The 144,179-nt window shown below is 39.3% G+C and overlaps 1 protein-coding gene and 2 long non-coding RNA genes across 3 annotated transcripts; 1 reads left to right on the plus strand and 2 right to left on the minus strand.

The window, feature by feature from the left end:
- Nucleotides 1-3,025: 3,025 nt before the first annotated feature.
- Nucleotides 3,026-13,862, minus strand: LOC125961851 (uncharacterized). Its single transcript, XR_007472927.1, has 2 exons — nucleotides 12,559-13,862; nucleotides 3,026-3,307 (listed from the first exon to the last, which is right to left on the minus strand). It is a non-coding gene; the product is annotated as an uncharacterized LOC125961851 (long non-coding RNA).
- A 1,995-nt stretch (nucleotides 13,863-15,857) lies between these two features.
- LOC125961672 (metabotropic glutamate receptor 7-like) lies at nucleotides 15,858-79,966 on the minus strand. The gene is made up of 4 exons (XM_049700480.1): nucleotides 79,858-79,966; nucleotides 71,457-72,256; nucleotides 62,096-62,177; nucleotides 15,858-16,128 (listed from the first exon to the last, which is right to left on the minus strand). Exons 1-3 carry the CDS (start codon nucleotides 79,964-79,966, stop codon nucleotides 62,142-62,144), a joined length of 945 nt encoding a protein of 314 aa, XP_049556437.1. The 3' UTR covers nucleotides 15,858-16,128; nucleotides 62,096-62,141.
- A 30,460-nt stretch (nucleotides 79,967-110,426) lies between these two features.
- LOC125961852 (uncharacterized) lies at nucleotides 110,427-112,817 on the plus strand. The gene is made up of 2 exons (XR_007472928.1): nucleotides 110,427-110,756; nucleotides 111,624-112,817. It is a non-coding gene; the product is annotated as an uncharacterized LOC125961852 (long non-coding RNA).
- Nucleotides 112,818-144,179: the final 31,362 nt, after the last annotated feature.

Genomic DNA, 144,179 nt, shown 5'->3' on the forward strand with positions numbered 1-144,179 from the left:
ATATTTTCCGTTTTTTGTGTTTGTTTATATTTTTATGGTTTCTCTTCAAGAAATATTATGGGAAGGGTAATAGCAAGATGTAAAGAGCAAAAAAGTTGAGCTTCCCTGGTGGCACAGTGGTTGGGAGTCTGCCTTCCGATGCAGGGGGACGCGGGTTCGTGCCCTGGTCCGGGAGGATCCCGCATGCCGCAGAGTGGCTGGGCCCGTGAGCCGTGGCTGCTGGGCCTGTGCGTCCGGAGCCTGTGCTCCGCAACGGGAGGGGACACAATGGTGAGAGGCCCGCGTACTGCAAAAAAAAAAAAAAAGCAAAAAAGTCATCTATCTGCAATCATAATTATAATGCACTGTGGTATGTGTTTAAATAGGAAATACATGTAACGTCCCATAGGAGCAGCAAATTTAGTGGTGTCGGTGAGGGTGTGTCATGGGAGTAATCACAAAGCAGGTGACTCTTGATTAGGGTCCTGAAACATTAGTGTGCCTTCCCTGTGTCCAGTAGTGGCCTGAAGGGGTAAGGAAGCCTGCCTTTCAATTTGAGGGAACAGAGGGTTTGAGGTCCTCCCTCTTCTATTGCTCTAGTATACTGCATAGCAGCTAATAAAATACTGGGTTTATAGTTGACATTTACATCGCTGATTGATCATCAAGATTGGCATGTATCATTGGAAATGAAAATCGGAAGTCTTACGCTCTTTAGGTTTTTCTTTTTTTTCCTTTGTCTCAAAAGTATGTAGTACTTTACTGAGTGGTTGGGAAGAAAGTTTGCAGTATCCAGTGTATTCAGTTTTAGTACTGAATAGAATTAAACTGTTGCTGTAAACTGGAATAACACTTTGTTACTGACAAGTTTTAGAATGCATCAGTTCATCAGTTACTTGTTTGGGAAGATTGTAGTTAATGATTTTAAGAATGTGGCTGTAAACCTCCAATTGACTCAAGAAAAGCAAATAAGTGAAGATTGACAAATGTATAGGCTCTTCATCTTATTGTGTGTGGGGGTTTTTTTTTTCCTTTTAGTTACTTGTCAAGGTATAAAGAACTCTATCACTCTTAAGACAGTAAACTTCACGGGGTATAATTTGACATGGCAGGGAGCAGATTACATGGCCAAGATCTTAAAGGTGATTTTATGTTTAAACTTTCATGAAAACATATGTGATTGAAGCACATTAACATATTGATACAGATGGCAGTTAATTTTTGTCTTTTAATACATGTGAGTGCATCTTTTGTTTTGTAGAAAGAATATGACCAAATGGGGATGTGAATTGCTGTTGCATAAACTATAGTGTTGAATCCCCAGTCTTTGCACTTTAACAACTCTGTGGTTTCCTATCTTCTTCCTGAGACACTTAATCTCAGGTCCATCCTCCTCATACAGGGTGGTAAATTAGAGAATGATTAATATCAGCATTTAAAGAAGTGAGACTGAAATCTCAAGCATCCTGAACATAGGAACTGAAGGGGCCTCTCAGCAGTTCAGAGAGTTATTACCAAGCCAGTCGGCTGAATTGTGTTCAGTTTTCTCCATAGCAGAGCCCTCCAGGTCCTTGCTTTGAGCTTATTTATTTTTATACACAATTCTATATGGATACTGTACATAATACTAAATAGTTGTATTAACTGGGTTTAACTGGTGATGTATTTACATCAAGATCTAACTTTGTTTTGTTGATTTCTTTTTAGGGGCTTTCCATTCATCAAAGCTCGTGATGTATGTAATCAGTTGCTGGTGTTTAGCTATCATATTTATGATATATAGGGCTTGAACTGGGAAAGGTAGATGGTCATTCTTGCTTTTTAAACGGACAGAGTCTTACAAGAAGCATTTCCCTCTCTGAAATAAATCATGTAAAACATGTTTGGTCGCTCTCCCAGTGCAATGGTGTAGTTGTGTGGATTTGGCACACAACTGGCAGCCTTGTGCTTGTCTGTAAACAAGGAAACCTGTTGTCCAGTCTGCAAATCAGCTGTTACCCGTGAAACGAACTTGACTGCCATTTCTGACCCCTCACATGGAGCTCTCATACTCAAGAACGTTCATATGTTTGCAAGAAACGTTGTTTGCAGGCTATGTGTACAAACTCCTGATCTGAAAGCCAATATAAAGCAACATCTCCCAAACCTCTGCTCTCTCACCAAGGCCACACACACTCCCTAGCTTATGGCCTCATGGCAAGCTAATACTGTCAGTATCAGATTCTCCTTCCCAGTGGTTCTGGGAGACTGCATAGTTGCTCTGTGAAAGGCACCACTGCTGAGGTTGAGAGAAGAGCATCTTGGGTGTCAGTCCTGCCCTTGCATGCCCAGAGAGAGGGGTGTGTACCGCGTTCTCCTGTTAGGGTTTTCCTATGCTGCAGGGTTTGCTGCTTGTTGTCAAAATGATGTCCTAGTGACTTGTCTTCTGCGTGGTTATATAATCCCAGCACACTTCTTTATGATCTGTAGACTTTTATGGAGTTGTGGCCAGGTCAGGTTTTAAATGTTTGGAAATGTCCAGTTGAACAGCATTGCAGTGGCAGTGAATCTTGATGGGAGAATTGTATTACTGTTACCCTAGTTTTGGCTTAAGGGTGATGAGAAGATGAAATTTCTGATGGGTCAGTTTTAGTTATGTATGTGTATGTGATTTACTTTTATAAATTCTAACATCTATTATTCCCAGCTTAGATATGTTGACTTTCTGATTATTCTTCTGATTCTTTATCAGTCCCTTTACTGATGTATTTTCCTCTGTAAAACTACATTTTCTTCCAGACTGTTTGTGTCTGATGGTGAAGAATAAATTTTTCATTTGCAGTATAAAGTTGATCTGAGAAAAAATGTTTACCTTGGATCTTCACTTGGCTTCTGTGAAAGAAGCTTAATAAAATAATATGGGCAATTCCCATTACTAATCCTAACCATGTACCACAGAGGTCTGTACAGTAACATAGCAAAGATAAGTTCCTGTAATTTTACTTAGTCATTGCCTCTTTTAGACCATGGAGCAGTGAGAGACGTTTATAAATAATGATACCTCAGATCACTTTTGTTAAATGTCCTCTAATATTTGGATATTTGGTATCTGGCTTGTGTTGTCTTTTATACAATCTTGTCTTCTTTCTTTGCACTTTAGTTTAACAACTCTGTGGTTTCCTATCTTCTTCTTGTGACACTCAGGTCCATCAGAATTTCCTGTGACTGTGACAGTAGAGAGTCCTTCCTCCTCAGAAATCGAAGAGGTTGATGATTCCTCAGAAAGTGTTCAGGAAGAGCCAGAGAAAATCAGTTTGAAACAAGAAGCATTGCAGGTACAAAGTTATCACTTTAAAGCTATAGAGAAGATTATTTTTCAAACAGCAGCCTGATTGCAACACGCCACAGCTGGTGTGAGGGTTCTGTTTTCTCCTCCCATCTTCATTGTATCCCCTTGAATGGTTCCTTAAGCTTAGACCAAGGTGAATGGTGGACATTTGAACTCTAAGAAATAAAAATCAAAACATGTCGTTAGTAATATATTTTCCTTTCCTTAGAACCTTAGTATATTAGATTTAGGGAGAACCGTAGTGATCATAAGATAAAGAAATTGAGTTCTGAATGAATCTAGTCAGCTGATTCAGGGTTCTTGTTTTACAGATGAGAAAATTGACAGTTCTAGTTGAACTCTGTTTTAATAAGAGGAAAATATGGCCTCATTTTAAATAAAAGTAAAGTTGAAAAAAGTTTTGATTTTGATATTCTCCTTTCCTAAAATAAAAAATATCAAGAAGCTACATTATATTACCAAACAAACCTGACCTCTAATGTCATTCCATACTTTTGTTTGTATGGACAGAAAAGAAAAATTGATTTTCATAAGAAATTTTTGCACCTCAAAAATAATATATTTATTTTATTTCAACTTTAATGCAGAGCTGAACATTTCTAGTAAATAAAGGAACACCATTTGGGGGGGACCTTGTCTTTGTGCTACAAAGTCCATGTTTAATTTTTTAAAATTATTTAATATGATTTTCTTTTCGTATGAAACTTGACCGGTTTCAGAACTAATTATCCCATTATTGTAGGACTATGGGAATTAACTCTTTGATTTTCAAAAGAGAAAGTTAGATTTTTATTTTTTTAATTAAAATTAATGATAATATAGAGAAATTTTAAGAAAAGAACTTAGAAAATTATGAAATGTTAGAGTAGGAGAAATCTATAGTTCATGTAGAGTTACCCCCTTTCGTTTTATAAATGAGCACCTACAATTTGTAGCACGTAGTGGTTTATTAGTAAATGGCAGAGTATGAGAAGACCCTAGAGCATCTACCCGCATTCCTTGTCATTTTAGATGTGTTGTATTCATTTCCTTCACGAGTAGACCAGGAGATTGTATTTCTAAAAGCAATGACAGACACTGGGGAAGACCAAGAAGTTTAAACACTGGGACCACAGAATAGCAGATTCAGAAGGCACTGAGAACCCTTTTAGCTCTTCTCCATTTTGACGAGACACTACAATGATGGTATCAAAGTGTTTAAGTATATAAGCCCACAACAATCAAGAGATTTCAACATAGTTTTGAAAGACGGAAGACAAGTGGAAGAGTGTGAAACTGAAGCAGTAGAACAGAGGAAAAGCATCACCTAGAATATGCACAGCGACCACCTGCAACTGAGGAGGATTCTGACCCCACCTGCAGAAGTAGCCCCATGCTCAGATGGGCATGTAGGAGAGAGGGTGGAGTTAGTTAAAAGTGTGACTGAAATAGGGGAGCTCATTGAAGGGTTGTGTTTGGAGGAGTGGACTCCCAGCCCCACCCTCACACTCCTGAAATGAGATGATTTCATTTTGAAAACAGTGAAACTGGCGAGAACTAGGGCAGCTAGTGTGAGTTTTTACACCCTAGAAAATTGTGTTTGGGGGAGATCCTATTACAGTTACTCCCCGCTTTTTCCTGCACAAGAAACCAATCAGTCATTGACTTCAGGGAGCTTTCTGCACTCATTCTTAAATAGAAAATAACTGTCATTTGCCTGATAGTTGAGTAAAGCTTACAACATGAGAGAGGGGGAAAAAAGAGTGAAAACATATCCTGGTAGGACCAGGGACAATTTAGGGAACAAAATAATTTAAGAAAAATCCCTAATTAGTATCCTGAGAGAGGTTTAAAAAGAGCTAGCAACTATAAAATAAGACTAGGGTGTTAATTAAAAAGAGAATGGTCAGAAAGCAAGAGAGGTCTCTTGAAAATGAAAATACGGTTGCTGAAATAAATTCAGGAGCAATTTTAAAAATTTCTCAGTATATGAAAAAGAAAGACACAGTGGAAAATGTGATAGCAATATGTTAGAGAGGCTGCATCTGGGAGATCCCACATGTTACTATTGGAAACTCCAGACCCAGAAAAAAAATGGAGGGAAGCTATCAAAGGGCAACAAAATTCCCCACAGCTGAAAGTAGACATCAGGCCTCAGATTGAAAATAGTTACTCAATTTTTGAGCAAGATAAAGAGGAATAGACTCATACCTAGGCATCCTTCACTGTGAAACATTAAAATACTGAAAAAATAAATTAACATACAATAAAATACTGAGAGGATACATCCATTCCAGAGAGAAAAGTACTGGTCACCTAAAAAAAAATGTTAAAATCTGACTTTATCATACTTGTCATCAGCACCATGGATCCTGGAAGGCATTAGAAAGATACCTCCAAAGTTTTTCAGGCACATAATTTTCACCCTAGGGGTTTGTATCCAGCCAAACTATCAGTCATAAGTGGAGGCTGAAGAAGATATTTTGTACACAAAGATATTTGAAAAATTGACCTCCTGTGCTACACCTTAAGCTATTTATAGAAATAATCCAGCAATATGAGGCAATAAACCAAGAAGTAGGGTAATAGGGGATTCAGTGCAGAGAGCAGATAGTCTAGATTGGAGAGGCTTCTATTGATTGTGTGATTGAGAGCTTAGAAACACCTTGAGGCATATTGTACTTACTAGCTATTAGGCACTGTTGGAAGGGAGGAGGGAGAGGAAGAGGAGAAGGAACTTGAACTCCAGAGGAGAAAAGGCTATACGGACATAAACCTGAAGCAAACTAAGCTATGGTTGATTTTTAACCACTTAAACTTGACACTATAGATGAATCCACTTAAACTTCACACTATAGATGTCCCCCTTTTCAGTGACACACAGGGGTAATGACCACCTATCTAATTTGTTGTCCACACCAGAACACTTCAATAGTGTAAGGAGGTGCTCTAATGCTGTAACATCAGGACAACAGGTATAAACTGGAACAGCCCAAGGCGGCTTGGGGTATGTGGTCACCCTGCACAAGGGCAGTGACACTGACACAGTATGGAACGAGGTGTAGTCTATACACAGAGACAGTACATCTGCAGTGGGCAATATTAATGTAATTGTAATAATGGCAATACTGTCTCGGTTTGCCGGTTTTATTGTCAACTTGCATGTAATAACAAATAACTAACCTATACTTAGTATGTATTTGTATTAACTTGGTATGTACTGAAATGTATTGTGTACCAGTATGTACTTAGTATATATTAGGCTCTAAGTGTTTTTGCATATATTAACTCATTTAATCCTCTGAATAGCCTCATGAGGTTGGTGCTAATATCATTCCCACTTTTTTTTTTTTTTTTCTGTACGCGGCCCTCTCACTGTTGTGGCCTCTCCCGTTGTGGAGCACAGGCTCCGGACGTGCAGGCTCAGCGGCCATGGCTCATGGGCCTAGCCGCTCCGCGGGAGGTAGCATCTTCCCGGACCGGGGCATGAACCCGTGTCCCCTGCATCGGCAGGTGGACTCTCAACCACTGCGCCACTAGGGAAGCCGCATTCCCACTTTTGTGAAAAGGAAGCTAAAACAGGGAAGGAACTTGCCCAGGCTGTACCTAATTTAGGGTTGGATCGAGGCTTTGAGTTTAGGCTCTCTGCCTGTTCTCTTAAACCTTACTCCCTACTGACTCTCAAATAACAGAAGACTTAACTGCACATAGAACAGAATATAAATTTCAACTTTGACAATGTAAAAGCTAGGTCTGGAAGGTAGACAGGAGGTAGAAAGAAGGAAAGATGGTATGAATGTCCTCATTTTACAAAGTGTGACGTTGAGAGAATTTATAGTTGATCAACAATTTAGGTTTTTAAGTATATCACTACAAGTCAAAGAGATCCTGAGCAGAAAACTAATGATGACATAACTTTACTAAGCAGTGTGGAAACAGTGTAAAGGAACTAAACCCTTATTTAGTAAAATAGAAAATGAACAGATAATGCCTCCAATTTAGTGAGAAAATAGTCATGTAAGAGTGTTACTTGGAAATGGAGAAGAATTCAAAATAACAATAGTTGGACCTCGCTGGTGGCGCAGTGGTTAAGAATCTGCCTGCCAAGGCAGGGGACACGGGTTCGAGCCCTGGTCCGGGAAGGTGCCACGTGCCGCGGAGCAACGAAGCCTGTGCGCCACAACTACAGAGCCTGTGCTCTAGAGCCTGCAAGCCACAACTACCGAGCCCATGTGCCACAACTACTGAAGCCTGTGTGCCTAGATCCTGTGCTCCACGACAAGAGAAGCCACTGCAATGAAGAGTAGCCTCTGCTCGCCGCAACTAGAGAAAACCTGCACGCAGCAACAAAGACCCAACACAGCCAAAAATAAATAATAATTTAAAAATAATAAAAAATAACAATAGTTGACGTAAACGTCATACAAAAGGAAATCCAAACAGCCAGTAAACAGAGAAAAGTGTACGACTTCATTAAGTAATAAGAGAAAAGTGAGTCAAAACCAATGAAACTACATGCCAATCAGTTTGACAAATACATAAATAAAGTGTGGTAGTATCAGGTATTGTAGACCTGGAGTACTATGGGAATCTTCTACCCTGTTTATACTGGAGTATAAATCGACACAACTACTTTGGAAAGCATTTAGCACTCTCCATCAACTGAAGGTATATAAATAGCCTGTGAGCCAGCAGCCCTCACCCCCGCCCTGTGTAAATGCATCAGAATAACCAGTACAGCAGGATTCCTGTCCATGATTTGCATTAGCACAAACTGAAAACAAACCAAATGTCTATTAAGAGTCAAAAATTAAATAAATTTTGTGTATTCGTACAGTGGGAAAACTATCCAGCAATAAAATTGAATGCACTAGAGCTACAGGCAGCAATGTGGGTGAATTTTTTAAACCAATGTTGAGAGAAAGAAATAAGATAGAAAAGACTTCATATACTATGATCCTCTACATAAAGGTAGATGTTGACAAAACTAAACTCTTTTGTTAGGGATGCATGCAGGTTAAAGGAAATGATTGTCAAGAAGTGAGGATGGTGTTTAACCTGAAAGAGGAAAGGAGATTGTGATGAGAAAAGGATATGGGGGGGCGGTTTTGAGATGCTGACAAGTATCAATACTTTCAGATTCGAGTAGTGGTTATGTAAGTATTCTTTTTTTATTTGTCACATTGACAGTTTTGTCCTGACCACTTCTCAGTACACATTATCGTATTTTACAATTAAAAACCTGAGTAAAGAATCGGTCGCTTCTTGACTGCTGGATGTGGGAGTGGGATGAGACTATTTCATTTTAAGCCCTTCACTACTGCTTGCGTTCACATGTTCATTCATTCAGCCTTAACTGAACATATGCTGTGTACCAAGCACTCTTCTAATTTTATATGTGTTTTAACTCATGTAATCCTCACAAGAGCTCTGTGATGTGGGAGCTTATCTCCATTTTATAGATGAGGAAGTTGAGGCCTAGAGTTATAGAACTTGTCCAAGGTTATATAGCTAATGGGTAGTGCCAGGCCCATTTGCCTCAGAGTCTGAATTTTTACAATACAATCTAAAAGAGAAATTTAATTACTAATTATAAGCAAAAAAATTGCACATTAAAGAAGATGACAAGTTTTCATCTGTCCAGTTAGAGAAAAGCACACAGTCTGTCTTTCACACACGTACATCTTGTATTGGCAGGGATTTTCCTTATTAAGCAATTATTTATTGACCGTCTACGTTGTGCTAGGCACAGGTGCTGGGAATAAACACTTAATAAAATACACCCCCTATCTTCAGATAACTTGCACTCTAAGTGAGGAAATAAGCCAACAGTTATAGTAGAGGTTATATACCAAGTGATACATCGCTGATGGGTGGCAGTATAAAATCTCAGACATCTTTTGGAAAGAAGTTTGGAGATAGGTATCTCAGAGCCTTAAAAATGTTCATTTGCTTTGACGTGAAACTCATTTTTATGGATTTATTGCAAGAACGTTATTCTCAATATGGAAAAAAGCCTTCATGCATAAAAACGGTTATTTTGTCTGATAATATTGAAAAGTTGGAAAGAATTTAAATGTGTAAAATGGTTAACCAGTAAACCCACTCAGTGGAATATTTTGTAGCCCACACAAAAAAATCAAGGTTATGAATCCCCTGATTATATGAGAAATGATTGATTTCAATGTTAAATGGAGAAAAGGTGAACATAAAATTTGATATCCAATACGATGGGAGCTTTGTCCCAGAAAAATCACCCTAGCTGGTGTACAGAAGGAAGGAAGGAGAGCAGATGACAGGAAGGAAAATTATTCCAAAGCCTTATCATTAGTCTTACTTAAGTAATAGAATATCAAGCAATTTTACTTTCTAACTTTTTTGGTTCCATATTTCCATGTAAGGGACATGAATTATGAATACTTTGTAGTAAGAGGACACAGTTTTTCACAAAAATTTAATACTGTGTACTAATTCCCTCCATTAGAGGGAGAAACTATTCCATGTAATTGCACTTTGATGTGCTATTTAGAACCAGTCAGGATGTTTTACTCTACTTTCCTCTGACTGTGGTGAGGGTTTTTTTGTTTGTTTGATTATTTGTTTAGAATTTCTTTAAAATCGGTTTTAGAAGATTTATTGAACCATTATATTGAAAGTAGAGGAATTTTGCAATTTTTTCCCCTTTTTCCCCATTGAAAACTTGGCTGGCTTTAGTAATGAAACATTAAAGAATTTGAAGTTCTTAGACTGTCAGTTTTTTAAACATGATCTGAATATAAAAATATATGTTCGTTGAGCAAATTTTTGAAAACAATGAACAACTCATTGAAGGAAATAAAAGCCACCTCTGCATGTACACACACCTAATCTGCTCTTTTGTCTTAAAGAAGTATCAAAAATATTTTGCCATGTCACTAAATACTCTTCTACATCAGAGAATTTGATTAAGCTTATGCACCGTCTCCCAGGAAAAACGCACAGATACATTATGAATGTAGAAGAACTCCTGAAGCCCATTCATTAACTCTGGTTGACACCTGTTGTCATTCTTTTCTTAGTGGCTTCATAGTGCATTCCTTCAGACGGTGAGCTGTTTTTGTTTAAACCAGTCCCAATTTGGAGGCTCTTAGCTTTCTTCTAGGGTTTGGTTATAAACAATCTTATGACATCATGTTGGTAGATAAATCTTTGCCCACATCTTTGATTTCCTTAGGGTAAACTCCTGATGTAGGATTGTTGTTAGGTACCAAGAGCTACTCTCCAGAAAGTGATACCAGTTCCTCTCCCAATGATGGCATATAATAGAGTTCCTCATTCTTTAAGTGATTGTTCAGAGCAGTTAAAAGGTATAAATATACCGTACTGTTTTCATAAGTATAGGTATTCTGATTGTTTATCGCTGCATAAGAAACCACCCCGAAACAGTGGCCTAAAACAATGACAGTCATTTATTTTGTTCACGAACCTGGAGGTTGAGTAGAATATTAATTCTTTTACTACACTCTTACTGACTGAAAACAGTACCTATTTGACTAGCTCACAGTTCTGCAGGTCAGAAGTCCAGGCACAGTGTGACCGGGTTTCCTGCTCAGATACACACGGGAACATGTGAGTTCCCTCCTGAGAGTGTTAAAGCACGTGAAATTTAAGTGTAAGACATTGAGCCCCAAACGTTGGATGTTCACCATAGTTTGTGTGGGTCACAGAGCTGAAATCAAGATGTCAGTCAGGCTGTGTTAGCATCCAGAGGCTCTGGGAAAGAATGCCTCCAGGCTTCTTCGGCTTGTTGGCATAATTCAGATTCTGCAGTTGCAGGACAGAGGTCCCCATTTCCTTGCTGGCTGTCAGTCGGGGGACAGTCTCAGCTCCTAGAGGCCTCTCGCTTGCCTTCCCTGCTGCAGCATTTGACTTCTTCAGAGCCAGCAATGGAGAGTCTCCCTCTTGTCCCTTTTGTACTTCAATTCAGGAAGAGTTCAGGTCCTTTTCATGGGGTGCCTGAGTAGGCCATATCCACCTGGAATAATCTCCCTATCTTAAAAAAATCAACTGATTTTGAACCTTAATTCCATCTGCAAAATCCCTTCACTACAGCACCTAGATTTAGAGTTTGATTGGATAAGTGGAAGGTTTGTGTACTTCAGTAAGTAGGAGTCTTAGGGGCTCTGTTAGAATTCTGCCTATTGCAAGCAGTGTCCCCACTTCAAGGACCAAAGTGTCTTAGTTCCTAAAACTCCTAATAGAGTTTATCAGTGTTCATTTTATTTCAGTGACCTTGGTGAATGGGAAGACTACCACCTCTGTGAGCAGGAATGGCACCCAGCTTCCTGAGTCCACGGTGTGGCTCTGCTACTTAGTGGTGTGACCTTGGCTGTGCTGCTCTACTTACTCTACTTCTCTGCCTCTGTTTCCCTCATCTGTAAAATAACATGGAGTTAGTGATCGTTCTTTCCTCGTAGGGTTTTTTGTTTTATAAATTTATTTTATTTATTTATTTTGGGCCGCGTTGGGTCTTCGTTGCTGCTCAGAGGCTTTCTCCAGTTGCGTCGAGCCGGGGGCTACTCTTCGTTGCGGCGCGATGGCTTCCCTTATTGCGGAGCACAGGCTCTAGCGCGCAGGCTTCAGTAGTTGTGGCACGTGGGTTCTAGAGCATAGGCTCAGTAGTCGTGGCGCACGGGCTTAGTTGCTCCGCGGCATGTGGGTTCTTCCCAGCCTAGGGCTCGAACCTGTGTCCCCTGCACTGGCAGGCGGATTCTTAACCACTGTGCCAGCAGGGAAGCCCCCTCTTAGTGTTTTGATGATTAGATTATTTGATACCCAGGGAACTCCAGGAACAGTGCTTGACTGTAAATTGCTTTAAAAGTGATTACTTTTTAAAAACATGCTTTTGAATCTGCAGTTATGCAATTCAGGTATGTTAAGCATGTTCATTAATAGGACTTCCTGCTATAAAGAGACCCACAAATAAAAATAGAATTTTTCTTTCTTGGTCTTCTTATTTCTGACTTGCTATGTTATACGCATATGCCTTTTATGATGGGCTGCCACAAATTTATGTTGGAAAAAGTGGAATTTAAATAAATCTTTACTATGCTAATTTGATAGATTTTGATAATTCATTTCACTAGCATGGTATGATATTACCAGTAGCAGACTAAAATCTGAGTTCACTTCTGGCTCTGCCCCTAAATCCTGATGAGACCAATAGCTGGAAAGGCTTTTGGATATTATACTACGAATTAGTTATAACATTTACTCTGTTTGTTTAGGAAAACCTGGAGGAGTGCCTAAAGCAGTTAAAGGAGGAAAGAGTAATAAGACTGAAGGCTGATAAATGAGTCAATGAAGTAAACAATTTCTTATACTTTTGGGAGTGTTTTGGTTTTATTTTGATTTGATTTTAATCCATATACACATAGCTTGTAAACTTTAAAACTGTAATATGTTGCAAATTGGTTGTATCATATGGACTTTTGCATTTACTGGTATTTAGTGATCATATGATCTATATTCCAGAAAGCATGTTTTTAAAAATGTGAAAATCTCGTGTGTGTGTGTGTGTGTGTGTGTGCGCGCGTGCGTGCTTTATGACATTAGCTTATGTTCTGTTCATGATTCTTTGATTCAAGAAAGCACTTTTTGTGCATATACTATATATACAGTAGCATAAAAGACATGATGAGACTCTCCTGGCAATGAATTAGGAAAGTGAATCATTTAAATAAATTTAAGATATTGGAAAACTTCTAAGAATGCAATGAAAGATAAAAATATATACTATAAGAATTACATTAGGTAATGTGCATGAAAGCAGGGCATAATCTAAAATGTTCTATGTAAATATACTTTATCAGAGGTTGAGTGTAGGCAGGAATTTTTCAAAGTGCATCCACTGGATTGGCAGACACTCATTCAATAAATGGTGAGCACCTGCTTATATAAGGCAAAAGGGGCATCATGAACATAACAGCCTTTCTGAAAAATACTGGAGTTGAGCTTATAGGGGGTTTTAAGTGCATAGGTGATGAGCAGAAGGGGAAGAGTGCACGGGAGTGAATATTTTGAAGAAGCCAAAGAAAACATTGGTGATCGTACATTTAATAAATTGGGTTGGGTATAATTTAGGACTTTTAAACGTAAGCATTAGATATTTTGCTCACTAAAGTTAATTCTTAACATTCAGCAGAGTTGTAATATGTTTTGTTCAGATCAGATTCTATAATTCACTTTCTAATTTAAGGGAAACTTAAAGCAGGTAATTTTCTAATGTGGAATGAGGCTCCATTATGAATTTAACCAGTTAGAAATGTGATCTTTTGTGAAAGATCATTAATAAAATGATAACTTTGGTTTATTTATATACCACCTAAGCGTTATATAGGAAACTTTGTTGGGTGCCTGGGGTTTTTGTTATTATGTGATAATGGTCTCTGTCTTTACTGGTGGAGAGTTAGGTTAATTACAGATTAATTACATTTTGAGAGTTTTAGTTTTGTTACTTGAAACTAGACAAGACTACTTTTGATGACAATGAGAAAAAATCATGCAGACATTTTCCGTCTTCTTTTATAGCTGGAACATGAAAATGCCCAGTTAAGAAATGTAAATTTCTCTTTGTCTGAAGCCCTTCATGTCCACTCATTGACAAGCATGATCCTGGATGATGAAGGTGTTTTGGGCAGCATTGAGAATTCTTTTCAGAAGTTCCATGCTTTCTTGGATCTCCTTAAAGATGCTGGGTTAGTTCATTTCTCTTCATGGCGTTCTTCTCTTTGCGACTATAATGGTAGTTTGCTGAGGAACTGGAGCAATTTTCATCACTTACGTGGCCATATTTAGCCAAATTTAGTGTAATTATAGGTAATATAGTTGACGTTTTAAAATGAGGAATTAAATTTTTTAAGAAATGCAAATAGGGGAGCCTGTTTTGGTAGAGTGGGGAGCCCATTATAAAAGAGTAACCTGTAGACAGAGTAATTAGTAGGTACAGTTTTTTGTAAAGACTAAATTGAAGGCAGCTTTCATTGAAAATATTCGGGAATGGGTAAGAATTTTCCTATCTTTCATTTACTTTGCTTGTTTGATAAGTTTGAATTAAAGTTATTTTTGTCTTAGACATAAAAATTATTATTAATCTGCAGGGAAGATATAGGTCAGTGGTTCTCAACCGTGAGCAATTTTGCTGAAAGAGGGAAGTGGAGATTGATAGTTGATGGAGTGGTGTTTTGTCAGTGAATGAGTTGGTGTTGGGAAGGAAGGAACAAACACATTCTTGGAAACTGGAGGAAAGGTGGTAAAGAAGTGTGGGAATGGAGGTGTGACTGGCAGTGAACGGGGTGCGTGGTACATGTTGAAGCTGCTAGTGAGACAGTGGGATGTTTCCTAGAGGATGAATCTGGAAAGGGCTGAGAATTTGAGGGAGAGAGAGGCTTATAGTCTGGAGTAGGATGTTGGCTTTTAAGATTTTATAAGTATTTCATGATTGTAGGTCTGGGGAAATCTAAACTGCTCTTCTGTGATTATAATAACCTTTGTCTTTTCTCTTTTCCTCCTCTGGTCCAGGCTTGGGCAGCTAGCCACAATGGCTGGTATAGATCAGTCAGATTTTCATTTACTAGGTCGTCCCCAGATGAATTCTACTGTTAGTAGTCCACCTAAAGAAAAAAAGAAGGCACTTGAAGAAGAAAAATCAGAATCAAAGCAGAGTGCCCCAGGGCCAACGCAAAATCTCCAAGTAAGTGGAGAGGACAGCACTTAAGGATTCTAAGAGTGATTAGCAAAAAGGAAATGACCAAGTCAGAGAGAAAATAATAATGGTCAGTCTCTAATAGTTCACATGCTCGGGAGCTAGAAGATTCTGGAGTCCTCTCCAAATCTGAGATTAGTAAATGTGGGCCCGTTTCATGATACTGTATTGTTGTACATAAGAAAACTGGAAGTTCTTTAGAAAATGTATGAGTTAAAGCAAACTCTCCTTAATGAAGAAAGAAAACATTACAGAAAATATTCCAAATTTTAAATTGTATAAATGTCTGTTCTATTCATATTTTATCTAGGTTTCTATTTGTATGCAGTCAGCTTAATAATGAAGGAACACTAATGGAGGTACACGTACTAATATAATTTTTAAAATAAGTAATCTTGACATAGCTGATACGTAAGGTATTATAGTGACTCACCTGGTCATGGGAATGGGAGGGGAAACCTGTCAGCTTTTCCTCCAGCCTCACTTGGAGCCCCCTTCGCCCAGCTCAGCCAATCTCAGACTGGTCTTGGGAACTGACAGCTTGAGAACACAGTCTGGTCACAAACTATATTATATACTGTTTACATGAGCCTGGAGGATAGCAAAGAAATTAATTTTCTTACAGAGTAGGGTTTTATTTTTAGTGAGGGAAAGGAAATGGGTAATAACTACCCCAGTCACCAAAGTCTGAAAATGTAGCGGACACAGCCTTGGATATAGCTAGGTTAAGCTGAGAATCACTTGGCAGGATATAATTAGAGAAAAACTGGCTCTGAAATCTTCTGAAGAATCAATTGACTGTGTTAATAATAAGATCACAGAGTAACATTGAAGTTTTGAACTCTACTTTTTAATGGTTGGCTTTGTTCATCACTGAATTTTTGTCTTGTCTTTTGTCTTTCCCTCCAGTTTCAGAAAATTACAGGTGATGCTGGGATTCCTTTGCCTCTCGACTCCTTCCATGTTCCAGTCTCTACTCAGGAGGCCTTAGAAACTTCCAAAGACAACCTGGGGGTCGCAGTCACAGAGCAGCGGCAGGAGTCTTTTGAAGATTTCATTGCTAGAACATGTTCTTCTTCAGCAGACGTCATTTCTGGAACTGGAAGTCAAAGAAAAGAAGAGGAATTACCTAGAAATAGCAGGTCTTCTTCAGAGAAAATGACCAGAGCATAATATACCAAAAACTACTCTGCTAAGAAACAACCTGGGAAGGACCTGCATTCCTGCTCTGACTCACCTGTAAAGCAGAAAAGCAAAGGAATTGGGCAAAATAATTCTTTGCTTAATGAACCAATTAGAAGTGAGTCTTCAAAAAAACACATTTCTGTTAAGAAAGAGTACAATAGAGACTGTTTCTTCAAAGACAACTAAAAGTAAACTCAGTCTACTAGAACATTCTGAAAGTGATACTCTTGGATCTGATTGTGAATTTCCAGAAAGCATCCATATTCCATCACGCCTAATATAGGTCTAAATCTTTTAAAATCTTTTAAAATTATGTTTTTGCCTTCAAATTTTAATAAATTACTTATGTTTTTATTATAGTATATGGTGTTTTAAAGTACTTGACTGGAAGCCATTAGAGAAAGATTTATCTATACTTTTTTATTATAATGAAAGTTTTGGTGTATTTTTCCTTGTGACAGTTTGCACCATTCATTCAGCTAGTGTTTACTGAGGGCTTCATATGTACAGTACTTTTCTGGGTGCTATTGCTTTCAGCAGTGAACAAAATAAAGCTTTTACTCTCCTGGAACTAACACTCTGTGGTGGGAGAAAACATAAACAACAAAACAGGGTAAGGGGTAAAAAAGAGATGGGAATAATAAATAGAACAGTTTTACCATTTGGTTAACTGTCAAACTATTATAAATCGTATGGCCAGAAGCCATTGACATATTTTAATTCACAATAACCAGAGAGCATCAAACAATTTACCAAGGCACTTAACCGTGTTTATGGATTACGGCAACACTATGAGGTAGGGAACTATTACCATCCCCATTTATAGATGAGGAGACATTATGTGAGTTGCCCAGAATTACACAGCTGTAAGTGAGTGAGAAGCTGGGATGTGACCAGAACCCATGCTCTTTATTTTTAATGTATGGACTTTATTATGTTTCATTTGTTTCTGATTTATGTGATTTTTTTAAAGATTTTTTTTGATGTCGACTATTTTTAAAGTCTTTACGGAATTTGTTACAGTATTGCTTCTGTTTTATGTTTTGGTTTTTTGGCCGCAAGGCATGTGGGATCTTAGCTCCCCATCCAGGGATCGAACCCTCACCCCCTCCACTGGAAGGCGAAGTCATAACCACTGGACCACTAGGGAAGTCCCCCTTCTGTGGTGATTTTTATGGCAGTTTTTTAAAATTTATTTTTTATTGACGTATAGTAGAATTACAGTGTTGTGTTAATTACTGCTGCACAGAAAAGTGACTCAGTTATACATTTACATACATTCTTTTTCACATTCTTTTCCATTACGGCTTACCACAGGATATTGAATATAGTTCCCTGTGCTATACAGTAGGACCTTTTTGGGTTTTTTTAAATACATCCACTTTTTAAAAAATAAATGTATTTATTTTTGGCTGTGTTGGGTCTTCATTGCTACACGCGGGCTTTCTGTAGTTGCGGTGAGCGGGGGCTACTCTTCTATGCGCTGTGCAGGCTTCTCATTGTGGTGGCTTCTCATGTTGCAGAGTACAGGCTCTAGGTGCATGGAGTTCAGTAGTTGTGGCACACAGGCTTCAGTAGTTGTGACTCGCAGGCTCTAGACTACAGGCTCAGTAGTTGTGGCAAAATAGTCAATAATTTAATACTGAATGGAGAATTAAGGACTCTAGAGCTAACCTTTGGAGAAAAGTAAGAACAGAAAAGATAAGATTTGGAACACTCATTATTCCTGTTTTCATATAACAGGGTTTCTTGTCATCCAACTATTCGTTATCTACATCCTAATTTTAAGGTGTCTATAGATTCCAGCCCTTCTACATCAGCAAACTGCTCATCCTGTTTCAGCAAATTACTCACTGATGGATTAATAACATAAACATAATACCGTATAATAGAAATAAAATTCAAATCAACTTTAAAGTGAAATTCTGAATTTTAAAGATATAATATCATGAAGCCATTGTAAATAATACCAGACATCTGCTGGGTTAAACATACAAAGCCATTGATAAATGAGGATGTGTAGTTAACAATTTAAAAAAGAGATACAATAGAAGTAAAAGAAAAAACAATTGAGTATCAAATAATTAAGAGAAGGCCTTGGAAAACTGTTGAATTTTTACCAGAATTAGCCTGTTTGAGCTGCTAACATTGAACATGCAGTGAAGGACAGTTTACTGTCCCATAAACCAGTTTTGCTGAAAGAATCACTCAAAACAAAATGTAATTCTTTTTTTTAATTGTAGCACTTGTGCTTAATTAAAATTTAACCTAAATTTTACTGGCTATAAGAGAAAATATACTGGATTCGTTTATATCATAACATATTTTGACAAATGAAATTATTTTCAAATGCATTTTCAACTACTCTTCAGTCACTATTTACAGATGATTTTAAGCATATGGATTTTTTTTTCATGTACAAATCATCCTTGAAAAATAAGGATTCTTTTACTTGAGTAGGACTTATCTTAATCCAGAGATCAGATCTAGGTCCAATAGACAAAATTTTAAAACTTAAAATTTTCTGAGAGTAAAAGGCACTTAAAAAGTTAAAACCTCCTAACAGACCAGCATTCTGACTATAGAATCAGCTGATTTATGGGTAGTGAGCATTTTGTTATCAAAATACTCATCCACAGCTAGTGAGCCTATAGCATGGATACATGGTAGATTTCTGTACCAGAAATTGGATGAGCTTGTGTGTGGATATCCTTCCAAATGCTAAGATTTCAAGGGCTTAACTGAGACCAGAACAGCATTTTCCAAAGTTGCTAGAAACAAAGAGTCCTTTAAAATGTTCCACTGACAAAGGGTTGTAGAGCCAAATAAAGTTTAAAAACACTTCAGACCAAACTCTACTTAACAGTTAAATTCACAGAGCACATTATAGCTCATTCCACATCTCAAAAGTCCTCCAGTCACGAAACATGTTTAAATTTCCTGAACCCAGGATTTCTCAAGTTTATTTTACTACAAAATCCTTTTTCTTACTTTTTTTTCTTTTTTGTTGACTTCACATTCACTAATGTCCCATGGGAGCATAGGTGATATTCAAAATATTTAACAAACTTCAAGTGAAGGCACTAAACAATCAGAAGGCTGTCTGACTAATTAGAATGACCGTAAAACTAGTGTTCTTTGGATCACTATTTAGAGGAAAAATCTGGTTTAAAACTGAGATCTTAATTGATAATCTAATGCCATCAATCTGCAAAGCTGCCTTAATTAGTAGGGTTTTTTTTTCTTTTTTTTGGTTACAGTTGCTGGACTTAAAATGTAGCTGATATAATGTAAATCATTTCAAAAAGGTCAAATGTATGATGTCACATGTTCTCTAGCATCAAATCCATTTCACTAATTCTAAAATAATCTCTTTCAAGAGACGCAATATTTTCTTTAACCCTGGAAGGTTCGGTTCTAACCTTAAAATAACTTAAAGACACTTTTCAAAACTAAACTAAAAATTGAAAAAATAATAAGTAGAAAAAGGCAAGAGCTAAAGTAAGAGACATTTTCACTGGCCATTAAAAAAATTCTCTTCTTAAATCTGATTTTTAAAAATTAATAGAAAAGACTGGCAATTAACTTATTTTCCCTGGTGACTACTGCCTGTTTGGGGTGATACAAACATTTACCTAGATAACTGTGCTTTAGGAGTAATAAGAATTATATGTTTGGTCTCCGTCCCAGTTTCTGCCACAGAGTTTCTAAAACCCTTGGGATTTCCTAAGTGATGAGATGATAATGGTGTCTTTTGTTATGTTAACAAGGTGATCTTTAGAAAGCACCTAAGGATGGGAGCAGGCAGCCTGTGGAGCCAACCTTGTGATTAGAGGTTGGAACTTTCGGTCCCACCCCCCTGACCTCAGGGCAGGGAAGAGCCACTCAAGACTGAGCTCAATCGCCCATGGCCAATGAGTTATTCAGACACGCCTGTGTACTGAAGCCTCCATAAACCCCCAAGGACAGGGTTCAGGGAGCTTCCCAGTTGGTGAGCACATGGAGATTTAGGGAGAGTGGGCTCCATGCTTTCTCCCCATACCTCGTCCTATACATGTTTTTTATCTGGCTGTTGCTGAGTTTTATCATTTTATAATACACCGGTTAATCTAGTTAATAGAATATTTCTGTGAGTTCTATGAGTCACTTGGGCAAATTAATTAAAGCTAAGAAGGGGGTCGTTGGAACCTCTGATCTGTGGTACAAGGGTCAGAAGCACAGGTGACAACATATACTTGGTGACTGGCACCTGAAGTGTGTGTGTGCATTCCTGCTGGACTGAGCCCTTCCTTCACATGTGAGATCTGATGCTATCTACAGGTAGATAGTGCCAGAATTGAGTTGAATCATAGGACACCCAGCCGTTTGAGCACTGCTACGCTCTCTCATTGGAAATGGTGCTCAGGACCACTTAATGCTTTCTAGGCTCTGGCTTCTGTGAATTCATGACAACAGTAACCTCTGAAACATACACATGTACCTCTGCCACAAAAAACTTCTGATAGACACATAAGAAATTAATAACAGTTGCTAAGAAAGGGGGTAAGGGACCTAACGTTGGTTGGATGAGGGGCAAAAATATTCCAGAAGGAATTACTACTACTATTTATCTTTTGATAGTGTGTGATTTTTAAATATGTGATCTCATTAGATTTTCCAAATATAAATAAACAAGATAATTATCATTCGTTTAAAAAAAGGCTGAAGAAAATGTAGTTTTATATACTTCAGAAAAAAGAAAATTGAGGGAGGATTTGATTATAGCGTTCAGTAGGCCAAGAAATGTGAATAAAGAAAGAATGACTATAAAGGGGCCAGAAAAATGATTTAGGAGACGAGACCTTAGGAGACACTTTCTGATAAGCAGAGCAGTAACTCTTGCCCATTTCCTTTGTTTTTGGCCACGAATGGTTAAAGGCTCCTGTGAGAAGGCTACAAGGGGACTAGTGTCCACATCAAGTGGATAGCTTAGATTCTGATACCAACTACTGGAAATTATCCAGGGCCCAGTAAAGAAGTACTGGTAAGCTGCAGTTGCCAGCACGGTGCTTGGTAGATGTAAATATTTGTGGGTCTGCTAAATTAACGGTAAGACTATAATTCATAGTATCTTGCACACAAACTAGATTGGTAAGTTTTCAGTGGATGACTTTATTACCATTCAGAACTCAGTCAGATGGAACAGTACTCCTCAATGATTGAGAACTCAATCTTCCTCAATCTTCATGTATCACCATCTGCAAACATTGCTCTCTGTCGCAGATTACGTGCCTTCAGCTATGGATGAGACAGTGAGATGCATTCCATTCTCCTCTTCCTGGACACACAGAACAATGACCTTTTCTAACCTCCCTTGGAGCCAGGCAGAGGTTAAGTTTTTGCATTCTTGTTGAAAGGGTATGGGTCTACCACTTTCAGGCCTGGCCAGGAGATATTATGCATGATTGCCCATGTTCCCTTCTGCTGTAGTTTAGGTAGTCATGCATTTAAGACAACACCTCAAGGTGGAGGGGGCATGGGTTCCTGATTCACTACTTGAAAATAATCTGCTAAGACTGAACCACCTAATTCACACTGGTCTCTGACAAGAGAAATAAACATTTATTAAGTTAAGACACTTGGCTTTCAGGAGTGTTTGTTAGACTACCTAGCATCAATTACCTTCAGTAATTCATTGCTAAACTGGTACACCGGTAATAATCACGGACTAGTGATGAGTCTACTTAATTCCAATCCTCTCCATTTCTCATTGCTGATTTACTCTATACTCACCAGCAATTATTTTTCATAGGACTTCTTGATGACCATGTCAGTCTAGAATTATCCATAGTACCTCTATGTCTATCTCTTCCTCCAATTCAACTTCCCAGTAGGGGACCTGGCATTACCCCTCTGTGTAGATACAACCATGGAGGATCAGGTCCTAACGAGATCGTATCTAGAAGGGCCCTGTTCTGCAAGGTTTATGGTTTATTTTGCTATACCTTGGATTCATATGTTGGTTTAAAATAAAGTGACATGATTTTTGAAGGTTGAAGCTGAGTGGCTGAACCAAATTTCTATAATCAAGGTAACATATATTTTCCCCCTGAGTCTGTACTAGGTCATTTCTTAAAAATTATTTTTTCTATCCTATGAATCTATATGTTTACATAAGCATTAGCTATTATTCCCAACGTCTATGTTATGGACGGAAAATAGGATTCTTCTCGTGTCCCAACTCAAATCAAACAGTAAAGCATTGTTTACATTATACAAGGTTTACATTGCACAGGACTGTTTATATTCCACAAGGATCCTGAGGTCACGTCTAGAACCAATGGGAAAAAATGTCATAATAGATTAGTAAGGACTGTAATGAAGATGGAAGGGGAAAGTGGTGGCATATGTGCTAGGCATTTATTTCCCCAACTGAGGTCATTTCCTTGTCATGTATCACAACGCTACTGTAGTTGCTCATGTGCTGCAATCCACTGCCCACCCACCCACCCATCTAACATTTTTGAGGACTTAATCTGTGCCAAGGACTCTACTCTCTGCCTGAAAGGCAAGTGAAAACTACAACCCAGGTCTTTCCTGAAAGAGCACATAAAGGAAGACTGATCTCTGAATAGTAAGTGACACAAGATAATGGCTGAATGGGTGGTTTCTTTTATTGCGCACTTGCAGGATAGAAAGCAGAGAGAAAAATAGCTCCAAAGAGTTGGACAGTTATATTATCATTGATTTTTGAGTGACCACCAATTAAAGGGCATGCTTAGCAGCTAGAAACGAGGACCTCATTAGATGACTACAAGAGCCAGACACTTTCAAAACTTCCCCGTAAACTCGCAGTTCCATTTTCATTTCATGAAGAGACAGCTTGGGAAGTCGGAGGTCACGCTCTTGTATGTCCACAACAGGGATGATTTAAGGCACCGGTAAGCTCCTGCTGAGCTGCCACCTAAGGTCATACAACTGTGAATCATGGCGGGATGTAATGACTTGGGCAACATTCTTTCCTGCAAATACGTACAAGATGGATGGTGAATAGTATTGAAGTATAACATATGGTGCTGATCATGAATTTAAATTCCCTCAGAAATGGAGGAGAAACAATTAGCAAAGGGCATTCTTGACTTCGTTGAGCAGCAATGCCTCTCTGACTCCTGAGACACTCATTTTCAGCAGTCAGGCCACAAGATGTGTCTTCAATTTCTGCAAAATCTAGTTCTAGCTAGATTTTGGGCACTAATGGGAACATGATCTTAATGGATGCCTCATGTTTCTCATGCAGTGTGGCTGTGGAATTTTATGGGATAGAGTCAACAAAAAAGACAGGTCCTTTTCAACAGCATTCTTTATATCTGTTCAGTCTTGTCACTACCATCGTGTCCTACTAAAAGGACGTTTCAGGGATTGTGTGAGGCCTGGTACAGTGTGTTTTTATAGTCAGAGTGGGTCAGCGGATGGAGAATCACATGAGAGAAAACAAGAGGATGAGGTGCTATTCCTGGCTCCGGCTTCACCTCAGAGAATGACCTTGGCAGAAGCTCTTAACCTCACTTTGAATCTTTGAACCTCAGTTTTCTCATCTGTGAAATGAGGAAAGAACATCTGCCCCTTTGCTCCCTCTCAGGATTCTTGGAGGATTAAACAGATCAGGGCTATAACCTGAAGTACGGTGAACCCATGAGGAAAAAAATTAGATATCACTTAACTATATAATATTCTTTTTAATCATTACTAATTTCCAAAGGTGAAGAAAACCTTGTTAAAAAAATATGTAAGCTGATTGTTTTTCTGGAAACAAAATAAAGGCTCAACTAGCAACCCTGCATTAAAAAAGAGAACCTGAAATGCACATTCCAAATCTACTTCGAGGCAGAAAGACCCCTAAATTCCTTCCAGTTTCCTAAGATTTTTCCACTATAATTTTTTTTCGTTATTGTCTTCTTCATAAAATGTTAGTTATATTTTGGGGTTTTGCTATTATTATATTTTGCTATTATTATATTATTATATTTTGCTATTATTATAATATTTATAATATTATATTATATTTTGGGGTTTAGCATATATAAGGAAATCGTCTTTCCAATTCACTAATAAAAAAGGGAGTACAGGAGAGAAGAAGGAAGAGAGGGAAGGAGGAAGGAATAAATAGAGAACAAACCCATGTGGCTAGAAGAAACTGACCTGAGAAGACAAAACAATTCATAATTTAAAATACTATATAATACAAATGAAGTTAAAGATGTGTTTGCCCAGAAGAGGACTGACTTGAAGTAAACTGATATGATTTGCTGGATAACACCCTGTATTTCCCTGCTTTAGTGAAACAGTCAGTCATAGAAGAGCTCTATCTACAGGGAAATTATGAAAGAAATAATCTTCATTTCTCCATGATTCTTTAAAACCAAATTGGACTTTATTCCTTCTTATTTCTCTCTCAAACTCCACTCTTCGACATAGAAAATAGCATTCTGGAATGACTTAGAATTAGAGAGCAGTCAATATTTCATGATTTTAAGGTTCTTCATTAGGAACCATGTGAATTTGGGCCCAATAATCCTAATCGTAGCTTTTTCTTTAGTTCTATAGTTCTATTAGGCCATGTTGTTAGAGCACTGTTCACACTTATTGCCAATAGACTCTGGATTGGAGGTCAAACTGTTACTTACCTTCTTCAGCATACCCTTCAATGATTAAATGCCCCCAGGGACTTTTAAGAATCATTTTCATCTTGTAAATATTTCTAAATTGACATCTTAACTTTATAGTTGCGTCCCCTGTGAGGGAAAGAGACTAGGGTGATGGAGGCTTTTTGCTTCTTACTTTGTATTTTTTCAAGTACTTATTACTTTTTAAATTAAAATCAAGGAACCAGCACAAGAATGCTAGTAAGGTATAAGTGAGATGTAATGCTTGGTGTGCATAAGGGTTCAACAGTCCACTGTGAGAGTGCAGCCTTTTGAACAACCTCAGTGATAAGTGGGAACCACTTGTCCAAGACTATTTTATTTAAGATGCAATACTCATTTCTATCCCCTTCAATACATTTTAACTACCCCAAGCTAGAATAATGGGGCTAGAGGTGCAAGAAGAATATTATACCAAACAGGGGCAATATAAATAAACATCACAATCAAATTTTCCTTATTAAAAATATAAGTGAAAAACCTAAATACACTATTATTCCACAGAGTTTTAAGGTATATTAAAAACATTGTGATAGGATGTTTCAAAAATTATGGTACAATCCCCTTCTGACACTCTCATTCCTAAGTCACCACTTCAGCAGGACTGGGCTTTGGCATACTCAACCCACATGATGAGACAATAGCAAAAGAGCTTGATGGCTCAGTTGTCGAGCACTAGCCCACTACGTTCTGAAGACAAGGGGACCAGGTGCTCCCACTGTCCAAGCCAACCACCAAACCTGTGAGTGAGGCTGTCTCAGACCAGCTCTCACTCAGCTGATCCATCAGCTGACTAAAACTGCATGAAGGAGCCCAGATAAAACCAAAAGTAAAACACTACCCAGATGAATCCAGTCCCAAATGGCCAAGTAATTGCTATTTTAAGCCACTAAGTTTCTTTTTGTTGTTGTTTTGTTTTTTATACCTTTATTAGAGTATAATTTCTTTACAATGGTGTGTTAGTTTCTGCTTTATAACAAAGTGGATCAGTTATACATATACATATGTTCCCATATCTCTTCCCTCTTGTGTCTCCCTCCCTCCCACCCTCCCTATCCCACCCCTCTAGGTGGTCACAAAGCACCAAGCTGATCTCCCTAAGCCACTCAGTTTTGAGGTGGTTTGTAATACAGCAAAAGCTAATCTATACTATAATACGATTTGGTCAAGTGGGTTTATCCTTGAGAATGCAAGGTTGGTTCAGTATCAGCCAATCAATTCATGTGATTCACTGTATTAGTTAAATAAAAGGAGAAAATCATATCATCATTCTTTTTAGATAGAGGACATAAAAAGCATCCCATGAGGTTCAAAATCTATTGGGTGGGGTAACTTTTATAAAACTAGATCCAAATAGTAACTATCTTTCCTTGATAAAGGCTATATACCAATAATACATGGCACATGTATACACCAACAAAAATTATTATACTACTAATTTTTTTAAAAAATTAGCATTTCCTTTAAGGAGAGAATTGAGATAAAGATTTCTAACATTACTGGTCTATTGGAACTGACCTTTTTGGAGCTGTGTATTGAGAGAAATAGAAAGAGAGAAGGTTTAGAAGAATATAGATAAAAATGTCATATTTATAGATTGTCTTGATTATGTATTTAATTTGAAACACAGGAAAATCAATAAGCTATTAAATCTAAGAGAAGAGCTCAACATAGGGGCTGGAAAAAATTAATACACCAAAATCAATTGTGTTCCTCCATAGCATCAATATCTAGATACAATACAAGATGAATTTACCATAGTAACAAAACCTAGAGAGTATGGGGTTTCACCTAATAAATTATGCAGAAAATCTTCATAATGAAAACTTTATTAGAGGACACATGAGTAAAAGAAATTTATATCACAGGTATGGATGAGATGACTTACTATAATAATATAAATGTCCTTATATTAATCTATAAAATTAAATGCAACTGTAATAAAAGGCCAAGCTCTTTTTTTTTTTTGAGGGACAGCATAAAAAAGTGATTCTAAAATGTCTCTGGTGGACTTCCCTGGTGGCGCAGTGGTTCAGAATCCGCCTGCCAATGGAGGGAACATGGGTTCAATCCCTGGTCCAGGAAGATCCCACATGCCACGGAGCAACTGAGCTGGTGCACCACAACTGCTGAGCCTGCACTCTAGAGCCCATGAGCCACAACTACTGAAGCCCACGAGACTGGAGCCTGTGCTCCGCAACAAGGGAAGCCACTGCAATGAGAAGACTGTGCACCACAACAAAGAGTAGCCTCCTGCCGCACCGCTCGCTGCAACTAGACAAAGCTCACACGTAGCAATGAAGACCCAATACAGCCAAAAAGAAAAAAAAAAAAAAGAGAGCAGATTGCTCTATCTCCTATAAAAACATTAACATAAAATAAAATAAAATACAATGTATCTGGAAGAATAAAGTTCTCCATACAGCTAAGGTAGATTTGAAAAATAAGCTCAAAGTGGAGAATGTGCCCTATACATTAAGATATATTGGGAAGTCATGATAGATAAGAACTGTGTGATGCCCTTGGAAGAAACGGAAAACAAGAAAACAAATCAAACAGGTGGTCTAGAAATAGAGCTATATACAGATAGGAAGTTGGCACATGAAAGAGATGGAATCATAGTCCAATGGAGGAAGTTGAATTACAGCTTTTGGGGAAACAGTCTCATTTTAAAAAGAGATATGAGACTGGATCTTAACCTAGTGACATCACTTATGTTGTACCCAGTCCTATATAGCTCACCTAATCTTCACAAGAAAATCCACAAGGCATAAACTATTATCCTCATTTTACAGGTGGAAAAACTGAGGTATGAGAGATAAAATGACTAGCCTAAGAAGTACATGGTGGAGCTGGAACTTAAACCCCACAGAAATCATTCTATTAACCATTATGTTATATAATTCCACCTAATGTACAAAACTAAAATACAATAGTTTTAATATCTAAATGTGAAATATAAAATCTAGAGAGAATAAAAGAAATTGCAAGGTAATATATTTGTGATTTCAGGGTAAGAGATGAAATAGATCTTTGAAAAATAAAGAAGCATACATTGTATGAAGCAAAAGTGATGAATTTAACTATATATTAAAATTATAAATTTAGTAATATAAAAAATCTGATTTAAAAAAATGGGCAGAAGACCTGAATAGACATTTTTCCAAAGAAAACATACAGATGGCCAACAGGCACATGAAAAGATGCTCAACATCACTAGCCATCAGGGAAATGCAAATCAAAACCACAATGAGAGATCACCTCACACATGTCAGAATGGCTATCATAAAAAAGAACAAAACTAACAAGCCTTGCCGAGGATGTGGAGAAAAGGGAACCCTGGTACACTGTTGGTGGGAATGTTAACTGATGTAGCCACTAGAGGGGTGGGATAGGGAGAGTGGGAGGGAGACACAAGAGGAAGAAGATATGGGGACATATGTATATGTATAGCTGACTCGCTTTGTTATAAAGTGTTAGAAACTAACACACCATTGTAAAGCAACTATACTCCAATAAAGATGTTAATAAAAACAAAAACAAAACAGAACTACCATATAATCCAGTAATTCCACTCCTGGGTATATATCTGAAGAAAACAGAAACACTGATTTGAAAAGATGCATGCACCCACATCCAGTGTTTATAACAGCATTGTTTACAATAGCCAAGATATGGAAGCAACCCAAGTGTCCATCAACAGATAAATGAATAAAGAATACGTGCCATATGTACACAATGGAACACTGCTCAGCCATAAAAAATGTTAAATTTTGCCATTTGCAACAACATAGATGGACCTGGAGGGTATTATGCTAGTGAAATAAGTCAGACAAAGACAAATACTGTAATGATATCACTTATAAGTAGAATCTAAAAAATAAGACAAATGAATGAATACAACAAAACAGAAACAGATTCACAGATATAGAAAACAATCTAGTGGTTACCAGTGGGGAGAGGGAAGCGAAAGGGGCAAGATACAGGCTGGGAATTAGGAAGTGCAGACAACTATGTATAAAATAAATGAGATACAAAGATATATTGTAGGGCATGGGGAATATAGCCAATATTTTATAGTAACTTTCAATGGAGCATAATCTATAAAAATATTGAATCACCATGTTGTACACCTGAAATTAACATAATATTGTAAATCAATTATACTTTAATAAAAAATTAGAATTTTATGTACAATAAAGGATACCAAAGTCAGACTGAAAAACAGTTGATGGGTAGAAGACATATACATTATCTGAAACCTAACAAAGGACTCAACATCTGAATACAAAAACTTCTACATCTCTAAAGACACACAATACTCAATAGAAAAATGAGCGAAGGTCATGATAGGCAATTCATAGAATGGAAAACATGAATAGCAAGAAAGTATATGAAGACCTAACTTTTCTAGACTCAGAGCAATGCAGAATTAAAACACCTTACTTCATATGAATCCACACATGCCAAATTTCCAGAAGTTAAAATGCAAATTATGCTGTGGAGCAACTACGCCTGCGCACCACAACTACTGAGCCTGCGCTCTAGAGCCTGGGAGCCACAGCTACTGAGCCCGCGCGCCTAGAGCCTGTGCTCCGCAACAAGAGAAGCCACTGCAATGAGAAGCCTGCGCACCGCAACGAAGAGTAGACCCCGCTCGCTGCAACTAGAGAGAGCCTGAGTGTAGCAACGAAGACCCAATGCAGCCAAAAATACATGAATTGATTACTTTTAAAAAATGCAGATTAACAGCATGTGGTGACAAAGGATATGGCAAGAGAGAAATTCCAAGTATTGCTGGTGAGAGGAAAATGGTACAGCTATTCTGGAGAGGAATCTGTGAAATAAGGCATATATATGACTTCTACCTCAGCCATTCCACGGCTGCACTGTTACTCTGCACTGTTACTCAAGGGGACATGTGGAAAGAGTGTATTAATGCTTTATGGTGGACATAAAGTGTTGAAAATAGCCTAAGTATGTATCACCAGGGTAATGGATAAGCAAAACATGGTATTAACATAGTGGAATATTAGACAGTGGCCAGAAGCAATAATTTCTATGGAGCAACATTAATTTTAAAACAATAATTTTGTGTAGAAAAAATTATTTATTTATTTATACATTTATTTATATATTTATTATAAATATTTATATAAATATATATAGTTTATATAAACTATATATATAGTTTATATATATAATATATATACAATATATATTATTATTATATATTATATATATTATATATTATATATATTATATATACAATATATATAAAAACTATATTTATATGTTTACATATAAATATATAAATATAAATATTTATATATATATTTATTTATATTTATATATTATAATATATTGTATATATTATATATTATATATTATAATAGATAATGTATATAATATATAATATATATTATAAAATATACATTATATATTATATATATAATATAAATATTATATATAATATATTATATTATATATATTTATATATATTTATTTATATATTTATTATATTTATTTATTTTTTCCACACAAAACAATAATTTTGTGTAGAAAAAATAAAAGAATAGGATGTGATTTTTAGTCGATACTACTTTTGCAAAAATTAGAAAATACAAAACAATTCGGTATTTCAAATATATACATATGTTTAAAATAACTATGAAAGGTGAGTTGGGAAATTACATATTAAATGGCCCAAATGGTGCTATATAGGGGAAAATAAAGGAAATAAATCTGGCAGAGGGATGTCGGGGCCAAAACCAATCTTAAAAGTATTAGAAAATAGAGTGACCATACACACTGATGATAGAGTAACATGAACTGAGGCATATGGTCCCTTTTGAGTAAATGCCTTAAATACAAACTAAAAAAATAATGTCATAAGTTTAACAAGCACTATAAAAATATTTAGCATTATTGCAGTAGATAGTAGAAATATATAACCTTTCAACTTAAATAAAAACAAGACTGATGAAATATCATCTTTGTTCCCATGTCATCCATGCTAAGGAAGAAATAATAAATCAGCTTTTAAGATAGAATTTTTTACAATGAGAGATAAAAAACAAAGAAAAAGAAACCCTAACTGTTTATCCCATGAAGGGAGAAAAAAACAATTTGAAAAGTCAGAGTAGAACTCTCTGAGGACAATATTTAACATCAATTTGTGTAAAACAGAATTTTAAGAAGCTGGTTTTGAATTGTTTAGAGTTTCTAATTAGCATGCTGAGGAAATACAGGCTCCATCTTAATCCAGAAGCAAATAAAAAGTTCTGACTCTTACAATTCTAGGCTCTAGAGTAGGTGCGTGCTGGTGTGCTGGTGTGTATGTGTGTATGTGTGCATTTGCTGTGTGTTTTCAATAAACTCAAGAGTACATAAGGGTGTATGTTATTACATTGTAACAATTCTTGAGCAAGTCTATCTGAAGGTCAGTAGCAAACAAGTAGATGCCGCTTGGGTGGCCCCCCAAACTCTCAGGTAATGCGCAGATCTGGCTTGGCAATCATGTTCTGCTTTTAGACATAATGCATTTTTATGTTCTTGTTAGCATTGAAAGACTAACTTGAATATTCTGCAACTGATGAAATGGACAACAGAGCAGTAACCTAGAGTTTACACGTATTGGGGGCAGTAAAACTTTAGTTCTAGATTTAACTTGATTTTAGTCCTAATTTAACTTGGATTTTCTACAACGCATTTTTTTTCTATAAACTGGAGGTATATACCACCATAATCCTAAAAACCCTGTGACTTTGGGCTTCAGGGGTCTAAGCCTTCTCTCTAAGTGACTGAAAGGTACAACTGGATATTAGACCTGTCTAAAAATTGTCCTTTTCTGTCCTCACATACAAGGGTTCAGCTTGATTTTTGGATAGCTGTCATTAAAAAAAAAAAAAAAAAGTGCAAAGAGCTAATGCCTTTTGCTACAAGACAAAACAATTTCTCCTGGACATGCAGTAATAGGAGGCAATGCCATGTGTTGGAAGCATGCACATATTTTATGATAGATATTAATCTGGAGGTTAACAGCTAGATGCTCTGGTTGAAGTAGTTTATTTCAAACATACATATAATGTTAACCCACTTTGTAACAAAGCCTTCAACATTTCATAAGCAAATTCGTTTTTCTTTCTAGTTTAAGCCCAAGGAAATCCCTATAAGTCTTGTCTCCAAAGAGTAAATATAAAGAATTCATAAGATTAAAGAGTTCTTATCAATTGTATAAAAAACTAGAAATGTACTAACTAGACAAAAATGTAGACGTCTAAGAGAACGTCCAACAAATAGAAAAGTAGAGGACTGCACTGAGATTGCAATCCTGAGAAAAATACATTATTTCTAAATGAAAAAGTAAAAGGAGATAGTATAAATTAAAGCCAGAAGAAAAATTTAAAATCTACAAAAATACGAGTCAATACAAAGTTAAAAACCCATGAATTTTACTATATACCCAAAGGCTTCACAAAAGATCTCATGAATATCACAAATTAAAATAAAACAAACAAAAGCCAGAAATATTGTTTTCCCCAAATTGTACTACTACCTGCTTATTGCTTCAGTGGTAAGAAGAAAAATTATCTTCAAATAGTTAAATTGTATACCTACTTATATTTTAACTCTTAGGTGGATCTTGTTATATAATATATATGATCTCTAAAGAAAACTTGTTGATTGTTTATTTTGGCATCTGTTAGGAAATTCCTATTTAATTAGATGAATCTCCTCATATAACTCTTAAATAAAAATAGATGCAAATATAGTATGTTTCATATCATTCATTTTAGACCTCTGAGAGTTAGAAAAGCTCAACCTGGAGAAGAAACTAGTTTTATTGAGGGAAGAAACTACTTTCCAGTTTAGAAGAGGAGGGATTATCCCATTTCTGTAGAGGAAGCAATCAGGAAGATACAAAAAGAATGATCCTTGCCTAGTGCTAAGGCCAGAACTACTGTGCATATTGTACCAGATCTTGTAAAAACAGCCACTGTGCTGGCACTCACAGGCCTGGGTCATGGTGTGTTCAACAATAAAACTTTGTTCCAAAGGATGGAACTCCTTCGGGCCAAAAAGCTTTCACGTGCGTTATTCCTTTAACCTCACTGTTTTGTTATGGGAAATGTGTTTATTTTTTGAAATGACATTGAAATATATCCTTAAAAGAACACTTTAGGTCTCAACAAGATTCTCTTCTCTTTCAGCCAACACATTACCTTTTAGAAATCAACAGTCTACTTCTTTCTTTAAATCATCACATTTCAAAGCTGTAGCAGCTAATAAATGTTAATATAATTTTTCCAAAACTGCAATCTCCCTAAATTTCTATGCTGTCTTCTTTATCCTGTCTTTTCAAGGTAAAGGTATCTTTCCAGTTTTCTTAGCATTATCATGATTACGGATTTTGTTCATTGTTAAAGTTCGTTATTTATGGACATAAGTTAATGTAAATGCAAAAATATCTCGTATTATTCACAAGCTGGCTGACTTAAATCACTCGCTCTTAAAACAACTTTACTGCTCTCCAATCTGCTCAAATGCACGGAAATATAAATTCAAGATGTTGTGGCTTTTCTGCAATGCTTTCTTTTCAGGCTGCAGTCTACATGACAGCGTTATATCTTATCCTTGCTGCTGCTGTTGTTCAATCTATAAAATCTCTCTTGAAGACCCCCAAAACAGCTTGTAATTTAAACTTTTACTTTTGGTGACTCACTGTTTTCAAATTGCCATCTCTGACCATATCCCCCTTCCAGGGGAATTTATGCAGACTCTTAACCCATAATTGCTTTACTCTTTACTTCTATTTCTGGGTTCTTAAATTAACTGTTACATCAGTGTTCTTCATTACTCAAATTATTTTTTCTTAGGAACTTTCCCTGGAAGTAAGTTCATGCTATTTTTGACAAGCAAACATTTGACCTCTGAAAGAATTCTTATGGAAATGTGTTTATATCCCAAATGCACCACCAAAAATCTTTGTGACCTTGCATAAACGTCCCTTACCATTTCAGGTGCTATCTTTGCTTGACTCCAAAGTGAAGTGATTAAAACTATAAGCATCTAGCTGTTATGCACTTTTGTCTCAGTTTGGTCAATGAAACTCTCAAAAATCCATCAAATTTTCATTATTTTTTATCATTAGCCTGTTTGTGTAAAATAAGTTACCATTTATGGAGCCAGTGTTCTCCTTTATTCCGGCATCCAATCATTGTAAATATTTCTCATGGACACATTCTTAGAAGGCCTATGAATAACCTGGCCTCTTACTGATTCTCCCTTTTGGAGTCTTACTAGCCAGACTTCCCCAATAACTTTCAGAGAGAGTTTTCCCCCTTTCCGGGTCTTCTTTTTGACTTCTATACGCCATAGAACTTTCAAAAGTCAACACACCAATACTAATGTTACCACATACCCTCCAAAAATCTCCAAGCTGTTTATGCCTATTCATTACGTTAATACTTTATCAAAACTTGTCCAATTGAGTAGTTTTAGCACAGATATTTTACACAGTTTAGCACAGACATGCTCTGTTTAAGGCTGACAGATCCATTAGGAATTAACTTTCTGGTACATTTTCCCTCTGACATTTTCCTCACAACTGTGTTTCCTCATAACTGAGCCATCAGTTATCTCTTGGCTATAGAAAGGCAGATAAGAGAAAAGAAAGCTAAGTGAGAAAAGATATGTAAATAGACTAGCACAATATTGGACACATAATAAGTATTCAATAAATGATAGCAAGTATTCTTACCCTTATCCTCACATTAGTTTATATGTATTAAAAACTGTTTACTGGACTCAACTCTTACTTCCATTTCTCATTAGATCCTCACAGAAACCTTGGAGGAAGCGAGGTTTTATCCCCATTTTACAGGTTGGGAGACTGCAGCCTAGAGGGCTTAAGTACCTTAACTGAAGTCATATAGTCAAGAAATAAGCCTATATTTGTCACAATCACTTGCCCATGCTTTGACGTGACACCACCACCCATCATTTACCCAGCTTCACCAAGGTACTACTAAATTTTTTACTCTTATTCTCCTGTCTTTGCTTCATACTGCCATTGTCACCAGCCCAGTCAAATTCACTTTTAATTTTCCAATGTTAATGAAGGAAGTAGAAGGTGGAAATTGAGGTTAAAGGAGGAAACTTTAACGTTATTCAAGGATGACTTCATCTTAACTTCCAGCCTTCGTCTACCCATTCTCTGCTCCAGTCACACGCAGAGTATTTGCTATCTCTTCCGTAAGTCTTGACTTTTCTTGTCTTTATGCCACTTTTCTTTTCTCCATTTGCAATGAATCTCCCTTTCCCTTGGTTCTTCACCATTTCTTACTCCATACTCTCCATTAAAATTCAAATCTACCTTTAAAGTCCAACTCAAATACCAGTTCTGTCCTGCAGTCTCCTGGATCTGCCAGGTCAGAACTAACCACTTGCTCCTCCGTGCTCCTGCAATGGCAATGATGTTAGAAGGGCGAGTGATTTTACAGCTCGCTCACCACCTGTGGGAAATATGTCCTCTTTGCCCTTCCACATCCTTTCTCCACCCAACTCTATATGGATGGCTTGCATGGCTTATCTTAGTAAGTGTCCTTGCTCTGGCTTTCGTTTGGCTCACCAATGAAGAGTACCAATAGAAGATTGTAGGGAACGAAGGAGGGGTGTGAAGTTAGGGTAATAATTCTTGCCAAATTGCTGGGAGTTGGCTGCATCCCCCAACTAACGTATAGTGCTTCTCTGTGGGGTGTCACAGCATCTTTGGGGAGGACTCTCTCTCCAGCAAGGCTTCCTTTCTCTTTCATCTCCTATAAAGTAGCCACACTTTTACTGAACCCAGGGCACTACACTATCTCTTGATTCTCTATATTGGGCTCAATTTACCCTTATTGATGTACCCCTGATTTCCTGCTGAGACCCTGTCTGATGAACTTTGTAATATGCTCTTCTAAGCTGTTAATTTTACAAACCACATTATTACACTTATTAGAAGAATGTCTTCAGGATGTGTCAGTAAGCTCTGATTGATGATAATGGTAAACAGCTAGAATTTATGGAACATAAAGTATGCTTTGGATACTCTCTTGAGTACACCATGTGCATTCTTCTAATTAATTAAAATCACTATTAGCTAAGCAAGGCACACAGATGCTAAGAGGTTCCCAGAAGTAACTCGCTCATGGTCACCCCAGTGTCTCAGTAGTGTTTAGGACTCAGATCTGTCCAAAGCCTAAACCTTAAGTTCTAGGTCTAAGCAGTGGCTCTCAAACTTGAGTATGCATCAGCATCACCAAGAGAGCTTGCTGAAACAGGTAGTGGGCCCCACCCCCAGAGTGTCCGAGTCTGTAGGTCTGGAGCAGGGCCCAAGACTTTCATTTCTAAAAATTCCTACGTGCAGCTGATGTGCTGGTCTGGGTACCAGACTTTGAGAACCACTAGTCCAGGCATTTTAGGTCCAGAATTTCAGGTGTTAGAATAATTTTCTGGTGATAAATGTCCAAAAAAAAAAAAAGCACTGCATTTTTCTGTTTGTAAGGAGGTAATACATTCAATCTTAAAGAGTCAATAATGGGACTAACTATTTCAGAAAGAAGAGTTATTCTCCAGGAAGATGGGAGGAGATGGACATTCTAAGGACAGGAATGCCCTTTCAGGAAACTTGCAAAGGGAAAAGAAAAATAACATAGTAAGATTCTGCTATCCAGTGTTCACAGAACATGAGTGGGATACTCTTGACTGTAAAATGGAAAGCCAACTTTTGCTCACCATATACATACCTTATTCAGTACAAATGTTTATTAAGAATCTCCAAAAGCTAGACACTAGGCATCAGGGCTACACTGATAGAGCAGATAAAGTGCCTGGCCTCAGGGAGCTTGTGCTTCAGAGGATGTACATCAGCTAGATAGACTGAATGATGGATACTATACTGGGTTCACACTTCGTCTCAAGAAAAAAATATATCCATAGACGTGATCCAGGAGTCAAATGGCAAAAGACCTAGCCTCAAAGTGAGTGTTAATTTCATTAAATGGTAGGTAAAAATTATTTTATATGCCGAGATAGGCTCTGCTTAAAAGACACACTATTCCTCCAAAGGTATTATTCAAGCCAGCATATAAACCTGTGACTTTTTCTAGGAGAAATGTTGCCTTCTTTCCCAAGAAGGGAGCAGTAAGGGTCGGGGTGGAAATAGTTTCATCATCAGAGGCACAGTCTCACTACTACTGCTCAGCTCCAATTCGCAACCTTCTGAATGGTTTCCAGACTAAGTAATTTAGCAAAGTGATAAAGAAAACATGGCCCATTAATCTTATGATGCGTGTTATAACTTCACTCTGGGTTTAGCATAGGAAAAATATTATTTGCATTGATTAGAAATATACTTTATGGCTGCATATATTATTCACTCTGAAGATTCTAAAATTATTAGCTGGGTTGACATGATGAACTGCACAGGAGTACTTCTAGATGGCATCTCAATGTCATCTGTTACTCACATCATATAGGTCTAGGAATCAACATATATTTTACTCAATATGAGATCTTATTCCAAACATCAAAATATACCTGTTTTTATTCGATGGTTATCATCATGAAATTAGCAGCTAAACATCATTTAGAAAATTCAAAGCAAGTAAATTACTGTATTAACTGTCCAACTATGATTATGACTTTCCTCCACTTATAGCTGAACCTAATATAATGATCTGGTCAGTCTGACTAGGAGGATTTATTCATTAATTTACTCAAATGTTCTGAGGTATATTTTGAAGGACTTAAATTATGGTCTGGTTTGTAGGATCCAACAGTAAGGCTGCAGGTTTATCTCCTACAAGCTCTGGGACCTTGCCCAAGTGACTTAGCATCTCTGAGCCTCACCTTCCTAATCTGTAAAATGGAAACAATAATAGAACCCAAGTTGTAAAGCTGAAGGAAAAAAAGTAATATGGTAATGTATTTTGGCACAAAAGAGCAGTTACGCTGATGGTCATTATTTGTCAATATTGTTGCTAAGATTATTGAAAACCTGTTGTGTGTTAGGTGCTGTTCAAGGACTAGAATTTTAAGACTGTTCTTCACCTTTATCCCAGTTTTACCTGCAAAGTTCTGCCATGCACTGGAAAAACATACTGGTATTTCTAGGGAGGGGGACCACTCAGGTGACATTTTTGTTTCACCAGGTATATAAAGTATACAAAGGTTATAGTGTATCTTTTGAGTCCTTTGGACGTCTAGTTACCTTTCACTAGAATGATTCTAGTAGATCCTGATAGATACCTGAGACAAGGTCAGGTCAGTGATGTTGGTACCTTTTCTGGCTTAAGAGCATAGGGCAGAAACACAGGAAGAGAGGTCTTCCTTTTCCACTCCTGTTACTAAGAACCCTCTAGAATAATGACAATCTGAAACAGATCACTACATTGTTGCATGCTGTAGAATCAAAGCAGTGTACAAAGCAAAGAGCACTGGCCTCCATTATACTTGCATTTCACTTGAGATTCACTTTTCTAGACCGTGGAGAAAGCAGATGTTTCAACACTTTCCAGGTACTGGAATATTACAATCTGGCCATCTCCACCACTGCATGTTTGATCACACTATTCCCTGCAAATGGAATGCTGTTCCATCAAGGTCAGATTGACCAGTGCAAATACCTGATTTTATCGTACGGTGAGAACCAAATTAACTTACTGAAATTCTGCCCAGCTCAGGGTCTACCTTCTCTGTGAAACCTCCTGTGAGATCCCAAGTTACAAACAACTCTATCTTCTTCAGAAGACATTGTATACTATATAAATAGTAATTTACATATAAATATATGTATATGTGTGTGTATTTCTTTGTTACATTAAGTTACAGCTCCTGTGGTTTCTCTTCTTAACTAAACTGGACCCCCTTATCATCACAGTGGCCAGGTACATCATTGTATCCTCCAAAAAATCCAGATAATAATATCATGGATTCAGTATATAGTTGTTTAATAGAAAACAATTAACTAACCACTGCAGAATACTAGTGTCTCTCAAGGTGTGTTCGGTGGATCATAAATCCTGTGAGACAGTCCATGAAGGAAAAGATTTCAAATAAATTTGGGATCTGTTGTCCACTACATCCCCTTATCAGAGACTCATAATTCACAAGACTCGTGAAAAGCTCTGTAGCAAAGAAACTGTTGACTTAGTTTGACCCTGTATTTCTCTTACAAGAGTATCAGTTCTGGAGGTCAAGGACATTTTCCACCTCTAAAACAACATCTCTACTGCCTAGTAGAGTGCCTGGCACTTAGTAGACACCTAATAAATATTTGAATAAGTTTCAACATACATTCCCCTTTTAAGCTATAGAAGAAAAACATAGTATATAGTAGATTTTGATTTACTTGGGGAGAATAATATGAATAGATAAATTTACACAAATCATTTTAAAGTATATATATTTGATAATACTTTTTTCCAGAAATCTACACAACTGCACATTTAGTGGTGATAGTAAACGAACTACATTTCCTTCGGAAAACTTGCTAAGAAGGATGGCTACTAAAAACTACAACTTGAACCCAAAACAATTGATTTAGTTCATTGGTCCCCACTCCTTAGCAGTTTTAATATAGAAGAAAATAGATGCATATATTTCTTTTCTGCCATAATATGACATCACATAAGGAATGCTATGTTATTAGCTAGAAATAAGATTTGCTTTTGTTATTTTAGTGCATGTGATCACATAAGAATAATTCTAGATTTTCCCCCTCCTGTGACTCTCACAGCATCCCCATCTAAAATAGACTTTGGAGATTTAGATCAAATGTCATATCAATTGTCCTAGACTGCTTACTATGTGCTTTCACTATAGATTTTAATGGCAATAGAGAAAGGAGAAGGAAAAGTCAGAGGGAAATGAAACAGGTGTATGCAACACCCCTGTCTACTACCGACATTTCTCAGAATTCTGGGGCAAGTTGCATCTATAAGGGGAAAGTTTTTCACCATGGAACTCACGGTGGTTGAACTTCTCATGAAGAATTTTTTTTTCACTACTGAAGAAAACTATGTTTGATTTTACCATAACTGAAAAGTTCTCCTGTTTCTACTTCTGAGGTTTGCACTCAAGACTACTGTTTACCGAATGGAAGTGACTCCTATGCATGGAGGAAAAAGTGCACCATTTGAAGGAAAAGCTAAAGGAGTGATATTCAGTTAGCTCCTCATTCCACCAATGAAAACATACACATAGATTTTCCACTTTACACTTCATTTTCCACCTTATTTTCAAGATTTTGAAATGAACATGTAGGGTCTGATGAGTTTGTCAATAGTCTATAATTATTAGTGTTATTAAAATAGAATACAAATGATAAGCCATATGTAAAAATGCTGTGCGAATAAACTGCTATACCCCAAATAATACAAATGAGTGAATGGCAGTAAATACTAAGAGGGATTAACAACATAAAGGATATTAAAAACACACATAAAGGATATTAAAAAAATGATGACTGTATTTCATATTTATGCGTCTTTTTCTCTCTCACTGTTTTTTTTTTTGCGGTACGCGGGCCTCTCACTGTTGTGGCCTCTCCCGTTGCGGAGCACAGGCTCCAGACGCGCAGGCTCAGCGGCCATGGCTCACGGGCCCAGCCACTCCGTGGCATGTGGGATCTTCCCGGACCGGGGCACGAACCCCCGTCCCCTGCATCGGCAGGCAGACACTCAACCACTGCGCCACCAGGGAAGCCCTTCTCTCTCACTCTTACTCAACTCCTAAATAACTACGAGAATATGCTCACAAATGGTAAGCATGTTTTGGATGTTCGATGTGTGTTTGTGGGAAAGAACAAAAAAAAACCTGCCTCAGTTAGGTCAAATATCATACAAGAGATGAATGAGATTAGAGATGGGATTGGGATTTGTGTTAGTTACTCAATAGCTAACCAATCACAGATATGACAGTGTAGTGTAATATGCAAATATACTTTTAAACAACTTCTCTTAAGTTATCTACTGTCTGTAAAGACAATCACACTCAACTGCTCTGCACTTAACCCCAGAGCTTCTGAGTTAGAATCTGTTAGAAATAGGTACACGTTTCATTGCTTTGGCAACATTTACATGGCTCTGCATCAGGCAATACAACTGCTAAGATCACACTCTGGGAATTCAGGAAAGGCTAGTGTCCAGTTCTGATCGTTCTACCACCCAACTGTGATCTAGGGTAAATTCCTGACTAAAAAAAAAAGACAAAAAACCCTGAAGATGCTGAAACAGTATTTCCTACTTCACAGGGTCGTCATGGGGATAAAAGGTCAGTAGGATAAAGTGCCTCTCACCCAGGAAACACTGATAAATGCTACTGATGCTACCATCATCATCATGACCGATCAAGGACATATTGCCACATGGAAATTCAACATTGCCTGGGCCATTCACAACTCTCCTTTAAAGGACTCATATTCTATGTGGGGTCTTAACACCTTCAAATAACAGAAAATACAAGTCTTTACGCCTTTTTTTCTGTAGCTAATTTTGGCATCTTTCAACTCTGTCCACTTAAGTGTCGGTTTAGCATATTCTTGTCACACAAAGAAGCTACTTCCCAAAGAGAGGAACAATGTGTCAAGTGACAAAAACATTGAGTGAAGTCTTTCACATCCTAGATTTTCCAGTGTACAGCTCAGCTGGGCTCTGGGTTGGAAGGCCTGGGTCTACTTTGCTTGTCTGGTCCTTAGCACGTGGTCTGTGAAACAGAGGCAGCTGCGGGTAGAATTATAACACAAGCAGAACTGGCTTCAATTCTTCCTTGTTAGGTCTTTTTCTTCTTGTTCAGCTGTTCAACGAACTTGCCTGCCCTCTGTTCCTGCCAGGACGATGTTACATCTGCCTGGATAAGTAGGTCACCATTGTATATCAGGAAAGGTCTTATTTGTAATCATCAGGAACCAGATATGGCTAATTTGAGCAGAAAAGGAAACTTTTCGAAGTTTATGGTTAGGTCTCAGTAACTAGAAGCAGACTAAACAACCGAAAGCCAAGCCTATGCTATTGCAATTATAGGATCAGGCCAAAGTGATGTTATAAGTCCTAGCTGGCCTTGCTACCAAGCAGGAACAGGAAACAGGAGATTGACCCAACACTGCTGGCCTTGCTTCTTTACATCATTTATTTGTAATTCAAAATCCAAGAGAGGGGCTTCCCTGGTGGCGCAGTGGTTGAGAGTCCGCCTGCCGATGCAGGGGACACGGGTTCGTGCCCCAGTCCAGGAAGATCCCACATGCCGCGGAGCGGCTAGGCCCATGAGCCATGGCCGCTGAGCCTGCACGTCCGGAGCCTGTGCTCCGCAATGGGAGAAGCCGCAACAGTGAGGCCCGTGTACCGCAAAAAAAAAAAAAAAAAAAAACCAAGAGGGGGTGCAGTTGGCCAACCCGAGGTCGCCCGACTGTTTTCCATCTGTAAGGGAGACTGAGTATGTGAGTAAACAGTGTATCTGACATGTTCAGCTTGTATAACAAGAGGAAGGCTCTGTTTCTCACCAAGACCCACAAAGTGGAAAATTCCCCAAAGAGAAAGGAATTTCAGATCAGATGCTTGGAAAGTTAAAAACAACAACAAACAAATGCAGATGTGGAATTAAAGACATGGAATAATTAAGAACCTATATGTGGAGTGATTCAGACCCGAGTTCACATCTGGAGCAAGCTACTCAATCTTGCTGAGCTTCAATTTTCTCTAAAGGAAACAGCATGGAAGATGATGTCCACATGTAACTTGTGGTACAAATGAAGGAGGGTATTACAGGATATGATGCCTGGCACATCCTATGCATTTGCTAAAACTACTACTAGTACTATTATTATTGTTACTTATTATACAATTTATTGTAGAAATTAACAGGGACAGTATTAATAAATGTTAATACAGTGCTAAGTGTCACATTTATGATCTCAACTAATTATTTGTTGATTCAACAAACATTCCACATATCAGAAAATAACCTGTAAGTATACATATGTATATTTTTTTTACAGAAGAAAAGAAACCCTGAGGCTTAGAAAGTGTAAACAATGTACCAAAAGTCACTCATTTAAGAGGTAATGGAATATTATTCAGCCTTAAAAAAATGAAGGAGATCCTTTCATTTGTGACAATATAGATGAAACAGGAGTGCATTATGCTAATGAAATAAGCCAGACAAGATAAATACAAATGATATCATTTATATATGGAATCTAAAAAGAAAAAAAGCCACACTCATAGAAACAGAGAGTAGAAAACTGGTTGCCAGGGGCTGGGGTGTGGGTGGGGAAAAGAGGGGAAGACTGGTAAAAGGGTACAAACTTTCAGCTGCAGGATGAATAAGGTCTGAGGATCTACTGTATAACATAGTTACTACAGTCAATAACACTGTATTGTATAACTAACATTTTCTGAGAGAATAGAACTTAAGTGTTCTCACCAAAACAAGAAAAAAAGGAAAAAGTGTCATGAGCTGTTAGATGTATTAATTAACGTGATGGGAAGGATCCTTTTGCAACGCATATGTATATCAAATCATCATGATATACTCTTTGACTATCTTACAATTTTGTCAATTATACCTCGATAAAACAGGGAAAAAAGAGGTAATAAAGATGAGATTCCAATCCAGGATTATCTAGCTCAAAAAACTACACTCTTAACCATTACAATATAGTATCCATCCATATGTTGTAACTGTAAAATGCTTAACACAAAGGAAACGTTAAATAAATGGTATTTATTCTAACTCTAATGCTTACTAGATATGTTATGTGGTATGTTTTACTTCTAACTACAAGGGTATAAGGTGCAAATTCTTGCTACAGAACATAAAAGCCCCTGTGGTACCCTGTAGGATAAACACAGTACCTGTAAATCTCTCATCTCTCAACCCAGTCTCCTCAAGTTGGAGGTCTTTACCCCCTTTATAATGTGGGAATAATGCCTTTCCCACATTTGCACTGGGCATGAAAATCCATACTTTCAGGTGTATACTGAACCTCCACTTAGCTCCTCGTCACCTTGGAATCACCAGACCAAAGATCATTTATTCCATTAATATAAATGATGTAGGGATAGAAGTACAGAATATACAGAGAGTGTTGGAGGAATCCAAACAACAAGTCCTCCACTCTCAAAACAAATTTTAGAGTTCCAAAAGTAAAGAGCAATGTTTGGAAATAAAACTAAAAATGAAACATCTACAATTAGCCAAGTATTTATTATGGGCCAGGCTACTTACTAGGCACTTGATAAACATTACAGCTCATCTTCCCGCAGTCCTTCAAAGCATATAATATTGTTTCTATTTCATACAGAAGAAAATTGTATCTAAGCAGGTTAGTGATTAGCCCAAGACCACAGGGCTAGGCTGTAAGAAAAGAAGGCCAAGTTTCAGTGGTCAAAATGGTGATGGATGTTATAACTAGAAGATTATGGTTAATCAAATAAAAACATTCAAAACGGTCCCAATGTATTATTGGGATTTCTTTAGAATAACTTGGGTGCCTTAGTGAATACAGTAGTGGTAGGCACTATAGTCTCTTTAATTTGCTAATCATACAAATCTACTTTAGTATTCTTGGTGACAAGGAGCTAACTACTGATAAGACAGCTTCTTCAATTTGGGGGCTACTCCAGGGTGAAATGCCAGAACGTCTTACTGCCTGCAATGTTACCTAGTTCTACCAGGGGGAATAAAGCAGAACAAGTAGCCACTGTTCTTGACAAATGGATACAGTTTCAGTTTTTCAAAATGTGAGTGTCAGATTCATTCACTGTATCACATAGATCTGTCAAATGGCTTTGCCCATTTACTAATGGGTGGCACACTGCAGACACACGTTGGGTCAAAGGACTCAATGTCACCTCATTGATACTGTCATCAATATAATTTGTATTGGCATTTTGTCTCACCCTGACTTTAAGGACTATGTGGGGAGATCCAAGTCTCCAGACCATGGACTGATCACCTCTGCTTGACACAGTATTCTCTGCTCATTTCCAGAGGGGACCAAGGATGAGCTCTTGTACTTCTGAGTCTATTCACCCTACCTGGCAACACATACTAGCTGGGCTGATTGGATCAAGCAGGAGCCCCAGAGTTTAAATTTCCAGCTGCATTGGAGGAAACAGAGGCTATGCCCCAATCCCATAACCCCTCACTTCTTACTGCTAGCCTATCCTAGGCTGTTCTTGCTGATAGGAGTATTTCATGCTAAAAATTAATTTTGCTTACCTGATGGCAGTCACGCAACCTCAAATGCCATTTTTATAAACAAGGCAACCACCAATGGAGTATGATTTAGGGTTTTTTCTTCTGTAGACCCTGCCTACCCTATAAAATCTCCCATTACTGCATCATGGAGACTATAATCCCTTTCCGAGGGAACAGATTCTTTCCAACCATAGGATGAAATAAGAACCTACATTTCCATACTGCCCAAAAGGAAATACATTGATTACAAAATGCAGGAGAATGACTGATTTTCCACATTTGTTGTGTTCATTAAAGGGTTTTTGAATAGACTTGACAGTATTAAAGAAGCTCAACACACACAAAATAAAAATTAATAAATGAAGAGTAAAAAATTGCATTTACAACAAACAACAAAATAAACACATTGATATATAAAAGGTTGTTATACATCGATGAAAAATGGATGTCATAAAGTCACAAACTAAAAAGTATTAACAGCCAATAAAGATATGAAAATATGTTCAACCTTGCTATTATTAATCAAAGAAATACAAATAATATAATTCAGGTGTCATATTTTACTGAGCTAGAATGACAAAGTTTTAAAAAACTTGATAATACTGGTATTGCTATTGATAATACTGGTACTGATGAGTGTGTGTAAGAAACCACACTGGATGTTAAATTCTTGGTAGAAATAAGAAGCACGGTAACCTTTCTGGAAGAAAATACGTCAGTATGTACCAGAACTGACAACCAGCCATTCAAGTTCTAGAAGTCCATTCTAAGGAAATAAACAAATGCTCAAAGACATATGAACAAGGATGCTTGTCTCATTGTTTAGCAAAGCAAAACAGGAATAATCTAAATGTTGAACAGTAGGGACTGGTTAAATAAATAATAGAATGCTGTTCAACCATTAAGAATGATGCTGCAGATTTTTATTAGGTGATGAGTAATCATACTTATATTACTAAATAAAAATGTTATAGAACTCTTTTGTAGTTTGATATAATAATTAAAGGTATTTTATACTTGCATTGTATTTATATGCACCCCGTCACAAAAAAGTTTCAAAAGATACCCTCAAAAATGTTACAGAGATGATTTATCAGAAATGGGATTTTGAGTTATTTTTCCTTTTTTCTTTAAATCCTTTCAATTTTGGAGTTTCTGCAATGAGCCTGTATTATTTTTACAATTAAAAATATTTAAATTTACAACAAAAGGATCTAAATTCCTCCAGTTTTCCATTTATTTTCTACCCTGGCTCAGGGTATTTGTGTAAAAAAAAAAAATCAGCTTATTTTCTCTTTTGTATCAATCTAAATTTACTTTTCATAAGTTAACTATTTTAGTCTGGCAAAAGTTTCACACAGGAAAATTGTTAAGGTCTGAGTATTCTATTACCTTTAAAAGCAGTGGAAACTTTGAAATTATTTCTTTCAGAATTTTCATGTAATACTGAAAGGCGGGGGGGAGGTAGCAAAATGAAGGGAAATAGATAGTAGTAGCCAACTTCAATTAAGAAAAACCAACAAGAGGCAGTTTGTACTCTTTTGATACGGCAGAAGCTCCATGTGTCAACTCATGCTAAAAAATGTATATATACACACACATATATATGTTTGTGTGTATTATATATATATGTGACACACACACATAATTAATCCAGTCTTAGGCTAATCACTCATTGTGGCAGAAATAACGAGCTGTTGACTACACTTTAATTAGCTCCTCCAGCCTGTAGAGGCATCACTAGGACCAAGATAGGAACAACATTCTCCATCTCCGCTTGCATCTGGGTATGGTTCTATATCCCAAAGAATGTGACCAGAGGTGACCTGAAGAGTTTATGTCTGAAGGATAACGAGTTGATAATTGTAGCTTGCAGCTTCCTCTCTCCTTTCCTTTATAGGACAAACGTAGAGCCACTTGATGAAGGTGGTGGGTCCCTGAATAACTGAGCAGAAAACTGACCCTCAGACCACCAAAGTCCATACTACACTCCTGAGTGAGTGAGAAATGAACTGTCCATGTGTTGCTCCACTGAGGTTTAAGGTTTATTATTTAGTGTTTAACTAACGCATTTTTTCTTTAAACCTCAGTTGCCTTCTCTGTAAAATAAAGTCTTTGAAAAGGATCCACTGTAAGTTTTTTCCATTGCTTATGTTTTTATCTTAGTTTTTAATTCTCAGAAACATTGCACGCATTTTACCTTTTAACTTAGTAAGTCTACTTTTTTTCCCACAAAGACGGGTTCTTCAAGTTATGGAGAAGTCATAGCAGACTGTTGCTTCAGTTTAAGATACGCATTCACATATGAGATGAGAAGGGTGAGGACCCAGAGAAACGCCTTTGACAGAGGGGAGTGAGAGCATACTGAAGAATGTTTAGCAATAAAGAATTCAGATGGGAGAAACGGATGGGTTACATCTAACAGATTTGCTCAAAGGAATTCTGGAAAGGCAAATATGTGAAAATGGATAGCAAAGACATGAAATGCCTTTTGGTCCCTAAATGGATTTCATTTCAAAGACGTGCATATTGCAAATACATGTACCATAACACTTCTCTGTCCACTTCTAGAATTTTCTAAAGCCTGACAGAACATCTGCAGAGAGAGGATGTCATTCCAAGATAATCGACTGCAAGTGACTAAATTAAGATAAAAATGTCCTTAACCTTGAACAGTTTTTAAAGAGATTTTAGAAGAAAGGAGCCCTCCAGGGGGTTGTATAACTATGTAATTGTACCCTTTCTAAAAGGCTATTTACAGATACATAATGTTTCCCCTCCATTCTTTAAAGTAAAATATAGGATAAAAAAAATAGTTTGGGATAATATTTGTTTGGGACAGCAGGCACTGCTAATCAGTACCACTCTCTCCTTATTCCTTACTATCAGAGCCCTGGTTTAGGAGACCCCATTATCCTTAAGGCTAAGGTGGCCAGTTTAAAATCCGAGCTGATGAGATCTAAGTGCAAGTCTGCTGACCACCTGTGGTAAAAAAATTTGCTCTCTGAGTTAGACACTGCCTGGTTTTTCGTACTTAATTTCTTTTTTTTTTCATTTTCTTTCTTCCTGCCCAAATTGTTGGAACACTATTGGAGATTCTGGGGTCACTTTGAAGCTATGTGGATGTGCTAGAGATGTGGAAGCTGGAAGAGCGAAGCAACCCAGTCCCCTGGTGATGCCCTTCAGCAGCTGGACTAACGCTAGAGGGACTATCTCCAAACTTCCTGCTACCCGTGGAAAGTAAGGTAAATCACTCATTCACTTTCTGTTACCTACTAACTGATCCAGAACTCTAACCTCAGGGTTCTAGAACCCTTCTCAGTATCCCATAGTCATACTCACGTTCCGGACTCCTGATCATCAGACTTGCTTATAGCAGATGTATGGGGAGGGCAGGCTCTTCTGGAAGCCCTCATACTTCCTCCCCTACCCCCACCACACACAAATAATGATCTTTATGTCCACTCATCCTATCTACACTCAGAGGCCAGGGCCCCCAGGAAGGCTTCACTGACAACCCTTTACTCCTCTCTACAAGCAGAAAGGGTAGAGGTGTGGGCTCTGGAATCAGACTTCCTAGACTTGAATTCTTAATCTGTTACTTACCAGTTTAAGATGTGGGCAAAGTAGTTACCTTCTCTGGACACCCCTGTAAAAGAGCAACACTAAGTAGCACCTATGTACCTTACTGAAAGGATTAAATGAGCAAATGCAGGTAAAGTTCTTATAATTTTTTCTTGGGTCAATCAATTGTAGCTGCTATTGTTACCTTTGGCTAATTTAGGGCAGAGTCCCTTTGCCCTCCTTTGGTTCTCTGGGCCCGTCTCATTCACAACACACACAACCGCATACTGCATTCACAACACACACAACCGCATACTGCAGAGTTTTGAAAGGTGGTTCTCAAAATGTGGTCCCTGGGCCAGCAATATCAGCCACACCTGGGAACTGGTTAGAACTCTGGCACTGGAGCCCAGCAATCTGTGTTTTAACAATATTCTCAGGCAAATCTGATGCACACTAAAGGTTGACGACAACTGAGAACATCTGTCTCACACTCTCCTGGAGGCATTCACCAAAAATAGAGTTACAGGACCTTACACCTTACCAGTTGGAGAAGGGGTCTAGTAATTGCCCTGGTTATCAGGCTTGTCATGATTTTTCAGCACATAAATGTTTGAGAATCACTGCCATTTTGAATGTGTGTTTCACTTGTCTGTTTTTCCAGTGGACTTTACTTCCTTGCAAGGAAGGTTTGTGAAGATTTGTTGCTGTTGTTTGCATTATTAGTTTTGTTATGCTAATTCTAGAATCTCTGGTGCGTAGTGCAATCTCAGGCAGGAAGTAGTGGCTCATTAAAACAGGTATCCCAAAAGTCTTAGTAGAACTTCAAGATTAATTCCTTCAAGAAGAGGTAAAATTGTCATTAGATGCAGATGATATGATACTATATAGAGAAAACCCTAAAGACTCTACATGAAAACTACTACAACTGATAAACGAATTCAGCAAGGTAGCAGAATACAAGATTAACATACAGAAATTGGTTGCATTTCTTTATACCAACAATGAAATATCGGAAAGGGAATGTAAAAAAACAATGCCTTTTAAAATCACAACCCCAAAAATAAAATACTTAGGAATAAACCTCACCAAGAAGGCAAAAGACTTATACATTGAGAACTGTAAGACATTAATAAAGGAAAGTGAAGATGATTCAAAGAAATGGAAAGACATCTCATGTTCTTGGGTTGGAGGAATTAATATTGTTAAAATGCTCATACTACCCAAAGCAATCTACAGATTTAATGCGATCCCTATCAAATTACTCATGACATTTTTCATGCAATTAGAACAAATAATCCTAAAATTCATACAGAACCATAAAAGACCCAGAATTGCCAAAGCAATCCTGAAGAAAAAGAACAACGTTGGAGGCATAGCCACCCCAGACTCAGACAGTACTCCAAAGTCACAGTAATCAAAACAGCGTGGTATTGGCACAAAAACAGACATATGGATCAATGGAACAGAATACAGAGCCCAGAAATAAACCCACACACCTCAGTTAATCTTTGACAATTAATCTTTGACAAAGGAGGCAAGAATATATAATGGGAAAGAGACAGGCTCTTCCGCAAGTGGTGTTGGTAAAGTTGGACAGCCTTATATAAACCAGTGAAGTTAGAACACATCCTTTCACCATACACGAAAATAAACTCAAAATGTCTTAAAGACTTAAACATAAGACATGACACCATAAAACTTCTAGAAGAGAACACAGGCAAAATATTCTCTGACATAAATCATACCAATGTTTTCTTAGGTCAGTCTCCCAAGGCAACAGAAATAAAAATGAAAATAAACAAAGGGGACTGAATCAAACTTACAAGCTTTCGCACAGCAAAGGAAACCATAAACAAAATGAAAAGACAACCTACAGAATGGGAGAAAATATTTGCAAATGATGCGACCAGCAAGGGCTTAATTTCCAAAATATACAAACAGCTCATACAACTTGATGACAATAAAAGCAAACAACCCAATCAAAAAAAATAGGCAGAAGACTTAAAGAGACATTTCTCCAAAGAAGAAATACAGATGGCCAATAGGCACATGAAAAGAGGCTCAACACTGCCAATTATTAAAGAAATACAAATCAAAACTACCATGAGGTACCACCTCACACCAGTCAGAATGGCTATCATTAAAAAGTCTACAAATAACATATGCTGGAGAGGGTGTGGAGAAAAGGGAACCCTCCTACAACACTGTTGGTGGGAATGTAAGTTGGTGCAGCCACTGTGGAAAACAGTATGGAGGTTCCTCAGAAAACTAAAATAGACCTACCATATGATCCAGCAATCCCACTCCTGGGCGTATATCCAGACCAAACTATAATTCAAAAAGACACTTTCACTCTGATCTTCACAGCAGCAATATTCACAACAGCCAAGACATGGAAACAACCTAAATGTCCATCAACAGATGAATGGATAAAGACGATGTGGTACATATATACAATGAAATACTACTCAGCCATAAAAAAAGAATGAAATAATGCCATTTGCAGCAGCAACATGGATGCAACTAGAGATTATCATACTAAGCAAAGTAAGTCAGAAAGAGAAAGACAAATATCATGATACCACTTATATGTGGAATCTACAATATGACACAAATGAACCTATCTATGAAACAGAATCAGAGACATAGAGAATAGACTGGTGGCCGCCAAGGGGGAAGCAGGTGGGAGAGGGATGAACTGGGAGTTTGGGATTAGCAGATGCAAACTGGTATATATAGATTGGCTAAACAACAAGGTCCTACTGTATAGCACAGGGAACTATATTCAATATCCTGTGATAAACCATAATGGAAAAGAATATGAAAAAGAATGTATATACATATGTATAACAGAGTCACTTTGCTGTACAGCAGTAATTAACACAACACTGTAAACCAAGTATACTTCAATAAAAAATAAGTTAATTAAATTTTTAAAAAGATTAATTCCTTCAGAAGAACAAGTACTACACATTCACAAAAAAAGCACCCTTTGAAAGTTTAAATTTTTGAATTTCTTTGCCACTTCCTTAGTTTTGATCATCTTGGACAATATATTTTTAATATTGACTTTTAAAAAGAGTTGTGTTTCAGTGTTTGCTATCCTTAGAGAGACAGAAACAGATAAGTACAACTAAATACTTGTTTTTCAAAAGTCTCAAAAGTATAAGGGAAATGAAAGTAATTATATCTTCAAATGATTTTGGGGTATGTTTCTAATTTCATACTTCTGATGCGATTCAAGATTAAAACTGGAAATGCAAATGGAAACCAAAAGAAAGCTGGAGTAGCAATTCTCATATCAGACAAAATAGACTTTAAAACAAAGACTATTAGAAGAGACAAAGAAGGACACTACATAATGATCAAGGGATCGATCCAAGAGGAAGATATAACAATTGTAAATATTTATGCACCCAACATAGGTGCACCTCAATACATAAGGCAAATACTGACAACCATAAAAGGGGAAATCGACAGTAACACATTCATAGTAGGGGACTTTAACACCCCACTTTCACCAATGGACAGATCATCCAAAATGAAAATAAATAAGGAAACACAAGCTTTAAATGATACATTAAACGAGATGGAGTTAATTGATATTTATAGGACATTCCATCCAAAAACAACAGAATACACATTTTTCTCAAGTGCTCATGGAACATTCTCCAGGATAGATCATATCTTGGGTCACAAATCAAGCCTTGGTAAATTTAAGAAAATTGAAATTGTATCAAGTATCTTTTCTGACCACAACGCCATGAGACTAGATATCAATTACAGGAAAAGATCTGTAAAAAATACAAACACATGGAGGCTAAACAATACACTACTTAATAATGAAGTGATCACTGAAGAAATCAAAGAGGAAATCAAAAAATACCTAGAAACAAATGACAATGGAGACACAACGACCCAAAACCTGTGGGATGCAGCAAAAGCAGTTCTAAGGGGGAAGTTTATAGCAATACAAGCCCACCTTAAGAAGCAGGAAACATCTAGAATAAACAACCTAACCTTGCACCTCAAGCAATTAGAGAAAGAAGAACAAAAAAACCCCAAAGCTAGCAGAAGGAAAGAAATCATAAAAATCAGATCAGAAATAAATGAAAAAGAAATGAAGGAAACAATAGCAAAGATCAATAAAACTAAAAGCTGGTTCTTTGAGAAGATAAACAAAATAGATAAACCACTAGCCAGACTCATCAAGAAAAAAAGGGAGAAGACTCAAATCAATAGAATTAGAAATGAAAAAGGAGAGGTAACAACTGACACTGCAGAAATAAAAGAGATCATGAGAGATTACTACAAGCAACTCTATGCCAATAAAATGGACAATCTGGAAGAAATGGACAAATTCTTAGAAATGCACAACCTGCCAAGACTGAATCAGGAAGAAATAGAAAATATGAACAGACCAATCACAAGCACTGAAATTGAAACTGTGATTAAAAATCTTCCAACAAAGAAAAGCCCAGGACCAGATGGCTTCACAGGCGAATTCTAGCAAACATTTAGAGAAGAGCTAACACCTATTCTTCTCAAACTCTTCCAAAATATAGCAGAGGGAGGAACACTCCCAAACTCCTTCTACGAGGCCACCATCACCTTGATACCAAAACCAGACAAGGATGTCACAAAGAAAGAAAACTACAGGCCAATATCACTGATGAACATAGATGCAAAAATCCTCAACAAAATACTAGCAAACAGAATCCAACAGCACATTAAAAGGATCATACACCATGATCAAGTGGGGTTTATTCCAGGAATGCAAGGATTCTTCAATATACGCAAATCTATCAATGTGATAAACCATATTAACAAACTGAAGGAGAAAAACCATATGATCATCTCAATAGATGCAGAGAAAGCTTTTGACAAAATTCAACACCCATTTATGATAAAAACCCTGCAGAAAGTAGGCATAGAGGGAACTTTCCTCAACATAATAAAGGCCATATATGACAAGCCCACAGCAAACATCATCCTCAATGGTGAAAAACTGAAAGCATTTCCACTAAGATCAGGAACAAGACAAGGTTGCCCACTCTCACCACTCTTATTCAACATAGTTTTGGAAGTTTTAGCCACAGCAATCAGAGAAGAAAAGGAAATAAAAGGAATCCAAATCGGAAAAGAAGAAGTAAAGCTGTCACTGTTTGCAGATGACATGATCCTATACATAGAGAACCCTAAAGATGCTACCAGAAAACTACTAGAGCTAATCAATGAATTTGGTAAAGTGGCAGGATACAAAATTAATGCACAGAAATCTCTGGCATTCTTATATACTAATGATGAAAAATCTGAAAGTGAAATCAAGAAAACACTCCCATTTACCACTGCAACAAAAAGAATAAAATATCTAGGAATAAACCTACCTAAGGAGAGAAAAGATCTGTATGCAGAAAATTATAAGACACTGATGAAAGAAATTAAAGATGATACAAATAGATGGAGAGATATACCATGTTCTTGGATTGGAAGAATCAACATTGTGAAAATGACTCTACTACCAAAAGCAATCTATAGATTCAATGCAATCCCTATCAAACTACCACTGGCATTTTTCACAGAACTAGAACAAAAAATTTTGCAATTTGTATGGAAACACAAAAGACCCCGAATAGCCAAAGCAATCTTGAGAACGAAAGAAGGAACTGGAGGAATCAGGCTCCCAGACTTCAGACTATACTACAAAGCTACAGTTATCAAGACGGTATGGTACTGGCACAAAAACAGAAAGATAGATCAATGGAACAGGATAGAAAGCCCAGAGATAAACCCACGCACATATGGTCACCTTATCTTTGACAAAGGAGGCAGAAATGTACAGTGGAGAAAGGACAGCCTATTCAATAAGTGGTGCTGGGAAAACTGGACAGCTACATGTAAAAGTATGAAATTAGATCACTCCCTAACACCATACACAAAAATAAGCTCAAAATGGATTAAAGACCTAAATGTAAGGCCAGAAACTATCAAACTCTTAGAGGAAAACATAGGCAGAACACTCTATGACATACATCACAGCAAGGTCCTTTTTGACCCACCTCCTAGAGTAATGGAAATAAAAACAAGAGTAAACAAATGGGACCTAATGAAACTTAAAAGCTTTTGCGCAGCAAAGGAAACCATAAAGAAGACCAAAAGACAACCCTCAGAATGGGAGAAAATATTTGCAAATGAAGCAACTGACAAAGGATTGATCTCCAAAATTTATAAGCAGCTCATGCAGCTTAATAACAAAAAAACAAACAACCCAATCCAAAAATGGGCAGAAGACCTAAATAGACATTTCTCCAAAGAAGATATACAGAGTGCCAACAAACACATGAAAGGATGCTCAACATCACTAATCATGAGAGAAATGCAAATCAAAACTACAATGAGATATCATCTCACACCAGTCAGAATGGCCATCATCAAAAAATCTAGAAACAATAAATGCTGGAGAGGGTGTGGAGAAAAGGGAACCCTCTTACACTGTTGGTGGGAATGTAAATTGATACAGCCACTGTGGAGAACAGTATGGAGGTTCCTTAAAAAGCTACAAATAGAACTACCATATGACCCAGCAATCCCACTACTGGGCATATACCCTGAGAAAACCATAATTCAAAAAGAGTCATGTACCAAAATGTTCATTGCAGCTCTATTTACAATAGCCCAGAGATGGAAACAACCTAAGTGTCCATCATCGGATGAATGGATAAAGAAGATGTGGCACATATATACAATGGAATATTACTCAGCCATAAAAAGAGACGAAATTGAGCTATTTGTAATGAGGTGGATAGACCTAGAGTCTGTCATACAGAGTGAAGTAAGTCAGAAAGAGAGAGACAAATACCGTATGCTAACACATATAAATGGAATTTAAAAAAAAAAATGTCATGAAAAACCTAGGGGTGAAACAGGAATAAAGACACAGACTTACTAGAGAATGGACTTGAGGCTATGGGGAGGGGGAAGTGTAAACGGTGACAAAGCGATAAAGAGGCATGGACATATATACACTACCAAACGTAAGGTAGATAGCTAGTGGGAAGCAGCCGCATAGCACAGGGAGATCAGCTCGGTGCTTTGTGACCGCCTGGAGGGGTGGGATAGGGAGGGTGGGAGGGAGGGAGACGCAAGCGGGAAGAGATATGGGAATATATGTATATATATAACTGATTCATTTTGTTGTGAAGCTGAAACTAACATACCATTGTAAAGCAATTATACTCCAATAAAGATGTTAAAAAAAAAAAAAACTGTATTAAGACATTTGAGACATGCCGCATTGGTATTAAATAAATTTAACTTTGTGTAAAGTGGTAGAAATATTTTCTTCAGCAAACATACCTGCAGATATAAAATCACAACCATAAATCTACAAAAAAGCAAGCTATTGAATGAAATCTGATTGGTTATTTCCCTGCAGTATGGATCTGCTAATAATTTAATTTACTACTTGCTAACAGAAGCCAAAATTTAAATATACATATATATGTGTGTGTATATATATATATATCTTCAATTTTAAATCATTCATATATATGAACAAGTATACATACACATATATAACAATTGTTCATATATATATACAATTTAATACAATTAAATTGTATAAATTTATACAATTTAATATATTACAATTATATGTATATACAATTATATATTTTATACAATTATATGTATATATATACAATTATACAATTATATGTATACAATTATATGTATACATTTATACAATTATATGTATATATACATATATATATATATACAATTTAAATTAAAGAAAGTACATCTGGTGGCCTATTTTTTCCCCCCGATTTCTAAAGAACATCATATTCTATTCTAGGCAGTGGAATGTCAATTCACCTTAAGGGTTGTTCAATGAGCATATCTGAGAAACCACTGGTTTAGCCAATGATGTACTTATTGAGGGAGGCCCTAGTGCCACTGTCAAGAGCTTATCCACAGGAGAGATAAGAAGGTACTTGTTTGGTTTGTGAAAAGAAGGAGTAGTGAGGAATGGCAGGTAGCTGCAGGCTGATGACACGTGATGTCCGTATATATGTAGAACCAACACACCCATAATTGCACCCATTTTCCATACCCAAATCCAAAGCCTTTATATCATTAATCCCAGGCAAAAACGGTAAGATTCATGTGTGTTACTATCCCACGGCTTCAAGATGCCTATAAACTCATATGAGTATGTCTTAGTTCTATCAGTGGAGGACAAACCAGGCTTCTATCACCAAGCCCCATTCCATAACAGGCAAACCAGTCCAAGACTTCTCTGAGTGCTGCAGGAGAGTCTATGGAAGGGGCGCTCACTCCACTGTGATGCCTAAAATGCCTTTGCACAGAGCAAACATTCAATACATGCTGAGTGAATGAATGAGTGAACTGGCTCATTTCAGGGAAATTCCATTCAACAGGCTGGCATTCCTTCCTACCCATCTTAACTGTTAAGCTTGCCATCAGACAAAAATTTAATTATAAAACGTTAGAGCTGAGGAAATTTTAGAAACTATCTACTCTCCAGAGGTATACAACTTTAATTTAGTGGTAAAAATCACTAGGAGTGATTTAGGAGTCTATCAGACCTGAGTCCAAATTCCACATCTACCATATTTTGGTGAGCAAATAACTACTTCTGAGGCTCTGTTCCATGTATGCATTATGGGATATCATAATAATACATACATTAATTGTATGACTATCACGGGATGAAATGACACAACCCATTTGCCATGGTCAGCTAAGTAATTTGCCCCAAGTAAGCACTCAAGACATTAGCCAATATTCATAGCGGAGAGATGAAAACAAAACTCTGGGACTGATGCCTACCCTAGTGGCCCCAGTGGTCATAATGACTTTCTTCCATTCAGCCTGCTCTCTTCTCACTAAGACTAAGGAAGAGAAGATGAACAAATTAGGAATAACAATTTGAAAATGGTTTTATACTCCCTGAATGAATGGAATTATAATAAAATGATTCATGAGTTCTGCAGAAACATGATGAGACTTTAGATCTTTATGTTAGTTCTCTACAAAACCAATTGATGGCCCTAAGATGTACCTTCCCACCCAGCCCCATCCTTACCAGGATCAAATATCATTGTAAATGGAAAAGTCTACAACACACAATCAACAAGCTAAGTTACAAGCCAGTGAAGTCTCGGAGCTTTGATAGAGAAAATTCAGATTTATCATTATACGTGAAAATAAGATGATATGAAGAACTCAATCTAAAAAATATTACCTGGAGATCTATAATCTCTACAATAGTGCTATAAAAAGTAAAGAGCTAGAAATCTATTTAGATGGTTTTCCTTATAAGAAAGCACTTTCTGTATAACTTTTAATGTACTACTGATGAGAACAATTCAACAAAATTCAAATAAATATCTGCAGATGTCCTACGAGAAGAAAAGAACAGAGTTAGATGTGACAGGGGATAACTGGACTTCAGGATGAGTAAGACCCTATACTTGACCTCAATAAATTAACATGAAATACAGTGGATGAGTCATGTACAGAATGTCAGAATTCTAAAAGGCCAAGCTAAGTACCAAAAGGAACATGTGGGGACTCTTAAGAAGGAAATAAAATATTGGTTAGTTGATTACGAAAAGGCAGAAGGGAGTAGGTTCCCTTTGGCTGCTCTTTGAAGAGATCACTTCCTTTCCCCCCTAGTCCTGAGGCTAGGGTGGCATGGGCAATAGAGGAATGTGGGGACTGAGAATCATTTCTACTCTCACCAGAGTGGCTGGAAGCAGATTTTCTTACCAGGATGTAGTAGTATGCTAATATGTAAGGGTTCTTGAGGTCAGAGAGAAGGGTTTAAATACTCCGGCTCCATCTCTTGCTGTGGGTCAAGTTTCTTACCTTTCCAACACCTTGGCGTCTTTATCTGAAAATTGGGGATGATGATAATGTCTCCCACCTGAGTGTGAGAACTATATGATACAGTGCATACGCAGGGCTAAATTTGGTGCCTGGCAAACAGAAAGTGCTCAGTACGGCAGGCGAGTGTAGTGACAATAAAGGCAAAGGTGACGGGGGTAGTGCCGGTGTTGCTTCTGCCCCCAGAACAGGCTCTGACTGGGAGAGAGTTAAAGCACCTTTGGGTTCATGGGGGTTTATATATAAGCAACGGTTGATCAACATGAGCTGGTTGTCCAAATGATTATGTGCAATCTAAGAAAAAAATAGGCCTCGGATCTGCTCAGCTACTTAATAATATTAGCAGCGGTAGTAGTCAAAGAAGCTAAATTTTATTAAGTGTTTATATGCCAAACAACGTGCTGAACGTTTTAAAAGGATTTACTCACTTATTACAACGAGGCTATACGCTAGGTCCTGATAATGTTATTCATCTCTTTCAGATGTTGACTGAGCCTCAGACGGGTTACAAAAGCACCTAAGATCCCCTTATCAGTACATGACGGAAATGAGTTCAAATCCAGCCTGTCTGACTTGTTCTTAATCACTAAGGTATGAAATTAAGCATGTTGCCCTTTGCCTGATTCTCCTTCTGAGGCCTGAATATTTCACTTAGCTCTCTGAGTGCAGAAGAGAGAAAATTCTCTCTCCTTGACCCAACTTGGCATCAATATCCAACTCCCCTTCTCAAAATGGATTGCTTCAACGAGCAGCTATGAATGCTGGGTCGTGGACCAGTCACCTTGATGACTAAGAGTCAGACACTACGGAAAGAAAATGCTCTGTGACAAACCTACCCTTGTACAGAAACAAGACAGAAATGGGGGGACAGGGCAGAAGATAATGGAATAAGGCATAGGAAAAACAGCACCTGGCATCGTGACAGTAATAATAATAATAGTAGTAGTATAGTAATAGTAATAATAATAGACTTTACAATGCTCTAGGCATTGTATTAAGTGCTTGGTGTAAGTGACTTCATTTTAACATTGAAAACAAGTCTATGGGGATGAAATATTATTAACATCATTTTATAGGCAGGAGTATTGAGGTTCAGGTAATCAGGTAAATTGCCCAAGCTCATATGGTTAGCAAGTGGAAAGCAGAGATTTGAACCAGCACCTACACTCCTAACCATTATGCTATAACCATTATGCTGAAGACATAAGAATTCCAATGGTCTTTCCCCATAACCCACTCCTGCACTCCAGACTTAAATAGTCCAAGATCAAGAGAGAGCAAGCTTGGAGTTGCCACTCTTCAGTGAGTGTCAATCATTTCAAAACACTGTATTTGCTAACAAGATGCAGTTCCTGTGATAATCTTCTCAACCAACTATCAAGAAACAGGAAGCAAAGATTCAAGTAACAGTATGTTCCTACTTACGAGGAAGGTGGGACAGCACAGTTGACACTGGGCTTAACTGTTCTGGAAAACGTGGTCCCAGTAGGCATACACGCTGGTACATTTTCCCCACCTACCAAATACAAAAGAAGTATTTCATTTCCATGTTGCTCTTCAAAGTTCCACCTCATTCGTGCCTGTCATTCATCCTCTGGCCTCTTCCTGTCTCCATTTCTGTACAGAAAGGTGCTGAGTCTCTGCTCTCAGATACGAAAAGGGTGTGTTAGGAGAGGGAGCCATGGTACCTCGATGTCTTTTTTTTTCATCTTAATTCTATTATGCCAACTCCACTGAACTTAATTAGAGTGAATACAGAATTACACAATTACCCTCTGTTCTAGTCTTCAGATGTTATATTTTGATAAAATTTACGACATGCTGCTCTCCCCTTAAACACCAGATGAACACTAGAAATGGATGTGTGTTGACATAAAATCTGTTATAATTACAATTCAAGTATAGCTTACATAATGATAGTGTTAACATAAAATTATAGATGTGTAGAGACAACGTGGTCATGCATTTTTTAGTATAAGTACATGCTTAGACCAATATCTGTTAGCAGAATGAAGATGGAAGAGAATTTTGGTTAAGCCACAAAGGCTGTTTAAGGACTTGCAGATAGCTAAGGGGAACTCAAAGACCAGTAAGATAATATTTCCCCTGCCATGTTTGCAATTGCAAAGTGAAGGGGAGATGTGAAAGTAAGTACCCCTATGGAAATTACAAGACAAGTACATTTTTTTCCTTGAGTACCTGGGTAAATGCTTAAATTCTAATGTATATCAGTGATGCAAATTTTCAACTGAGTTTGATAAATCATAAAATAATAATTATACATATATGTATATAAAACTGCATGGAACTAGACAGTTCAGAATTACTTCTAATTAAAGAGGTACCCTATGACAACTAACTTAAACCTTACAAAATATGGTTCCAAGTACCCTATCAGAGTGAAAAGCAGGAGACTGAAAGGTTTAGTGTAAATGTTTGTAGTCATGGTGTCTTAACTAAAACTACTGTGTCACAAATACTATTAAAATAATTGTGACATTTTATTCACTTTTACTGCAAACAACAAAACAAACTATAGGTATTCTTTCATTTCAGGTAATTATTTTAGCTAACAGTTATTAAATGTTTTGAGAAGACAGAGTGCTAATTGCATTACTTCATTTTACCTTTAAAATAGCGCTTCCATGTAATTATTCTTAATATCTCCATTGTATTAAAGTGTATCTCTAGTTTAGACCTTTCTTCAGAACTGCAGACTTGTGTATCCAACTGTGTACTCAGCATCTCTACTTGGACGTCACGAAAACATCTCAAATCTTATACCTCCAAAACTGGTCTTTAATCCCCCAAACATGCTCTACCCCAAACTTTTTCCGTCTTAGGTGACAGTAACCACACCTTTCCAGTTCCCCAGGCCCTAAATCTCGAATTCACCCTTGACCCCCTCTTCCTTTCCATTCTTGCATTCAATCTACCACGAAATGCTGTCACAACCTTCCCAATGTGCCACTTCTGAGAATTACCAGCCGCTACCAGCCTGGTGCAGGCCACCAACATAGACCTCGAGGATCCTGTAGTCGCCTCCCGAGATTCTCCCTGACTCCACTCTCTCCCCACATCCTCAAGACCACAGATACAGTTATGCTTTTCAAACAAGAGACAGTTCATGCCACACCTCGGCTAAAATCCTGCCCCTGGCTGCCTACATTTAGAGTGAAAGACACAATGCATGTGATGGCCTCCTAGGACTTACCCAATCCATCCCATCACATATCCGACCTCCAGCCCTCCTGCTGTCTCTTCCTCCCCACTGACTAAGTCAGCCAGGGTGGCCTCCTTGATATTCCTCCAAGCTGCCCGGCATATTTCTGCCTTAGAGTTTTGGGACTGGTTATTCTTGCTCCCAGGGAGTGGTCTCCCCATCATACATTCTGACAACTCCCTCACTTCAAGTCTTTGCTCAAATGTCAACTTATAAAATCCACCCTGACTACCCTATTTAAAATCAGAACCTACCTGTACACTCCTCCAGCACTCCCAACCCAAGCCTCTTCAGTGAGCTTCACATCCTTTTCCTTATCCCGTAGCGCCCATCAACCTGTGACAAAGCATAGAATTTATTTATAACATCCGTTTCCACACGAGAGTGTAAGGAGGGAGAAAGCATGCAAGAAGGAGCACGCAGGCAAAGGCTCTTGTCTCATTTATTCATTGATACGTCCAAGCATAGAGAACAGGAAGATGCTTGATAAATAGTCCTGAAAAAGATACAGATGAGGAAACTAGTAGTAAAGCTCAGAAAGTTTAAGTAACTTCCTCAAGGTTCTAGAGCTAGAAGAGGGTCACAGTAGAATTCACACTTGGGGATGTCTAACTTCAAATCTCTTAGCCTCTCTGCTATCTTTTTTTTTTTTTTTTTTCTTCTTGGCGGTACACGGGCCTCTCACTGTTGCAGCCTCTCCCGTTGCGGAGCACAGGCTCTGGACGTGCAGGCTCAGCAGCCATGGCTCACAGGCCCAGCCGCTCCGCGGCATGTGGGATCTTCCCGGATGGGGTCACGAACTCTCAACCACTGCGCCACCAGGGAAGCCCCTCTCTGCTATCTTAAGTCCATGCAATTCAGGATTTGTTTTAATCAGTGCCATGGAAATTCTCACTCCACTGAATAGGATCACTAAAGTGTTCTCTGTCTACATTTATACATATATTTTCCATTTAAACAAAGGAAACAGAAGAGGGGAATTCATCATGGGTTATTGCGGTAGTTTTACAGCAATGTTAGCAATAATGACATTTAAGTAATAGTGATATTTAATGATAGCATAATAATAATAAAATAATAGCTCTTAAATGTATTGAAGACGAATCGCATGCTAAACTCGGTGCTAAAATATTTCCATGTATATTTTGTGCAAAATCCTTATGAATATCCTATCAGATGAGCTTTATGTGTAACTCCACCAGGCATACTTCTCTTATTCCACTTTCAAAGATAAGGAAATGGATGAGAATGTAGTAACCGTTTGATCAAGATGAGACTGGTAATAAGTTGTGAGTATGAATTTAAATTCAGGTCTAACTCCAGAATTTGATTCTCAATCCATACATGAAAATTCTGATAATTCCTTTGATAAGGGTATGTTCTCTCCTGGAAAACATCCCCCATTATGTCTGCCTGTGCTCATACCTTCAGGACACAGTCAAGTTTGAAACATGATAAAAATGTTTAAATAGTCTGCTTTAATAAATGGAAATATCTCCATCTAAACAATAACACAAAAAGGCAGGCTGAGCCCTTTGAAGTGGCTTCATTGCTCTCTTCCATCCAGAACAAGAGAAGGAATCAACAGCTGCAGAGTAAAGAAAGCATGAAACCCAGAGATGGAGGATTCTGTAAATGACCAATTACAAGACTATTAAGCCACACTTTCATAGCAAGAGGCAAAATATTCCACTAAACTGAAAATTCTTCTACCCCTCACTCCAAGGCCCACACAAACATTAATGTTGCATTTATTAGGATGTATTTCCTGTGCTCTATCAACTTGACTTTCAGCAACTGTATTAATACAGTCCTTTCGCTTTGCACATATATCTGAATGATGGATTCCATTACTGGAGTTTTGTAGAAAGAGTGGAGTGAACGAAGTAAAGTTTGGAAAGAGCCATCATAATCCATAATGATGGGCACTGAATCAGGACAAGAAGAAACCTCTCTTCTCATTTATTTGAATGAAAATTCGACTATATATTTATTGCCTCTGTACAGGGCCATCTGTTGAATAATGGAAAACAAGCATCTTTCATTTGGAGGTAGGATTTGTGTGCTCAAGTTTCGATGGGCCTGCAGAATTAACTTGTTTTAGAAATGAAAATAAAATGTAATTTCTTACTGTAAGTAGATGTGGTTAAGCAACTGGCAACTTTGATGTCTTTGAATCACTGCAGTTTCAGGGTAGGCAAATCTATAATTATTTCAAGCACTTCTTTATTGGTGCAACAATTGAGCAGTGTACATAGTGGTCAACAACCTGGGCATTGTCAGACGACTCTAAGTTTGAATCTAGACTTTGCCACTCACCAGCTATGTGACTTTCAGCTATGAGAATCACTTTCTTCAGCTTTACAGTGTGGATTATTATATGCCCTTTGCAGAACTACTGTAAGAACTAAATGTATATGGGCACAGTGGCTCATAGTAAGGGCTCAAATTAGTACTGTGGTCACTACTAGTAGTACTGAAAAGAAATTACAACTTCTATTCTCATAAAGTGGGATATGTGTCCCTTTATCATTGTAATTTCATATCATTTTACTTTTGACCTTATAATTTAATAGCTTGATCCAAGAAACATTTAGCAGTAAATATAATTGAAAGAAGATTACCTGTCAAGCATGAAATACTGTAGTATCAAGTGTGCTGGCACAATACTCTTCTCAGATAATTAACCTGTAAAAATATGTTATTGTCTTCTTTTTAATTGAGTACATTGAACATATATATTTACTGTGCCAATTGGCGAAAGGTCCATTAATTCATCAGTCTAACTATATGTTGCATAAATGTCTTCTAAACATAATCGTATATGTATTTTATTTGTTGGGAAAATGTGTTTGAGATTGTTCTTTTCTGCCTATTTAAAGTAAAAGAGGATGAGAAGTAGAGTTAGGCTTAATGTACTTCGTACTCCATTTGCCATGAAAATGCTTCTGTGCCCTGGAGACAACAACAAAAGATTTGCTTTAATGACAAGAATCAAGTATGTTCTAAAGCTTCCAGGTAGGAGGCGTATAGGTTGCAGTTTATATCAGAAGTCTTTGCTCTCTCTCAGAAGTCTTTGCGTCTAGATGGGAAAGATGTGGTCACAAATGCTTCAAGGTGATATAGTAAATGTTGGAAAAGAGGGGGGTAGGAGGCAGAGTTTTGAATATCTCAAACCTGAGCTAGAAGGATTTTATTTAAAGAAAATAGCGGATATGATTTTTCACTTAAGGAAGCAAACCTGACATTAATGTAGGAAATTAGCTCTTTTACGTATGATGCTTTCAAATGCACATGGCTGAAAACAAATTCAAAATAGTGAAAGGAAATTTAAAAACAAAAAACAAACAACAACAACAACCTCAACAAACAAGTACTAGAAATTCAGGGATGCAGCCATATTCAGATACAGTTGGATCCGGACGTTCCAGAGTATCAGCAGGGTTCCAGCTCTGTCTCCATTGCTCAGCCCTGCTTACCTCTGCAAGACTTTATTTTACAGAAAGTCTCTCCTTGTGCTGGATGGTCACTGGGAGTCCCAGAGTCATATCTCCCCAGCTTAGAAATTCCAGAGAGAAAAGACAATTCTTCCATTTTGCTCTGAGACAAAAGTCCTGGGGAGCAGTCTGATAGACTTAGCCGAGGTCAGATGCCTACCCATGAGCCAATCACCTGTTTTACTGGAGTTCAGTCCCTGGGCGACTCATCCCCGGGGCCGTGAGGAGGCAGGATGGCATTATCTGGCAGTTCTCCAAGAAAACCCTGCTGTTTTTTTGGTAAGATGAAAGGGGAGAGGACATGGATAATGAAACCTGTATCTGCTTCTGTAAAATCCACAGAATCTTACTCCCTGCCCTGTGTCGATGACCATGCAGTAAGCTGACCCAGGAGGTCATTTTTCCCACAACAGTCTTTCTATATATGACTAAGGAACACACTGGTAAAAGAATATGGGAGAAAGTCTGAGTATGACAAGTCAGCTAGACCGATATTAACTAAAAAAGCTGTGTGAAAATATCCTTAAAAAGTTGCCCCCAACTCACTCAAAGTCCAAAGTTGGAGCTGGAAATACAATGTCATGGAGTTCGGATAAGAACAGGTTTTCTCCAAGCTGAACTATGACACAGAGATTAGAGACTTCCAGAAACTCTATTTTTCAAAGAAAAAACATCACATGAGAAAAATGAGGCCTAGAAAAATTAAATGACTTAAGCTAATTAATGGCAGGACTGAGACTAGAGTATACTTTGTGTAATTGGCTATGGCTTTTTTGTTGTTGTTGTTGTTATCACTTCAGAACGAGACAAACTTAAAGAAAGGAAACACAACCAAAACTCAGTGGTTGGAAAAGAGATGGATGTGAACGCCCACTTGTTTCTTACGTATAAAGTTACCCGTCGCAGTGTTTTCGAGGAGAAAACGCTGGCTCTTCCCAACGTTGGTTACATACACAAAGATTCCAAAAACAAGACAAGTGCTTTGCAAACAAAGTAACTAGAACCAGCTCAGGCTTCCCCGCGCCGGGTCCTACGTTCCAAGGTCAGAACCACCAACTGTATCCCCCCGGGGAACAAGGTGATTCAGAAAAGCTGGCGCCTTCAGAGAAGGAAGAAAACTTAGCCGGGAAGAGAATCAGGAGAAAACTTGCTCAGCTTCTTGCTGGGGTCTGAAACGATCCCAATAGAGTCCTTAAACCCCTCAGGTTTCCCCAATCAAGCACCCTCGCCTCCAACCTGGGCCACCCCAGATCTGACTATCAGACGACAGAAGTCTGCGGACGCACGGAGAGCTGACCACCCCACGAGAGGAACCTACGCGCGGCCGCGCCCACTCACCCGCCGCTCCCCGGGAGACGGGAGACCAGCCCGGGGTCCAAGTCCTGGGTGTGGCAGACTCGCCCCTCTCCGGGCCCGGCTCCAGCTCACTCTCGGCGCGGCCCGCCTGGGCGCCGCCATCTTGACCACGAAGGGGGCCTCGCGCCGGAGGCCCCTGAGCGGGCGGCCTGAGCGGAGCCGGTGCGCCGGGGAGCCACAGGTCGGCGCCCTACGTCCCCCGCGCGCTCGCGCCCCGTCCACGAGCGACGAGAGTCCCGCACGCAGCGCCCGACCCAGGCTTCCGCGGAACCGGCACCCCGCGCAGCCCGCACCGCGGCTCAGGCGGCGCCGAGGGCGGCCCGGGCGGAAGAGCGGGCGCGGGGCACGCGCTCGGTAACCTGGCAACGCGGAGCAACCCGGCGTCTCTGGCGAACCCAGCCTTCCACCGCGAGGAAGCACGGACCCCCGCACCCGCCGCCCAGCACGCGCCGCCCCTCGGTCGCTCCGCCCGCCGCTGCCCGCTTGCTATGGTCTTTTAAATCCATGATACAACGTCTGTAAGTAACAAATCTGTTAAACCCTAAATGTTTATGATATTCCAGTAATCCATTATCTGAATTATTCTTGAAGATAAAACATCCAAAGACTTCTTAATTGTATTGGTATACATACATAAAATACACGTGCAGGTAACTTCAAATATAGTATGTGCCTGTCTCTATTCCTTCCCTCTCCGCTCTTTTAAAAAATGCCCCTTTAAAAATTGCCCACTCACCATCTGTTAGGTAAATTTGCTGAAACACAGTAAATGTGGAGACAGGAATTGTTATAGAGACTATTCCAAATGGCACTGACACCTGTATTTATGAAATTTTTAAAAGGGTAAGTTAGAGTTGTTTTTTTTTTTTTAAATCCCACTACAGTAACACCACATCATCCTAGGTGCCCAGTTCTATCCAATTACATAAGATGGAGAAAGAGAGAGAGAGAGAGAGAAAGAGAGAGAGAGAGAGAAGAGAAAGAGAAAGAAGAAAGGAAGAAAACCAAGTACTTATGTATAAAATGTTGCTGCCAAAGTTTGAGATTATACTCAAGCATCAATGAACAGAAGGAAAACACTTACAGATTTACAAATGTATTTCATTTATGGTATGAGGGACACAGGTTTAGATTTGCAACACGCTCCCACAAGGGTCAAATTGACCACTTTTTTCTATCTAGTTGCTCTTGAGAGAACAAAACAATTGAAACAGATGCCATTCAATTCCAAATCTATAGCTTAGACCATGTCACTGCACATGAAATATTGTTCATTCAGAGTCAGCACATAGCAAGAGTAATTTATACTCTCAGAGTGTTTGCTCTCAAGTCAATAGCAGAGAAGCCTTGAATAAAAACGTTCTCATTACTTTCCATTGTAATAGATCTTACTTATAGCCCATGAAACAGTGGTCAGAGGAGATTTATTCTTTGTCCACCATATTATATAATCTCTCCACTTTAAGCCATCCCCCACTCGGCGATTATTTTTTAAATATGTTACTCGTAGTCAATATTAATTTACATTTAATCTTTCTTAGCATTAGGAGAGTATTATTTTGTACAGGCTCAGAAACAAATCTCCCGAAATTCCTCCCTGATGCTCCCTTCAGGCTGAAAATGCATTGCAGGGTGGCTGCAGTGACTTAATTCTAGTTGGCAGAGCCCTGGCCACACACTAATTTCATTAGCCTCAAACTCCTGGATTTGAAAGATCCACTGAATATGATTCCTGTCCTCTGACATGTCACTTACTAACCAATTCAGTGTGCATACAGAGGAGAGAAAGGACTTGCTCAGCTCTGGCCCACCGGCAGGCAGATGAGAATTCCCAGTCAGAGACACTGTTTACATCTGAGTGGTCATTCTTGCCCGGGTTCTCATTTTCAGGAAGGAAGTTCAATCCAGGCTTTGCTGGCAGCTGCAGCATTTGTTACATCCATTACTAGCTCCTTGTTCCTTCCTGCCCCCCAGTGCTTAGCATCCCCCATTTCAGTCACTAAGTCTTCCTTCCCCCAGCCTAGAAGCTTACCTCACCATAAATTTTTATCTCAAATGATAGGTTTGGCACATTCCCCACAGCAACCCACAGGGACTGGGGAAAAGAAAACTCAAATCTCTGGAGAGCTAAGAATTCAACCATTTAGAGGAGTTTCTTTTATACAGGACAGTCTTCATTGAGCTGAACCCTGCAATCCCAGAGAAGATTCACCTACCCGTTCTTTTCCTCTTTCCCTAAAGTGACTGTGTCTTTGAACAAGGGATCTGTGTTCCACTATTCTCTCTATTCATTTTGCAGGTTTACAGAGGCTGGGAAACTGGGGACTGGACTTACATGCCAGGAGCTTCTAAGATCACACGCAAAAATAAGGCTACTGGAAGAGATTGTTGGAATCTATCTCTGTATATTTGAACATGGGCAGTGGTTAACCAGGATGCTCACACCAAGCTTATATCCAGCTTGCAGCACAAGCTACAAGTTGGTGCATCCCATTCATCCCATAAATGCAGGTGAAAACGGGGGGCTCTTTTCCCTCAGCTGTTCAATCCAACATGAATAGCTGCAATTTGCAAATTAGAGGAAAATGACAGTGTTTTCTCTGAATGGTTTTGGTCCCAACGCGCACTGCTAATGCTGGCATTCAGTTCCTTTCCTTCCCAACCCAGGGAACGGGGGAACTAAGCATAAGGCAAGCGTTCTCTTTTCTTGCAAGTGCCTCAGATCCACACACCAGAGAAGGAATCGGCTCCCCCTGGAATCTTTTTCAGCAAACACAATCCTTCACCTAGTCTGCAAGCTCTCTCTTGACTTTAAGATTTCACTCTTTTTTCGACAGGCAGGCCCATCTGCAAGCTCCCAAGCTCCAAGTGAAGGCACCAAGATAATTTTTAAAATGTCAAACAGCAAATGTGCTTCAACCCCCAGAGCTCCAGTAAAAATACTGTGAGTTGCCCCTGTGGTTCTCAGGTGACCTCTGGCCTCATCCTCCCTGCAGCGCTGCCTCCTCAGGTTCTCTAGTTTAAGCTCAGAGGTAAAGGAAGTGCTTCTGGGTTTTGCTTCCAACAACCCAGGCTCTTCCTGAAAGCATTACCTCAAAGTGAAGGCTGCCCAGAAGCACTTTTGGCCTTGCAAACATCTAGAGGTGGCATACTCAACAGGTGCTAGGGATGCTCAGAGGCTCAGAGGGGCCATACCAGGCTGCAGCTTTAGACAGGCACCCCTCCTTCTGGCACAAACACAAACTTCATACCTCTGGGTGCTGATGTAGCTTGAATCTCACAAGGAGTCCCCTCCAGAAACCCAACATGCTTCAGGAAAGGCACTTGAGAGGGAGCCGACTTTTTAGCTACGGGGAGCATAAGGGTCAGCCAGAACATCTGGAGAAGGGACTAACTGAGCTTGGGTCCTACCAGGCAGGGAGAGAGCTGTGCATTAGGAAAGGATCACTTCAAGACAGAGATGAACAAAAAACCTGGAGATAGGGGTAGAGAAGGAAAAGAGAGGCAGAAATTGAAAGGGAGAACATAAAAACAGAGAGACAAAAAAAAAAAGCAGGGAGAAAGAGACACAAGGAGAGAGACACACAGGAAGAAAGACAGAGAAACAAGAGAACCCATAGTCACGCAGACCCTGAAACTCAATTTCTTCATCCAGAAGCCATCCATCTATACCCAGGGCGGTACAGGAGCCGTGGGGCCGAGGCTGCGGGAGCAGGCGGTGAGAGAGCACTGCAGCACCGCCCACCGCTCAGCGGGCCCGATCCGCCGTCCTCGCATCTTCCGCCGTTGCCCGCCTGCACCCGGAGCTAGAGGACCGCCCGGCCTTGCGCAGCGCACCCTACTGCCTCTCTCCAGGCGCCTTCTTGTCTGGCTCTGAGAATCGTCCTCAAAACCCAGGACTGGGGTTGGGGGCTGCGTTAGGGAGGTCGTGGGAAAGGATGGGCATAGGGTGGGTGCAGAAAAAGCGACTGTGTTTCGCAGTTAGCATGAGCTCACCTCCGGGCTCTGAGCTGGCAGGAGTAGAAAGCTGATCGCCCGGCTCCTGCCAGTGGCCGGATCGCAAAGGCAGTTTAGACGGTGCAAACAACTGCCCAGAGCAAATCACCCGGGGGTACGTCTGCGGGTGGCTTCTCCCCGCTTGAGGACAGTCCCCACGCCTTCCGCCCCATGCCCTCGCAGAGATAGGTGACAGGTCGGGAAATCCAACCCGAGCGAAATGGGCAATTCACGTCCAAATGTAGGTGAAGACCTAGCCTTCGGTTTAAGAAGTGCCTCCCTAAGCTCTTCTCGAAATTTTCCAAGGGAGCTGCAGCTTGTCGGGCGGCTTGGGGCAGGGAAGCTGGGGAGTTGAGAAATGCCTAGTTTCTAGGCGTCTTCTCATCTTTCATATTCCTTGCGCCTAAGTGGCTCTCACAGGAGCCCGGCACTTTTACAAGCCTGTTTTGGAACCATATTTCACTCGAATGCAAACCCATTTAAATCATCGCCTTGTTTTTCGGAGACTGTTTCTTGTCAATGGGGCCATAAATCCAGAATGTCAAGCCGGATGGAGTGGAGCGCGGACAGGGGAGAGATGGAAGGGAAATGAATCAAGCAGGGAAAGTACCTCCTCGGGTGAGGTGGGAGGGATTCGGCAGGATCTCCAGGGTGGAAATGAGCGAAGGCTGACCAGACCCCGCACCCCTGGAGTCCAAGCCAGCCTTCAGGATAAAGAGCGCGGGGAGCTACGGCGCGCTCTGCCCCGGAGGGAGCGCTCCCCTACCTGGAAAAGCCTCAGGATGTTGGCTACCATGATGGAGACCGAACTCTCCGAAGCCCCAATCACTCCAACTACTTTCTCGGGCTTGACGAAAACCGGAGGCTCGCCGTTGGTGCAGCGCACTTCGGAGGTGTCCTTCTGGATGAGCGCCTGGACGAAAGTGAGCGACTGTTCGAGCGCATAAGTGTCCCTGGAACAAGTGTCCAGGATCCGCGCTCCCAGCGTCACGTTGGGCAGCAGGTTGGGATCGCTGTTGATCTGGTCCAGGGCGTAGAGCATCGCTTCCAGCCTGTGGATCCCGTTCTCCCTCTTGATGTCGCCGCAGGGCACTCCGCTGGGACCCTTCGCGTGCACCGGGAACAGCCCCCCGAGGGTGACGTCCCCCTCGATGCGAATGGAGTGCGGGGCGTACATCTCCTGGCTGCGCGCCGCCGCCGCCGCCAGCGCGCACAGAAGCACCTCCAGCACGCAGCAGGGAAACTTCATCAAAGTCAGGGCGCGGAGCAGCTTCCCCAGCTGGACCATGCTGCTCCCGCGGATGCGGTGGTGGCGGCGGCACTCGAGGGGACGGTGGCGGGCTCTCCGGAGTCCTGGCCCCTTGGGGTGAGCTCCTCCGGGGAAGCCCAGGGTCTCCTGCGGGCGAGGAGGGCAGGGGCGCCCGGGGAAGGGCAGCCGGCGAGGGTGGGGGGTCCCGCGGCGCCTGCCAGCTTGGGGCGCCGTGCGCTCTTGGGTTCCCCGGCCAGCGCGCCGCGCTCGAGCTCGCGCTCGGTGGCTCGCAGCTCGAGCTCTCCAACAGCCCAGCACTGGGGAGAGAGCGAGGATGGCTATCGCTTTAAATGCGCGTTCGGCTCGCTCTCCTCCTCCGCCCACTCCCTCCCACCCTCGCTCGCTCCCAGGCTCTCCCCACCCTTCCCAGCGCCCACCCTCCCCAGGGTTTTGCATCATCACGCAGGGAGGGGCTGCGTGCTGAGGTAAGGGGGGAGGGAATGGGTGGGCGGCTGGTGGGGGGGGGAGTACCTCCGATTGGGAGTTTCGAGGTCCCCAGGGAATCTGGGGATTGCAGGTCGCAGGCGAAGGCTGAGCTCCTGCTTCGGTCTCACCATAGAAGCCGCTCGTTCGACCGCCTGCACCCACACGCACATTCTAGGCACAGGGTGGCATCAGCCCCGGACAGGGTGGTTCTAGCTGGGGCTGACTGCTTCCAACCCTGAGGTCCGGAGCCGGGACTGTCAGCGCCGGGAGAATGCGAGGTAGTCGAAGGTGATGCCGCCAAGCATGAAGGGTAGTAGGGAGACCCCAGTCTGTACTGCTAATTCGTCTGTGCCAGTTTTTCCTAAGAAAAACACACATACACACAGGAGCCTGATTTATGACCTAAAGAACCTTTACGCAGAGACTTCTCCGGGGCCAGGCACTGGGCTAGCCTGTAGGGAAAGACGCCAACAAGAAATGCTGGGAATGGAAATGCATCTTTGGTCTTCAGGGGTTACTGTGGCCGGAGCCGGATGAAGTAACCCTGGTCTCCAGTAAATCTGTGGCGGATTCGCTCCTTTTCTTCCTTTCATCGCAAGAGATGGAACAACTGAGAACTCTGCAGAGCGCACTTTCTTCTCTGGCGCTGACAGGTGTAAGGCTCCCTCCTACCCATTTCCAGAGATGCTTTTGGGCTGATGTCAGGTTTCCTCGGGCAGGAAATAGCAAGAAAGAGGTGGCAGTAGGAGGAGCAGACAGAAATCTCCCCATCGATCCAGTGATCCATTCTTCTTTTTTTTTTTTCTGGCTGAAGATTTGGGGGGTTTGGGGAGTGGAATCAGGATGCCAGAGCAGGTTGTAGTGCAGTTAGGAAGCTGTTTTTCAAAGGTGTCCCCTCCTGCAGGTCCAGCCCAAACTTGGCCCATTAAAGCAACAAGTGGCCCTAGTTCCTACACAAGGAAGGGCAATGTATCTGCCCTTGGTGCCCACGTGTACTGCTTATGGTGGTCTCTACTCTTGCTGAGCCTTTCTGTTGGAGTGCAGCGAAACTGCCTTATACAGAATTGAGGGCGCAGAGAAAACCAAAACAAGACTATACTTTCTGTTGTAATGTTAGTGTACTAAAGAAAAATGTCCTTGCACATAAACAAAACAGCACACACACACACCCCTAAAATGTCAGAAGTTGGGAAGTTGGTTGTCTCTTCCACCAACCACCTGTCTGACCTTGGCACTTCTGTTCCTGTGCCTGAGTTTTACTTTGCCCATCTGTAAAATGATGAAATTGAATTGAATGTTTTACAGGTTAACTTTAAACTTTCAAATCCTCTGTTGAAATAGGTCATGCACCTTTGGCCATGGTGTTCTTTTTAGACCAATATCCTTTGTTGCTTTATGTGTAGGGCACCCGTTTTTTGATACCCAAACAACACTTCAAACATTTCCTGGTACAGAGGATTTTATTTTTTTTCTTGTTGACCACCCATTTATCTTCCTTCTAGGGAGAGTCCAGTCCATCATTTTCTTTTCAGACATGCCCCTCCTCCAGGTTTCAATACTTAAGGTTTGAGGAGGAAAAAAACCTTCTGGCTACAGTGTTCAAGGAAGGGAATAGAGGCTAAGAGTTATGCAGGGCTAATCCCTGGACTTCTGCTGGGGTAACGAGGTTGATGACATAGGGTTACCACTGTCCAATAGACAATCCATGCCGGAGTTAAAAGAAAAAGGAGCCTCCTTCCTCTAAATGCTTTATGTATATCTTTTGGACAATGTTACACTATTTGATTTTGTAAAAACATACCATTTTACTGCCATCTTCAAGAAAAGTGATGTAAAAACTATGAGAAGCTACCCCTGTATACAATGTGATCATCCATCACTCATAGATGTGATGCCCTGCTATATAAGTGCACACCTTGTGCAACCTTATGCTGTGATGCGCCCGCCCCTTCCAGCCAGCCCTGGAGCTGCGAGCGTATAAGCCCGCAGCTGTGCCAGAAGCTTCCACATAAACAGGGAAATATTTGGATCCCATAATGAGAAATACCAGAGAGGAGAAAAGGCAGAGAGAAGAAGGGGTGGGGAAGAGAGAAAGGGACCTGGTTAGAACATGTGAACTCCTGGATCCACATGTGCCTGAAAGATTGCCTCTTTCTTTTCAATTATATAGTATTTTATTTCTGTTGTTTGAAATCAAAATATCCTCTTGTAACTCACCTATTCTGCTATTCAATACATTGGATCAAAAAGGCTGGAACAAGTGCAATAGATATCCTGGTAAGGCAGCATTAGCTAATTTGGAAAGGGGGAAAGAAGCAAAGCACTAGAAAGGCATCCTTGGGACACAAATACTGTGATCCTAGTATTTAGGCATCAGTACCTGAGGCTGTATTTGATAGAGACTGTATCCTTATTTAGTTTTTAATTTAAGGCTATTTAGTAGGCACTTGGTGCCAAAACATATATTTGAAGAGCTGTGTTACAAGTGAGAACACTTGATTTTTCACCTGCCCATGTGCAGATCTATGTTCTCCTCTTCCATTTCCAGGTCACAGCTTGCAATTGCTCAACAAATAGTTCTTGGCTGACTGTTGAATGTTGCCTTATTCTGTGTTCTCTCTTTGCTCTCCTCATTCTCCCCAAACATCTGGCAGCAATCATTATCTTCTTTTTGTTGCAGTCATCTGTGTGCATGTTTTATTTCCCTTGCTAAGCTGGAGATCCTTGAGGGTAAGGGGCTAGGTATTATAAGGGGCTAGGTATTATTTATCTTTCTACCTCGGACAATGTTCAGAATGGTGTTTTGTACCTAAGAAGCACTCATGTGTTGAATGAATCAGAATTGGTTTGCCATTCCCCACTGCCTTTACCTCACAATAACAGAAACATAAAGTGGGCAGAGCAGAAACGACGGCAAATAAATTGTCCTCTTAGTCGCAGAATGCAGTTTCTAGAACTTAAAGAATAATTAGTAGATTTTGAAATAATTTTGTTTTACAAAAATTTCATAAGATTGAAATACTCTAACCTTAAAGCTCTCGATCAACTCTAAGGGAGGGCTTTAATTGGCTCTTCCTGAGTCAAGTGTTTATTCCTGGGCCGATAACTGGGGCCATTGTCATAATAGAAAGTGTGATTTGTTACCAGAGAAAGAGGAAAGTGACGCTGGGCTTGCAAGATATTTATATCTTCAGCCAGAGTGCATAGTATCTGGAACTTAATTGGTGACGCAGTATTTGTTTGAGATTATATGAATGAAAAATCTTTGTGTAAGAGTGATTAATCTAAAACTTGGCGAGTCATTGTCCTAGTGTCATATTAAATTGCAGGAGAATCTAGTTTTAGGCACAAAGATCATAAATATAAAATGTGTTTCCAGGCTTGGTTCTGTGTAGTCAGTAATCTATACTCACCCACTCATTAATAAAAATGAAAGTTAAGGACTCAGTCCTAACTTATATGTTTAGCATTGTATTTTGCTAACAATCTCAGTTTTATTTTCTTTGTTCTCCCCGTCCATCATCTTCTGCAGAAAATAATGTCTCCACTTTCAATTCCCTGTCTATTTAAATCCAATTTGTAATTTATAAAGTTGTCCTCCTTAAGGGCTGCTGCTTCTGCCACAGTAATGTACTCTGGCCATTATTATATGCTTCCATCTTTCATGTAGGTCTCCATCCATAGGTTTTGTTTTCATAGCTTTTTTTGTTTTGGCTGTACGAGGGCCTCTCACTGTTGTGGCCTCGCCCAATGCGGAACACAGGCTCTGTACGCGCAGGCTCAGCGGCCATGGCTCACAGGCCCAGCCGCTCCGCGGCATGTGGCATCTTCCCGGACTGGGGCACGAACCCGTGTCCCCTGCATCGGCAGGGGGACTTTCAACCACTGCGCCACCAGGGGAGCCCTATACTTATGATTTTATATTTACTTATTTACTTTTGTCTCCCCCCTCAGCTCAAGAGAGACTATATTCATCTGTGTTAATCACTGCTGTGTCTCCTGAACATGCCTATAAATCATACTGAAGAATGCTGCCTGAAATTTGGTAAGCGATCAATCACTTTTCTTGACTGGATGAAGAAATGTGTTCATAAATTAATGAACAGATCTTCGGGGCTTCTGACTTGAGGACTAATGGGAAGAGGATGGCAAACGGTTGGGACAGGGTACTGCAAGAAGTAGTATTTGGAGTACTCTGATAGCTATCCTAACAGATAAGATTGTGTTCATTTAAGTAGTTCTAATGAGAGAACTGGGAACTAGGGACACACAGCATTAAGGTTTTTATAATGCATTCTGTAGAGTTCTTTTTAAGTCTGTACAAATATCATTGAAAATATATACATACATATACACCTCTGTTACTTTACTTAGCGCTTTACGAGAGCCCCTCAAGGAAGGGGTAGTAGCAACTCTCAGTATCCTTCCTTTATGATGAGCTTAATTTATTCAAAGTTACATCATAATTTATTTGTAACTGTGAAACTAGACTTAGTTATTGAATAGACCCTCCCTAGAAACGTATGACATTAATAAAACCAACAAAACTTTGTTCAGTTTCCAATGATAGACACACTACAGACTCAATTATGGGCCATCCAGTTTAATGAAGGGAAGAAGTGATTGAACAAATATAGAGCAAACAGAATATGAAGTTTTATCCTCCATTAATATTAGTAACGGATAGTGTGGGCTCCAATGCCTTCAAGATAGCTTGAGACCATCATCTCTGTGTCATGGGCAGGGGGATGTTCAGCCAGGATGTCTTTCACTGTCACTGAGAAAAATTTCCATAAGATATAATTATACCTACTGAAACTGATATGGGGCATTCGGGTAATAAGGAATCCATTAGCATATTTTTCCGGAAGCCTTGACTACAAAATGAAGACAGTAGATTTGGACACTTTCAGCCATGAAGAAGTTGTTTGGATATTCATCTTTATGCCTAATGAAATAAGCTTATTTCATCTCTGCAGCTTCCCATATACCATTTTCCCACCTCTGTTTTATGTTTGGAAAGACTTTTAGAAATTGAAAGTCAAGTTAAAAAGTGAGTGACAACTTAAATGATATATGGAATATTTTGCTGACTTACAAGAGCATGCAGAATTAAACAGGACCCAGTTCAAATGTTTATTTTAACGTGTATGTTGAGGTGGCGTTTTCAAGGTGCCAGAAAATGAGAATTCACCTTCCAGTGTGTGTTACCAGTTCTGTTCATTGCACAGAATCATCTTCATAAAACATACTGTTTTCTATGTACCTGGTATATATCTCAATTAGTTTGAGGAATTTCTCAGATACCTCTTAATATGTAGTGCTCCAATTCCAATCTTGCCGTGTCCTGTACCAGTGACACAGCACACAGGAGTTTTATTTCTCTGGGTTGTTCAGAACCCAATGAAAGAACAATGGAATGGGATCAAAGAGATCAGGGTTCTTGTCCCAGATTTACCATAAAATAATTGTGTCCTCTTGGGAAAATTATAGTCATTCTAGGTCCCTTTTCTTTACTTTGACAGAGCTGCACTAGATGACCCCAAATAATATAGCACTCTTTCAGTAGTCGCTTAGATGTTATTGGTATTCTGAAACAAATGAAGACAATGACACATGGAGCTGTGCAACATCTCTGTAACTCTGTTGTCTTAGAGTTGCCTCCATTTTACAGATGATAAGATGACTGTGCATAGAAGTAGATGTTTGGAACCAGCGGTTCCAAAGTAAGTGGAGGTAAACCGCAAATTTCCTTCCTTCCTGAAGCTCACTTAGCCAAAACATAGGCTTCTGAATATTAAGCTGTAAAGCATATTATCAGTACATTTTAAAAGAAGCTATTCTTCTAGGATTTCCAATTAATAGCAGGAGGTTTTGAAATTCTTAAAAGATCATCTAATTTTGTGAGATTTACAGCTCTATTTTCCTGTCAAGCAAGTTGTATTAGTGCCAGAGAGTCATCTGAGCTTCTGGATGCTTCTCTGAACCTCTTGACGTTTTCTTCTTGCTATCTGAAATTCATGCCAGATAAGCCTTTTTCTAGAGCGTATGTACAGACTTGTGTATTTTTATATAGGAAAGCGAGGCAGTGAGTCAAGTCGGGGGTTAAGCCCTCATTCTCAGAGTGGTATTGAGCTCCTGGTGAAATATAATCATCATTTCCTCAGAATCGAAAAGCAGTTATCTCAGGTGTATAATCCCATTAACTATTTATACATTTACGTATGATACATGTATTCATTGTACCTATGAGGTGTGTTCTCTTTGGGAAGTACAAAGCTCTTAGAGACATAGGTTGTTCATTTTTTGCTTTCCCACAAATACTGTGACCCTTGAGCAGGAAGGTCTATATTTTACTAACATCTAGAACCAGCAGTTAACACGGTGTCTAAGATGTAGTCAATAAATATGAAATAGATAAATGAACACATTTTTATGTAAGGGCCAGGACATGGACAAATAGACATTTTTCATTTTCAGTCACAAAGCAACAACAGACATAAAAATGATACAGACAACAAGTGCTATGGTCATTCAAAGAAGGCATAGAATAGATAGAAGGATCTCCTCTATGGCATAGGGAACTATACTCAATATTTTGTAATAACATCTGTATGGGGCACCTGCTCCACACCAGGCCCTATGACAGGTGCTTACATACTTTCCCTCTCCCCCATCCTATGGGGAAAGTACCTCTGCTATAGATTTAACATTTGCCTCCCCCAAAATTCATATGTTGAAATCCTAACCCCCAAAGTGATGGTATCAGGAGGTGTGGCATTTGGGAGGTGATAAGGTCATGAGGGTAGAGCCCTCATGAACAAAATTAGTGCCCTCATAAAAGAGACCCCGCAGAGGTCCCTCGACCTTTCTGCCATGGGACGTTACAGAGAAAACACGCCAACTGTGACCCAGGAAGAGGATACTCACCGGACTGTGAATCTGCTCGCACCCTGATCTTAGACTTCCAACCTCCAGAACTATGAGAAATAAATTTCTGTTGTTCATAAGCTACCCAGGCTCTGGTATTTTGTTATAGCAGCCCAAATGGATTACGATCACCTCTGTCCTTAGGTTTCAGACCCAGAAACTCAACTTTGTAGAGGTTACGAGAAACCTAAAGCCACTCAACCAGGCAGAGGCAGATTTGAAATTTCAGTCTCCAATTCCACATGTAAGTCTATCAGACCCTGTCTCCAGACATGATGTCATGAACAAGAGCTAATGCAACAAAGAGTTTACACGCAGCAAAACAATTAGCAAACAAAGTAAGAATATAGTAGACCGACTGTTTTGGTCACCCAATAGCCATTCACCACTCTTCCAGTTGAACAGAAGCCATGCCCCGTGGGCACATTCAGCCCTGCTGTTTTCACTTCCCAGATTTGAGGGGTAGGGAATTATTATCCCTCCTGGCCATCAGCACCCTGACCTCTACCACCCACCAGGCCAGCTTCAAGAACAGCTGGATCCACCTGTTCAAATGAAACAGGTCTGCTCTCTGTGGTGTTGGCTTCTAGTTCAAGCAGCTCTCCCCACATGATAGCAAAGCTGGCTCCCAGCGGTTGCAAGCATGAATCCTACCAGCCTAGCAGTCCCAACAGATACCTTTTAAGTATTTGTTCCCCAAAGCTCCAGTTAAAAGTCCTAGGCTGATTCCAATTTGACCTGTTCTGGACAAACATTTTCTTTACAACCAAGAAGGCTGCCAGACAAAATACAGGATGCCCGCCTCGTTAAAGCTGAACTTCAGATAAACAGTAATTTTTTTAGTAGAAGTATGTTGCATGCAATGTTGAAGACACCCTAAAAAGTCGTGGTTTTCATCTGCGGTTCAGCTTTAACTGGGCGCCCCGTGTGGGCTTTGCCGGCTGTGGTGGGCGCCGAGCGGGGTCGGCGGGGACGGGGGCGGGGGGGGAGGGCTGTGGCCCGAGCCGGGTTGCACACCCAGCCCACAGCGTGCAGGGAGAGAGGGGCAGCCTCGTCTCCGCTGCAGGAGCTGAGACGGGGAGAAGGGGAGCGCCCCAAAAGGAAACCAGCTGCCCCTCCCAGGAGAGAGGAGATGGCTTGTTCAGCAGCCAGAAGCAGCAGAGGAGCCAGAGCACAGAAGCGGCGGCCTTTGAGGACGCGGTGCACATATTTCTGGTGGGCGAGGGGCACGCGGGCCGGTCCGTGGGAAAGAGGGGAGCCCGCGCCGGCCCCTCCGCCTCCCGAGTCTGTGCGTTTCCCTAAAAGAGCAGCAGCTGTGCAAACTGACGGTTCACAGTTGTGATAACTCGCCTTAGGAAAGCACTTCGATTTAAGTCACATCTAACTAGAACGCAAGAAGTCACCCCTGAACAAATCAATTGCGAGAGGGGCAGCTCTGGGCGCGCACCCACCCCGCTGCTGTTTTGCTTTCCCCGCAGGACGAGGGCCGCTCACTGGGGACAGCGCGGGGACAGCGCGCTGTCTCAGCTGGGGAAGAGGCGCTTCCTCAGGACACATGCAAAACCCAAAGTGTGAAAGGAGGCCTTTATTCCATTCCTTTGGGGGATTTCTTAATGACGTAAAGCCCAACTTGGTTTCAGATCTGCCTGTCGTTTCCGTGACAGAACCTTCCCGGGGGGGTCCACCAGCAGCGGGGTGGCCAGGCGCCACAGGGCTGTGCTCTCCTTCCCAAGCCAGTTCATCTCCATCTGTAGCATTTTCAGAGAAACTCTCGGATAGGTTTTCTCCAACAGGTTCTTTTTCCTTCACTTTATAAAGTCATTCTCCTGCACAAAATGAACGGCCTGAAGACATCACTGAGCCTCTTTTTCTCCCAGGGTCAGGGCCAGCACGGCCCCCAGACCACAGGGGCGCAGGACCTCACAATGAGCTTCAGGCCTTCCCCTCCCCTCCCGCCCCTCCCACCGCGCCCTACCCCTCCCCTCCTCCCCTGCAGAAATCACATCCCTTTCTCCAGACTCCCCACTTCAGCTTGACTTCCAGCAGATCTTTACCCTGCCAGTTAGTAATTCAGGACTAATAAGGTGATTGCTTTCATTTATGGTAGCAGTTGTGTGGGGGTGGATGAAATGGCTTTGCCCCTATTCTTGTTGGAAAAATAAATTACACCCACTGTCACTTGAGATCTTATTTTCCCCCCAATCAAGCAAATTAGCAGCGTGGTTCATTTTCCCAGCCTTCACTCCTGAACAGACGGCAGTGCCCTGGAACGTGACTTAGAGCTGTGTGGTCAGTGCAATTGTTTGGGGCTGTTTGTGCCCACAATGAGAAGAGACGCCTGTCTCCGGAAAGAAAAGTGGCCCTTGTCTTGCTTAGGCCAACGAGCTGCCCAGAGCGCTGCCCGCCTGGCTTCTGAGGAAGATATACATCGCCATCTAGTGGATATTGGGGCTCACTGCAGTGTGCTCGTTCTCCCGCCTTTCCTTCTGGCCGGTAAGAACAAGCAATACTGCTTCTTGTAAGTTCCTAAAAATAGGGGAGGTCTTATATCACCAGGAGTGAAATGTTTGCCTCAATGTCTGTAATGAAAGTGCAACCCCATGCTTGCACAACGTCTGTCTTGTCAGTAGCCCTCTTTCATCCCGATGTTTAGGTCCAAGACAGGATCGTCATTGTCTGAGCAATGGGTATCTCTCCGAAGCTGGGTAGTTCTCCCCTGTCCCAAGTAGTGTGGGAGGAGACAGTCAGCACCTTCACAGACGCCTTCATCTCTGCAGCCTCGCCATCACTCCTCATCTCGCCCACAGCAAGCCCGATTCCAAAGTGCACAGGGTAGAGGCGTTCGAATGTTGGCTTGTTCAACCAGGGGCATTGCCACTTCCCAGAGGGAGCCAGAAACACACCCACATCCTAAGACTCTTTTCAGTCTTGGCGTTGAGGGGGTTCCCACTCTGTCCCCTGACTACACACAAGTCAGTGTCTTTTTCCTTTCCGCTCATTCTACCTACATGAAGAGCACGTTGATCTCCCCAGTTTTAACACAGGAACCATGATTTTCTTGGGTTTTGTGTATGGGGGGGGGGAGAGAATGGGAGAGAGAGCAAGTACATCCCAATATGGAAGGGCTTGGGGCCGTGGTTTTCAACCAGGGGCAATTTTGCACCCAGGAGACATTTGAAAGTGTCTTGGGACACTTTGGATGGTCACAGCTTACGCGAGGCTAAAAGTCCTTCCATCACAGGACAGGCCCACAGCAAAGAAGCATCCAACCCCACCCAGCAGTCATGCTGAGGCTGAGAAAGCCTGGTTTAGGCTCGCAGATATCGCCCTCCAGCAAGCCGGTTGGAACACTGATTGTCCTCAAATGGCCCACACTGCAGAGGCTGTGGATAGATAATGCATCCTCTCCCAAGTCAGTACTGACCGCCGTTTTTCTTCTTTTAGACTCTTCCATTTTAAACATAATTTAGCTGTCTCTTTTTTGTTCCTCTGCTCTGCTGAGAAGAGAAAGGATTGGAAAGCGGGAGGGGAAGGTGACAGAAAAGGAGGATTAGAGGCCTGACCTGTTTCTCCTGGAGAAGCTGGGCACATTCCTCTCTCACACGTGCTTTGTGACCCAGCAGGGTACAATTAAAAGCACAATAATTTGCTTGTTATTCAAGTCAGGCATTAGTCCGGGTAATGGCGTGCTTGGTGTAGACTTGTATTTCCTTGTTTGGAGCTAAGCTCAGGACTAGCTGAATTCTCCATGGAGAAATCTTGATTTGTTCAGGTCTTTCATGTTTTCTACAGAGAAGGGATTATGTCTTCCTGAAGAGGGGCATTGCTTAAAAAGCTACAAAGTGTAAGAAAAGGATTTAGGGCAGAGGGGCCTGTGGTTACGTAGCTGAGGGGTACAGGGAATTTCAGAGCCAAGGATTATTTAAAGCCATAGAGTTAAAAAAATAATTGGTTTAGGGACTCCCCTGGTGGTGCAGTGGTTAAGAATCTTCCTGCCAGTGCAGGGAACACGGGTTCGAGCCCTGGTCCGGGAAGATCCCACATGCTGTGGAGCAACTAAGCCCGTGTGCCACAACTACGGAGCCTGCGTGCCACAACTACTGAAGCCCACACGCCTAAAGCCAGTGCTCTGCAACAAGAGAAGTCACCCAGTGAGAAGCCCGTGAACCGCAACGAAGAGTAGCCCCTGCTCACCACAACTATAGAAAGCCCACGCGCAGCAACAAAGACCTAAGGTAGCCAAAAATAAAAATACATTTAAAAAAATTTATTAAAATACATTGCTTTAGCACTACTGCATCAGTGCTGGCGAGTACACTGTAAAGGCAATTAAGCATGAGCTAATATTCATTTTACTTTGGCTAATTACTGCATGGATCCAGGAGAGGGAAGGGAAAGAAAACATGCCCCCTCCCTGGCAATCAGGGAGGACGTTGGTTTTGGTTTCTTTGCCTTATAGGCACGCTTATTAGTTGGGGTGCCCAGAATCCAGCCATCACAAGGGCCTTATTAGTTAAAACACAGGAAAATTGTTCTCTCAAGGCAGAACAGTGAATGCTCTGCTGTCCCAGTGACCAAGCAGAAGCCACTATTAGTTTTAACTCCATCGATTATTGTTAGCCAGAGAGGACATGACATACACAGTCCTGACTTCACCCATGTGCCTGCTGAGCCTGGGTCAGGGGCTCTCAACCCAGAGCAACTCTGCCCCCCTCCCCCCAGCTCCCTGCCCCCCGGACAATTGACAAGTTCAGGAGCCATCTCTGCTGTCACAGCTGGGGAAGGACTGCTGGCGTCCGCTGGGCAGAGGCCAGGGATACTGTAGGAGTATCCCACAATGCCCAGGACAGCCCACAGCAAAGAATTATCGGACACAAAATGTCACCAGTGGCAAAAGTAAGAGGTTCTGGTGTAGACAGAAGCAATTTCCTCTCCTTGAGTAGGTGAAGGTCTTCAGAATCTTTGCTTCCTCAAATACATAATGGACAAGTCATCAGATGACCATATTTCATGCTAACTAACACGTTTTTCTTCCCCCTTTTCTACACTGGGTATTCATTCTGCCACTTCAAGAAATCGAGTGACGCTAAGAAAAACTTGCCCTGGAAGAATGGTCCACGGGGGCGAACCGAGACCCAAGTCGGTGCCCGCCCTCTCCTTCCCCGATTCACACACACGCACCCAAGAGAGAAAACAGCGAGCTTCTCTGCAATCCCCCGGTTCGGAGTTTTGAGAAGTTTTATTCCCTTCTCTGAGATTACCCATTCTTCCCTGCATGAAGCATGTTCAGCGAAGTCATTTGTCCTGCAGCTTTACAGGAGTTAAGAGCCCGCAGCAGTGAGATATCAATTTCCTCCCTGGAGAATGAAGACTCCCCCTGAGGGAGGTTAATGCTCAGGACAGGAGTATCCCTGGAGCTGGTGACAGCCAAGGGGCTGTGACTCAGGACTGTCCCAGGCAGGCCATCAACTCTCTGGGAGAGCCTCAAGGATGCACTTAGCCTCCGTTTACAGGAGGTGAGGAGGGCAGAGTGCTGCAGACGGGGAGCGGGGCGGCCACACCCAGACTGAACCCTAGCTGGCACCCTGCAAGAGACAGAAAACCTCTCCCCTCAGGTCCCACCAGCCCTGCTCTCCCCTTCTGTGCACCCCTTTCAAATGCGTTTTTCTGCTTTGCCCCCTCCCATTCAATCCGTTCTAGGTACAGTGGTCACGGTGATCCTGGTACGTCCGTCCTAAGTCAGATCGTGTTGCTCGGAGCTCAAAACCCTTCAGAGGCTCCCATCTGGATTCGAATAAAAGCAGTCTTCTCCTTCTCTCCCCCTCCCCATCCCCCCACTCTGTCTCTGTCTCTCTCTCACACACACACACATGCACGCGCCCGCGCGCGCACACACACACACCGTCCCTCCCCTTCCCTCAAGCCCTTCCAGACACACTGGTGAGCTCTCCCTGGCTGTTCCTAGCAGCTCCCTCCCCATAGCGTCCTGCACTTACTATTCTCTCTGCTTAGAATGTTCTTTCTCTCCGTATCTACAGGGGCTGCTCTCTCCGGTCTGTCCACATGTCCCCTTCTAATTAGGGTAGCCCTCTTTCCCTTTGATGCTTTATTGTTCCCGTAACCTGCATCATCTGGTAACATGCTAAAAACTTCCATGCTTTCATTTGCGGGTCCTTCCCTACCCCACCTCTCACTCCCAGATTGCAAGGCTCTCTGTATAATGTTTTCACAGCTGTCTATCTCGAGGACCAAGTACAGTGACTGGCTCCAGCAAGCACTCAGATATTCGTTGAAGAAATTAGGAAATGGACCAGGCTACTTAGCTTCAGAAGCTCTTTCATGGAAGTTCCCATCCCCTCCGTACCAGTTCTCAGCTAGTTGACTGAAGACTAGCACCCTGACAATGAGGCAGCTCTAAACTGTGAACGACAAAAATATTTACTGTGTCTCCGAGGGCCACTTGTGTTTGGTGTTTTCTTTTTTTAATAGTTTTTTAAATTAATTTTTAAATTTATTTATTTATTTATTTTTGGCTGCGTTGGGTCTTCGTTGCTGTGCGCGGGCTTTCTCTAGTTGCGGCGAGCGGGGGCTACTCCTCGTTGCGGTGTGTGGGCTTCTCACTGTGGTGGCTTCTCTTGTTGTGGAGCACGGGCTCTAGGTGCATGCACTTCAGTAGTTGTGGCACACGGGCTTCAGTAGCTGTGGCTTGCAGGCTTTAGAATACAGGCTCAGTAGTTGTGGTGCACGGGCTTAGTTGTTCCGCGGCATGTGGGATCTTCCCGGACCAGGGCTCGAACCCGTGTCTCCTGCATTGGCAGGCGGATTCTTAACCACTGCGCCACCAGGGAAGTCCATGTTTGGTTTTTAATTGTAGTGAAATGCACATAAAATTGTATCATCGTATCACTTATGAGTGTAGAGTTTAGAAACGTTCAGGACATTCACGTTGTGCGGCAGCCAATCTCCAGAACTCTTTTCTTCTGGAAAAACTGGAACTCTCTGCCCTCCAGCAACCGCTACCCCCAGCCCCTGGCACCCACCATTCGACTTTCTGTCTGTATGAACTTGACCACTCTAGGTGCCTCATACAAGTGGAATCGAGAGCATTTGTCTTTCTGTGACTGGTAGGTTAGCATCATGTCCTCAAGATTCATCCATGTTGTAGCCTGTGTCAGAACTTCCTCTTTAAGGCTGAATAATATTCTGTTGTGTATACACCCCGTTTTGCTTATCTATTCATCTGTCAGTGGGCAGTTGGGTTGCTTCCACAGTTTAGTTATTGTGAACAATGCTGCTATGAACATAGGTATACAAAGTATCTTGCAAAACCTGCTTTCAGTTATGTTGGGTATATACCCAGAAGTGGAACTGGAACATATGGTAATCCTACTTTTAATTTTGAGGAACCACCATGATATTTTGCACAATGGCTGTACCATTTTACATTCTCACCAGTAGTGCACAGGGTTCCAATTTCCTACATCCTCATCAACCCTTGTTATTTTTTGTTTTCAGAGTAGCCACCCTAATGTGTGTAAGGTGGTGTCTCACTGTAGTCTTGACTTGCATTTTCCTAATGATCAGTGATGCTGAGCATCTTTTGATGTGTTTATGGGCCATTTATGTATCTTCTTAGCAGAAATGTCTAATCAAGTCCTTTGCCCATTTTTTAGCCAGGTTGTTTGCTTTGTGGTTGAGTTTTAGGAGTTCTCTGTGCACTCTAGATATTAATCCCTTATCAGATATATGATTTCCAAACATCTCCTCTCATTCTGTGATTGCCCTTTTCCTCTGTTGATAGGGTCTTGATGCACAGAGTTTTAAAAATTTTCATGAAGTCAATTTCTCTATTTTCCTTTTGTTGCCTGTGCCTTCCGTGTCATATTCAAGAAATCATTGCCAAAATCTAATGCCGTTAAACTTTGGGGCACTTGTGCTTTTTAAAAGGACCTTTTAATGACAAGTTCCCCAGTTTGGGGAGTTCAGAGCCCTGAAACCTAACTATAAGTGTTCCCAGTGCAGAAAGTACATAAGAACCAGAGTGCTTAATCAACATTTCTGTTGGCAAGCGAGGTCCCAAGGAGCGTGTGGAAGCACAACAGAAGTAACATGGAGGACTTTTAGGAATGTTCTCTGCCACCTTAGTTTCCTCCCTCTTTCTCCATATATCCCTCCCATTTTTCCTTCTTTCCTTCCTTTCAGATAACATGTCTGGGGCAGGATATGGTGAAGAAAATGCTTTTACCTCACTCCCCTATAACAACACTGACCACCCCATGAGCCTTGGAGAAGCAATTTGCCTAATTTGGAGAGAAAAACTCCATTCAAGCCCTGCTGGGATGCAAGTTCAAATCTGCGTGACCACAAAACCCACGTTCATGGACCCACTTGCCTCTATTGCTTTTTTAAGCTATAGGAATGCTGGATGAGGAATGTTGTCTGTTATTAACTAGAAAAACATGATTCCCCCTTTGAGCCTTCATGTCATTACCTATAAGATGAAAATGGACAAGCACAGCACATTTCCAGTGTTACTTTTGAAGTTTTCAGTGCTATCTTACATGAAAATAACATGAAGACACAGAAGCAAACCTGCCTGATTCCCCCTTATGCCTTGACTACTTGGCCTGCAGAGAGGCCTCCAAGACCCTCCTTGGACGATCCAGGGTTCAGCCCAGCACTGAGCTAGATGACCACGGGCTCCCCTTCCAGCCCAGTGACTGTTTTGGGGTTTTTTTTCTAGACTCCCATTTCTTAAAAGTTTGAAAGCCAGTCACAGATCTCCATTTCACCCAAGGGCTGGCATGTCACGAGGTCACCAATATTTGTTTTATGTACTAAGAGATTAAGGGGCAGTATAATTTCAGAGAAAAGTTAGGTTCCCTGGAAGTTAGGAACCCCAGCATCCTGCCCTTAAACACTCGAATGACCTTGAGCAATGAAAGGTCTCCAGACCTTCATTTCTCATCTTCAAATGAGAAGACAAATTGGACTACATCACTGTTTCCTAAAGTGTGGTGTGTACACTGCTGTGGAAAGTAAGCAATAGGTAGAAAAAAGTTAGGTGCTTTTATCTTATGTATATATCTATAAATACTTAAATAGCCTCTCAACTCTACAGTATCTTAGCTATTATTGCTACAGCAAGGCTGAAGTCGGTGACACACACACAAGCAAGACCCAATGCTAGTACATGCGTTGAAGGTATCGCACCTTCAGGAATTGTCCTTTCCACCCAAACTGTCCAGAAAGATTGACACCGATGAAATGGATCGCTATTGTGGATCCTCATATACCAAATTCCCAAGAGCTTTGCTGAGAAGACCTCAGCATTGCATCAAAGCATCCCTTTGATGCAATGTGAATAAGGTTTAAAACAGTTATTAATGGGGGAGGCAAATGTTAAATCTATAGCAGAGGTACTTTCCCCATAGGATGGGGGAGAGGGAAAGTATGTAAGCACCTGTCATAGGGCCTGGTGTGGAGCAGGTGCCCCATACAGATGTTATTACAAAATATTGAGTATAGTTCCCTGTGCCATAGAGGAGATCCTTCTATCTATTCTATGCCTTCTTTGAATGACCGTAGCACTTGTTGTCTGTATCATTTTTATGTCTATTGTTGCTTTGTGACTGAAAATGAAAAATTTCTATTTGTCCATGTCCTGGCCCTTACATAAAAATGTGTTCATTTATCTATTTCATATTTATTGACTACATCTTAGACACCGTGTTAACTGCTGGTTCTAGATGTTAGTAAAATATAGACCTTCCTGCTCAAGGGTCACAGTATTTGTGGGAAAGCAAAAAATGAACAACCTATGTCTCTAAGAGCTTTGTACTTCCCAAAGAGAACACACCTCATAGGTACAATGAATACATGTATCATACGTAAATGTATAAATAGTTAATGGGATTATACACCTGAGATAACTGCTTTTCGATTCTGAGGAAATGATGATTATATTTCACCAGGAGCTCAATACCACTCTGAGAATGAGGGCTTAACCCCCGACTTGACTCACTGCCTCGCTTTCCTATATAAAAATACACAAGTCTGTACATACGCTCTAGAAAAAGGCTTATCTGGCATGAATTTCAGATAGCAAGAAGAAAACTTCAAGAGGTTCAGAGAAGCATCCAGAAGCTCAGATGAGCTAATACATCTGGCACTAATACAACTTGCTTGACAGGAAAATAGAGCTGTAAATCTCACAAAATTAGATGATCTTTTAAGAATTTCAAAACCTCCTGCTATTAATTGGAAATCCTAGAAGAATAGCTTCTTCTAAAATGTACTGATAATATGCTTTACAGCTTAATATTCAGAAGCCTATGTTTTGGCTAAGTGAGCTTCAGGAAGGAAGGAAATGTGCGGTTTACCTACACTTACTTTGGAACCGCTGGTTCCAAACATCTACTTCTATGCACAGTCATCTTATCATCTGTAAAATGGAGGCAACTCTAAGACAACAGAGTTACAGAGATGTTGCACAGCTCCATGTGTCATTGTCTTCATTTGTTTCAGAATACCAATAACATCTAAGCTACTACTGAAAGAGGGCTGTATTATTTCGGGTCATCTAGTGCAGCTCTGTCAAAGTAAAGAAAAGGGACCTAGAATGACTATAATTTTCCCAAGAGGACACAATTATTTTATGGTAAATCTGGGACAAGAACCCTGATCTCTTGGATCCCATTCCATTGTTCTTTCATTGGGTTCTGAACAACCCAGAGAAATAAAGAGAAATAAAACTCCTGTGTGCTGTGTCACTGGTACAGGACATGGCAAGATTGGAATTGGAGCACTACATATTAAGAGGTATCTGAGAAATTCTTCAAACTAATTGAGATATATACCAGGTACATAGAAAACAGTATGTTTTATGAAGATGATTCTGTGCAATGAACAGAACTGGTAACACACACTGGAAGGTGAATTCTCATTTTCTGGCACCTTGGAAACGCCACCTCAACATACACGTTAAAATAAACATTTGAACTGGGTCATATTTAATTCTGCATGCTCTTGTAAGTCAGCAAAATATTCCATATATCATTTAAGTTGTCACTCACTTTTTAACTTGACTTTCAATTTCTAAAAGTCTTTCCAAACATAAAACAGAGGTGGGAAAATGGCATATGGGAAGCTGCAGAGATGAAATAAGCTTATTTCATTAGGCATAAAGATGACTATCCAAACAACTTCTTCATGGCTGAAAGTGTCCAAATCTACTGCCTTCGTTTTGTAGTCAAGGCTTCCGGAAAAATATGCTAATAGATTCCTTATTACCCAAATGCCCCATATCAGTTTCAGTAGGTATCATTATATATTATGGAAATTTTTCTCAGTGACAGTGAAAGACATCCTGGCTGAACATCCCCCTGCCCATGACACAGAGATGATGGTCTCAAGCTATCTTGAAGGCATTGGAGCCCACACTATCCGTTACTAATATTAATGGAGGATAAAACTTCATATTCTGTTTGCTCTATATTTGTTCAATCACTTCTTCCCTTCATTAAACTGGATGGCCCATAATTGAGTCTGTAGTGTCTATCATTGGAAACTGAACAAAGTTTTGTTGGTTTTATTAATGTCATACGTTTCTAGGGAGGGTCTATTCAATAACTAAGTCTAGTTTCACAGTTACAAATAAATTATGATGTAACTTTGATTAAATTAAGCTCATCCTAAAGGAAGGATACTGAGAGTTGCTAGTACCCCTTCCTTGAGGGACTCTCGTAAAGCGCTAAGTAAAGTAACAGAGGTGTATATGTATGCATATATTTTCAATGATATTTGTACAGACTTAAAAAGAACTCTACAGAATGCATTATATAAACCTTAATGCTGTGTGTCCCTGGTTCCCAGCTCTCTCATTAGAACTACTTAAATGAACACAATCTTATCTGTTAGGATAGCTATCAGAGTACTCCAAATACTACTTCTTGCAGTACCCTGTCTCAACCGTTTGCCATCCTCTTCCCATTAGTCCTCAAGTCAGAAGCCCCGAAGATCTGTTCATTAATTTATGAACACATTTCTTCATCCAGTCAAGAAAAGTGATTGATCACTTACCAAATTTCAGGCAGCATTCTTCAGTATGATTTATAGGCATGTTCAGGAAACACAGCAGTGATTAACACAGATGAATACAGTCTCTCTTGAGCTGAGGGGGGAGACAAAAGTAAATAAGCAAATATAAAATCATAAGTATAGGGCTTCCCTGGTGGCGCACTGGTTGAAAGTCCCCCTGCCGATGCAGGGGACACGGGTTCGTGCCCCAGTCCGGGAAGATGCCACATGCCGCGGAGCGGCTGGGCCCGTGAGCCATGGCCGCTGAGCCTGCACGTCCAGAGCCTGTGCTCCGCATTGGGAGAGGCCACAACAGTCAGAGGCCCGCGTACCGCCAAAAAAAAAAAAGCTATGAAAACAAAACCTATGGATGGAGACCTACATGAAAGATGGAAGCATATAATAATGGCCAGAGTACATTACTGTGGCAGAAGCAGCAGCCCTTAAGGAGGACAACTTTATAAATTACAAATTGGATTTAAATAGACAGGGAATTGAAAGTGGAGACATTATTTTCTGCAGAAGATGATGGACAGGGGAGAACAAAGAAAATAAAACTGAGATTGTTAGCAAAATACAATGCTAAGCATATAAGTTAGGACTGAGTCCTTAACTTTCATTTTTACTAATGAGTGGGTGAGTATAGATTACTGACTACACAGAACCAAACCTGGGAACACATTTTATATTTATGATCTTTGTGCCTAAAACTAGATTCTCCTGCAATTTAATATGACACTAGGACAATGACTCGCCAAGTTTTAGATTAATCACTCTTACACAAAGATTTTTCATTCATATAATCTCAAACAAATACTGCGTCACCAATTAAGTTCCAGATCCTATACACTCTGGCTGAAGATATAAATATCTTGCAAGCCCAGCGTCACTTTCCTCTTTCTCTGGTAACAAATCACACTTTCTATTATGACAATGGCCCCAGTTATCGGCCCAGGAATAAACACTTGACTCAGGAAGAGCCAATTAAAGCCCTCCTTTAGAGTTGATCGAGAGCTTTAAGGTTAGAGTATTTCCATATTACGAAATTTTTGTAAAACAAAATTATTTCAAAATCTACTAATTATTCTTTAAGTTCTAGAAACTGCATTCTGTGACTAAGAGGACAATTTATTTGCCGTCGTTTCTGCTCTGCCCACTTTATGTTTCTGTTACTGTGAGATAAAGGCGGTGGGGAATGGCAAACCAATTCTGATTCATTCAACACATGAGTGCTTCTTAGGTACAAAACACCATTCTGAACATTGTCCGAGGTAAAAAGATAAATAATACCTAGCCCCTTATAATACCTAGCCCCTTACCCTCAAGTTACCTCCACGTGTATTTTATGTATGTATACCCATACAATTAAGAAGTCTTTGGATGTTTTATCTTTAAGAATAATTCAGAAAATGGATTACTTGAATATCATAAACATTTAGGGTTTAACAGATTTGTTACTTATAGACGTTGTATCATGGATTTAAAAGACCATAGCAAGCGGGCAGCGGCGGGCGGAGCGACCGAGGGGCGGCGAGGGCTGGGCAGCGGGTGCGGGGTTCCGTGCTTCCTCGCGGTGGAGGGCTGGGGTTTGCCGGGGACGCCGGGTTGCTCCGCGTTGCCAGGTTACCGAGCGCGTGCCCCGCGCCCGCTCTTCCGCCCGGGCCGCCCTCGGCGCCGCCTGAGCCGCGGTGCGGGCTGCGCGGGGCGCCGGTTCCGCGGAAGCCTGGGTCGGGCGCTGCGTGCGGGACTCTCGTCGCTCGTGGACGGGGCGCGAGCGCGCGGGGGACGTAGGGCGCCGACCTGGGCCTTCCCGGCGCTCCGGCTCCGCTCAGGGCGCCCGCTCAGGGGCCTCCGGCGCGAGGCCCCCTTCGTGGTCAAGATGGCGGCGCCCAGGCGGGCCGCGCCGAGGTGAGCCGGAGCCGGGCCCGGAGAGGGGCGAGTGTGCCACGCCCAGGACTTGGACCCCGGGCTGGTCTCCCGTCTCCCGGGGAGCGGCGGGTAAGTGGGTGCGGCCGCGCGTAAGTCCCTGTCGTGGGGTGGTCAGCTCTCCGTGCGTACGCAGACTTCTGTCGTCTGATAGTCAGATCTGGGGTGGCCCAGGTTGGAGGCGAGGGTGCTTGATTGGGGAAACCTGAGGGGTTTAAGGACTCTATTGGGATCGTTTCAGACCCCAGCAAGAAGCTGAGCAAGTTTCCTCCTGACTCTCTTCCCGGCTAAGTTTTCTCCCTTCTCTGAAGGCGCCAGCTTTTCTGAATCACCTTGTTCCCCGGGGGGATACAGTTGGTGGTTCTGACCGTGGAACGTAGGACCCGGCGCGGGGAAGCCTGAGCTGGTTCTAGTTACTTTGTTTGCAAAGCACTTGTCTTGTCTTTGGAATCTTTGTGTATGTAACCAACGTTGGGAAGAGCCAGCGTTTTCTCCTCGAAAACACTGCGAGGGGTAACTTTATACGTAAGAAACAAGTGGGCGTTCACATCCATCTCTTTTCCAACCACTGAGTTTTGGTTGTGTTTCCTTTCTTTAAGTTTGTCTTGTTCTGAAGTGATAACAAAACAAAAACAAAAACAAAAAAAAAGCCATAGCCAATTACACAAAGTATACTCTAGTCTCAGTCCTGCCATTAATTAGCTTAAGTCATTTAATTTTTCTAGGCCTCATTTTTCTCATGTGATGTTTTTTCTTTGGAAAAGTATAGTTTCTGGAAGTCTCTAATCTCTGTGTCATAGTTCAGCTTGGAGAAAACCTGTTCTTATCCGAACTCCATGACATTGTATTTCCAGCTCCAACTTTGGACTTTGAGTGAGTTGGGGGCAACTTTTTAAGGATATTTTCACACAGCTTTTTTAGTTAATATCGGTCTAGCTGACTTGTCATACTCAGACTTTCTCCCATATTCTTTTACCAGTGTGTTCCTTAGTCATATATAGAAAGACTGTTGTGGGAAAAATGACCTCCTGGGTCAGCTTACTGCATGGTCATCGACACAGGGCAGGGAGTAAGATTCTGTGGATTTTACAGAAGCAGATACAGGTTTCATTATCCATGTCCTCTCCCCTTTCATCTTACAAAAACAGCAGGCTTTTCTTGGAGAACTGCCAGATAATGCCATCCTGCCTCCTCACGGGCCCCGGGGATGAGTCGCCCAGGGACTGAACTCCAGTAAAGCAGGTGATTGGCTCATGGGTAGGCATCTGACCTCGGCTAAGTCTATCAGACTGCTCCCCAGGACTTTTGTCTCAGAGCAAAATGGAAGAATTGTCTTTTCTCTCTGGAATTTCTAAGCTGGGGAGATATGACTCTGGGACTCCCAGTGACCATCCAGCACAAGGAGAGACTTTCTGTAAAATAAAGTCTTGCAGAGGTAAGCAGGGCTGAGCAATGGAGAGAGAGCTGGAACCCTGCTGATGCTCTGGAACGTCCGGATCCAACTGTATCTGAATATGGCTGCATCCCTGAATTTCTAGTACTTGTTTGTTGAGGTTGTTGTTGTTGTTTGGTTTTTGTTTTTAAATTTCCTTTGACTATTTTGAATTTGTTTTCAGCCATGTGCATTTGAAAGCATCATAGGTAAAAGAGCTAATTTCCTACATTAATGTCAGGTTTGCTTCCTTAAGTGAAAAATCATATCCGCTATTTTCTTTAAATAAAATCCTTCTAGCTCAGGTTTGAGATATTCAAAACTCTGCCTCCTACCCCCCTCTTTTCCAACATTTACTATATCACCTTGAAGCATTTGTGACCACATCTTTCCCATCTAGACGCAGTTGAGAGAGAGAGAGCAAAGACTTCTGATATAAACTGCAACCTATACGCCTCCTACCTGGAAGCTTTAGAACATACTTGATTCTTGTCATTAAAGCAAATCTTTTGTTGTTGTCTCCAGGGCACAGAAGCATTTTCATGGCATAATGGAGTACAAAGTACATTAAGCCTAACTCTACTTCTCATCCTCTTTTACTTTAAATAGGCAGAAAAGAACAATCTCAAACACATTTTCCCAACAAATAAAATACATATACGATTATGTTTAGAAGACGTTTATGCAACATATAGTTAGACTGATGAATTAATGGACCTTTCGCCAATTGGCACAGTAAATATATATGTTCAATGTGCTCAATTAAAAAGAAGACAATAACATATTTTTACAGGTTAATTATCTGAGAAGAGTATTGTGCCAGCACACTTGATACTACAGTATTTCATGTTTGACAGGTAATCTTCTTTCAATTATATTTACTGCTAAATGTTTCTTGGATCAAGCTATTAAATTATAAGGTCAAAAGTAAAATGATATGAAATTACAATGATAAAGGGACACATATCCCACTTTATGAGAATAGAAGTTCTAATTTCTTTTCAGTACTACTAGTAGTGACCACAGAACTAATTTGAGCCCTTACTATGAGCCACTGTGCCCATATACATTTAGTTCTTATAGTAGTTCTGCAAAGGGCATATAATAATCCACAGTGTAAAGCTGAAGAAAGTGATTCTCATAGCTGAAAGTCACATAGCTGGTGAGTGGCAAAGTCTAGATTCAAACTTAGAGTCGTCTGACAATGCCCAGGTTGTTGACCACTATGTACACTGCTCAATTGTTGCACCAATAAAGAAGTGCTTGAAACAATTATAGATTTGCCTAACCTGAAACTGCAGTGATTCAAAGACATCAAAGTTGCCAGTTGCTTAACCACATCTACTTACAGTAAGAAATTACATTTTATTTCATTTCTAAAACAAGATTAATTCTGCAGGCCCATCGAAACTTGAGCACACAAATCCTACCTCCAAATGAAAGATGCTTGTTTTCCATTATTCAACAGATGGCCCTGTACAGAGGCAATAAATATATAGTCGAATTTTCATTCAAATAAATGAGAAGAGAGGTTTCTTCTTGTGCTGATTCAGTGCCCATCATTATGGATTATGATGGCTCTTCCCAAACTTTACTTCATTCACTCTTTCTACAAAACTCCAGTAATGGAATCCATCATTCAGATATATGTGCAAAGCGAAAGGACTGTATTAATACAGTTGCTGAAAGTCAAGTTGATAGAGCACAGGAAATACATCCTAATAAATGCAACATTAATGTTTGTGTGGGCCTTGGAGTGAGGGGTAGAAGAATTTTCAGTTTAATGGAATATTTTGCCTCTTGCTATGAAAGTGTGGCTTAATAGTCTTGTAATTGGTCATTTACAGAATCCTCCATCTCTGGGTTTCATGCTTTCTTTACTCTGCAGCTGTTGATTCCTTCTCTTGTTCTGGATGGAAGATAGCAACGAAGCCACTTCAAAGGGCTCAGCCTGCCTTTTTGTGTTATTGTTTAGATGGAGATATTTCCATTTATTAAAGCAGACTATTTAAACATTTTTATCATGTTTCAAACTTGACTGTGTTCTGAAGGTATGAGCACAGGCAGACATAATGGGGGATGTTTTCCAGGAGAGAACATACCCTTATCAAAGGAATTATCAGAATTTTCATGTATGGATTGAGAATCAAATTCTGGAGTTAGACCTGAATTTAAATTCATACTCACAACTTATTACCAGTCTCATCTTGATCAAATGGTTACCACACTTCTCATCAATTTCCTTATCTTTGAAAGCGGAATAAGAGAAGTATGCCTGGTGGAGTTACACATAAAGCTCATCTGATAGAATATTCATAAGGATTTTGCACAAAATATACATGGAAATATTTTAGCACCGAGTTTAGCATGCGATTCGTCTTCAATACATTTAAGAGCTATTATTTTATTATTATTATGCTATCATTAAATATCACTATTACTTAAATGTCATTATTGCTAACATTGCTGTAAAACTACCGCAATAACGCATGATGAATTCCCCTCTTCTGTTTCCTTTGTTTAAATGGAAAATATATATATAAATCTAGACAGAGAAGACTTTAGTGATCCTATTCAGTGGAGTGGGAATTTCCATGGCACTGATTAAAACAAATCCTAAATTGCATGGACTTAAGGTAGCAGAGAGGGGCTTCCCTGGTGGCGCAGTGGTTGAGAGTTCGTGACCCGATCCGGGAAGATCCCACATGCCGCGGAGCGGCTGGGCCTGTGAGCCATGGCTGCTGAGCCTGCGCGTCTGGAGCCTGTGCTTCGCAACGGGAGAGGCTGCAACAGTGAGAAGCCCGCGTACCGCAAAGAAGAAAAAAAAAAAAAAAGATAGCAGAGAGGCTAAGAGATTTGAAGTTAGACATCCTCAAGTGTGAATTCTACTGTGACCCTCTTCTAGCTCTAGAACCTTGAGGAAGTTACTTAAACTTTCTGAGCTTTACTACTAGTTTCCTCATCTGTATCTTTTTCAGGACTATTTATCAAGCATCTTCCTGTTCTCTATGCTTGGACGTATCAATGAATAAATGAGACAAGAGCCTTTGCCTGCGTGCTCCTTCTTGCATGCTTTCTCCCTCCTTACACTCTCGTGTGGAAACGGATGTTATAAATAAATTCTATGCTTTGTCACAGGTTGATGGGCGCTACGGGATAAGGAAAAGGATGTGAAGCTCACTGAAGAGGCTTGGGTTGGGAGTGCTGGAGGAGTGTACAGGTAGGTTCTGATTTTAAATAGGGTAGTCAGGGTGGATTTTATAAGTTGACATTTGAGCAAAGACTTGAAGTGAGGGAGTTGTTAGAATGTATGATGGGGAGACCACTCCCTGGGAGCAAGAATAACCAGTCCCAAAACTCTAAGGCAGAAATATGCCGGGCAGCTTGGAGGAATATCAAGGAGGCCACCCTGGCTGACTTAGTCAGTGGGGAGGAAGAGACAGCAGGAGGGCTGGAGGTCGGATATGTGATGGGATGGATTGGGTAAGTCCTAGGAGGCCATCACATGCATTGTGTCTTTCACTCTAAATGTAGGCAGCCAGGGGCAGGATTTTAGCCGAGGTGTGGCATGAACTGTCTCTTGTTTGAAAAGCATAACTGTATCTGTGGTCTTGAGGATGTGGGGAGAGAGTGGAGTCAGGGAGAATCTCAGGAGGTGACTACAGGATCCTCGAGGTCTATGTTGGTGGCCTGCACCAGGCTGCTAGCGGCTGGTAATTCTCAGAAGTGGCACATTGGGAAGGTTGTGACAGCATTTCGTGGTAGATTGAATGCAAGAATGGAAAGGAAGAGGGGGTCAAGGGTGAATTCGAGATTTAGGGCCTGGGGAACTGGAAAGGTGTGGTTACTGTCACCTAAGATGGAAAAAGTTTGGGGTAGAGCATGTTTGGGGGATTAAAGACCAGTTTTGGAGGTATAAGATTTGAGATGTTTTCGTGACATCCAAGTAGAGATGCTGAGTACACAGTTGGATACACAAGTCTGCAGTTCTGAAGAAAGGTCTAAACTAGAGATACACTTTAATACAATAGAGATATTAAGAATAATTACATGGAAGCGCTATTTTAAAGGTAAAATGAAGTAATGCAATTAGCATTCTGTCTTCTCAAAACATTTAATAACTGTTAGCTAAAATAATTACCTGAAATGAAAAAATGCCTGTAGTTTGTTTTGTTGTTTGCAGTAAAAGTGAATAAAATGTCACAATTATTTTAATAGTATTTGTGACACAGTAGTTTTAGTTAAGACACCATGACTACAAACATTTACACTAAACCTTTCAGTCTCCTGCTTTTCACTCTGATAGGGTACTTGGAACCATATTTTGTAAGGTTTAAGTTAGTTGTCATAGGGTACCTCTTTAATTAGAAGTAATTCTGAACTGTCTAGTTCCATGCAGTTTTATATACATATATGTATAATTATTATTTTATGATTTATCAAACTCAGTTGAAAATTTGCATCACTGATATACATTAGAATTTAAGCATTTACCCAGGTACTCAAGGAAAAAAATGTACTTGTCTTGTAATTTCCATAGGGGTACTTGCTTTCACATCTCCCCTTCACTTTGCAATTGCAAACATGGCAGGGGAAATATTATCTTACTGGTCTTTGAGTTCTCCTTAGCTATCTGCAAGTCCTTAAACAGCCTTTGTGGCTTAACCAAAATTCTCTTCCATCTTCATTCCGCTAACAGATATTGGTCTAAGCATGTACTTATACTAAAAAATGCATGACCACGTTGTCTCTACACATCTATAATTTTATGTTAACACTATCATTATGTAAGCTATACTTGAATTGTAATTATAACAGATTTTATGTCAACACACATCCATTTCTAGTGTTCATCTGGTGTTCAAGGAGAGAGCAGCATGTCGTAAATTTTATCAAAATATAACATCTGAAGACTAGAACAGAGGGTAATTGTGTAATTCTGTATTCACTCTAATTAAGTTCAGTGGAGTTGGCATAATAGAATTTAGATGAAAAAAAAACGACATCGAGGTACCATGGCTCCCTCTCCTGACACACCCTTTTCGTATCCGAGAGCAGAGACTCAGCACCTTTCTGTACAGAAATGGAGACAGGAAGAGGCCAGAGGATGAATGACAGGCACGAATGAGGTGGAACTTTGAAGAGCAACATGGAAATGAAATACTTCTTTTGTATTTGGTAGGTGGGGAAAATGTACCAGCGTGTATGCCTACTGGGACCACGTTTTCCAGAACAGTTAAGCCCAGTGTCAACTATGCTGTCCCACCTTCCTCGTAAGTAGGAACATACTGTTACTTGAATCTTTGCTTCCTGTTTCTTGATAGCTGGTTGAGAAGATTATCACAGGAACTGCATCTTGTTAGCAAATACAGTGTTTTGAAATGATTGACACTCACTGAAGAGTGGCAACTCCAAGCTTGCTCTCTCTTGATCTTGGACTATTTAAGTCTGGAGTGCAGGAGTGGGTTATGGGGAAAGACCATTGGAATTCTTATGTCTTCAGCATAATGGTTATAGCATAATGGTTAGGAGTGTAGGTGCTGGTTCAAATCTCTGCTTTCCACTTTCTAACCATATGAGCTTGGGTAATTTACCTGATTACCTGAACCTCAATACTCCTGCCTATAAAATGATGTTAATAATATTTCATCCCCATAGACTTGTTTTCAGTGTTAAAATGAAGCACTTAATACAATGCCTAGAGCATAGTAAAGTCTATTATTATTACTATTACTACTACTACTACTATTATTATTATTACTATCACGATGCCAGGTGCTGTTTTTCGTATGTGCCTTATTCCATTATCTTCTGCCCTGTCCCCCCATTTCTGTCTTGTTTCTGTACAAGGGTAGGTTTGTCACAGAGCATTTTCTTTCCGTAGTGTCTGACTCTTACTCATCAAGGTGACTGGTCCACGACCCGGCATTCATTGCTGCTCGTTGAAGCAACCCATTTTGAGAAGGGGAGTTGGATATTGATGTCAAGTTGGGTCAAGGAGAGAGAATTTTCTCTGTTCTGCACTCAGAGAGCTAAGTGAAATATTCAGGCCTCAGAAGGAGAATCAGGCAAAGGGCAACATGCTTAATTTCATACCTTAGTGATTAAGAACAAGTCAGACAGGCTGGATTTGAACTCATTTCCGTCATGTACTGACAAGGGGATCTTAGGTGCTTTTGTAACCCGTCTGAGGCTCAGTCAACATCTGAAAGAGATGAATAACATTATCAGGACCTAGCGTATAGCCTCGTTGTAATAAGTGAGTAAATCCTTTTAAAACGTTCAGCACGTTGTTTGGCATATAAACACTTAATAAAATTTAGCTTCTTTGACTACTACCGCTGCTAATATTATTAAGTAGCTGAGCAGATCCGAGGCCTATTTTTTTCTTAGATTGCACATAATCATTTGGACAACCAGCTCACGTTGATCAACCGTTGCTTATATATAAACCCCCATGAACCCAAAGGTGCTTTAACTCTCTCCCAGTCAGAGCCTGTTCTGGGGGCAGAAGCAACACCGGCACTACCCCTGTCACCTTTGCCTTTATTGTCACTACACTCGCCTGCCGTACTGAGCACTTTCTGTTTGCCAGGCACCAAATTTAGCCCTGCGTATGCACTGTATCATATAGTTCTCACACTCAGGTGGGAGACATTATCATCATCCCCAATTTTCAGATAAAGACGCCAAGGTGTTGGAAAGGTAAGAAACTTGACCCACAGCAAGAGATGGAGCCGGAGTATTTAAACCCTTCTCTCTGACCTCAAGAACCCTTACATATTAGCATACTACTACATCCTGGTAAGAAAATCTGCTTCCAGCCACTCTGGTGAGAGTAGAAATGATTCTCAGTCCCCACATTCCTCTATTGCCCATGCCACCCTAGCCTCAGGACTAGGGGGGAAAGGAAGTGATCTCTTCAAAGAGCAGCCAAAGGGAACCTACTCCCTTCTGCCTTTTCGTAATCAACTAACCAATATTTTATTTCCTTCTTAAGAGTCCCCACATGTTCCTTTTGGTACTTAGCTTGGCCTTTTAGAATTCTGACATTCTGTACATGACTCATCCACTGTATTTCATGTTAATTTATTGAGGTCAAGTATAGGGTCTTACTCATCCTGAAGTCCAGTTATCCCCTGTCACATCTAACTCTGTTCTTTTCTTCTCGTAGGACATCTGCAGATATTTATTTGAATTTTGTTGAATTGTTCTCATCAGTAGTACATTAAAAGTTATACAGAAAGTGCTTTCTTGTAAGGAAAACCATCTAAATAGATTTCTAGCTCTTTACTTTTTATAGCACTATTGTAGAGATTATAGATCTCCAGGTAATATTTTTTAGATTGAGTTCTTCATATCATCTTATTTTCACGTATAATGATAAATCTGAATTTTCTCTATCAAAGCTCTGAGACTTCACTGGCTTGTAACTTAGCTTGTTGATTATGTGTGGTTGACTTTTCCATTTACAATGATATTTGACCCTGGTAAGGAAGGGGCTGGGTGGGAAGGTACATCTTAGGGCCATCAGTTGGTTTTGTAGAGAACAAACATAAAGATCTAAAGTCTCATCATATTTCTGCAGAACTCATGAATCATTTTATTATAATTCCATTCATTCAGGGAGTATAAAACCATTTTCAAATTGTTATTCCTAATTTGTTCATCTTCTCTTCCTTAGTCTTAGTGAGAAGAGAGCAGGCTGAATGGAAGAAAGTCATTATGACCACTGGGGCCACTAAGGTAGGCATCAGTCCCAGAGTTTTGTTTTCATCTCTCCGCTATTAATATGGGGTAATGTCTTGAGTGCTTACTTGGGGCAAATTACTTAGCCGACCATGGCAAATGGATTGTGTCATTTCATCCCCTGATAGTCATACAATTAATGTATGTATTATTATGATATCCCATAATGCATACATGGAACAGAGCCTCAGAAGTAGTTATTTGCTCACCAAAATATGGTAGATGTGGAATCTGGACTCAGGTCTGATAGACTCCTAAATCACTCCTAGTGATTTTTACCACTAAATTAAAGTTGTATACCTCTGGAGAGTAGATAGTTTCTAAAATTTCCTCAGCTCTAACGTTTTATAATTAAATTTTTGTCTGATGGCAAGCTTAACAGTTAAGATGGGTAGGAAGGAATGCCAGCCTGTTGAATGGAATTTCCCTGAAATGAGCCAGTTCACTCATTCATTCACTCAGCATGTATTGAATGTTTGCTCTGTGCAAAGGCATTTTAGGCATCACAGTGGAGTGAGCGCCCCTTCCATAGACTCTCCTGCAGCACTCAGAGAAGTCTTGGACTGGTTTGCCTGTTATGGAATGGGGCTTGGTGATAGAAGCCTGGTTTGTCCTCCACTGATAGAACTAAGACATACTCATATGAGTTTATAGGCATCTTGAAGCCGTGGGATAGTAACACACATGAATCTTACCGTTTTTGCCTGGGATTAATGATATAAAGGCTTTGGATTTGGGTATGGAAAATGGGTGCAATTATGGGTGTGTTGGTTCTACATATATATGGACATCACGTGTCATCAGCCTGCAGCTACCTGCCATTCCTCACTACTCCTTCTTTTCACAAACCAAACAAGTACCTTCTTATCTCTCCTGTGGATAAGCTCTTGACAGTGGCACTAGGGCCTCCCTCAATAAGTACATCATTGGCTAAACCAGTGGTTTCTCAGATATGCTCATTGAACAACCCTTAAGGTGGATTGACGTTCCACTGCCAAGAATAGAATATGGTGTTCTTTAGAAATCGGGGGGAAAAGATAGGCCACCAGATGTACTTTCTTTAATTTAAATTGTTTATATATATGAACAATTGTCATATATGTGTATGTATACTTGTTCATATAATATGAATGATTTAAAATTGAAGAGATAGATATATACACACACATATATATATATGTATATTTAAATTTTGGCTTCTGTTAGCAAGTAGTAAATTAAATTATTAGCAGATCCATACTGCAGGGAAATAACCAATCAGATTTCATTCAATAGCTTGCTTTTTTGTAGATTTATGGTTGTGATTTTATATCTGCAGGTATGTTTGCTGAAGAAAATATTTCTGCCACTTTACACAAAATTAAATTCATTTAATACCAATGCGGCATGTCTCAAATGTCTTAATACAGTTTTATTCTTGAATCGCATCAGAAGTATGAAATTAGAAACATACCCCAAAATCATTTGAAGATATAATTACTTTCATTTCCGTTATACTTTTGAGACTTTTGAAAAACAAGTATTTAGTTGTACTTATCTGTTTCTGTCTCTCTAAGGATAGCAAACACTGAAACACAATTCTTTTTAAAAGTCAGTATTGAAAATATATTGTCCAAGATGATCAAAACTAAGGAAGTGGCAAAGAAATTCAAAAATTTAAACTTTCAAAGGGTGCTTTTTTTGTGAATGTGTAGTACTTGTTCTTCTGAAGGAATTAATCTTTTTAAAAATTTAATTAACTTATTTTTTATTGAAGTATACTTGGTTTACAGCGTTGTATTAATTACTGCTGTACATCAAGGTGACTCTGTTATACATATGTATATACATTCTTTTTCATATTCTTTTCCATTATGGTTTATCACAGGATATTGAATATAGTTCCCTGTGCTATATAGTAGGACGTTGTTGTTTAGCCAATCTATATATACCAGTTTGCATCTGCTAATCCCAAACTCCCAGTTCATCCCTCTCCCACCTGCTTCCCCCTTGGCAGCCACCAGTCTATTCTCTATGTCTCTGATTCTGTTTCTGTTTCACATATAGGTTCATTTGTGTCATATTTTAGATCCCACATATAAGTGGTATCATGGTACCTGTCTTTCTCTTTCTGACTTACTTTGCTTAGTATGATAATCTCTAGTTGCATCCATGTTGCTGCTGCAAATGGCATTATTTCATTCTTTTTTTTAATGGCTGAGTAGTATTTCATTGTATATATGTACCACATCGTCTTTATCCATTCATCTGTTGATGGACATTTAGGTTGTTTCCATGTCTTGGCTGTTGTGAATATTGCTGCTGTGAAGATCAGGGTGAATGTGTCTTTTTGAATTATAGTTTGGTCTGGATATACGCCCAGGAGTGGGATTGCTGGATCATATGGTAGGTCTATTTTTAGTTTTCAGAGGAACCTCCATACTGTTTTCCACAGTGGCTGCACCAACTTACATTCCCACCAACAGTGTTGTAGGAGGGTTCCCTTTTCTCCACACCCTCTCCAGCATATGTTATTTGTAGACTTTTTAATGATGGCCATTCTGACTGGTGTGAGGTGGTACCTCATGGTAGTTTTGATTTGCATTTCTTTAATAATTGGCAGTGTTGAGCATCTTTTCATGTGCCTATTGGCCATCTGTATTTCTTCTTTGGAGAAATGTCTCTTTAAGTCTTCTGCCTATTTTTTTTGATTGGGTTGTTTGCTTTTATTGTCATCAAGTTGTATGAGCTGTTTGTATATTTTGGAAATTAAGCCCTTGCTGGTCGCATCATTTGCAAATATTTTCTCCCATTCTGTAGGTTGTCTTTTCATTTTGTTTACGGTTTCCTTTGCTGTGCAAAAGCTTGTAAGTTTGATTCGGTCCCCTTTGTTTATTTTCATTTTTATTTCTATTGTCTTGGGAGACTGACCTAAGAAAACATTGGTATGATTTATGTCAGAGAATATTTTGCCTGTGTTCTCTTCTAGAAGTTTTATGGTGTCATGTCTTATGTTTAAGTCTTTAAGACATTTTGAGTTTATTTTCGTGTATGGTGAAAGGATGTGTTCTAACTTCACTGGTTTATATAAGGCTATCCAACTTTACCAACACCACTTGCGGAAGAGACTGTCTCTTTCCCATTATATATTCTTGCCTCCTTTGTCAAAGATTAATTGTCAAAGATTAACTGAGGTGTGTGGGTTTATTTCTGGGCTCTGTATTCTGTTCCATTGATCCATATGTCTGTTTTTGTGCCAATACCACGCTGTTTTGATTACTGTGACTTTGGAGTACTGTCTGAGTTTGGGGTGGCTATGCCGCCAACGTTGTTCTTTTTCTTCAGGATTGCTTTGGCAATTCTGGGTCTTTTATGGTTCTGTATGAATTTTAGGATTATTTGTTCTAATTGCGTGAAAAATGTCATGGATAATTTGATAGGGATCGCATTAAATCTGTAGATTGCTTTGGGTAGTATGAGCATTTTAACAATGTTAATTCCTCCAACCCAAGAACATGAGATGTCTTTCCATTTCTTTGAATCATCTTCACTTTCCTTTATTAATGTTTTACAGTTCTCAGCGTATAAGTCTTTTGCCTTCTTGGTGAGGTTTATTCCTAAGTATTTTATTTTTGGGGTTGTGATTTTAAAAGGCATTGTTGTTTTACATTCCCTTTCCGATATTTCATTGTTGGTATAAAGAAATGCAACCAATTTCTGTATGTTAATCTTGTATTCTGCTACCTTGCTGAATTCGTTTATCAGTTGTAGTAGTTTTCATGTAGAGTCTTTAGGGTTTTCTCTATATAGTATCATAGCATCTGCATCTAATGACAATTTTACCTCTTCCTGAAGGAATTAATCTTGAAGTTCTACTAAGACTTTTGGGATACCTGTTTTAATGAGCCACTACTTCCTGCCTGAGATTGCACTATGCACCAGAGATTCTAGAATTAGCATAATAAAACTAATAATGCAAACAACAGCAACAAATCTTCACAAACCTTCCTTGCAAGGAAGTAAAGTCCACTGGAAAAACAGACAAGTGAAACACACATTCAAAATGGCAGTGATTCTCAAACATTTATGTGCTGAAAAATCATGACAAGCATGATAACCAGGGCAATTACTAGACCCCTTCTCCAGCTGGTCAGGTGTAAGGTCCTGTAACTCTATTTTTGGTGAATGCCTCCAGGAGAGTGTGAGACAGATGTTCTCAGTTGTCGTCAACCTTTAGTGTGCATCAGATTTGCCTGAGAATATTGTTAAAACACAGATTGCTGGGCTCCAGTGCCAGAGTTCTAACCAGTTCCCAGGTGTGGCTGATATTGCTGGCCCAGGGACCACATTTTGAGAACCACCTTTCAAAACTCTGCAGTATGCGGTTGTGTGTGTTGTGAATGCAGTATGCGGTTGTGTGTGTTGTGAATGAGACGGGCCCAGAGAACCAAAGGAGGGCAAAGGGACTCTGCCCTAAATTAGCCAAAGGTAACAATAGCAGCTACAATTGATTGACCCAAGAAAAAATTATAAGAACTTTACCTGCATTTGCTCATTTAATCCTTTCAGTAAGGTACATAGGTGCTACTTAGTGTTCCTCTTTTACAGGGGTGTCCAGAGAAGGTAACTACTTTGCCCACGTCCTAAACTGGTAAGTAACAGATTAAGAATTCAAGTCTAGGAAGTCTGATTCCAGAGCCCACACCTCTACCCTTTCTGCTTGTAGAGAGGAGTAAAGGGTTGTCAGTGAAGCCTTCCTGGGGGCCCTGGCCTCTGAGTGTAGATAGAAGGATGAGTGGACATAAAGATCATTATTTGTGTGTGGTGGGGGTAGGGGAGGAAGTATGAGGGCTTCCAGAAGAGCCCGCCCTCCCCATACATCTGCTGTAAGCAAGTCTGATGATCAGGAGTCCGGAACATGAGTATGACTATGGGATACTGAGAAGGGTTCTAGAACCCTGAGGTTAGAGTTCTGGATCAGTTAGTAGGTAACAGAAAGTGAATGAGTGATTTACCTTACTTTCCACGGGTAGCAGGAAGTTTGGAGATAGTCCCTCTAGCGTTAGTCCAGCTGCTGAAGGGCATCACCAGGGGACTGGGTTGCTTCGCTCTTCCAGCTTCCACATCTCTAGCACGTCCACATAGCTTCAAAGTGACCCCAGAATCTCCAATAGTGTTCCAACAATTTGGACAGGAAGAAAGAAAAGGAAAAAAAGAAAAGAAATTAAGTAAGAAAAAACAGGCAGTGTCTAACTCAGCAAATTTTTTACCACAGGTGGTCAGCAGACTTGCACTTAGATCTCATCAGCTCGGATTTTAAACTGGCCACCTTAGCCTTAAGGATAATGGGGTCTCCTAAACCAGGGCTCTGATAGTAAGGAATAAGGAGAGAGTGGTACTGATTAGCAGTGCCTGCTGTCCCAAACAAATATTATCCCCAAACTATTTTTTTATCCTATATTTTACTTTAAAGAATGGAGGGGAAATATTATGTATCTGTAAATAGCCTTTTAGAAAGGGTACAATTATATAGTTATACAACCCCCTGGAGGGCTCCTTTCTTCTAAAATCTCTTTAAAAACTGTTCAAGGTTAAGGACATTTTTATCTTAATTTAGTCACTTGCAGTCGATTATCTTGGAATGACATCCTCTCTCTGCACATGTTCTGTCAGGCTTTAGAAGATTCTAGAAGTGGACAGAGAAGTGTTATGGTACATGTATTTTCAATATGCATGTCTTTGAAATGAAATCCATTTAGGGACCAAAAGGCATTTCATGTCTTTGCTATACATTTTCACATATTTGCCTTTCCAGAATTCCTTTGAGCAAATCTGTTAGATGTAACCCATCCGTTTCTCCCGTCTGAATTCTTTATTGCTAAACATTCTTCAGTATGCTCTCACTCCCCTCTGTCAAAGGCGTTTCTCTGGGTCCTCACCCTTCTCATCTCATATGTGAATGCGTATCTTAAACTGAAGCAACAGTCTGCTATGACTTCTCCATAACTTGAAGAACCCGTCTTTGTGGGAAAAAAAGTAGACTTACTAACGTAAAAGGTAAAATGCGCGCAGTGTTTCTGAGAATTAAAAACTAAGATAAAAACATAAGCAATGGAAAAAACTTACAGTGGATCCTTTTCAAAGACTTTATTTTACAGAGAAGGCAACTGAGGTTTAAAGAAAATATGTGTTAGTTAAACACTAAATAATATACCTTAAACCTCAGTGGAGCAACACATGGACAGTTCATTTCTCACTCACTCAGGAGTGTAGTATGGACTTTGGTGGTCTGAGGGTCAGTTTTCTGCTCAGTTATTCAGGGACCCACCACCTTCATCAAGTGGCTCTACATTTGTCCTAAAAAGGAAGGGAGAGAGGAAGCTGCAAGCTACAATTATCAACTCGTTATCCTTCAGACATAAACTCTTCAAGTCACCTCTGGTCACATTCTTTGGGATAGAACCATACCCAGATGCAAGCGGAGATGGAGAATGTTGTTCCTATCTTGGTCCTAGTGATGCCTCTACAGGCTGGAGGAGCTAATTAAAGTGTAGTCAACAGCTCGTTATTTCTGCCACAATGATTGATTAGCCTAAGACTGGGGATTAATTATGTGTGTGTGTCACATATACATATAATACACACAAACATACATATGTGTGTGTATATATACATTTTTTAGCATGAGTTGACACATGGGGCTTCTGCCGTATCAAAAGAGTACAAACTGCCTCTTGTTGCTTTTTCTTAATTGAAGTTGGCTACTACTATCTATTTCCCTTCATTTTGCTACCTCCCCCCACCGCCTTTCAGTATTATATGAAAATTCTGAAAGAAATAATTTCAAAGTTTCCAGTGCTTTTAAAGGTAATAGAATACTCAGACCTTAACAATTTTCCTGTGTGAAACTTTTGCCAGACTAAAATAGTTAACTTATGAAAAGTAAATTTAGATTGATACAAAAGAGAAAATAAGCTGATTTTTTTTTTTTTACACAAATACCCTGAGCCAGGGTAGAAAATAAATGGAAAACTGGAGGAATTTAGATCCTTTTGTTGTAAATTTAAATATTTTTAATTGTAAAAATAATACAGGCTCATTGCAGAAACTCCAAAATTGAAAGGATTTAAAGAAAAAAGGAAAAATAACTCAAAATCCCATTTCTGATAAATCATCTCTGTAACATTTTTGAGGGTATCTTTTGAAACTTTTTTGTGACGGGGTGCATATAAATACAATGCAAGTATAAAATACCTTTAATTATTATATCAAACTACAAAAGAGTTCTATAACATTTTTATTTAGTAATATAAGTATGATTACTCATCACCTAATAAAAATCTGCAGCATCATTTTTAATGGTTGAACAGCATTCTATTATTTATTTAACCAGTCCCTACTGTTCAACATTTAGATTATTCCTGTTTGCTCTGCTAAACAATGAGACAAGCATCCTTGTTCATATGTCTTTGAGCATTTGTTTATTTCCTTAGAATAGACTTCCAGAACTTGAATGGCTGGTTGTCAGTTCTGGTACATGCTGACATATTGTCTTCCAGAAAGGTTACCGTGCTTTTTATTTCTACCAAGAATTTAACATCCAATGTCGTTTCTTACACACACTCATCAGTACCAGTATTATCAATAGCAATACCAGTATTATCAAGTTTTTTAAAACTTTGTCATTCTAGTCAGTAAAATATGACACCTGAATTATTTTATTTGTATTTCTTTGATTAATAATAGCAAGGTTGAACATATTTTCATATCTTTATTGGCTGTTAATACTTTTTAGTTTGTGACTTTATGGCATCCATTTTTCATCGATGTATAACAACCTTTTATATATCAATGTGTTTATTTTGTTGTTTGTTGTAAATGCAATTTTTTACTCTTCATTTATTAATTTTTATTTTGTGTGTTTTGAGCTTCTTTAATACTGTCAAGTCTATTCAAAAACCCTTTAATGAACACAACAAATGTGGAAAATCAGTCATTCTCCTGCATTTTGTAATCAATTTATTTCCTTTTGGGCAGTATGGAAATGTAGGTTCTTATTTCATCTTATGGTTGGAAAGAATCTATTCCCTCGGAAAAGGATTATAGTCTCCATGATGCAGTAATGGGAGATTTTATAGGGTAGGCAGGGTCTACAGAAGAAAAAACCCTAAATCACACTCCATTGGTGGTTGCCTTATTTATAAAAATGGCATTTGAGGTTGCGTGACTGCCATCAGGTAAGCAAAATTAATTTTTAGCATGAAGTACTCCTATCAGCAAGAACAGCCTAGGATAGGCTAGCAGTAAGAAGTGAGGGGTTATGGGATTGGGGCATAGCCTCTGTTTCCTCCAATGCAGCTGGAAATTTAAACTCTGGGGCTCCTGCTTGATCCAATCAGCCCAGCTAGTATGTGTTGCCAGGTAGGGTGAATAGACTCAGAAGTACAAGAGCTCATCCTTGGTCCCCTCTGGAAATGAGCAGAGAATACTGTGTCAAGCAGAGGTGATCAGTCCATGGTCTGGAGACTTGTATCTCCTCACATAGTCCTTAAAGTCAGGGTGAGACAAAATGCCAATACAAATTATATTGATGACAGTATCAATGAGGTGACATTGAGTCCTTTGACCCAACGTGTGTCTGCAGTGTGCCATCCATTAGTAAATGGGCAAAGCCATTTGACAGATCTGTCTGATACAATGAATGAATCTGACACTCATAGTTTGAAAAACTGAAACTGTATCCATTTGTCAAGAACAGTGGCTACTTGTTCTGCTTTATTCCCCCTGGTAGAACTAGGTAACGTTGCAGGCAGTAAGATGTTCCGGCATTTCACCCTGGAGTAGCCCCAAAACTGAAGAAGCTGTCTTATCAGTAGTTAGCTCCTTGTCACCAAGAATATTAAAGTAGATTTGTATGATTAGCAAATTAAAGAGACTGTAGTGCCTACCACTACTGTATTCACTAAGGCACCCAAGTTATTCTAAAGAAATCCTAATAATACATTAGGACCGTTTTGAATATTTTTATTTGATTAACCATAATCTTCTAGTTATAACATCCATCACCATTTTGACCACTGAAAGTTGGCCTTCTTTTCTTACAGCCTAGCCCTGTGGTCTTGGGCTAATCACTAACCTGCTTAGATACAATTTTCTTCTCTATATAATAGAAACAATATTATATGCTATGAAGGACTGCAGGAAGATGAGCTGTAATGTTTATCAAGTGCCTAGTAAGTAGCCTGGCCCATAATAAATACTTGGCTAATTGTAGATGTTAGTTTCATTTTTAGTTTTATTTCCAAACATTGCTCTTTACTTTTGGAACTCTAAAATTTGTTTTGAGAGTGGAGGACTTGTTGTTTGGATTCCTCCAATACTCTCTGTATATTCTGTACTTCTATCCCTACATCATTTATATTAATGGAATAAATGATCTTTGGTCTGGTGATTCCAAGGTGACGAGGAGCTAAGTGGAGGTTCACTATACACCTGGAAGTATGGATTTTCATGCCCAGTGCAAATGTGGGAAAGGCATTATTCCCACATTATAAAGGGGGTAAAGACCTCCAACTTGAGGAGACTCTGGGTTGAGAGATGAGAGATTTACAGGTACTGTGTTTATCCTACAGGGTACCACAGGGGCTTTTATGTTCTGTAGCAAGAATTTGCACCTTATACCCTTGTAGTTAGAAGTAAAACATACCACATAACATATCTAGTAAGCATTAGAGTTAGAATAAATACCATTTATTTAACGTTTCCTTTGTGTTAAGCATTTTACAGTTACAACATATGGATGGATACTATATTGTAATGGTTAAGAGTGTAGTTTTTTGAGCTAGATAATCCTGGATTGGAATCTCATCTTTATTACCTCTTTTTTCCCTGTTTTATCGAGGTATAATTGACAAAATTGTAAGATAGTCAAAGAGTATATCATGATGATTTGATATACATATGCATTGCAGAAGGATCCTTCCCATCACGTTAATTAATACATCTAACAGCTCATGACACTTTTTCCTTTTTTTCTTGTTTTGGTGAGAACACTTAAGTTCTATTCTCTCAGAAAATGTTAGTTATACAATACAGTGTTATTGACTGTAGTAACTATGTTATACAGTAGATCCTCAGACCTTATTCATCCTGCAGCTGAAAGTTTGTACCCTTTTACCAGTCTTCCCCTCTTTTCCCCACCCACACCCCAGCCCCTGGCAACCAGTTTTCTACTCTGTTTCTATGAGTGTGGCTTTTTTTCTTTTTAGATTCCATATATAAATGATATCATTCGTATTTATCCTGTCTGGCTTATTTCATCAGCATAATGCACTCCTGTTTCATCTATATTGTCACAAATGAAAGGATCTCCTTCATTTTTTTAAGGCTGAATAATATTCCATTACCTCTTAAATGAGTGACTTTTGGTACATTGTTTACACTTTCTAAGCCTCAGGGTTTCTTTTCTTCTGTAAAAAAAAAAAATATATATATATATATATACACACTAACACATTATTTTCTGATATGTGGAATGTTTGTTGAATCAACAAATAATTAGTTGAGATCATAAATGTGACACTTAGCACTATATTAACATTTATTAATACTGTCCCTGTTAATTTCTACAATAAATTTTATAATAAGTAACAATAATAATAGTACTACTACTAGTTTTAGAAAATGCATAGGATGTGCCAGGCATCATGTACTGTACTACCCTCCTTCATATGTACCACAAGTTACATGTGGATATCATCTTCCACGTTGTTTCCTTTAGAGAAAATTGAAGCTCAGCAAGATTGAGTAGCTTGCTCCAGATGTGAACTCAGGTCTGAATCACTCCACATATAGGTTCTAATGACTCCATGTCTTTAATTCCACATCTGCATTTGTTTTTTGTTGTTGTTTTTAACTTTCCAAGCATCTGATCTGAAATTCCTTTCTCTGGGGAATTTTCCACTTTGTGGGTCTTGGTGAGAAACAGAGCCTTCCTCTCGTTATACAAGCTGAACATGTCAGATACACTGTTTACTCACATGCTCAGTCTCCCTTACAGATGGAAAGCAGTCGGGCGACCTCAGGTTGGCCAACTGCACCCCTCTCTTGGATTTTGAATTAGAAATAAATGATGTAAAGAAGCAAGGCCAGCAGTGCTGGGTCAACCTCCTGTTTCCTGTTGCTGCTTGGTAGCAAGGCCAGCTAGGACTTACAACATCACTTTGGCCTGATCCTATAATTGCAATAGCATAGCCTTGGCTTTCGGTTGTTTCGTCTGCTTCTAGTTACTGAGGCCTAACCATAAACTTCCAAAAGTTTCCTTTTCTGCTCAAATTAGCCGTATCTGGTTCCTGATGATTACAAATAAGACCTTTCCTGATATACAATGGTGACCTACTTATCCAGGCAGACATAACATCGTCCTGGCAGGGACAGAGGGCAGGCAAGTTCCTTGAACAGCTGAACAAGAAGAAAAAGACCTAAGAAGGAAGAATTGAAGCCAGTTCTGTTTGTGTTATAATTCTACCCGCAGCTGCTTCTGTTTCACAGACCACATGCTAAGGACCATGTCCCTTCCCCTGTAACAGACGAGCAAAGTAGACCCAGGCCTTCCAACCCAGAGACCAGCTGAGCTGTACCGTGGGCAATCTAGGATGTGAAAGACTTCACTCAATGTCTTTGTCACTTGACACATTGTTCCTCTCTTTGGGAAGTAGCTTCTTTGTGTGACAAGAATGTGCTAAACCAACAGTTAAGTGGACAGAGGTGAAAGATGCCAAAATTAGCTACAGAAAAAAAGGCGTAAAGACTTGTATTTTCTGTTATTTGAAGGTGTTAAGACCCCACATAGAATATGAGTCCTTTAAAGGAAAGTTGTGAATGGCCCAGGGAATGTTGAATTTCCATGAGGGAATGTTGAATTTCCATGTGGCAATATGTTCTTGATCGGTCATGATGATGATGACGGTAGCATCAGTAGCATTTATCAATGTTTCCTGGGTGAGAGGCACTTTATCCTACTGACCTTTTATCCCCATGACGACCCTGTGAAGTAGGAAATACTGTTTCAGCATCTTCAGGGTTTTTCTTTTTTCTTTTTTTTCTTATCAGGAATTTACCCTAGATCACAGTTGGGTGGTAGAACGACCAGAACTGGACACTGGCCTTTCCTGAATTCCCAGGGTGTGATCTTAGCAGTTGTATTGCCTGATGCAGAGCCATGTAAATGTTGCCAAAGCAATGAAACGTGTACCTATTTCTAAGAGATTCTAACTCAGAAGCTCTGGGGTTAAGTGCAGAGCAGTTGAGTGTGATTGTCTTTACAGACAGTAGATAACTTAAGAGAAGTTGTTTAAAAGTATATTTGCATATTACACTGCACTGTCATATCTGTGATTGGTTAGCTATTGAGTAACTAACACAAATCCCAGTCCCAACTCTAATCTCATTCATCTCTTGTATGATATTTGACCTAATTGAGGCAGGTTTTTTTTTGTTCTTTCCCACAAACACACATCGAACATCCAAAACATGCTTACCATTTGTGAGCATATTCTCTTAGTTATTTAGGAGTGGAGTAAGAGTGAGAGAGAAGGGCTTCCCTGGAGGCGCAGTGGTTGAGTGTTCTGCCTGCCGATGCAGGGGACGGGGGTTCGTGCCCCGGTCCGGGAAGATCCCACATGCCGTGGAGTGGCTGGGCCCGTGAGCCATGGCCGCTGAGCCTGCACGTCCAGAGCCTGTGCTCCGCAACGGGAGAGGCCACAACAGTGAGTGGCCCGTGTACCACAAAAAAAAAAAAAAAAAAAAAAAAAAAAAAGAGTGAGAGAGAAAAAGACACATAAATATGAAATACGGTCATCATTTTTTTTTTTTTTTTTTTTTTTTTTTTTTTTGCTGTACACAGGCCTCTCACTGTTGTGGCCTCTCCCGTTGAGGAGCACAGGCTCCAGACGCACAAGCTCAGCGGCCATGGCTCACGGGCCCAGCCGCTCCGCAGCATGTGGGATCTTCCCGGACCGGGGCACGAACCTGTGTCCCCTGCATTGGCAGGCGGACTTTCAACCACTGCGCCACCAGGGAAGCCCCGGTCATCATTTTTTTAATATCCTTTATGTTGTTAATCCCTCTTAGCATTTACTGCCATTCACTCATTTGTATTATTTGGGGTATAGCAGTTTATTCACACAGCATTTTTACATATGGCTTATCATTTGTATTCTATTTTAATAACACTAATAATTATAGACTATTGACAAACTCATCAGACCCTACATATTCATTTCAAAATCATGAAAATAAGGTGGAAAATGAGGTGTAAAGTGGAAAATCTATGTGTATGTTTTCATTGGTGGAATGAGGCGCTAACTGAATATCACTCCTTTAGCTTTTCCTTCAAATGGTGCACTTTTTCCTCCATGCATAGGAGTCACTTCCATTCGGTAAACAGTAGTCTTGAGGGCAAACCTCAGAAGTAGAAACAGGAGAACTTTTCAGTTATGGTAAAATCAAACATAGTTTTCTTCAGTAGTGAAAAAAAAATTCTTCATGAGAAGTTCAACCACCGTGAGTTCCATGGTGAAAAACTTTCCCCTTATAGATGCAACTTGCCCCAGAATTCTGAGAAATGTCGGTAGTAGACAGGGGTGTTGCATACACCTGTTTCATTTCCCTCTGACTTTTCCTTCTCCTTTCTCTATTGCCATTAAAATCTATAGTGAAAGCACATAGTAAGCAGTCTAGGACAATTGATATGACATATGATCTAAATCTCCAAAGTCTATTTTAGATGGGGATGCTGTGAGAGTCACAGGAGGGGGAAAATCTAGAATTATTCTTATGTGATCACATGTACTAAAATAACAAAAGCAAATCTTATTTCTAGCTAATAACATAGCATTCCTTATGTGATGTCATATTATGGCAGAAAAGAAATATATGCGTCTATTTTCTTCTATATTAAAACTGCTAAGGAGTGGGGACCAATGAAATAAATCGTTTTGGGATCAAGTTGTAGTTTTTAGTAGCCATCCTTCTTAGCAAGTTTTCCGAAGCAAATGTAGTTCGTTTACTATCACCACTAAATGTGCAGTTGTGTAGATTTGTGGAAAAAAGTATTATCAAATATATATACTTTAAGATGATTTGTGTAAATTTATCTATTCATATTATTATTCTCCCCAAGTAAATCAAAATCTACTATATACTATGTTTTTCTTCTATAGCTTAAAAGGGGAATGTATGTTGAAACTTATTCAAATATTTATTAGGTGTCTACTAAGTGCCAGGCACTCTACTAGGCAGTAGAGATGTTATATTAGAGGTGAAAAATGTCCTTGACCTCCAGAACTGATACTCTTGTAAGAGAAATACTGGGTCAAACTAAGTCAACAGTTTCTTTGCTACAGAGCTTTTCACGAGTCTTGTGAATTATGAGTCTCTGATAAGGGGATGTAGTGGACAACAGATCCCAAATTTATTTGAAATCTTTTCCTTCATGGACTGTCTCACAGGATTTATGATCCACTGAACACACCTTGAGAGACACTAGTATTCTGCAGTGGTTAGTTAATTGTTTTCTATTAAACAGCTATATACTGAATCCGTGATATTCTTCTGGATGTTTTGGAGGATACAATGATGTACATGGCCACTGTGATGATAAGGGGGTCCAGTTTAGTTAAGAAGAGAAACCACAGGAGTTATAACGTAATGTAACAAGGAAATACACACACATATACATATATTTATATGTAAATTACTATTTATATAGTATACAATGTCTTCTGAAGAAGATAGAGTTGTTTGTAACTTGGGATCTCACAGGAGGTTTCACAGAGAAGGTAGACCCTGAGCTGGGCAGAATTTCAGTAAGTTAATTTGGTTCTGACCGTACGATAAAATCAGGTATTTGCACTGGTCAATCTGACCTTGATGGAACAGCATTCCATTTGCAGGGAACAGTGTGATCAAACATGCAGTGGTGGAGATGGCCAGATTGTAATATTCCAGTACCTGGAAAGTGTTGAAACATCTGCTTTCTCCACGGTCTAGAAAAGTGAATCTCAAGTGAAATGCACGTATAATGGAGGCCAGTGCTCTTTGCTTTGTACACTGCTTTGATTCTACAGCATGCAACAATGTAGTGATCTGTTTCAGATTGTCATTATTCGAGAGGGTTCTTAGTAACAGGAGTGGAAAAGGAAGACCTCTCTTCCTGTGTTTCTGCCCTATGCTCTTAAGCCAGAAAAGGTACCAACATCACTGACCTGACCTTGTCTCAGGTATCTATCAGGATCTACTAGAATCATTCTAGTGAAAGGTAACTAGACGTCCAAAGGACTTAAAAGATACACTATAACCTTTGTATACTTTATCTACCTGGTGAAACAAAAATGTCACCTGAGTGGTCCCCTTCCCTAGAAATACCAGTATGTTTTTCCAGTGCATGGCAGAACTTTGCAGGTAAAACTGGGATAAAGGTGAAGAACAGTCTTAAAATTCTAGTCGTTGAACAGCACCTAACAAACAACAGGTTTTCAATAATCTTAGCAACAATATTGACACATAATGACCATCAGCGTAACTGCTCTTTTGTGCCAAAATACATTACCATATTACTTTTTTTCCTTCAGCTTTACAACTTGGGTTCTATTATTGTTTCCATTTTACAGATTAGGAAAGTGAGGCTCAGAGATGCTAAGTCACTTGGGCAAGGTCACAGAGCTTATAGGAGATAAACCTGCAGCCTTACTGTTGGATCCTACAAACCAGACCATAATTTAAGTCCTTCAAAATATACCTCAGAACATTTGAGTAAATTAATGAATAAATCCTCCTAGTCAGACTGACCAGATCATTATATTAGGTTCAGCTGTAAGTGGAGGAAAGTCATAATCATAGTTGGAGAGTTAATACAGTAATTTACTTGCTTTGAATTTTCTAAATGATGTTTAGCTGGTAGTTTCATGATGGTAACCATCGAATAAAAACAGGCATATTTTGGTGCTTGGAATAAGATCTCATATTGAGTAAAATACATATTGATTCCTAGACCTATATGATGTGAGTAACAGATGACATTGAGATGTCTTCTAGAAGTACTCCTGTGCAGTTCATCATGTCAACCCAGCTAATAATTTTAGAATCTTCAGAGTGAATAATATATGCAGCCATAAAGCATATTTCTAATCAATGCAAGTAATATTTTTCCTATGCTAAACCCAGAGTGAAGTTATAACACGCATCATAAGATTAATGGGCCATTTTTTCTTCATCACTTTGCTAAATTACTTAGTCTGGAAACCATTCAGAAGGTTGCGAATTGGAGCTGAGCAGTAGTAGTGAGACTGTGCCTCTGATGAAACTATTTCCACCCCGACCCCTACTGCTCCCTTCTTGGGAAAGAAGGCAACATTTCTCCTAGAAAAAGTCACAGGTTCATAAGCTGGCTTGTATAATTCGTTTGGAGGAATAGTGTGTCTTTTAAGCAGAGTCTATCTCGGCATATAAAATAATTTTTACCTACCATTTAATGAAATTAACACTCACTTTGAGGCTAGGTCTTTTGCCATTTGACTCCTGGATCACGTCTATGGATATATTTTTTTCTTGAGACGAAGTGTGAACCCAATATAGTATCCATCATTCAGTCTATCTAGCTGATGTACATCCTCTGAAGCACAAGCTCCCTGAGGCCAGGCACTTTATCTGCTCTATCAGTGTAGCCCTGATGCCTAGTGTCTAGCTTTTGGAGATTCTTAATAAACATTTGTACTGAATAAGGTATGTATATGGTGAGCAAAAGTTGGCTTCCCATTTTACAGTCAAGGGTATCCCACTCATGTTCTGTGAACACTGGATAGCAGAATCTTACTATGTTATTTTTCTGTTCCCCTTGCAAGTTTCCTGAAAGGGCATTCCTGTCCTTAGAATGTCCATCTCCTCCCATCTTCCTGGAGAATAACTCTTCTTTCTTAAATACTTAGCCCCATTATTGACTCTTTAATTTTGAATGTATTACCTCCTTACAAACAGGAAAATGCAGTGCTTTTTTTTTTTCCCGACAATTTATCACCAGAAAATTATTCTAACACCTGAAATTCTGGACCTAAAATGCCTGGACTAGTGGTTCTCAAAGTCTGGTACCCAGACCAGCACATCAGCTGCACGTAGGAATTTTTAGAAGTGAAAGTCTTGGGCCCTGCTCCAGACCTACAGACTCAGACACTCTGGGGGTGGGGCCCACTACCTGTTTCAGCAAGCTCTCTTGGTGATGCTGATGCATACTCAAGTTTGAGAGCCACTGCTTAGACCTAGAACTTAAGGTTTAGGCTTTGGACAGATCTGAGTCCTAAACTACTGAGACACTGGAGTGACCATGAGCAAGTTACTTCTGGGAACCTCTTAGCATCTGTGTGCCTTGCTTAGCTAATAGTGATTTTAATTAATTAGAATAATGCACACGATGTACTCAAGCATACTTTATGTTCCATAAATTCTAGCTGTTTACGATTATCATCAATCAGAGCTTACTGACACATCCTGAAGACATTCTTCTAATAAGTGTAATAATGTGGTTTGTAAAATTAACAGCTTAGAAGAGCATATTACGAAGTTCATCAGACAGGGTCTCAGCAGGAAATCAGGGGTACATCAATAAGGGTAAATTCAGCCCAATGTAGAGAATCAAGAGATAGTGTAGTGCCCTGGGTTCAGTAAAAGTGTGGCTACTTTATAGGAGATGGAAGAGAAAGGAAGCCTTGCTGGAGAGAGAGTCCTCCCCAAAGATGCTGTGATGCCCCACGGAGAAGCACTATACATTAGTTGGGGGATGCAATTTGGCAAGAATTAATACCCTAACTTCACTCCCCTCCTTCATTCCCTACAGTCTTCTATTGGTACTCTTCATTGGTGAGCCAAACAGAAGCTAGAGCAAGGACACTTACTAAGATAGGCTATGCAAGCCATCCATATAGAGTTGGGTGGAGAAAGGATGTGGAAGGGCAAAGAGGACATATTTCCCGCAGGTGTTGAGCGAGCTGTAAAATCACTCGCCCTTCTAACATCATTGCCATTGCAGGAGCACGGAGGAGCAAGTGGTTAGTTCTGACTTGGCAGATCCCGGAGACTGCAGGACAGAACTGGTATATGAGTTGGACTTTAAAGGTAGATTTGAATTTTAATGGAGAGTATGGAGTAAGAAATGGTGAAGAACCAAGGGAAAGGGAGATTCATTGCAAATGGAGAAAAGAAAAGTGGCATAAAGACAAGAAAAGTCAAGACTTACGGAAGAGATAGCAAATACTCTGCGTGTGACTGGAGCAGAGAATGGGTAGACGAAGGCTGGAAGTTAAGATGAAGTCATCCTTGAGTAACATTAAAGTTTCCTCCTTTAACCTCAATTTCCACCTTCTACTCCCTTCACTAACATTGGAAAATTAAAAGTGAATTTGACTGGGTTGGTGACAATGGCAGTATGAAGCAAAGAGAGGAGAATAAGAGTAAAAAATTTAGTAGTACCTTGGTGAAGCTGGGTAAATGATGGGTGGTGGTGTCACGTCAAAGCATGGGCAAGTGATTGTGACAAATATAGGCTTATTTCTTGACTATATGACTTCAGTTAAGGTACTTAAGCCCTCTAGGCTGCAGTCTCCCAACCTGTAAAATGGGGATAAAACCTCGCTTCCTCCAAGGTTTCTGTGAGGATCTAATGAGCAATGGAAGTAAGAGTTGAGTCCAGTAATCAGTTTTTAATACATATAAACTAATGTGAGGATAAGGGTAAGAATACTTGCTATCATTATTGAATACTTATTATGTGTCCAATATTGTGCTAGTCTATTTACATATCTTTTCTCACTTAGCTTTCTTTTCTCTTATCTGCCTTTCTATAGGCAAGAGATAACTGATGGCTCAGTTATGAGGAAACGCAGTTGTGAGGAAAATGTCAGAGGGAAAATGTACCAGAAAGTTAATTCCTAATGGATCTGTCAGCCTTAAACAGAGCATGTCTGTGCTAAACTGTGTAAAATATCTGTGCTAAAACTACTCAATTGGACAAGTTTTGATAAAGTATTAACTTAATGAATAGGCATAAACAGCTTGGAGCTTTTTGGAGGGTATTTGGTAATATTAGTATTGGTGTGATGACTTTTGAAAGTTCTATGGCGTGTAGAAGTCAAAAAGAAGACCCGGAAAGGGGGAAAACTCTCTCTGAAAGTTATTGGGGAAGTCTGGCTAGTAAGACTCCAAAAGGGAGAATCAGTAAGAGGCCAGGTTATTCATAGGCCTTCTAAGAATGTGTCCATGAGAAATATTTACAATGATTGGATGCCGGAATAAAGGAGCACACTGGCTCCATAAATGGTAACTTATTTTACACAAACAGGCTAATGATAAAAATAATGAAAATCTGATGGATTTTTGAGAGTTTCATTGACCAAACTGAGACAAAATTGCATAACAGCTAGATGCTCATAGTTTTAATCAGTTCACTTTGGAGTCAAGCAAAGATAGCACCTGAAATGGTAAGGGACATTTATGCAAGGTCACAAAGATTTTTGGTGGTGCATTTGGGATATAAACCCATTACCATAAGAATTCCTTCAGAGGTCAAATGTTTGCTTGTCAAAAATAGCATGAACTTACTTCCAGGAAAAGTTCTTAAGAAAAAATAATTTGAGTAATGAAGAACACTGACGTAACAGTTAATTTAAGAACCCAGAAATAGAGGTAAAGAGTAAAGCAATTATGGGTTAAGAGTCTGCATAAATTCCCCTGGAAGGGGGATATGGTCAGAGATGGCAGTTTGAAAACAGTGAGTCACCAAAAGTAAAAGTTTAAATTACAAGCTGTTTTGGGGGTCTTCAAGAGAGATTTTATAGATTGAACAACAACAGCAGCAAGGATAAGGTATAACGCTGTCATGTAGACTGCAGCCTGAAAAGAAAGCATTGCAGAAAAGCCACATCATCCTGAATTTATATTTCCGTGCATTTGAACAGATTGGAGAGCAGTAAAGTTGCTTTAAGAGCGAGTGATTTAAGTCAGCTAGCTTGTGAATAATACGAGATATTTTTGCATTTACATTAACTTATGTCCATAAATAACGAACTTTAACAATGAACAAAATCCATAATCCTGATAATGCTAAGAAAACTGGAAAGATACCTTTACCTTGAAAAGGCAGGATAAAGAAGACAGCATAGAAATTTAGGGAGATTGCAGTTTTGGAAAAATCATATTAACATTTATTAGCTGCTACAGCTTTGAAATGTGATGATTTAAAGAAAGAAGTAGACTGTTGATTTCTAAAAGGTAATGTGTTGGCTGAAAGAGAAGAGAATCTTGTTGAGACCTAAAGTGTTCTTTTAAGGATATATTTCAATGTCATTTCAAAAAATAAACACATTTCCCATAACAAAACAGTGAGGTTAATGGAATAATGCAGGTGAAAGCTTTTTGGCCCGAAGGAGTTCCATCCTTTGGAACAAAGTTTTATTGTTGAACACACCATGACCCAGGCCTGTGAGTGCCAGCACAGTGGCTGTTTTTACAAGATCTGGTACAATATGCACAGTAGTTCTGGCCTTAGCACTAGGCAAGGATCATTCTTTTTGTATCTTCCTGATTGCTTCCTCTACAGAAATGGGATAATCCCTCCTCTTCTAAACTGGAAAGTAGTTTCTTCCCTCAATAAAACTAGTTTCTTCTCCAGGTTGAGCTTTTCCAACTCTTAGAGGTCTAAAATGAATGATATGAAACATACTATATTTGCATCTATTTTTATTTAAGAGTTATCTAAGGAGATTTATCTATTTAAATAGAAATTTCCTAAGAGATGCCAAAATAAACAACCAACAAGTTTTCTTTAGAGATCATATATATTATATAACAAGATCCACCTAAGAGTTAAAATATAAGTAGGTATACAATTTAACTATTTGAAGATAATTTTTCTTCTTACCACTGAAGCAATAAGCAGGTAGTAGTACAATTTGGGGAAAACAATATTTCTGGCTTTTGTTTGTTTTATTTTAATTTGTGATATTCATGAGATCTTTTGTGAAGCCTTTGGGTATATAGTAAAATTCATGGGTTTTTAACTTTGTATTGACTCGTATTTTTGTAGATTTTAAATTTTTCTTCTGGCTTTAATTTATACTATCTCCTTTTACTTCTTCATTGAGAAATAATGTATTTTTCTCAGGATTGCAATCTCAGTGCAGTCCTCTACTTTTCTATTTGTTGGACGTTCTCTTAGACGTCTACATTTTTGTCTAGTTAGTACATTTCTAGTTTTTTATACAATTGATAAGAACTCTTTAATCTTATGAATTCTTTATATTTTCTCTTTTGAGACAAGATTTATAGGGATTTCCTTGGGCTTAAACTAGAAAGAAAAACGAATTTGCCTATGAAATGTTGAAGGCTTTGTTACAAAGTGGGTTAACATTATATGTATGTTTGAAATAAACTACTTCAACCAGAGCATCTAGCTGTTAACGTCCAGATTAATATCTATCATAAAATATGTGCATGCTTCCAACACATGGCATTGCCTCCTATTACTGCATGTCCAGGAGAAATTGTTTTGTCTTGTAGCAAAAGGCGTTAGCTCTTGGCACTTTTTTTTTTTTTTTTAATGACAGCTATCCAAAAATCAAGCTGAACCCTTGTATGTGAGGACAGAAAAGGAAAATTTTTAGACAGGTCTAATATCCAGTTGTATCTTTCAGTCACTTAGAGAGAAGGCTTAGACCCCTGAAGCCCAAAGTCACAGGTTTTTAAGGATTATGGTGGTATATACCTCCAGTTAATAGGAAAAAAATGCGTTGTAGAAAATCCAAGTTAAATTAGGACTAAAATCCAAGTTAAATCTAGAACTAAAGTTTTACTGCCCCCAATACTTGTAAACTCTAGGTTACTGCTCTGTTGTCCATTTCATCAGTTGCAGAATATTCAAGTTAGTCTTTCAATGCTAACAAGAACATAAAAATGCATTATGTCTAAAAGCAGAACATGATTGCCAAGCCAGATCTGCGCATTACCTGAGAGTTTGGGGGGCCACCCAAGCGGCATCTACTTGTTTGCTACTGACCTTCATTTAGACTTGCTCAAGAATTGTTACAATGTAATAACATACACCCTTATGTACTCTTGAGTTTATTGAAAACACACAGCAAATGTGCACACACATACACACCAGCACACCAGCACGCACCTACTCTAGAGCCTAGAATTTTAAGAGTCAGAACTTTTTATTTGCTTCTGGATTAAGATGGAGCCTGTATTTCCTCAGCATGCTAATTAGAAACTCTATAAACAATTCAAAACCAGCTTCTTAAAATTCTGTTTTACAAAAATTGATGTTAAATATTGTCCTCAGAGAGTTCTACTCTGACTTTTCAAATTGTTTTTTTCTCCCTTCATGGGATAAACAGTTAGGGTTTCTTTTTGTTTGTTTTTTATCTCTCATTGTAAAAAATTCTATCTTAAAAGCTGATTTATTATTTCTTCCTTAGCATGGATGACGTGGGAACGAAGATGATATTTCATCAGTCTTCTTTTTATTTAAGTTGAAAGGTTATATATTTCTACTATCTACTGCAATACTGCTAAATATTTTTAAAGTGCTTGTAAATCTTATGACATTATTTTTTTAGTTTGTATTTAAGGCATTTACTCAAAAGGGACCATATGCCTCAGTTCATGTCACTCTATCATCAGTGTGTATGGTCACTCTATTTTCTAATACTTTTAAGATTGGTTTTGGCCCCGACATTCCTCTGCCAGATTTATTTCCTTTATTTTCCCCTATATAGCACCATTTGGGCCATTTAATATGTAATTTCCCAACTCACCTTTCATAGTTATTTTAAACATATGTATATATTTGAAACACCGAATTGTTTTGTATTTTCTAATTTTTGGAAAGTAGTATCAACTAAAAATCACATCCTATTCTTTTATTTTTTCTACACAAAATTATTGTTTTAAAATTTGTCTGTGTTGCTCCATAGAAATTATTGCTTCTGGCCACTGTCTAATATTCCACCATATGTTAATACCATGTTTTGCTTATCCATTACCCTGGTGATATATACTTAGGCTATTTTCAACACTTTATGTCCACCATAAAGCATTAATACACTCTTTCCACATGTCCCCTTGAGTAACAGTGCAGAGTAACAGTGCAGCCGTGGAATGGCTGAGGTAGAAGTCATATATATGCCTTATTTCACAGATTCCTCCCCAGAATAGCTGTACCATTTTCCCCTCACCAGCAATACTTGGAATTTCTCTCTTGCCATATCCTTTGTCACCACATGCTGTTAATCTGCATTTTAAAAAATTAATTTATTTATTTTTGGCTGCATTGGGTCTTCGTTGCTACACTCAGGCTCTCTCTAGTTGCAGCGAGCGGGGTCTACTCTTCGTTGCGGTGCGCAGGCTTCTCATTGCAGTGGCTTCTCTTGTTGCGGAGCACAGGCTCTAGGTGCGCGGGCTCAGTAGTTGTGGCTCCCAGGCTCTAGAGCGCAGGCTCAGTAGTTGTGGTGCGCAGGCGTAGTTGCTCCACGGCATAATTTGCATTTTAACTTCTGGAAATTTGGCATGTGTGGATTCATATGAAGTAAGGTGTTTTAATTCTGCATTGCTCTGATTCTAGAAAAGTTAGGTCTTCATATACTTTCTTGCTATTCATGTTTTCCATTCTGTGAATTACCTATCATGACCTTCGCTCATTTTTCTATTGAGTATTCTGTGTCTTTAGAGATGTAGAAGTTTTTGTATTCAGTTGTTGAGTCCTTTATTGGGTTTTAGATAATGTATATGTCTTCTACCCATCAACTGTTTTTCAGTCTGACTTTGGTATCCTTTATTGTATATAAAATTCTAATTTTTTATTAAAGTATAATTGACTTACAATATTATGTTAATTTCAGGTGTACAACATGGTGATTCAATATTTTTATAGATTATCCTCCATTGAAAGTTACTATAAAATATTGGCTATATTCCCCATGCCCTACAATATATCCTTGTATCTCATTTATTTTATACATAAGTTGTCTGCACTTCCTAATTCCCAGTCTGTATCTTGCCCGTCTCGCACCCCTCTCCCCACTGGTAACCACTAGATTGTTTTCTATATCTGTGAATCTGTTTCTGTTTTGTTGTATTCATTTGTCTTACTTTTTAGATTCTACTTATAAGTGATATCATTACAGTATTTGTCTTTGTCTGACTTATTTCACTAAGCATAATACCCTCCAGGTCCATCTATGTTGTTGCAAATGGCAAAATTTAACATTTTTTATGGCTGAGCAGTGTTCCATTGTGTACATATGGCACGTATTCTTTGTTCATTCATCTGTTGATGGACACTTAGGTTGCTTCCATATCTTGGCTATTGTAAATAATGCTGTTATAAACACTGGATGTGCATGCATCTTTTCAAATCAGTGTTTCTGTTTTCTTCAGATATATACCTAGGAGTGGAATTACTGGATTATATGGTTGTTCTGTTTTGTTTTTGTTTTTATTAACATCTTTATTGGAGTATAGTTGCTTTACAATGGTGTGTTAGTTTCTGCTTTATAACAAAGTGAGTCAGCTATACATATACATATGTCCCCATATCTTCTTCCTCTTGTGTCTGCCTCCCACCCTCCCTATCCCACCCCTCTAGTGGCTACATCAGTTAACATTCCCACCAACAGTGTACCAGGGTTCCCTTTTCTCCACATCCTCACCAAGGCTTGTTAGTTTTGTTCTTTTTTATGATAGCCATTCTGACATGTGTGAGGTGATCTCTCATTGTGGTTTTGATTTGCATTTCCCTGATGGCTAGTGATGTTGAGCATCTTTTCATGTGCCTGTTGGCCATCTGTATGTTTTCTTTGGAAAAATGTCTATTCAGCTCTTCTGCCCATTTTTTTAAATCAGATTTTTTATATTACTAAATTTATAATTTTAATATAGTTAAATTCATCACTTTTGCTTCATACAATGTATGCTTCTTTGTTTTTCAAAGATCTATTTCATCTCTTACCCTGAAATCACAAATATATTACCTTGCAATTTCTTTTATTCTCTCTAGAATTTATTTTTCACATTTAGATCTTAAAACTATTGTATTTTAGTTTTGCACATTAGGTGGAATTATATAACACAATGGTTAATAGAATGATTTCTGTGGGGTTTAAGTTCCAGCTCCACCATGTACTTCTTAGGCTAGTCATTTTATCTCTCATACCTCAGTTTTTCCACCTGTAAAATGAGGATAATAGTTTATGCCTTGTGGATTTTTTTGTGAAGATTAGGTGAGCTATATAGAACTGGGTACAACATAAGTGATATCACTAGGTTAAGATCCAGTCTCATATCTCTTTTGAAAATGAGACTGTTTCCCCAAAAGCTATAATTCAACTTCCTCCATTGGACTATGATTCCATCTCTTTCATGTGCCAACTTCCTATCTGTATATAGCTCTATTTCTAGGCCACCTGTTTGATTTGTTTTCTTGTTTGCCGTTTCTTCCAAGGGCATCACACAGTTCTTATCTATCATGACTTCCCAATATATCTTAATGTATAGGGCACATTCTCCATTTTGAGCTTATTTTTCAAAACTACCTTAGCTGTATGGAGAACTTTATTCTTCCAGATACATTTTATTTTATTTTAATGTTTTTATAGGAGATAGAGCAATCTGCTCTTTTTTTTTCTTTTTCTTCTTTTTTTTTTTTGGCTGCGTTGGGTCTTCATTGCTGCGTGTGAGCTTTGTCTAGTTGCAGCGACGGGTGGGGCAGGAGGCTACTCTTTGTTGTGGTGCACAGTCTTCTCATTGCAGTGGCTTCCCTTGTTGCGGAGCACAGGCTCCAGGTGCGTGGGCTTCAGTAGTTGTGGCTCATGGGCTCTAGAGTGCAGGCTCAGCAGTTGTGGTGCACCACCTTAGTTGCTCTGTGGCATGTGGGATCTTCCTGGACCAGGGATTGAACCCATGTTCCCTCCATTGGCAGGCGGATTCTCAACCACTGCACCACCAGGGAAGTCCCCCAGATACATTTTAGAATCACTTTTTTATGCTGTCCCTCAAAAAAAAATAGCTTGGCCTTTTATTACAGTTGCATTTAATTTTATAGATTAATATAAGGACATTTATATTATTATAGTAAGTCATCTCATCCATACCTGTGATATATATTTCTTTTACTCATGTGTCCTCTAATAAAGTTTTCATTATGAAGATTTTCTGCATAATTTATTAGGTGAAACTCCATACTCTATATAGGTTTTGTTACTATGGTAAATTCATCTTGTATTGTATCTAGATATTGATGCTATGGAGGAACACAATTGATTTTGGTGTATTAATTTTTTCCAGGCCCTATGTTGAGCTCTTTTCTTAGATTTAATAGCTTATTGATTTTCCTGTGTTTCCAATGAAATACATAATCAAAACAATCTATAAATATGACATTTTTATCTATATTCTTCTAAACCTTCTCTCTCTTTCTATTTCTCTCAATACACAGCTCCAAAAAGGTCAGTTCCAATAGACCAGTAATGTTAGAAATCTTTATCTCAATTCTCTCCTTAAAGGAAATGCTAATTTTTTAAAAAAATTAGTAGTATAATAATTTTTGTTAGTGTATACATGTGCCATGTATTTTTGGTATATAGCCTTTATCAAGGAAAGATAGTTATTATTTGGATCTACTTTTATAAAATTTACCCTACCCAATAGATTTTGAACCTCATGGGATGCTTTTTATCTCCTCTATCTAAAAAGAATGATGATATAATTTTCTCCTTTTATTTAACTAATATAGTGAATCACATGATTTGACTGGCTGATACTGAACCAACCTTGCATTCTCAAGGATAAACCCACTTGACCAAATTGTATTATAGTATAGATTAGCTTTTGCTATAGTATAAACCACCTCAAAACTTAGTGGCTTAGGGAGATCAGCTTGGTGCTTTGTGACCACCTAGAGGGGTGGGATAGGGAGGGTGGGAGGGAGGGAGACACAAGAGGGAAGAGATATGGGAACATATGTATATGTATAACTGATTCACTTTGTTATAAAGCAGAAACTAACACAGCATTGTAAAGAAATTATACTCCCATAAAGATATAAAAAACAAAACAACAACAACAACAAACTTAGTGGCTTAAAATAGCAATTACTTGGCAATTTGGGACTGGATTCATCTGGGTAGTGTTTTACTTTTGGTTTTATCTGGGCTCCTTCATGCAGTTTTAGTCAACTGATGGATCAGCTGAGTGAGAGCTGGTCCGAGACAGCCTCACTCACAGGTTTGGTGGTTGGCATGGACAGTGGGAGCACCTGGTCCACTTGTCTTCAGAACCTAGTGGGCTAGTCCTCAGCAACTGAGCCATCAAGCTCTTTTGCTATTGTCTCATCATGTGGGTTGAGTATGCCAAACCCAGTCCTGCTGAAGTGGTGACTCAGGAATGAGGGTGTCAGAAGGGGATTGTACCATAATTTTTGAAACATCCTATCACAATGTTTTTAATATACCTTAAAACTCTGTGGAATAATAGTGTATTTAGGTTTTTGACTTATATTTTTAATAAGGAAAATTTGATTGTAATGTTTTTTTATATTGCCCCTGTTTGGTATAATATTCTTCTTGCACCTCTAGCCCCATTATTCTAGCTTGGGGTACTTAAAATGTATTGAAGGGGATAGAAATGAGTATTGCATCTTAAATAAAATAGTCTTGGACAAGTGGTTCCCACTTATCACTGAGGTTGTTCAACAGGCTGCACTCTCACAGTGGACTATTGAATCCTTATGCACACCAAGCATTACATCTCACTTATACCTTACTAGCATTCTTGTGCTGGTTCCTTGATTTTAATTTAAAAAGTAATAAGTACTTGAAAAAATACAAAGTAAGAAGCAAACCCTCCATCACCCTAGTCTCTTTCCCTCACAGGGGAAGCAACTATAAAGTTAAGATGTCAATTAAAAAATATTTACAAGATGAAAATGATTCTTAAAAGTCCTTGGGGGCATTTAATCATTGAAGGGTATGCTGAAGAAGGTAAGGAACAGTTTGACCTCCAATCCAGAGACTATTGGCAATAAGTGTGAACAGTGCTCTAACAACATGGCCTAATAGAACTATAGAACTAAAGAAAAAGCTAGGATTAGGATTATTGGGCCCAAATTCACATTGTTCCTAATGAAGAACCTTAAAATCATGAAATATTGACTGCTCTCTAATTCTAAGTCATTCCAGAATGCTATTTTCTATGTCGAGGAGTGGAGTTTGAGAGAGAAATAAGAAGGAATAAAGTCCAATTTGGTTTTAAAGAATCATGGAGAAATGAAGATTATTTCTTTCATAATTTCCCTGTAGATAGAGCTCTTCTATGACTGACTGTTTCACTAAAGCAGGGAAATACAGGGTGTTATCCAGCAAATCATATCAGTTTACTTCAAGTCAGTCCTCTTCTGCGCAAACACATCTTTAACTTCATTTGTATTATATAGTATTTTAAATTATGAATTGTTTTGTCTTCTCAGGTCAGTTTCTTTTAGCCATGTGGGTTTGTTCTCTGTTTATTCTTTCCTCCTTCCCTCTCTTCCTTCTTCTCTCCTGTCCTCCCTTTTTTATTAGTGAATTGGAAAGACGATTTCCTTATATACGCTAAACTGTGCAATAGCAACCCCCCAAAATATAACTAACATTTTATGAAGAAGACAATAACGAAAAAAAATTATAGTGGAAAAATCTTAGGAAACTGGAAGGAATTTGGGGGTCTTTCTGTCTTGAAGTAGATTTGGAACGTGCATTTCAGGTTCTCTTTTTTAATGCAGGGTTGCTAGTTGAGCCTTTATTTTGTTTCCAGAAAAACAATCAGCTTACATATTTTTTTTAACAAGGTTTTCTTCACCTTTGGAAATTAGTAATGATTAAAAAGAATATTATATAGTTAAGTGATGTCTAATTTTTTTCCTCATGGGTTCACCGTAGTTCAGGTTATAGCCCTGATCTGTTTAATCCTCCAAGAATCCTGAGAGGGAGCAAAGGGGCAGATGTTCTTTCCTCATTTCACAGATGAGAAAACTGAGGTTCAAAGATTCAAAGTGAGGTTAAGTGCTTCTGCCAAGGTCATTCTCTGAGATGAAGCCGGAGCCAGGAATAGCACCTCATCCTCTTGTTTTCTCTCATGTGATTCTCCATCCGCTGACCCACTCTGACTATAAAAACACACTGTACCAGGCCTCACACAATCCCTGAAACGTCCTTTTAGCAGGACACTATGGTAGTGACAAGATTGAACAGATATAAAAGAATGCTGTAAAAAAAGACCTGTCTTTTTTGTTGACTCCATCCCATAAAATTCCACAGCCACACTGCATGAGAAACATGAGACATCCATTAAGATCATGTTCCCATTAGTTCCCAAAATCTAGCTAGAACTAGATTTTGCAGAAATTGAAGACACATCTTGTGGCCTGACTGCTGAAAATGTCTCAGGAGTCAGAGAGGCATTGCTGCTCAACGAAGTCAAGAATGCCCTTTGCTAAGTATTTCTCCTCCATTTCTGAGGGAATTTAAATTCATGATCGGCACCATATGTTATACTTCAATACTATTCATCATCCATCTTGTACGTATTTGCAGGAAAGAATGTTGCCCAAGTCATTATATCCCGCCATGATTCACAGTCGTATGACCTTAGGTGGCAGCTCAGCAGGAGCTTACCGGTGCCTTAAATCATCCCTGTTGTGGACAGACAAGAGCGTGACCTCCGACTTCCCAAGCTGTCTCTTCATGAAATGAAAATGGAACTGCAAGTTTAGGGGATAATTTTGAAAGTGTCTGGCTCTTGTAGTCATCTAATGAGGTCCTCATTTCTAGCTGCTAAGCATGCCCTTTAATTGGTGGTCACTCGAAAATCAATGATAATATAACTGTCCAACTCTTTGGAGCTATTTTTCTCTCTGCTTTCTATCCTGCAAGTGCACGATAAAAGAAACCACCCATTCAACCATTATCTTGTGTCACTCACTATTCAGAGATCAGTCTTCCTTTATGTGCTCTTTCAGGAAAGACCTGGGTTGTAGTTTTCACTTGCATTTCAGGCAGAGAGTAGAGTCCTTGGCACAGATTAAGTCCTCAAAAATGTTAGATGGGTGGATGGGTGGGCAGTGGATTGCAGCACATGAGCAACTACAGTAGCATTGTGATACATGACAAGGAAATGACCTCAGTTGGGGAAATAAATGCCTAGCACATACGCCACCACTTTCCCCTTCCATCTTCATTACAGTCCTTACTAATCTATTATGACATTTTTTCCCATTGGGTCTAGACGTGACCTCAGGATCCTTGTAGAATATAAACAGTCCTGTGCAATGTAAACCTTGTATAATGTAAACAATGCTTTACTGTTTGATTTGAGTTGGGACACGAGAAGAATCCTATTTTCCGTCCATAACATAGACGTTGGGAATAATAGCTAATGCTTATGTAAACATATAGATTCATAGGATAGAAAAAATAATTTTTAAGAAATGACCTAGTACAGACTCAGGGGGAAAATATATGTTACCTTGATTATAGAAATTTGGTTCAGCCACTCAGCTTCAACCTTCAAAAATCATGTCACTTTTTATTTTAACCAACATATGAATCCAAGGTATAGCAAAATAAACCATAAACCTTGCAGAACAGGGCCCTTCTAGATACGATCTCATTAGGACCTGATCCTCCATGGTTGTATCTACACAGAGGGGTAATGCCAGGTCCCCTACTGGGAAGTTGAATTGGAGGAAGAGATAGACATAGAGGTACTATGGATAATTCTAGACTGACATGGTCATCAAGAAGTCCTATGAAAAATAATTGCTGGTGAGTATAGAGTAAATCAGCAATGAGAAATGGAGAGGACTGGAATTAAGTAGACTCATCACTAGTCCGTGGTTATTACCGGTGTACCAGTTTAGCAATGAATTACTCAAGGTAATTGATGCTAGGTAGTCTAACAAACACTCCTGAAAGCCAAGTGTCTTAACTTAATAAATGTTTATTTCTCTTGTCAGAGACCAGTGTGAATTAGGTGGTTCATTCTTAGCAGATTATTTTCAAGTAGTGAATCAGGAACCCATGCCCCCTCCACCTTGAGGTGTTGTCTTAAATGCATGACTACCTAAACTACAGCAGAAGGGAACATGGGCAATCATGCATAATATCTCCTGGCCAGGCCTGAAAGTGGTAGACCCATACCCTTTCAACAAGAATGCAAAAACTTAACCTCTGCCTGGCTCCAAGGGAGGTTAGAAAAGGTCATTGTTCTGTGTGTCCAGGAAGAGGAGAATGGAATGCATCTCACTGTCTCATCCATAGCTGAAGGCACGTAATCTGCGACAGAGAGCAATGTTTGCAGATGGTGATACATGAAGATTGAGGAAGATTGAGTTCTCAATCATTGAGGAGTACTGTTCCATCTGACTGAGTTCTGAATGGTAATAAAGTCATCCACTGAAAACTTACCAATGTAGTTTGTGTGCAAGATATTATGAATTATAGTCTTACCGTTAATTTAGCAGACCCACAAATATTTACATCTACCAAGCACCGTGCTGGCAACTGCAGCTTACCAGTACTTCTTTACTGGGCCCTGGATAATTTCCAGTAGGTGGTATCAGGATCTAAGCTATCCACTTCATGTGGACACTAGTCCCCTTGTAGCCCTCTCACAGGAGCCTTTAACCATTCGTGGCCCAAAACAAAGGAAATGGGCAAGAGTTACTGCTCTGCTTATCAGAAAGTGTCTCCTAAAGTCTTGTCTCCTAAATCATTTTTCTGGCCCCTTTATAGTCATTCTTTCTTTATTCACATTTCTTGGCCTACTGAACGCTATAATCAAATCCTCCCTCAATTTTCTTTTTTCTGAAGTATATAAAACTACATTTTCTTCAGCCTTTTTTTAAACGAATGATAATTATCTTGTTTATTTGTATTTGGAAAATCTAATGAGATCACATATTTAAAAATCACACACTATCAAAAGATAAATAGTAGTAGTAATTCCTTCTGGAATATTTTTGCCCCTCATCCAAGCAATGTTAGGTCCCTTACCCCCTTTCTTAGCAACTTTTATTAATTTCTTATGTGTCTATCAGAAGTTTTTTGTGGCAAAGGTACATGTGTATGTTTCAGAGGTTACTGGTGTCATGAATTCACAGAAGCCAGAGCCTGGAAAGCATTAAGTGGTCCTGAGCACCCCATTTCCAATGAGAGAGCGTAGCAGTGCTCAAAGGGCTGGGTGTCCTATAATTCAACTCAATTCTGGCACTATCTACCTATAGATAGCATCAGATCTCACATGTTAAGGGCTCAGTCCAGCAGGAATGCACACACACTTCAGGTGCCAGTCACCAAGTATATGTTGTCACCTGTGCTTCTGACCCTTGTACCACAGATCAGAGGTTCCAACGACCCCCTTCTTAGCTTTAATTAATTTGCCCAAGTGACTGATAGAACTCACAGAAATATTCTATTAACTAGATTAACCGGTGTATTATAAAATGATAAAACTCAGCAACAGCCAGATAGAAAACATGTATAGGATGAGGTATGGGGAGAAAGCATGGAGCCCACTCTCCCCAAATCTCCATGTGCTCACCAACTGGGAAGCTCCCTGAACCTTGTCCTTGGGGGTTTATGGAGGCTTCAGTACACAGGCGTGACTGAATAACTCATTGGCCATGGGCGATTGAGCTCAATCTTGAGTGGCTCTTCCCCGCCCTGAGGGCAAGGGGGTGGGACTGAAAGTTCCAACCTCTAATCACAAGGTTGGCTCCACAGGCTGCCTGCTCCCATCCTTAGGTGCTTTCTAAAGATCACCTTGTTAACATAACAAAAGACACCATTATCATCTCATCACTTAGGAAATCCCAAGGGTTTTAAAAAAACTCTGGCAGAAACTGGGACAGAGACCAAAAATATAATTCTTATTACTCCTAAAGCACAGTTATCTAGGTAAATGTTTGTATCACCCCAAACACGCAGTAGTCACCAGGGAAAATAAGTTAATTGCCAGTCTTTTCTATTAATTTTTAAAAATCAGATTTAAGAGAATTTTTTGAATGGCCAGTGAAAATGTCTCTTACTTTAGCTCTTGCCCTTTTCCACTTATTATTTATTTTTTCAATTTTTAGTTTAGTTTTGAAAAGTGTCTTTAAGTTATTTTAAGGTTAGAACCGAACCTTCCAGGGTTAAAAAAATATTGCGTCTCTTGAAAGAGATTATTTTAGACTTAGTGAAATGGATTTGATGCTAGAGAACATGTGACATCATACATTTGACCTTTTTGAAATGATTTACATTATATCAGCTACATTTTAAGTCCAGCAACTGTAACCAAAAACAAGAAAAAAAAACCCCTACTAATTAAGGCAACTTTGCAGATTGATGGCATTAGATGATCAATTAAGATCTCAGTTTTAAACCAGATTTTTCCTCTAAATAGTGATCCAAAGAACACTAGTTTTACAGTCATTCTAATTAGTCAGACAGCCTTCTGATTGTTTAGTGCCTTCACTTGAAGTTTGTTAAATATTTTGAATAGCACCTATGCTCCCAGGGGACATTAGTGAATGTGAAGTCAACAAAAAAGAAAAAAAAGTAAGAAAAAGGATTTTGTAGTAAAATAAAGTTGAGAAATCCTGGGTTCAGGAAATTTAAACATGTTTCGTGACTGGAGGACTTTTGAGATGTGGAATGAGCTATAACGTGCTCTGTGAATTTAACTGTTAAGTAGAGTTTGGTCTGAAGTGTTTTTAAACTTTATTTGGCTCTACAACCCTTTGTCAGTGGAACATTTTAAAGGACTCTTTGTTTCTAGCAACTTTGGAAAATGCTGTTCTGGTCTCAGTTAAGCCCTTGAAATCTTAGCATTTGGAAGGAGATCCACACACAAGCTCATCCAATTTCTGGTACAGAAATCTACCATGTATCCATGCTATAGGCTCACTCAGCTGTGGATGAGTATTTTGATAACAAAATGCTCACTACCCATAAATCAGCTGATTCTATAGTCGGAATGCTGGTCTGTTAGGAGGTTTTAACTTTTTAGGTGCCTTTTACTATTAGAAAATTTTAAGTTTTAAAATTTTGTCTATTGGACCTAGATCTGATCTCTGGATTAAGATAAGTCCTACTCAAGTAAAAGAATCCTTATTTTTCAAGGATGATTTGTACATAAAAAAAAAATCCATATGCTTAAAATCATCTGTAAATAGTGACTGAAGAGTAATTGAAAATACATTTGAAAATAATTTTCATTTGAAATTTATGTCAAAATATGTTATGATATAAACGAATCCAGTATATTTTCTCTTATAGCCAGTAAAATTTAGGTTAAATTTTAATTAAGCACAAGTGCTACAATTAAAAAAAAGAATTACATTCTGTTTTGAGTGATTATTTCAGCAAAACTGGTTTATGGGACAGTAAACTGTCCTTCACTGCATGTTCAATGTTAGCAGCTCAAACAGGCTAATTCTGGTAAAAATTCAACCGTTTTCCAAGGCCTTCTCTTAATTATTTGATACTCAATTGTTTTTTCTTTTACTTCTATTGTATCTCTTTTTTAAATTGTTAACTGCACATCCTCATTTATCAGTGGCTTTGTATGTTTAACCCAGCAGATCTCTGGTATTATTTACAATGGCTTCATGATATTATATCTTTAAAATTCAGAATTTCACTTTAAAGTTGATTTGAATTTTATTTCTATTATACGGTATTATGTTTATGTTATGAATCCATCAGTGAGTAATTTTCTGAAACAGGATGAGCAGTTTGCTGACTTAGAAGGGCTGGAATCTATAGACACCTTAAAATTAGGATGTAGATAACGAATAGTTGGATGACAAGAAACTCTGTTATATGAAAACAGGAATAATAATGAGGGTTCCAAATCTTATCTTTTCTGTTCTTACTTTTCTCCAAAGGTTAGTTCTAGAGTCCTTAATTCTCCATTCAGTATTAAATGATTGACTATTTGCAGCCTTCCCACCATTCTCCCCACTTCTAGGTCTGAGTTGGATAAACCTTTTGGTTTCATCCTTTCTTTGTGAAGTAGTGTTCCTAGTCAAGCCAGAAGGCTGTTCCATTAAAGGTTTAGCATTTTAGTGATTTTAGTAGTAATGGTAAGGATAAGTGGTCCTCAGCCCGTCACAGTCTTCCACCCAACCTTTCTTCAGATGAATTTCCTGCAGTAGAAAAATTAGACAACCAGGCTGAATGATTGAGTCCCTGACTATGACTAGCAATGAACTACTCAGCCCTGGCTTCCTGAGCATGCCATCCTTCAAAAACAGCCTGCCAGGTGGAATCTCAATCCCCTAGCTTGGCATTCAAGATACTCATACTCTAGTCCACCAAAATCCACTTCCAGTAGTTCTCCCCACTTCTTTCATACAGCAAATATCCATTCACCCAACTGCACTCACTTATCTGGAGTACAGGTTCTTTTCCTTATATTCCAATATATCCCTATTTCATCTGCCTAGGAAGTCTTTCAACTTCTTCACAATCTTAAATCCTACATGGTCTTTACTTTCCTACCTTTACAACTTGACCTTAAGAAAATTTTTGCTTTCCAAGATCTATAAGTCAATCAATCAATAAACCATTAATAAGTTCATAGGCTGCTTCAATACAGTTCTCCTCAATACAAATATAGTTGTCAATCCTTAATAATAACAGCTTATATTTGATCACATAGAAATGTATTTTAACTCACATATTTGTTATCTAAAATGATAGTATAGCACTCTTCATTTTGTTGGTTACTTTCACATGTTTTAATGTCAGTATCACCTCTTTGAAGACTTAAAGTATATGTTGTCCATTTTTTCAGTATTTTAGTATCCTGCCCTGTTTTACACTTAGTGGGTGTTCAATAAATGACTTCAACACTTCACAGAATGGAGAAAATTTTCCCAAATCCTACAAGCGTTGACCCTCTCTGACTTTGCACATCACTTGTTAATGGCAGCTGGGTAGTTGTGTTTGATAGAAATTCAAGAAAAAATTTCTCCATGTTTCAAGACCAAAGCCACAGTCATATGAGGACCTTAGTCAGCATCATGAATATATTCTTAAACATATACAATGGAGAATTGCACTTTTATGATTTTGTGATGAACCACATGTAAAACAGTCATTCACATTTTATTTATTTATTTATTATTATTTTTAAATATCTTTATTGAAGTATAATTGCTTTACAATGGTGTGTTAGTTTCTACTTTATAACAAAGTGAATCAGCTATACATATACATATATCCCCACATCTCCTCCCTCTTGCATCTCCCTCCCACCCTCCCTATCCCACCCCTCTAGGTGGTCACAAAGCACTGAGCTGATCTCCCTGTGCTATGTGGCTACTTCCCACTAGCTGTCTGTTTTACATTTGGTAGTGTATATATGTCCATGCCACTCTCTCTTTGTCCCAGCTTACCCTTCCCCCTTCCTATGTCCTCAAGTCCATTCTCTATGTCTGCGTATTTATTCCTGTCCTGCCCCTAGGTTCTTCAGAACCATTTTTTCTTTCTTTCTTTTTTAGATTCCATATATATGTGTTAGCATATGGGATTTGTTTTTCTCTTTCTGACTTACTTCACTTTGTATGACAGACTCTAGGTCAATCCACCTCACTATGAATAACTCAATTTCGTTTCTTTTTACAGCTGAGTAATATTCCATTGTATATATGTGCCACATCTTCATATCCATTCATCTGTCGCTGGACACTTAGGATGCTTCCATGTCCTGGCTATTGTAAATAGAGCTTCAAAGAACATTCTGGTACATGTCTCTTTTTGAATGATGATTTTTCAGGGTATATGCCCAGCAGTGGGATTGCTGGGTCGTATGGTAGTCCTATTTTTAGTTTTTTAAGGACCCGACATACTGTTCTCCATAGTGACTGTATCAATTTACATTCCCACCAACAGTACAAGAGTGTTCCCTTTTCTCCACACCCTCTCCAGCATTTATTGTTTGTAGATTTTTTTGATGATGGCCATTCTGACTGGTGTGAGGTGATACCTCATTGCACTTTTGATTTGCATTTCTCTAATGATTAGTGATGTTGAGCATCCTTTCATGGGTTTGTTGTCAATCTGTATATTTTCTTTGGAGAAATGTCTGTTTAGGGCTTCTGCCCATTTTGGGATTGGCTTGTTTGTTTTTTTGATGTTGAGCTGCATGAGCTGCTTGTATATTTTGAGATTAATCCTTTGTCAGTTTCTTCATTTGCAAATATTTTCTCCCATTCTCAGGATTGTCTTTTCATCTTGTTTATGGTTTCCTTTGCTGTGCAAAAGCTTTGAAGTTTCATTAGGTCCCATTTGTTTATTTTTGTTTTTATTTCCATTTCTCTAGGAGGTGGGTCAAAAAGGATCTTGCTGTGATTTATGTCATAGAGTATTCTGCCTATGTTTTCCTCTAAGAGTTTTATAGCGTCTGGTCTTACATTTAGGTCTTTAATCCATTTTGAGTTTATTTTTGTGTATGGTGTTAGGGAGTGTTCTAATTTCATTCTTTTAAATGTAGCTGTCCAGTTTTCCCAGCACCATTATTGAAGAGGCTGTCTTTTCTCCATTGTATATTCTTGCCTCCTTTATGAAAAATAAGGTGACCATATGTGTGTGGGTTTCTCTCTGGGCTTTCTATCCTGATCCATTGATGTATATTTCTGTCTTTGTGCCAGTACCGTACTGTCTTGGTTACTGTACCTTTGTAATATAGTCTGAGGCCTGGGAGCGTAATTCCTCTAGCTCTGTTTTTCTTTCTCAAGATTGCTTTTGGTATTCAGGGTCTTTTGTGTTTCCATACAAATTGTGAAATTTTTTGTTCTAATTCTGTGAAAAATGCCGTTGGTAGTTGGATAGGTATTGCATTGAATCTGTAGATTGTTGTGGGTAGTATTGTCATTCTCACAATGTTGATTCTTCCAATCCAAGAACATGGTATATCTCTCCATCTGTTTGTATCATGTTTAATTTCTGTCCTCAGTGCCTTACTGTTTTCTGCATAAAGGTCTTTTGTCTCCTTAGGTAGGTTTATTCCTAGGTATTTTATTCTTTTTGTTGCAGTGGTAAATGGGAGTGTTTCCTTAATTTGTGTTTCAGATTTTTCATTATTAGTGTATAGGAATGCAAGAGATTTCTGTTCATTTATTTTGTATCCTGCTATATAACCAAATTCATTGATTAGCTCTAGTAGTGTTCTGGTAGCATCTTTAGGATTCTCTATATATAGTATCATGTCATCTGCAAACAGTGACAGCTTTACTTCTTTTCCAATTCGGATTCCTTTTATTTCTTTTTCTTCTCTGATTTCTGTGGCTAGAACTTCCAAAACTGTGTTGAATAATAGTGGTGAGAGTGAACAACCTTGTCTTGTTCCTCATCTTAGAGGAAATGGTTTCAGTTTTTCACCATTGAAAACGGTGTTGGCTGTGGGTTTGTCATATATGGCCTTTATTATGTTGAGGCCAGTTCCCTCTATGCCTACTTTCTGGAGGGTTTTTATTGTAAATGGGTGTTGAATTTTGTGGAAAGCTTTTCCTGCATCTATTGAGATGATCATACGGTTTTTCTCCTTCTGTTTGTTAATATGGTTTATCACATTGATTGATTTGCATATATTGAAGAATGCTTTCATTCCTGCGATAAACCCCACTTGATCATGGTGTAGGATCCTTTTAATGTGCTGTTGGATTCTGTTTGCTAGTATTTTGTTGAGGATTTTTGCATCTATGTTCATCAGTGATATTGGCCTGTAGTTTTCTTTCTTTGTGACATCTTTGTCTGGTTTTGGTATCAGGGTGATGGTGGCCTCGTAGAATGAGTTTGGGAATGTTTCCCCCCTGCTATATTTTGGAAGAGTTTGAGAAGGATAGGTGTTAGCTCTTCTCTAAATGTTTGCTAGAACTCGCCTGTGAAACCATCTGGTCCTGGGCTTTTGTTTGTTGGAAGATTTTTAATCACGGTCTCTATTTCAGTGCTTCTGATTGCTGTCTTTATATTTTCTGTTTCGTCCTGGTTCAGTCTCAGAAGGTTGTGCATTTCTAACAATTTGTGTGTTTCTTCCAGGTTGTCCATTTTATTGGCATAGAGTTGCTTGTAGTGATCTCTCATGATCCATTGTATTTCTGCAGTGTCTGTTGTTACTTCTCCTTTTTCATTTCTAATTCTATTGATTTGAGTCTTCTTCCTTTTTTTCTTGATGAGTCTGGCTAATGGTTTATCAATTTTGTTTATCTTCTCAAAGAACCAGCTTTTAGTTTTATTGATTTTTGCTCTTGTTTCCTTCATTTGTTTTTCATTTATTTCTGATCTGATTTTTATGATTTCTTTCCTTCTGCTAACTTTGCGGGTTTTTTTGTTCTTCTTTCCCTATTTGCTTTAAGTGTAAGGTTAGATTGTTTATTTGAGTTGTTTCTTCCTTCTTGAGGTAGGCTTGTATTGCTACAAACTGCCCTCTTACAACTGCTTTTGCAGCATCCCGTAGGTTTTGCGCCATCGTGTTTTCATTGTCATTCGTTTCTAGGTATTTTTTGATTTCTTCAGTGATCTCTTGGTAATTTAGTAACATATTGTTTAGCCTCCATGTTTTTGTATTTTTTACAGTATTTTTCCTGTAATTGATATCTAGTCTTGTAGCATTATGGTCAGAATAGGTACTTGGTACGATTTTAATTTTCTTACATTTACCAGGGCTTGACTTGTGACAAGTCAATATATGATCTGTCCTGGAGAATGTTCCATGAGCACTTGAGAAGAAAGTGTATTCTGTTCTTTATGATGGAATGTTCTATAAATATCAATTAAGTCCATCTTGTTTAATGTGTCATTTAAAGCTTGTGTTTCCTTATTTATTTTCATTTTGGATGATCTGTCCTTTGGTGAAAGTGGGGTGTTAAAGTCCCCTCCTATGATTGTGTTACTGTTGATTTCCCCTTCTATGGCAGTTAGCATTTGCCTTATGTATTGAGGTGCTCCTATCTTCTTCTTGGATTGATCCCTTGATCCTTATGTAGTGTCCTTCTTTGTCTCTTGTAATAGTCTTTATTTTAAAGTCTATTTTGTCTGATATGAGAATTGCTATTCCAGCTTTCTTTTGATATCCATTTGCATGGAATATCTTTTTCCATCCCCTCACTTTCAGTCTGTCTGGGTCCCCAGTATGTGTCTGAAGTGGTTCCTTTGTAGACAGCATATATAGGGGTCTTGTTTTTGTGTCCATTCAGCCAGTCTATGTCCTTTGGTTGGAGCATTTAATTCATTTACATTTAAGGTAGTTATTGATATGTATGTTCCTATTCCCATTTTCTTAATTCTTTTGGGTTTGTTATTGGAGGTTTTTTTCCTTCTCTTGTGTTTCCTATCTAGAGAATTTCCTTTAGCATTTGTAATAAAGCTGGTTTTGTGTTGCTGAATTCTCTTAGCCTTGGCTTGTCTGTAAAGGTTTTAATTTCTCCGTCGAATCTGAATGAGATCCTTGCTGGGTAGAATTATCTTGGTTGTAGGTTTTTGCCTTTCATCACTTTGAATATGTCTTGCTACTCCCTTCTGGCTTGCAGAGTTTCTGCTGAAAGGTCAGTTGTTAACCTTATGGGGATTCCCTTGTATGTTATTTGTTGTTTTCCCTTGCTGCTTTTAATATTTTTTCTTTGTATTTAATTTTTGATAGTTTCATTAATATGTGTCTTGGCATGTTTCTCCTTGGATGTTTCCTGTATGGCACTGTCTGCGCTTCCTGGACTTGATTGCCTATTACCTTTCCCATATAAGGGAAGTTTCCAACTGTACTCTCCTCAAATATTTTCTCAGTTCCTTTCTTTTTCTCTTCTTCTTCCGCGACCCCTATAATTCGAATGTTGGTGTGTTTAATGTTGTCCCAGAGGTCTCTGAGACTGTCCTCAATTCTTTTTATTCTTTTTTCTTTATTCTGCTCTGCAGTAGGTATTTCTACTATTTTATCTTCCAGGTCACTTTTCTGTTCTTCTGCCTCAGTTATTCTGCTATTGATTCCTTACAGAGAATTTTAAATTTCATTTATTGTGTTCTTCATCATTGTTTGTTTGCTCTTTAGTTCTTCTAGGTCCTTGTTAAACGTTTATTGTATTTTCTCCATTCTATTTCCAAGCTTTTGGCTCATCTTTACTAGCATTACTCTGAGTTCTTTTTCAGGTGAACTGCCTATTTCCTCCTCATTTGTTTGGTCTGGTGGGTTTTTTCCTTGTTCCTTCATCTGCTGTGTATTTCTCTGTCTTCTCATTTTGCTTAACTTACTGTGTTTGGGGTCTCCTTTTTGCAGGCTGCAGGTTCGTAATTCCTGCTGTTTTTGGTGTCTGCCCCCAATGGCTAAGGTAGGTTCAGTGGGTTGTGTAGGCTTCCTGGTAGATGGGAGTGGTGCCTGTGTTCTGGTGGATGAGGCTGCATCTTGTCTTTCTGGTGGGCAGGACCGCATCCTGTGGTGTGTTTTGGGGTGTCTGTGACCTTATTATGATTTTAGGCAGCCTGTGTGCTAATGGGTGGGGTTATGTTCCTCTCTTGCTAGTTGTTTGGCCTAGGGTTTCCAGC

The sequence above is a fragment of the Orcinus orca genome, chromosome 17, assembly GCF_937001465.1.
Source record: "Orcinus orca chromosome 17, mOrcOrc1.1, whole genome shotgun sequence".
NCBI lineage: Eukaryota > Metazoa > Chordata > Mammalia > Artiodactyla > Delphinidae > Orcinus > Orcinus orca.

Coding starts and splice junctions, on each gene's coding strand:
- LOC125961672 (XM_049700480.1), bottom strand. CDS start 79,966: ATGTGGGGAGAGCTGCTTGAACTAGAAGCCAACACCACAGAGAGCAGA. Junction 72,257..79,857: donor TGGCCTGGTGGGTGGTAGAG/GTCAGGGTGCTG, acceptor CTCTCTCCCCAG/TGCTGGGCTGTTGGAGAGCT. Junction 62,178..71,456: donor ACATCCTGAGGCTTTTCCAG/GTAGGGGAGCGC, acceptor GCTTTGTCACAG/GTTGATGGGCGCTACGGGAT.